The sequence below is a fragment of the Eulemur rufifrons genome, chromosome 7, assembly GCF_041146395.1.
Source record: "Eulemur rufifrons isolate Redbay chromosome 7, OSU_ERuf_1, whole genome shotgun sequence".
In the NCBI taxonomy this organism is placed as follows: Eukaryota; Metazoa; Chordata; class Mammalia; order Primates; family Lemuridae; genus Eulemur; species Eulemur rufifrons.
In genome coordinates this window covers 3,517,797-3,647,823 of record NC_090989.1, presented here as the reverse complement: position 1 = coordinate 3,647,823, position 130,027 = coordinate 3,517,797, and the positions used below count along the sequence as shown (strand labels likewise).

Sequence of the window (130,027 nt, the reverse complement as noted above, 5' to 3'; positions counted from 1 at the left end):
GGAGCCAGGGCGCACTCTGCTTTTGATGGCAGAAAAGGAAGAACAGTCTTTCCCCAGTGCCTTCGAGTATTGGCCGCTGTGTCTCATGGGCCAGAAGAGAGTCTCACGGCCACCTCCAATGGAAAGAGGTTGGGAAAAGTGAGTTCTCTCCTCCCCCTTCTCTATAGAGTGGAAGTTGGGTAAGAAAGGAGGGAAGGGATTGCTGGTGGGTACCCAGGGAACCGCCTGCTACACACTGTCCTGGGGACAGCCTAGCTCTCTGACGCTGGGAAACTGGGGAAGAGGCACAAGGCATGAGCCAGCTGGACTCAGAGGACGCCCACGCCGCCCGTCCACGAGGGGTGGCAGAACCCCCAAGGGTGAGGTGTAGACACCCTCACCCCACCCAAGTATGGGGGAGCAGGGAGGGCAGGTAGTGGGGTCAGAGACACTGTGCAATGATCCCCCAGGGACTGTGACCTGCAGAAGCTGTGCAAATTATTGCAACAAAATGAATTTTAAAAGGGATTGAACTAAATAAAGTTGGCTTGTTTTTTACCTCTAACTAGCAGGCAGAGACTGTAAGATCAAGAAGGCTATAGGCAGAAAACAGAAGCTAAAATTTCTCTGCAAATTGGAGAGGTAAGAGGGGTGTTTGTGGCCCTCCTGATAAACATGCAACGACATACATATTGCAGCTCATGCACATGCAGCAACATACATACTGCAGCTCATACACATGCTGCTGTGTGCAGGGGCATCTTCCTGTCCCTGACGCCTCCCTACACGTGTGGGTGTCTCCCGGCCTCCCGTGCCCAGCCTGTGGCCTAGGCTTGGGTGTGATCTACCTGGTGGGACGGTGTGGGGACAGCTGGCCCTGCTCAGCTCAGCCCCTCCCCTTTTGCTCAGATCCCGGAGGGGGGATGCTCCCTGACGTGGCAGCTCATGCCACATTCTGCAATTTTTATTGTTAACGTTTTCAGACGTTCTGCTGTGGCTTTCATCTCCTAAGTCAGTTTCCGTTTGTGGAAATAAAGGAATTGAAAGCTAATTTTTATTACTTGGCCGTTGGGGCATCCACAAGGAGTAAACAATGTTAGTGGCGCTAGCGCCCACGTTCATGGTCTGGCGAGGGGGTGGCTCAGACTCGCTGCTTGAGGACTTTGTGTCCTCACAGACTGAGGCTGAAAGGGGACGTCTTTGTGCACCACCGCTGACAGCTCCGCCTGGACCGCGCGGCCCACTGTGACCACTTCATCCTCCACCCGCCCGCCCGTGTCCCACCGTGGACAGTGCAGCCAGTGTGTGGTCCATGCATGGTGAGAAGCCCGAGGTGGGGGTTTGCACTTCACTTTCAAAGAAGGGGAAATTGTTGATACATTTCAAAAGAATGAAAAGCACAGAACAACATTCATGTCTTTTAATGCCTAGGCTAGGCCAGTCGGGAGTACTGACAGTCAGAACAGTGGATCTGTGCCGGGAGCCGAGGAGCGATCCAAGGGCGGTCCCAGGTGTCCCAGGTGTCTGGCCGGTGGTGGCCGAGCTCCAGCGGCCACCGCGGGGGTCGGTGCCCAGTCCCGATGCAGGCAGGTCCGTGGGGAGAATCTAAAACTCACACTCCTCTAAAAGGGAGGAGGGGAGATGCGTTAGTGAGAATAAGTATTTTCTTTTCTTTCTTTGTTTTTTTAACAGATTGAAGAGCCTTAAAAAAACAAGTATTGCCTTCACTTTTAAACAATTACAGAGTTTTTACTGAAAAGTATCAACAGGGACGTTCTTTAGAAAACAGGAACCGTCTTCTTTTTTAATCATCTTTCCTTCCACTCCTACCCCGAGCGGCTAGAGAGGGTGGCTCCACAGCTGTGGGTCAGAGCCGTGGAGAGAGGCCAGGGAAACCGGGTCCCTTGCAGAGTCCTTAGCCCTGTCGTGCTGTCCCCGGGCCTGAGCCCGGCCTGCTTCAGGCTCCCGGCCTGGCAGTCGCGGTCCGTGGCTGGGGAAAGCACGGCTGTAGCGCCCCGGCCCCGCGTGGATCTTTCTCCCTCGTTCTAAATCTCCCGCCCCCGAGGTGTGGGGAAACGGCCATACCTTCTGGGGGGCTGTCGGTGGTCTTGGGATAGAAGCACCACGGGTACCCGGCGACGTCGTCGTTAAAGCAGCAGCCCTTACTCTCACACTGGGAGGACGTGACACCGGGGAAGCCGCAGTTCACTCGTTCCCGGGGCAGCACCGAACACGTGCCTGAAAGGCGTGGGCAAGAGGCCAAGCCGAGTCGTGGCCGGATTTCTCCGTGTCATCGTCCACACCCCCTCCGTCCAGCTCCCTTCTCCAGGGAAGTCAGCACCGCCCGCGAGGCCGGTATAACCCCTCGGGACACGAGAGGGAGACACGGTCCTCGTGTCCTGGCGCAAAAACAGCTAGGCCCCGGGAAAGCGTAAGGTGCCCAGGGTGTGTCGGCTTCGCAGCCACCCAGGTAACTTATTCCTTCACACATTAATCTCAATGCATGACCATTACATTCTGTTTACTCAGTAAATGAATGTTTATTGAGCACCCCTTGTGCGTGCTGGGAACAGTAGCACGGCAAGGCCAGCCACCGTGCCGGGTGAGGGCCTCGGGAGTGAAACCGAGAGAAGTCGTCATTAAGAGGCTCGTCGTCTAATGGAGGAGAAAGCCAAGAAAATGCACCAGACAGCACAGCTTGGTCATCCCAGGGTGCCCAGGAGGGGCCAGTGACAACCAGGGAGGGCTCCCTGCAGGAGGAGGTTTGCCAGGGGAGGCTGAGGCTCAGCCAAGCAGAGCGGATGGAGCCGCCCATGCACAGGCCGTGAGGGGAGAGCAAGGTGTGTTCGGGGGTGGCGAGGATGGCAGGGGTCTGGGAAGAGCTGGACAGAGGGCTGGGGGCCGCTAGACAGCACGCAACTCGGCACAGGAAATGGGTCTGTAGCGGGGATGCGTGGCGGAGACGGGCTACCCACAGGTGCCGCCCGATCTAGACGCCAGAGCTTCAGGGGCTGGGCTCAGGCGGAGTCTGAGGTCTGGGAAGGCAAACTGCTGGGATCTGGGGGTCGACAGGCAGCGACAGGTCACGGAAGAGGACCCGAGCACCTCCCCGTCTGTCCCTGGGGCGCACGAGGGGAGGTGCAGGCACATCCTGGCGCGGAGGGGCTGCTCTCCCGTCTGCTTTCGCATCGGGGACTGCCTCGGGCTTTCTTTGAAGAGAGTCCCTGGCTTTGTGGGAAAGATCTAGACCCCCTCCCCTGGTGGGGCGGCTTCTGTGGGGACCCCTCCCGGCTCTGGCTCCCACCCTGGAGCAAAGGGAACCGTTGCCCACGCCGGGTGGGGGGGGTCGGAGAAGCCCCAGGCACCCCGGGGGAGGGAGGCCACATTGGTGGCTCGCCCCCTCCTGCCGGTGTCCCACCCAGGACAGAGGGACTTCCAGACTCAGCGTCCGGCCACTACAGGTTCTGTGTGTCCCACCCACTTTCTGTCACATGAAGGAACTAAGTGGAAATAATGTCCCTCCACGGGCTACACTGTAATCACAGTTTTCTAGATTTCTGTTCTAACAGAATCACTAACCCTGAGGGACCCAAAAGGAAGCCCCGAGCCTTGGGCCAGAGGGCTGGGCAGGGAAGGGCCACCTTGAGCCTCCAGCGCAGGGGCGGAGCTGGGGGGTGGGTGGGGAGGGGCCGGCAGTGGGGACCACCGCGCCATGTCCTTCCTTGGGTTCCCAGGCCCACCTGCTTCCTGCCGTGGGCTTGGGGACTCCCAAGCTGTCACCCGATACCTTCCTCCCACTGCTGCCCAACCCCACCCCCACCCTGTCCCCACGGTCAGGAGGCAGCTGGAAGGGGCTGCAGGACAGTGACATCACCCAGCTCCCTCGCTCCCAGCCTCTGGGGAAACCCTCCATCTGGGAACTTTCTCCTCCCCCCACCTTAAACTGTGACTGACAACAGTAAGTGACTTAGCATCTCGTAGCTGGCAAAGCACTTGTCACAGACACGGCCACACTGCATGTTCCTGACCGCCCTGTGAGGCAGGGGACTGTCCCATTCTGCAGACAGAAGAGTTGAGACACAAACAAGTCCAAAGGCGGCAACCGTGCCCTCCTCTCGCCTCTCTAGAGGAACTTGGGCCCCGAGTGCCATTTGATGATTTGCTGTTGATGGGCACCACCCGCGGGAGAGGTGGCTTTGACTCCCCAAATCATGAAGCCCAGGAGAGCCAAGGGGACCCAGGGAGCCCAGGACGGTATTGGAGAGTTTGGCACAGGAGGCTAACAATGGGACAGGCACATGGACACATCTGTGGGGCCTTGGGCAGGTCTGCTCCCTGGGGGGAGATGTTGGCTTTGACATTTGGAAGCACTGTTCGTATACCCCAGCAGAAATTCCTCTTTGAAATATGACACTTAGGAGTAGCCTCATAGCCTAGTGTCAACGCTGGAAGACAGTCACGAACAGAGGGACGCGGCTTCCTTGCAGGGTTTGTCAAAGCCCTCCGTGGGCCCCACCGTCCTGTGCTACTCATCACCTGCTTTTGTCATTCCTGTAACATGGGACATACTTGGAAGGGCCTCGAACAGCACCTGGCACAGAAGAGGGGCTGGAAGCTGTGCCCTGGGGAACGGTGGCTCCCAGCGAGGCCGGCGCCGACCCGGCCGCGCCCCGACAGCAGGAAGGAGGGCGCCTTACCTGCCGCGTCCTCGACCAGGACGCTGAGGGCCAGGGAGAAGACCACGACCAGGGCGCAGATGGCCTTGTGCTCCATGGTGGCCTCAGTGTCCTCTCTGCTCCAAGGGAGACCACGAGGCGGGGGTGAGCCTCCGCGGGCCCTGGCGTTTATACGGCGGACTGTTTGCGCAGAGAGTGGCAGATAACGTTTGCCTAAGGAGGTCCCGCAGGCCTCACTCCCAGTAATCGCCGCTGGTCGAAAGGTGTTCCCTAGACCTGGTCAAGCCAAACCGAGTTCGCTGATAGAGAAAATGCCGACTTGTGCAGTCACCTGGTGAGGGATGTGAGATTCAGAAAGTCCCTCTCTTATCCCCTGGGAGTGTCCTTAATCCAGGGCCTCCGTATCTGCGAGGCCGTCCGGCCAGCGCAAACACTGCACACCCCGCAAAGGTGACTCAACGTGGGGCGGCCTGGGAAAGGCACCAGCAGTCGTGACAACCGTGGCTCACAGGGCCCCTGCCACGGGCAGTCGGGGGAAGGGAGGAGGTGATGAGGCCCATCCGCCCGATCGTGTCCTCTTAAAATGGGCATGAGAGCCATTTTCAACTATTTTGAGATCCACGTGGGCGGGGGCGGGGGGCAGCTCTGTCTGGATGAGCTGGGTGGGGAGTGACAGCCCCCACCCGTCCCCCAGGGGATGTGGCCCACAAATGGCATCTTTCCTCCTATTGACCTTGGACGTGGGCAAATTCACAGGTCAGCAGAGCACCTGAGGGCCTTCCCGGGGACACAGCCTGTCTAGAGGCCGTGCCGGTGCTGCGGACGCTGAGGACGGCAAGAGCTCCGTCCTGATCGAAGGGACCGCGCGAGCAGTTTTACTTATTTATCTAAATGAGGGGTTTTCTTTTAATTATTTTGGGTTTTTTCCCCCTTTCCTTTTATCTTTTGCGGGGGAATTCTTTTAATAACGAAATTGTACACAAGAGCTGATATGAAAACTGACAAAGTGGCCGTGGCTCACTGCGCCCCGTGTCTGCGGGGCTCACTCCCTCTCCGTGGGGTCTCTGCTCCCGCTCTGGCCTGCACGACGGCATGTGACCAGGACCTCCAATGCCACCACCCCACCCCTGCCCTGTGTCCCTTCCTCAGAGCTCTTCCTGCCCTCCAGCGTGTGAAACAGCTCACTCGCACGGTGTCTATTATTGTGCACCCCCGAGCCTGGGGCCCGTGGGACAGGGTCTTTGTCTACCTTGTGCACGAGGTCGCCCAGGCCCCAAAACAGGCCTGCAGTGAGCGTTCGATGCACAGCTGGGGGATGACGGAAGGAATGAACGAACAGTAGGAGAAATCTCTTTTCTTCAGTGAGGGATGAGGCTCTGAGGAAAAGGCACGCTGGCCTCAGAAAGGTCCTTCCTTCTCTTAGGGGACAGTCAGTCAGTCCTGGCAGCCCCACTCGAGGGGAGCCTGGGCCAGAATGGGGGCCGTCGCATCCCTCCTCACCCTCCCCAGGGCCCACGGGGTCTCCAGGGGAGGCCCGGGGTCCTCTGTGGGGTGGGTCAAGTCTGCCCCCCGGGCCGGGGGTGCCGGCCCGGGATGGGTGATGCCAATGATTGTGGTGGCGTCTCACCGAAATGTCTCAGATCAAAGGAGAGACTTTGGAAAAATGGGAACGCAGATGTGCAACAATCTGGAGAAAAGGTGGTCAGTGTTTGGCGCTGCTGAAGCTGTGCAGAAGTCACCACCCAGCCGTTCCACCGGGTCCAGGCCTGGCCCCCACTCCAGACAGACGTTCCCGCCGGGGCAGAAGGAAAGGTGACAAAGACATGCTGTTTCGCGTTGTTTGGAACAGGTGAAAAGAAAACAAGGAGGGAACGAGGGAGGGAGAGAGGAAAAGAAAGAGGCAGCAACATGGGTGTTCATAGATGGTCACTAACAGGGGAAGGAGAGAAAACTTAACGTGTGACACTGTTGTCCCTCGGTATCAGGACACCCTCAGACACCAAGCTCCGGGATTATGCAAGTCCCTTATACAAAGTAGTGTTTGCGTAGGACCCGCGCAATCCTCCCAACACTCAGTCCTCCCACACACTTTACATCCTCCGCATAGCTTACAACGCCTGACACGACGCCCACACACAGTTCCTTTCTTTATTATCGTTGTATTTGTGTGGATTCAACGTAGTTCGCAGCATGCAGCAAACTCGAGCTTTGTTGTTTAAACTTTGTGGAATTTTTTTGATCTGTGGTTGGTTGAACACGTGGATGCAGAACCCACAGGTACAGAGAGCCAACTGTGGACATATACTGTGCTTTTACATATATTATTATACTACACATTGCATGTATTGTGTGTGTGTGTACCAAGTACCTTGCAGAAGACGAAAATTAACAGTGAGAAATATTGGAAATTAAGTTAAAGAAAAAGTAAGTTAAGAAAGGTTTTTAATACATGACATCATTTATCATGTGGATTTCCAAAATACATTAAATGACGTGCTATACTGTTAGAACTGCACCCAGATGAAATAAAATTATAAAAGCTGAGACAGGAAGGAGACTCGCTGGCGTCAGGGTAACGGGTCTGTCCAGGAACGAGAAAAGAAGGAAGGGGCATCGGGAGGGCACAGGAGCCTCCAGCATGTCTGTGACATTGTATTTCATTGAAGAAAATCTAAAGGAAATAGGTTAAAATGGTAGCATCTATAAATGGGGGGGGGGCAGAGATTCATGATCCGTGGATGTTGTTAGGTCGTTCTCGAAAGCCCAGCCCCTCCGTCCTTGGGGAAGGCTGTGAGAGTGTCGCGGGAGCCGGTGCACCTGGACCTGCCCGCAGTTCCTCCGTGCCAGAGCGTCGCCCCTGCAGATCACCCGTGGGATGTGACCATTCAGGGACCTTAGCGATCACTAACCTGTTTTCACAAACGCCAGTGTGATGGGGGAGGACATGCAGGGTGCTGCCACTCCACTAAGTAGTCAGGGGACCTTATAGCAGTATTTTCACAGCTCTGGGTTTTGGTTTTCTTATCTGAAAAATGCAGTGGCCAGACCACAGGATATCGAAAGCCTCCTAATCTCGAATTCTCTCCTGCTGGCCTTCTGTGGCCGTGGCGGGCGTCGCCGGCTGTGCTCACCCAACAGAACTTCCTGAGATCTGGCAAGAAAATGCCTCCAGTTTCCAACCCGGGCCCAGAGCCACCCTGACCCCTCCACCTGCGCCACACCCAGGAAGGGAGCCGGTGCGTGGTCCTGCTGCAGTGGGCGGCACCAGCAGGAGAAGGGTGTTTGGGAGGGGGTGAGCTCGGGTTCCACCTCCTGGATCCCTCCCTGCAGTGGCACCGTGGACTGGCCACGCCCCTCTGTCAGCCACAGCCCAGGTGTGCAGCCTTCACGCAGCCGTCATCCCTGGGTGTGACTAACCCCACTCCCCGCTCCTCCCACATGCGGGGTCACCAGCCCCGAAGAGTCTCCTCAAACTTCCCAGAGCGGGAGCAGCCAGGCCTGTTTCCCCCAAGGCCTCTACTGATACAGAAGTTGCTACCAGCAGTGACCCTGTTAAACAGACTCTCATCAATGAGACCTGAGGTTTGGCTCCTCGAGGACTGGACGAGCCAGAGGCTGTCCTGGCCAGGGTCACAGGGACACACGCACAGCACAGAGCCCCGCCATAATTCCTCGAATGCACACAGGAGGGGACGTGAACTGAAGCGGGGCATGAGGCAAGGTGGCTCCAGGGAGAGTGGCTGAGGCATTGAGTTTCCATGGTGACGATAGGATAATGAAGATTTGGGGTCAGCTTGCTTCTTCTGAGAGCCAAAAGGAAAGAGGAAATCGAGGACTGAGAACAGGACCATCACAAAGGCCTTCTTGGCAACACCGGTGAGCTCCTGATGTCCTAGGGTGGCAGGTCTGGCCAGGGCTCACTTCCAGGTGTGTGGCACCGATGTGACATTCACCACGGCCAGTTTCCTACGCCAGGCTCTTGGCATCGGCAAGGAAAGACTGACACTTGGAGACAGGACACTGGGATATTTCGGCAGAAATGTGAGGCCAAAAATTTGAATCCTGAGCCTTGTCCGCCCTAGCCTGTCCTAGGTGGAGCAGCTCTCCTCCGCACAGCAGCCTTCAGATGGATGGAGGCAGGGGACAGAAGCAGGGGGCCAGACACAGCCCACACGTAGGTAGGTGGCCTGCTCAGGGAGGACAGCCTGTACCCCCAGAAGAGTGGTGGGACCTGTATCGGCAGGAGCCTGGGAGGATGCTTGAGAGAGGAGTCGAGCAGGACCATGTTGGTCCATGGAGAGTAAATTTTGCTTTCAAAGGGCTGACACCACTGAACTCACTCAGGATTCAGGACTGGATGTGTTAGCACAAGGACATGACAGGTGTGGCCATCTGCTGGGTGGCTAGCTGAAGCCTGGGCCCCACGGTGGCCAACGGTTCGTGTAGTTGAAATGTTGGGGCTCCCCTGACACATGCGGCCTCACTACTCAAAGGTAGCCTGAAGAGCAGCAACCTCCTGTCCCTGGGATCTTGGCAGACGTGCTCCCTCCCAGGCCTCATAAAGTCAAATCTGCATTCTAAAAGGCTCCCAGTGGTTCAGACTAGGTGTGGGAAGCCCTGTGCTGCAGTAGAGAGGGAGCTGTGAGGACTCAGGGAGATGTCAGTGTTAGAGTGGATCTATTCCTTGCACCCTCCTCCAGCACTGCAGGAATGCCCAGCAGATACTCTTGTCACTGAGGCATTGAGACATGCTTTGGTGGACAGTCCCTCCAATAAACGGTGCTGGGGAAACTGGATCTCCACATGCAGAATAATGAAACTAGACCCTTATCTCATATCATATACAAAAATCAACTGAACATGGATTAAAGACTTAAATGGAAGATCTGAAACTATAAAACTACTAGAAGAAAACACAGGGGAAAATCTTCAAGACATTGGTCTAAGGAAAGATTTTTTGGGGGATAGGACCCCAAAAGCACAGGCATCAAAAGCAAAAATAGACAAAGGGATTACATTAAACTAAAAAAGTTTCTGCACAGCAAAGGAAACAATCAACAGAGTAAGATGAACTAGGGAATGGGAGAGTGTATTTGCAAACCACACATCTGATAAGGGGTTAATAGCCAAGATATATAAAGAACTCAAACAACTCAATGTCAAGAAAACAAATAACTCCATTAAAAAGTGGGCACAGGTTGAGAATAGACATTTCTCAAAAGAAGACATACAGATGGCCAACAGGTATATGAAGATATTTTCAACATCACTAATCATCAGGGAAATGCAAATTAAAACCCCAATGCAATATCACCTCACACCTGTTAGAAGGGCTTTGATCAAAGAGACAAAAGGTAACAAGCGTTGGTGAGGATGTGGAGAAAAGGAAACCTTTGCACACTGTTGGTGAGAATTAGCACAGTCGTTATGGAAAAGAATATGGAGATTGCTTACAAACTTAAAAATAGTTACTTCCTAGGCTGTTGGGAATGTAAATTAGTACAACCACTATTGAAAACACTATGGAGTTTCCTCGAAAAACTAAAAGCAGAACTACCATATGACGCAGCAGTGCCACCGCTGGGCACGCGTCCACAGGAAATGACGCGATACCTGCACGGCCACGCTCACTGCAGCGGCAGTCACAGCAGCCATGATATGGAACCAACCCAGGCATCTGTGGATGGATAAATGGGTAAAGAAACCATGGTACACATGCAAGTCAGCCTTAAAATAAGAAGGAAATCCTGTCATTTGTGACAACATGGATGAACCTTAAGGACATTATGAGAAATAAAATAAGCCAGACACAGAAGGAAAAATACCAGATGATTCCACTTCCATGTGGAGTACAAGAACGTCACACTCACGGAAGCAGAGAGCGGCATGGTGGTCAGCAGGGGCTGGGTGGCAGGCTGGGGGACGCCGGCCCACGGAGCCGGAATCTCGGTGAGACGGGGGAGGAAGTTCAGGAGGTCTGGCGTACGTCATGGCGACCACAGTTACTAACAATATTGCTAAGAGAGGAGATTTTATGTGTTCTCACCACAAAAACATGATGATTATGTGAGGTAACACGTATGTTAAATAACTTTATTTAGCCATTTCACAATGTATGCATGTATTGAGCCGCCATGTTGTGTACCGCAAATACGTATAATTTTTACTTGTCAATTTAAATAAACAAAGTTGGGAGGGGTGACGCTTTGGTAAGGGGTCTGTGGCTCCAGACACAACTCTTTGTCAATGCAGAGTTGATGTGGGGCCAGAGTCCCTCAGCAAGAGTGGAGGGCAGGTCCCTTTGAGGCAGGGACCTCAAGGCAGGGCCACAAAGGCACGTGATGAACCCCTCTCAAGCCGTCCACCGAATGACGTACCAGTGCTAGGGTGAAGCGTAGTGAAGTCCCAAGCCCCAGTGCCGGTGACTGTGACCTTATTTGGAAATAGGGTCTTTGCAGATGATGGAGTTAAGATGAAGTCATTAGGGTGGACCCTGATCCAATAGGACTGTTTACACATAAAAACAAGAAATTTGGGTGCAGAGACACCGCAGAGGGAAGAGATGTGAAGACGCAGGGAGTGGCCGTCTGTGAGCCACGGGCCACCCGAGGCTGCCGGGCCGGGCCGGAGGCCTGGAACAGCTTCTCCCTCAGAGGGAAGCAGCCCCGCCCACCCCGCGAGGGCAGACTCCAGCCCTCCAGGGCTCCCACAGCGGCAGAATCGATTCCTGCCGTCTAAGCCACTCCGTGTGGGACCTGATCACAACAGGAAATTAACACAGCCAGAGAGACTGTGCCCGGGGGAGGGAAAACACCCAGGCCTGCTGGGGGCCGTTAAACATGAGCTCTGAACTGTCACTAACAGGAAACCCCGAGCCTGTGGCTTCCAGGTGCTAGGAGGGGTCTTGGCCCACACCGGCCTCACAGTGGGTCCGGTGAGGTCACACGTCCCTCCTTTGGGTGACTGGGCACTGCAGACACCGTGAGTGGAAGTCAGCATCGTGTTTTTGGAAATTAACCTGGTGCTTGGTGTCAGGAGTTTTAGGAACAGCACACTCTTTGACTCGGTAAATCTACTTTGGGGACGCCCTAAAGAAAGAATCCTAAACACGGAAAAATCATTTTGCATGAAGAGGTTCATCAAAGGAAATCTTAGTTAACAGTGAAAAAATTGTTAACAACCTAAATTACCAATAATATTGAATTATGAACAAGTGTTCGTTTAGCCAAATGATGAAATATTATGGAACCCTCACTAGCATATTTCTGTAGAATCTGCGATACCATGGAAAGTGTTCACACTATAGTGCTAAATCGAACAGAACAGGATACAAAAGTTTACAAACCACTCAGCAGGAAAACGGAGGAGAAAGGAAATGCACAGTGGGTGTCAGTGGGCGCTGAGACGGGGCTTATGTCTGTCCCCGGATTCTGCTTCCCTATTTATGGATATATGTCTATAATGAGTATAACTATCCTTTATAATTGAAAAATACTGTATTCTTAAAAATGAATGATTTTGCTCTTCTCAAAGAGAGAGAGAGGAGTTGCCATTTCCCCCTGCCAGTGAGTCAGTAAGACACAGAGGAGGGTGTTTAACTCTGGGGGCTCCCCCTGGGCCACGCCCCAGGGCTGGTGGGCCCCACACCCCGTTTCCTCACACCGTCCCTGAAGTCAAACACGGGTTTGAGGTCAGGCGGTGCGCTGCCCGTAATCTCTTAGATTTCAGCGACCCGGCCAGGGAGCCACCCCTTCCTGCCCGTGGAGTTCTCCTCCCAACCGGCACACCCGAGGCCCACCCGGTGCAGCCCTGAGATGCAGGCTGGCCGTGAAGGGAGCCATTGGTGGCCAAACGCCCCTTCCCCGCCAGCCTCTGCACACCCTCCGCCCCGACGCACACCCGCACTGCCTGGCCACCCTGCTGCCAGAGACCGGGCAAGGCACAGCAAACCTTTGCACGGACAAGGCTCCAAATGCCCAAAGCCCTGACCACGGCCTCCGAGAAATTTAAAACTGGGAGTGAGAGATGGGGACATAGAACCTAAGTCCTCAATTTCAAGCCATCCCTCACAGCCTCCCCCGACTCTGCCAAGCTGCAGTCACTTAAACTGCAAGTGCAAGGCTCAGCTCCAACCAGCGGGAACATGGCCCTGTCCCCCAGGAGGTGAGTCTGGGATGAATCCGCGGACTCCTCGCCCAGGTTTGCGGGGGCTACACGGGTGAGCAGAACACAGCCCGTTCTCAATGAGCTCAGCCTGGAAGGGGACAGGCTCGGAAACAGATGAGTGCCTTGCCACCTAAGAGCCACCACATACGTGCACATGCACACACACGCTTACTATGGGAGCCCAGAAGAAAGGTGACTTCCTTCCATGGGTCCGTGAATTTCAGGGAAAATTCAGATCACGCAGACACCCACTCGCCGGAAGAGGCGAGTGGATTGGAAAAGCAGCACATCAAGAAGCCGCCCATTCTCACTGGGGTTAAGTGATATCTCATTGTGGTTTTGATTTGCATTTCTCTGATGATTAGGGATGTTGAGCATTTTTTCATACGTTTGTTAGCCATTCTTATATCTTCTTTCGAGAAGTTTCTATTCATGTCATTTGCCCACTTTTTGATAGGGTTGCTTGATTTTTTCTTGCTGATTTTCCTGAGTTCTAAATAGATTCTTGTTATCAGTCCTTTATCTGATGTGTAGTATGCAAAAATTTTTTCCCATTCTGTAGGTGGTCTGTTTATTCTCGTGACTGTTTCTTTGGCTGTGCAGAAACTTTTTAATTTAATCATGTTTATAGCAGCACAATTCACAATAGCAAAGATGTGGAAACAACCCAAATGCCCATCAATACATGATTGGATTAGTAAGCTGTGGTATATGTATACCATGGAATATTACTCAGCTATAAGGAATAATGAAGATATGACATCTCTATGGTTCTCCTGGAGAGTGTTGGAACCCATTATATTAAGTGAAGTATCCCAAGAATGGAAAAACAAGCATCACATATACTCACCAGAAAATTGGTTTCCCTGAACATCACCTAAATACACATCTGGGAACGACACCAATCGGATATCAGACTGAGGTGGGGGGTGGGGGAGGGGATGGGTGTATGCCTACACAATGAGTGCATTGTGCACCGTTTGGGGAATGGTCACGCTTGAAGGTGCTGACTCGGGAAGGGGGAGGTGGGGAAGGGAGGGATATATACCTACATGATGGGTGCAACCCGCACTATCTGGGGAACAGACACGCCTGGAGCTCTGACTTGGGGGGAAAGGCGGTACATGGGCAACGTATGTAACCTGCAATTCTGTATCCCCCATAACAATAAGATGAAATTAAAAAAAAAAAAAAAAGAAGCCGCCCAGAGCGGAGCGCAGGTCAGGCCGTGGCTCTACGCACTGAGACCCCCGACCCACCAGGACGCCCGCATACAGTGCTCCAGCAGACACTTGGCTGAGTCTGGCGCCGGCCAGTACAACAGCACTCGTGCCACGGACTTCACCTGCCGGGGCTCCCACACTGGTCTCAGGGATGGCGACAGGCTGGGGGCTTCCACAGTGTGTCCTGGGCCACCCCAGGTACAGAGAAGTGGAGGACACAGACTTTGGCAGGTGTCCTCAGATGCAGGCGGGAAGCCCTTCTATTAGGGGAGAGAGGCAAGTGTTTGCAGTTTGCCTGGCCAACTAGAGCACTGACGTCGTTGACCAATTCTTAACACTCTTTTTTCCAAATGTTTTATAATATTGTTAGGACTTCTATAACTCTTTCCCAATTCTTAAATCCATATCACAGTCTGGGGTTGCGGGGAGGGAGAGAGAGACAAAAGAGGGACTTCTGTCCTGGACACCTGGGTGTAGGTGGGCGTCCTGCTCATCCTCCAACTCTTCCCGCTGTGTCTCTGAGAGCGGCTGCAGGTTAGGCGACCTCTGGCCACAGCTTCCTGCCTGGCCCTCACTCTGGCCCGGCTGTCGAGAGGGAGGAAGACGCCGGGCTGTGTCCAGGGAAAACAGGAGAGGATGCCAACAGCTCCACCCCGTCACCCTGTGGCTCAAGCAGCAAATGTCCCCACTGAGACTAAATATTTCCTTAAAGGAGGGAGAAATTAATCAGGACTCTGAGTTACCAACATGTCTCAGATGTGTTCAAACCGGTGGTGCAAAGCCCCGTTAAACTCCAACGCCGGCGTGCCGCTCCCCGGCTGCCTTTGCTCCTGCCGGCACAACGTGCCCTCCGAGTCCCGGCTCCACCACGGCCGATGAGTGGTCTGGGGAAAGTGTTAGCTTTTCCGCCCCAGTCTCCTCATGGACAGGATGGGCACATGACGACAGTCCCTGTCTCGTGGCATGTTGTGCAAACGAAACAGGGAACATGTGAAACGTGCAGCCCACGGTGCCAGGTACCTGGGACATGTCACTCACTGCCGGCCATTAGTACTACCCAAGACCTGCGAGAAGACTGTAAGATGTCAAACATTTCCTAATAAAATTCAATTAGAGAAGGCTGATACCACAGCGGGCTAGAAACACGCAGTCAATTTTCTCGATCGAGATGACTGCACAGGGAATCTTGTGTCTTTTCACAGTTTGGCTCTGCAAGCCAGGAGCTACCGGTGCTTTCAAGGAGAGCTGGGCAAAAATGCTTTGGAATGGTCTTGTTGTTTCTGACATGCACAGAAATCCGTGGAGCGACTCCGATGTGGAGGGTGAACCCAATACAGCGGCCACGCGGCCCGTTTGCTGGGCTTTCCCCCACCTTTCCGCATCCCGAGAGCAGCTCCTGGGAGCCACGCTCTTCCCCAGGCACCTGGACCCGGCTCCGCTCTCTTTCAGACACACTGGTCCTGTCCGTTGTTGCCACAGGCAAAACAACTGATCCATATTCTGATGAATTAATATGTGGCAAAGCACAATGGCCAATGGCCACTTACCAAGTCACATTCCTCTGTTACATGTGTGTTCTGGGCACCACAGAGATGTGTGGCCAGCCAGGAGGACGTCTAGTCCTGCAGGTTGGTGTGTGAATGGATGGTGCAGAGGTCGGGAAGCCTCGGCCTGTTGCCCACCTGTGAAGGTCTACTCCGCCCACCCACACTGCCCCCCAGGTGGGGTGCTCCTGTCTCAGCCCAGAACCTCGTCAGTTCTTTTTTGGTTTTTTTTTTTTCTTTTTTTTGAGACAGAGTCTCACTCTGTTGCCCAGACTAGAGTGCCGTGAGTGGCATCATCATAGCTCACAGCAACCTCAAACTCCTGGGCTTAAGTGATCCTCCTGCCTCAGCCTCCCAAGTAGCTGGGACTACAGGCGTGCACCACCATGCCCGGCTAATTTTTTCTATATATTTTAGTTGTCCAGCTAATTTCTTTCTACTTTTAGTAGAGACAGGCTCTCGCTCTTGCTCAGGCTGGTCTCGAACTCCTGAGCTCAAACGATCCTCCTGCCTCGACCTCCCAGAGTGCTAGGATTACAGGCGTGAGCCACCGCACCCGGCCTCCTCGTCTGTTCTTACTTAGCTCTTGAGTCTTGGGGTAGAATATGAGTTAATTCTAATCTGCTGAGAAACCTCTTCCAACAGAAAAATGCCAGTTCCACAGTGTGTATACAAGAGATCAAAGAAATGGAGCCTCCCGAGTTAAGTTTACAATTCCCACCTACACGCTCAGTCAGCATCCGTTCAAACAAGCCCCACAAACTGGTGAGTCTGGAGCACGTACATTTTTTGGAAGCAAGAGACAATGATACATCAAGCACCAAATGCTACAAACAAATAACGATAATACACCGTACATCTAACATTTATAGATTAAGTTCCCCACATGTGGAAATAGATCTTGGGAGCAGAAAATGCGGGTTTGGCCCTGGTCCCCGGGGCAGAGACGTGGAGATGGCTGCATCTACCATGGCCGCACTGCTGCGGCCCCGCGTGGAGCGTCTTTCCCGGGAGGCGGTGGTTGCTCTGCACATGAGACTGCCTAACGTCTCGGCAGGAATTTTGCGTGGGTCCCATAGGGAAAACCAAGGGACAGATGGGCAAGGTAGCCCCTGGGAGGCGCCTCTGCGTTCATTCTTAGTGACGGTCAGAAGAGCTCCAAGGTCATTTTAGCCTGAGACCCGGCGGCCGGTGAAGGTCAGAGGGGGCCGAAGCAGGCCGTGCCGGGCGCGGAGGCTGCGGGAAGCTGCTCTCGGCTCTGCTGCGGGGCCGGGAAGCAGAGCGCAGAGGCCGACTGCTCACGTCCACGTTCCCACACGGGGGCCAGGGAGGGCCAGGCTGTCTCCGTCACCGCAGGAACACAAGGTGGCGGCTTGTCCCCCACTGTTCAAGTTTTCAGGTCCCTCTAAAAGTGAAGACACAGGAGTTATTGTTCTTAGCACTGGCAGCCGAATCCCCAGCACTGCCACCGAGCGAGCGGGCACCTGCCTTGGCCCTGGGAGAGGTGTCAGGCTGCTCTGCACAGTGGGGGGTGGAAAAGCCCCAAGCAGCAACGCTCGCACTTTTCATCCCTGCCCTGAGGTTGTTACAGAACTTCCGCAAGAACTTTCCCGGTCTTAACGTGTCACAGTGTTCTAACTTCCACTTTGAGTCAGAACGATTTTGTCTGAAGCCCCAAACGGACGGAGGAAACTGCTGGGTGACAATGAAGATGCTACAGCGGCTGACAGATGGGACAGTTCCCCGCAAGGCGTGGAGCCCCGGAAACCCTCACACCGATGCTCACACGGAACGACCAACATGCAGACCCCCCCGGGGCACCTGTCCCTGGCAGGGAAGCCTCTTCTGGGTGTGGACAGGGACTTGGGGAGGGTGTGTCTGTGGCTGGTGGCATCTCATGGGGTTGGGGCAGCTGGTGACTCAGAGGTCTGCAGACAGCCCGGGCTCCCGGGCATCATGGGGGACACTCCTCAGCCACAGTTTCATGAGGTCCCTGAAGCCACTTCTACAGCCTTCCGGGAGCCACGTGCTGCCCACCAGGGTTCCTCGACGTGCGCCCTGAGATCCCGGCACATCAGCCTCACCAGGGTCCTCCCCGCAGACCCCCAGCCAGACTCCCCAAAGAACAGTTCTGGAACCTTCCATTTTAATACACAGCTGAGTCTGGGGTCTGGCTATCGTGCCGGGGCCACAGCTGGGTCTCTGCTGCTGTCCCCTGGGCCAGGCCGCCTCACCGCAGCTCAGGGACTCAATGAGCGTCCTTCATAGATTCTTGGAAACTTTGACTCTAAGGGAAATGACATGTAGCGAAACCAATTTTTTTTCTCCCCAACATTATAACGAGACTACGCTGAAAGCAAGGACAGTATCTGAGGACCTGCCATACGTGGATTCCCTGAGAGTCACAGTTTCCAGGAGCCCGTCGGCGGCAGTGAGAGCGGACGTGCTGCGTGCGGGGCTCTCCCAGGACAGATGCGAGACTCGGTTGGAGATGAGGCAGCGGGTGCTTGCGGAGCGCCCACAGGAAGGCGCAGGCGCCCCTGGCGGCCCCCGCAGTGGCCGGGCCCCCTCCCCGAGGCCCCGCGCTGCTCCCACGCTGAGTGTCCCACCTGCCCATCTCTGCCCCTCGGCCCTCGCGCAGCCGCAGCGCCCCCTTCCCCTGGCGCCCAGCGATCTCAGCGGCCCTTCTTCCTCCTGCCTGCCCAGGTCCTGCCAGGCCAGCCTCGCTGACCAGGGCCCTGCAGCCCCTCCCCCTCCAGGGAGCCCCCCTGCAGCAGAGCCACCCAGGACAGGCAGCTCCTCAGCAGATGTGCGGGGTCCTCACCCACCCGTCCCTCCACCCCACAATGTCTCAGCCCCCACCCACCCTGTCCTCCCCACACACACAGGCACACCCAATACACCCCGTCCCCATGGGGGCTCCTCCTTGGCTGCCTCTCCTCTCTCTGCTTGGAGAGGCCCCTCCATCCTTCCCATCCGCTCCTCTGAATGGCAGAGCCACAGGGCCAGAGCCACACCGCCAGGGCCACATGGCCAGGGCCACATGGCCAGGGCCACGCTGCAGATTGTCTGTGCTCTCGTCTGTTTTCCGCCCAAGTGTCTGACACCCAGCAGCCACCAAATCCCTGCTCGCTGACCTGACGACTCCATCACTCGCTGGCTCGTTACAGCAGGACTGGGGCACTCAGAGGATGCTAACGGCTCAGTGCCGGGGACAGCATGAGCCAGGGAGGGCGCCACACCCACCTCCATCTGCTCGTGGATCCAGTCCAGGAAGGAGGTGATGCGGGTGTAGACGCCGGGCTTGTTCGCCTCGGCACAGCCGATGCCAAAGCTGGTAGCTCCCACCAACTTCCACACCCTCCTCTCCTGACACACCAGGGGCCCCCCGCTGTCCCCCTGGGGCAGGAGAGAAGCAAAAGTCAGGGGACAAGCAGGGCTGTTTGTCAGGGTGGCAGGACCCCTCCCACAACATCACAGTGAATGACCCAGGTTACAGAAGGGAAACTGAGGCTTGAGGATGGCTCTGCCTCTATGCCCACCAGCCTTCCAGACTCCAGCACTCCCAGGAGTGGGGTCCCTGGCCCCTCTGGGCTGGTCCCTCCAGCTGTGTCTCCCACCAGACTCCAGATGCTGAGCCCCTGGGGGTCAAGGGCAGCTGGCTGGGAGGGGAGGGGTCTGCCTGGCCGTGGAGAAGCTCAGTGTCGGGTGGTGCTGGACCTCCGCCCACTGTGGCTTTCAGAGGCCAGATCCACGGGCTGTCCTGCCTGCCACCCCTGCAGTCCCCTGAGAACTCTGAGCATCGGGCCAGGAGGGGGCACTGCAGGACCCCTCCCCTGCCCAGCACCCACACTGAGGGATGCTGGGTAAACACTGGCCCAGCTGTCAGGAAAGGGGTGATATCTTGATATCTTGAGCAAATTTCTCCCCCACACCCTGTAAATTTACTTTTCGTCCAGTCACAGGGAAATACTGGCAGCAGCCCATCCCAAGCATTTGTCAGCGTGCCATGGCCTTGCCTGCCCCATGACCCCAGAGGCCCCCGGGGCCACTGCGGGCCCCTTACCTGGCAGCTGTCCACCCCTCCCTTCAGGTAGCCCGCACAGAGCATGGACGGGGAGATGATGCCGCCGTACACCTCCCTGTGGTTACAGATCTTGTTGGAAATCAGAGGGATGGCCGCGTGGTTCAGGACAGGGGAGGCGTCACCTGCTTGAAAGCAAGGGTGGGAACGTGCAGTGAGGAGGACGCCCAGGTCAGGGTGCAGAGGGCATGTGCCCGGGGCTAGGGGACAAGGGGACGAGCAGAGTGCCACTTGACACAATGCAAGTCAGGTCCCGCAGGGGATTCTCAGGCTGGGACTGTCCGCAGCATGGCAAGGCCTGGACTGTGACCCTCGCAGCGGCCTTGTGGGCCACTCTGCTGCCTGGCAGGGCCACGGGCTGTCCTAAGGTGGCAGTGTGTGTGGGGGAGGGAAACAGTGGCCAAAAGTACCTCCCCAGGGCCTGGCCTGCACCCGCACGTTCAGCTGTCACAACGGCCAGGTTACCAAAGGGAAACAGGCTCATGACGGCCGCGTGCTCAGTCCTGGGGGAGCCGGGGTGGGTGGTCAGCAGAAAACTGTCCTCCCAAAGACATCCACGTCCCAGTCCCCAGGACCTGTGACTGTGTCACCTCACACTTGCAGGTGTGACAGAGGACAGACCTTGAGACGGGCAGAGGGTCTGGCTTGTGTGGCTGGACCCAAAGAAACCACAGGGTCCCTAAAGGAGCCAGAGATGGAGACAGGTGACAGAAGTGGAGACCAGCGCCAGAGGGAGGTGGGCGGATGCTGCGCTGCTGGCCCGGGAGGTCGAGGACGGGCCCGGCCAAGGGGTGCGGGCAGATTCTAGAAGCTGGAAAAGGCTGGAACAGATTCTCCCCAGAGCCCCCAGAAGGAGCACGGCCCTGCCCACACCTTGATTCCAGCCCATGGAGACTAACTTTGGGCTTCTTACTTCCATAACTAATAAATTTGAGAAATTTGTGTCATTTTAAGCCTCCAAGTCCAGGGTGCTTTGTCGCAGCAGCCACAGGAGATGAATCCGTACACCTGCGGTGTGGGTCAGCCTCACCACCAGCCTGCAGGGAGCGGACCCTCCATGCTAACTGGCTTGTGACCCGGTTGTCTCCACGCTGGACAGGCTTATGGCAGGGGACACGCCCACCTCCCTCGTCCTTCTCCACACCCGCAAGATAAGCGCAGTGACGGTCCCCCGCTCAGGGCTGCTCTGAGGGACACACGGTTTCATGACACGTTCAGCTCAACGTGCCGTGGGAGAAGCTCCGACACAGGCAGGAGGCTGCAGCCAGCCACGTGGACAGAGCCCGCCGAGGCAGAGGGGCTGGCTGCACCTTCCGTGGTGGGCAGAGCGGATGGCTAGAGGGACGATGGAGACCCTGCAGAGGGGGCCTGAACCTCCCAGGAAAGAGGGGCTCCAGCCCCCGCTCCTCCAAGTCCAGCATAGTTAGAATTACGCTGGTGGGCCGGGTGGTCTTGAGCAAGAACTCAGGAGACCTCACTGCTAGAGGAAGAGGAGTGCAGATCACCTCCTCTCCTTCCCACCACAAACCCAGGAGCGCTGGCTCCGACGGAGCCGGGAGCCCCGGACCAGCCACGTAGCACAGGGCTGGGTGAGCTTCAAACTACAAAGAGCCAAGAATCCCTGGGCCGGCGTGGGCACTGCCATGGGTGCTGGTGCAGTGTGGGCAAGCTGGACCCCGAGACCCCGTGCCTGGCCCAGCCCCCCTGAGCCTTCCGCAGGGGCAGGCTCAACAAACGGGTCTCCAGAGAAAACACTGAACTCCCTGCATTGGGTTGAACTGTGGGCCCCAAAACATGTCTCCGCCACTGCAGAAATAACCTGAACCGGGACAGTCTTTGCAGATGGGAGTAAGGCGAGGGCCTCAAGATGGGGTCCCCCTGTGTTTAGGGTGCGCCCTGAATCCAAGACTGCCGCCCTTGTGAGACAAACAGACAGAGATGTGAGACAGAGACGCAGGACGCTGCGTGAAGATGGGGATGGAGGCGGCGGTGACGGGTCTGCAGGCCGAGGGAAGCCGGCGGTCGCTGGGGCCACCAGGCGCCGGAAGAGGCCGCAGCAGATTCCCCTGGGAGCCCAGAAGGGGCCACCCCTGCAGAAACCCTGACCCCGGACTTCGGCCTCCGGGACTGAGAGAGAATAAATCTCCCCAGTTTTCAGCCCCCCGGCTGGTTACTGCAGGAAACTGTTAAATAACACCCTTCCCGCTAGCACAGAAAGGGACATGGAAAGCCAGGCATCCTGGCTGCGTCTTGCCCACGCTGGCCGAGGACAGCGCCGACCTCTGTGCAGCGCTGCTAGTACTAATGTCACTGTCCCTGTTACTGTCATGGCAGCCACAGCCCATTTGGTTGCCGTCCCTACTTGATCTTTGCAGGGTGAAATAACACATCTTCCCGAGTCCCTCAAGGAAAAAGCTCTTCACGGTCACAAATCCCTGACTGCTGGCGCTAGGGGGCCGTCTGGCCGGGGTCCCCCCACACCGAGCTGGCGGGGAGGGAGGGGGAGACGCGCCGGATGTCGGGGAAGGCCTGACTCCCGCCGAGAAGGCCTGACTCCCGCCGAGAAGGCCTGACTCCCGCCGAGAAGGCCTATGGTTTCACACTGTCCGAGACAAATGGAGCCACGAGACGTGACCCACAGGCACCTGGCCGATGTGTGTTTCTGACAGCTGACACACACCCCCGGCCGGGGAGTCTGGGCTTCCCAAGGGACCCTCACGCTGGGACAGGGGAGGCCCCTCCCTGGGATCTGGGCTCCCGGCCCAGCCCACTGACCTCCGTCCTCGGTGGCGCCCCATCCCGACGTCCAGCACACCTTCCCGTCTGGAAAGTTCTCTTCCGAGTTGGGCAGGCAGACGGGCTGGATCATCTCTGTGTGAAAGGGACACAGTAGCTCTCAACTCAACTGAAGCAGGAGCCCGAGAGAATTAATCCCATCCGTGTGTACGTCTCTGCGGAGCACAAACTGCCTCCCAGGGAAAGGCCAAGCCCTTGGTTGTTTGAAAGCCATTAGTGCAGAGCAGGGCCCCCTCCCGGCACCCCGGCCACCACCCCGAGCCCTGACGACTGTGCAACAGCCCTGGACCCGGGCGACACCAGGGCAACACGAGGGAGTCTGGCGGGGGCGGCAAACCTATTCTGGAAAGGACTTTGAGGGCCACGCGGTGTGTGTGGCTGCCACTCAACTCTGCCATCACAGCAGGAGTGCGGCACCAGGTGGCAGGTACACAAACGGGAGTGATCGTGTTCCAACAAAGTTCTATTTGCCAAGATGGGCCAAGGGGCAGGCGTGGCCACTCCCGGTCTAGACCGCGGGTCCGTGCGGTTATGCCTTACAGAGCACGGCTCCACGAACACTCTTATTGTCCTGACACACACAGGTGGCAAGTTTGCCTTGCAGGGGGCTGGATTCCATGAGCTCCTCCCAAAGGCAGAGTGTCACACGTGAGCCGCAGGGACGTCCTGAGAACACGCACGCCGTGCGCTAAGCGTTTCTGGGCAGGACGATAATGGGGAGGTGGAGAAGGAATCAAAGGGCTCATTATTATGATTTTTGTCAAAGTACAAATGGGGGCACCGTGTCTCCTATGACCAAATATCATTAATAACAGTTAGCAAACGGGCACGACCACGACAACTCCTCTCTGTTTCTCTGGAAATATGCGTGTCAGAGTATCACGTGTGCCGTGTGATGAACACCCCGATGACTCTGCCAGGTGGCGCCCACGGCTGGTCTCCTGCCAGGACCCTGCTCCAGGAAGGGGACAATTCACCGTATTTATCGTGCCTGCCTGCCCTCCAGGCCGCCTGTCTTCCTCGGGAAGGAAAAGGACCCTTATTTATTGAAGAGCAGGCTCATGATGCCTCGTCTGCGCCCACAGAATGTGTAAAGGTGCTGTGCCACGTGGCTCTCCTGCCGGCTTTGTAACATCCCGAGAACAGGACTTCACTTTTCCAAGAAACAAGGCCGTCTGGAGCCTGCCGAACACAGCCCGGTGCGGAGAGACTTTCCTGAGCACTTCCAGGGAGCCGCAGCCGTATGGCATGGGAGGATACGGCCACCACCAGGCGGACAGGGACTCTGCCCTCCACCTGGAGACACGGGCAGGTGGGTGGCGCTGGCAGGGCCCAGCCACAACATGCACCTGGACAGGGAAGTGCTCTGGGCCCTCCGGGCAGGTGACTCTCTTCCCCCACCTAGAGGCACCGGGAAGTGTGGCCTGGGGACGCTCTGCCTCCAGGTGGCAGGAGCAGGGAGGAGGTGGCGCAGGACAAGAGTAGAACCCAAAGGCTCTAAAATTAAATTATCGTTGGAAGTGAGCCAGGATCTACAAACTGTGTCTGAGCAGGGCGACTGCCTGCTAACGCTGGAGATGTATACAGGACTCCGCGTCTACTAACACCATAACCAGATCGTCCGGGATACAAGCGAAAATTACTTACCATACGAGAACCCGAAAGTGACAACTTCAGTGAGAAAAGACAGACAACTGGCACCAATGTGAACCAGATGTCGGAATTATCCCACAAGGCTTGTAAAGCAGCTGTCATAAAAATGCTTCAATAAGCAATTACCAATTCTCTTAAATGAAGAGCAACAGAACCACCCGGAAGCCCAGACGCACCACTGAACACGAGCGGCCCGGCCAGCTTCATGAGGGCGATGTCGTTGCCCAGCCTCTTCGGCTTGTACTTGCCGTGGTAGATGATCTTCTCCACCAGGTGGGAGGGGGCCGGGCTGTCCAGCAGGGACACGAGGCCCACCTGGACGGTCCAGGACTTGGGCAGGTACAGGCTGCAGCGAGAGAGCAGGAGGTCAACACGGGGACCCCACCGTTACCCTACTCACCCAGGCATCCTGGGAGCCGGGAGGCGGCCCCCTGCCTGGCCTGTTGCCGCCGGACACCGACCGCGGCCCCCACGCCCTGCAGACACGCAGACCCCACCCGTGTCTCCTAGACGGGCCCCACCCTGCCCCTCGGGGGTCCGCTCGGCACTGGAGACCCACACTCAGCTTCGCTTGCTGCGGGGTCTGTCAGGGCCCGCTGTCCATCAACAGCAGCCCAAGCAGGAGGTAAAAATAACGGGGGAAGCACTGTGTTGGGGAGTCTTCCCTGCATTTTCCCGTGCTCTACGCTCCTGCGAGTGTAAGAAGGGGCCTGGTGCCCACCGGGGACCCTGTACCCCCGCCCAGCCTGCATCGTCTCATCCTGTCTCGGCCATGGCAGGGGCCACCGCAATCAGCTACAGAAGGTCGGGCCTTTCATTTGGTGGGCTTCACTGCACAGAGCTTCCTCCCTCCTTTCTGCCTTTTGGGAGACAAAGTGGCAGCGTATGAGGCCAGTGGGCTCATTCCTGCCCGCAGCACCGTCTCACAAAGCCCGTCTGTGACCCTGACCCGTGCAGCTCTCTGGAGAAACGCACGTGTCTCTTGCCTGGGTCATACCTGACCCCCATCTCCCCTCTTCCTGCACAGAGGACAGTGTCTGGCGGGGTTAGTGACTGTGCTTCTGCAGCGCACAGCCAGCTGTACTTCAGTGACCTACAGCCACACGTGGTCTGGCACCCACGCTTGGACGCGGTTTGCACACGCCGAGGTGCCACAGCCGTGTACAGCCGTGGGCTGGACCCTGCGTCGGAGCAGTGCGACAGAACCGCTCTGGAAGCTTCCTCCCAGGCTGGGGTTCTCAATCAGATTTTGAAGAAAACCAGCTTTAATACTTTAAAAGCTTGATTTTTTTCCTTTAGTCCACACTTTTCTGTATGAGCTACAGGTCTAAAATCCCTACAGTGGGCTCGGGGTCCGCCGTCCCTGTGAGCTGACGGTGACAGTGTGCAGGGAGCAGAGACGGCCTGTCCGCCTGGCGCAGCCTGCTGGTGCCGGGTCTGCCCGTTCCCGCACCCGCTCGCGCTGCCCACCTCGGCCGCGCCCCCACGAGGCCCCGGAGCGGGCGGGGCTGGGAGACGAGGAGACGCGGCTACGAGGTCAGGGCACTCACTCGTAAACACAGTGTGCAGCGGTGACGATCCACAGCGGGGTGATGACGGAGCCCCCGCACAGGTGGTAGCCCTGGAACTGCAGGCTGACCTGCCAGGGCCACTGCGCCGGCGTGGACGTGTTTCCGCCGACGATGCGCGGGCTGTAGCCCATTCTCAGACCGCAGGCTGCGGGGGGAGAGCACGGCTCGCAGGTGGGCCCCGCGGGTTTTCCTGGGGCACCTGCTTCTCTCTCCCCAACGTCACGGCTACCTGCCCAGAGCTCTCGGCAGTTCTAAGGCGAGCACTGCAATGGGGCACCCCGGGTGAGCGGTGGCGCAGGCTCGAGGGGGACTTGAGGACAGGCGGGTGCTGCCGGGGCTGCAGTGGGAAGAGCCCATCAGAGCACAGAGCCCACCTGCCTGGCCAGCAGCCCCCCAGCCCCTTCCCCGGTGACGACAGCACACGGGGACGTCAGCCAGCTCCCCAGAGGAGCTGCCCCCGCCTCACTACCGCAGGTGGCAGCCAGCTCCTCCCTGACTTCTCCAGACCCGACCCTGCCACGTGGACTCTCCCCCCAGCCAGGAACAAGGGGTGCTGTCCCCAGGCCGGGGCCTGCGCATGCTTAAGGAGAAAGTGATGGAGTGACAGGACATCGTGGACCTCGGTCCTGTATACTGCTAAGAAGTCACCCCTAGCTGCCTCCTCACCTGACAGGTGGGGCTGACAGGTGGGGCTGACGCTGCTGCCCTCCTCTGTCAGGCGGGTGCACAGAGCTCCCAACCGGCACCCAGGAGGGAGGGACTCAGGGCTGTCCTCGGAGGCGGAGGGGCGGGGAGCAGGAGCTGGGCATTTGGTCCCTGAGTCTCTAAAACTCTTACCTGTGCACTTCACGGTAACCACGTGACCCGAGGCACAGCCCTCCCTAAAGTGGGAAAAAGCAGCTCCATGAGAAACAGCTGAGGCCTGTGGAACAAACACTCTTTTTTTACTCAACCTTGGGGTAAAGGAAAAATAAACTCTGTTCTCCCCACGCTGCAATGTTGATTATCATTTTAGTCTATGTGAAAAACAAAGCGAACCGTGAGAGTGAGGTCACACAATCACTGCGACACACCAGACCGAGAGTGAGGCGGTGCGTGTGTGATGGACTGTTCGGTGTTTCTGAGCTCTGTCTCGCTAATGACGAGAGGGGCACAAGGAGCTGTATAAACATAGACCCGTGTCATTGCACACCCGATTCACCCAGCGTCCTTCATGCCCTGGCCCCTGGGGGACACAGAGCACCCCAGGGACAGTGTGGCAGGCTCTCCAGGGCCCTGCAGCCTGGATTCACTCCCACACTCCCAGAGGACGCCTCCCGGGCAGCAAAGCGTGATCGCCCCAGAATGACACACGCTCCCTGCTGCCCCACATGGGTGGGACCGGGGCGTGTGCTGTTCTCAGTGAAGGGAAAGGGGTCCCCAGATCTGTGTAACTTTTTCTGCCTTTAGAGCCTCGGCTGCGTCACGCGGGAGAAAGCTCGTGTCTCTAGACAGGGTGAGCTGTCCCCCGACTGCCCGTGGGTCCCAGGTGCCTGTCCGTTCCCCTGTTTCCAGAGCAGAGAACGCACATCTCAGGCTGCGGTGCAAGGTGTCGGGAAGAGCGTAGGGAACGTGCATTCGGAATACCGGCTGCACCTGCTCCCCACCTCGGCCTGGCGCGGCAGGGGGCCGCTCAGCCTCAGGTGCTGACTGCTGTTTAAGGACACCTGGCTTTACCTCCCCCTGACTTGTTGGGGAAACGTGTAAAATAAAGGATGAATGTTAAAGTGCTTAGCAAATAATGAGGATAAACTTCTTTCTCAATTTCCGTTTCTTTTTCCCTCCCTGCCGTCCGCTTGCTGCCTCCGTTCCGCAGACCTCCCGGGGCGCCTGCTGCGTGACCACACCCTTCACACGTGCCGCAGTCACTCCTCTATTCTCGCGCCCTCCTGTCCCCGTCCAGCCACACCTGCTGGGTTGGGAGTCGGTCCTGGGGCCCCCGCCTGGTGCATCCGCCCATCTAACCAGGGCAGCCAACCGCCCCGTGTTCCGAGATAGCACTCCACGCCCCTCGAGTCCACAGCAGGTGACCCACACCAGGGCGGCGGCGGCATCGCCTAGTGACTCACCTCACATACACGGCGTGGTGCAAGGCCGTCACCTTGTCGTCCGCCAGGAGGTGATTGATGGACACGAAGTCCTCCTGGAACTGCTCCTCGATCGAGCTCACTCGGAGGTTCTCTGAACTGACGTAGCTGCAGGCACGTGAGACACACAGACCCACGTGTTAGATTTGCTCTGACGCACAGGGATCCCACTTGGGGGATGTCGTTTTGTCCCCCCCAAACCATCAGAGGCTCCCTTTGCCAGTGGAATGACGTTCCCTCACCTTAGCCTCGTTCCCACCTGGCCTGGGATGTTGCACCTTCTGCCCCCCCACGCCACGCCCCCCCCACCTGGGCACAGCCACACAGAAGGGGGCCATTTCCTCAGGTCATGGGTCGGGTCCCACCCTTGACGCATTTGACTAAAATGACCTTCACACAGCCTGAAGGGCGTCCCGGAGGGAGGGGACGCAGACCTAGGTGTGGTGCTGTCAGCTGGGCCCCAAAGTGGGGGTGCCACGCACCCCAAGTACCCGGTTGGGGAAGGACGGGGGGGCTCCTGGGGCAGGCTCAGGTTCCCCCAGGGGGCGATGAACACACACAAGGAGACATTTCGGGGGGCGCCAGGCCCCAGCAGGTGTTCAACACGTCAGGAAATGGCCCTGCTGGAGCACGGCGGTGAAGGGGCTGCAATTTTTTAAACAATCAAATGTTTGGAGAGTCACGAGATGGAAGGCGGTGAATAAACGGCCATTTCCCCTCTCTTCATGGAATGACAAAGCATGACGCAGTAGGCCCGCGTCACCAGCTCCCTCGCCCGCTTGTCAGCAGGTTGCAGCGGTCACCGCGAATGCTGGGGGGACGTGTGCGCGCAGTCAAGTTTCCGCCAACTCCGACTTTGGAAGGAAACGCAGCCGAGGCAGGTGACGACCTCCGCAGCCCTCGCAGGGGCCGGTCAGCTCGCTGACTCGCAGGCGCCGGCGTGGAAGAGCCGACCGTTTCGGGGACGGCCAGGATCCGTTGTCCGAGTCTCTCGGTGGCAGTGACAACGGCGACCGCAGCCGCACGGTGTGCTCCACTCACCCGCTCACCCCACACCCACAAGGTCATTGGAACTCACGACGATCCTTTAAAGCAGGGTCTCGATCATCCCTATTTTCTCAGGGAGGAAACCGAGGCACAGGCTACATAACTTGGCTGAGTCTGCACTGGGATTTGAGCCCGAGCGACCTGGCGGGGCAGTCGGTCCTTCGGTCCTTGTCTTTTTTAAGTCACTGACACCTGACATGGGATGTGACAGAGCAGAGGAGATTAAAGACGGATTTTTAAAGACTGAGGCAGGAAGAATAAACAAAGCAAAAGGCAGAAGTAACTCTTGGAAACGAAGCCTCAGGCAGGGAAGAAGGGACCACAGAAGGGGGCGGCGAGGAGGTGGCGACTGCGGACATGGCCCTCCCGGGACTTCTCCAGGAGGGAGCACTGCGGACGTAGGAAGGAGTATTTTACCAACAGGCTGGGGTGGAGGACGATTGAGAGCTGCCCACCTCGAGGTGGCCCTGAATGCTGCCCGGGAAGGCTGGGGCTCCTCACTGGGGTCTGCGGCAGGGGAGGGTGAGGAGCTGAGTTTGTGCGTCACGGAGCAGAGAGGCCCCGGGGTTCACCTGGGGAGGTGGGCAGTGCCCCGGGACAGCGCAGGGCGGAGAAGGAAGGAGAAAGGGACCCTCCCCACGGCCGTGCGTCTGAGGAGACGGTTGGCAGGGAGCAGAAATGCCCAACGAGGAACCTCTCGCTGTCTGTCTGTCTGTGAAGTAAACTTCTCTTTGTCTTTGAGGAGTAAAGTCTACGTCATTCTTGAAGGCATTTGTGTGGATGCTTTTTGCTGTGCTTGCTGAACCTGAATTGCAGCTGATTTCTGAATCCAGGTGGCTTAGGGTGAGATGAGGCAGGTCTCGGGGACACAGGAGGGCATTTCGGGTTTCACCAGCTTTGGAGAAAGACAGCTGAGAACATGGTGCACCAAACTTGAAAACCACAACTCGGTGGCAGAGTCAGAGCAGGGTGGCTTTAATGACGCCGCTTCCTTGGCGCAAGGCAGGGTGCAGGGCCCCCCCGGCCTTGAACTCCGGATCAAGTGCAAAAAGGAGTGAGGGTGGTATTACAGGACCCCCGGCAGCACGCAGGTGTGCGGGTGGTGTTACGGGACCCACGGCCACACGCATTCGTAGGAAGTCGGAGGGAAGGAGCCAGGGAAGGAGAAGGACTGAATCTGGGCAACAATGTGTTGCTTCAATGCAAAAAATCACATGGGCAATACCGAATTCTGAAAAGTGAAAAGTCCACTACAGTAGTTCTTTCTCCTACATGCTGCTTAACAAATGTTTCGAATGGTCGTGTTTTCACTAAATTTCTGACTTCTAACAGTTGGTTCTTCAGGGTTCCTGGGGAGGTGTGTGTGGACGCCATGACCACAGCGCCACGCGGACGCGTCCAGGAAGCCGCTCTGTAGGCTGTACAGGGAGGAGCGAGAGGGTTTGTTTTTCAACTTCAAAGCTCCGTATTGCGTGTTTGCGTCGAGGTCCTGGCCTGGTGCTGAGAACGCCCAGCGTGCCGTCCCTCCCGCGTGACTCGAGCAAGTCACTTAGCCCTTCTGGGCCTCGGTTTGCTCATCTGCGAAATGAGGATGGCGAGCGTCGCAGGGTTGCCACGCGGATGGGACGTGGTGACGTGTTAAAGCACCCAGCGGTGCCCGCCAAGCCGTGGCTGTCTTTCCTCTCGTTACCTCCCTCGGTGTCCCACCCTGGGGGGCACATGCGCCCCAGCTTACCTTGGAAAACCCAGCTGGGCGCAGGCAACTTTCGTGTAGTGACCTTTCCAGTCATCGGAGCACATGGTCCTCCACGAAGCAGCTGCGAACACCTGGAGCACGGCGCTCTGACCGCTCACCCGGACTGGCCAGCACGGGGGAAAGGCCCGTTAGCAGCCGGGGAGCCCTGAGAACTCCAGCGGGGGTTTCCCCACAGCCTGCTCAAGCCCCTCCTCTGCCAAATCCCACCCACTCCCCATCCACGGCAACCACAGGCCACGGGGCAGGGAGAGCTCCTGCTGTGTAGACCCCGTGAGACTTCCTGGAGCTCTCGCCTTATTGCCCGTGTCATCTCCCCAAGAGAATTAGGCTCCAGGTAAGGGCCCCCCCCGAACACCCTGCCCCATAGCTCCTTGGGTGAGTGTCAGTGGAATCCCAGCTGAGGACAGGGCATGCCAATGGCAGTGACTTGGACCCACCCACAGACGGGAGGCTCAGGGTTGGGTCTGCTGCTCCCTCCTACCCCACAGAGGCATGGCCTCACCACATCGGTACTCGTCCTCCCCGTCTCTGCAGTCTGAGACCCCGTCGCACCGAGCTGTCAGTTCAATACACTTAAAAGATGAACGACACCTGTACTTCCCGGAGCAGTCGAAGTGGACTGAGCAAAGGGGGAGAACAGAAATGTTAGTGAGCATTTCAGTGTGCGACACTAGCAACTGTCCACCTGCCACGTGGCGGGGAGCGTGCCCATTAATAATGAAACCTGTACTGAAATCGCACCCGGTCAGCCGCCCGTTTCCTTCAGCCCAGTTTCTGTTCTGAATTCCAGGGGGTGGGGCCGCTGTGCCCCCCTTTGTCTGACTAAGTGGCCTGGCCGGGAGCCACATTCAAGGTGAATTTAGATTCTGGAGGGCTTAGGGTCAAGAGAGAAATTCTATGGCTGCGGGCCGACCCACTGAGCCAGCCAGCGAGGAGTCCTGACGGAGCGCAGCTCGGCCACCCTGTTTGCTCTAACCCTGGGCAGGAAGCGTGTGAACTGTGGGCCACACAGCCAAGCAGATGGCAAATTAAACCCATCTGTGGTCCAGTTATTTGAAAGAGAAATTGCTCCCTGTTCGAGACCCTCCATCCAAATGACCCACTTTCTCAGAAGCCACATGCACCTTATCGTAACAATAGCCGGTGCACCTGGCGCCGCATGAACAGCCTCTTTGTTTCCTCCCCAGCCCAGTGCCCCCCTTTCCACCCTATTCTATTTCATCAGCTGCCTTTGGACACTTCTAACTGGGCAGGTTCCCTGGTGACCGAGCCTCTAGCACGGCCAGCAGCCTCTGCCGGGCCCCACGCCGGCTTTGCACTCACGCAGGCACAGAAAACTCAGGGTCGGCAAACCACGGGACGTTTGCCCCCAGTAATTATGGCCAGGCGGCAGCAAAACGCTGGGGCGAGGGGACGCTTCTGAAAGTTTAATCACTTCCGTGGGCACCTGAGAGCCTGCTGAATAATGAATGGTACTCACTGCCCAGACCGATGGCCAGTGCCAGTATCAACGCAATGATCCCGATGACAATGATGGGGAAAAACTTCAGCGGCAGCAGCGACAGGATCTGCGCGGCGACTTCATCTGCGTCTGAACACCAAAGAGAGGGGAGAACAGAAAGCCACACGCCTGGACTTTGCGCAACACAAAACTTACACTTAGCTGTGCGTCCCCTCCCCTCTGTGCAGAGACGTCTCCACGCAAAGAGAGTTGCCCCCAGCAGAGAAGGGCCAGCTGCCAACAGGCACATTCTCCAGAAGTTCTGTCCTTCCTTAACCTGTGACCCGGTTCTGCCCATCCTGCGTTAGGGGGCGGGGCTATGGGTTGAACAATGTCCCCCCAAAAGATATACCGAAGTCCAAACTCCCGGGACCTCAGATTGTCGTCTTACTTGCAGCTAGATTGAGGGTCCTTACAGAGTAAGCAAGTTCAGATGGGGCTACTAGGGTGGGCTCCAATCCCATGTGCCTGGAGTCCTTGTAAAAGTGGAAGTTTGGACACAGAAAAACATGCACGGAGCGAAAACGATGAGAAGAGACACAGGGAGGAGACAGGCGTGTGAGGATAAGGGCAGCAATCGGAGTGATGCACCCACAAGCCAAAGACCATCGGCAAACCGCCAGACGCCGGAAGAAGCAAGGAAGGGTCCCCTGCAGGTTTTGCAGGGAGTGTGACCCTGTCGGCCCTTGGGTTTCAGACTTCTGGCCCCAAGAACTGAGAGAGAATAAATTCCTGTTGTTTGAAGTCACCCAGTTTTGGGGACTTTGTTTCAGCAGCCCTAGAACACTGACACGGAAGTACTCCAACTTCCAAGGAAGGACCCGTCCCCACGGAGGAGGGCGTCAAACCTGCACAGGGTCCTGGCAGGCAGAGGGAGTGCCGGGGTCGCCCAGAGAGGTCGCGAGGACAGGTCTTGCGCACAGAGAAACTGACCGCCTTTGGTCCAGATCATCTCCTCAAGGATGTGTTAGAGCAAACCTTGGAAGACAGACAGGGTCTCCTCCAGAGCAAGAGGCAGGTTTGTCTACTGTCCAGTTTAACAAATGCACTGTCTCCCTCCAGAGCACAGTCCGCACAAGTCTGCTGGAGCCCATTATAAAAGGCAGGGCTCCCTCAATTCTGGGTTACTCGGTTACGGTACGAACCACCTGCGTGTGCAACACACACGTGGGCTGCTCCACAGGCCTGGGTGGGACTTGGAAGGTTAGGACGACTGGCACAAACAGGACACTTGCACCACTCGCTGTGCCGTGACTAGTAAAGTCCTCTGTCTCTGACCCGGGAGTCCCGTGTCTCCTGCCGGCATCCGTGGAACTGTGGCAGACCGACCTGGAGCTCACGGGGAGGGTAAACCTCGGACCCTTCGCAGTTCTTGCCCTCTGAACCAGGCAGATTTGGTGACAACTGATATGTGAGGAGTGGTAAGACGCCCAGAAGAACAAGCCTCCCTGGGTGGCCAGGAGAATTCCCACCTGTCCCCTTTCCTCTCAGGGAGAACGTAAATTATCTCAACAAGCCTGAAAATACATCGATGCCTAAGTTGTCTTCATTAAAAATTAGGAAGTGCGGGATCCGGGGAGGGGAGACAAGGCTGCCATGGCCACGCGGTTGCCCCGGACGGAGGCTGGCACCTGCGGCTCCCGGGTCTGGGGCACGCGGACCTGAGGCTCTGCTCCCTCATCTCCTCCACTGTCTTTGGAAACCCACAGCGCCCCTCCGGCAATCAAGGCTGTGATTATGAAACGATCAATATCACCTGAGGCTGCCTAAAAAGGAGGAGAACTGAGGACGAAAACGGGAAGAAGTGGAAAGGGAGGGGACGAGCCGGAGCAGGAGGAGGGAAGAAGGAAACAGATAAGGACGTGGGGACCAGAGGTGCTGAGCGAGGCAGGAGGGACAACTCCCGCGTCCTCGGTACCTGGAACAGCACGGGGCACACGGCAGCCCCGGACAAAAATGTTAGATGGATGAATGAATGACACCATGATAACGAAGGTTGTTTTAACTCAGGGTCAGAGGCCGACTCCTTTCAGGACAGCCCACCTGCGGTCCGGGGTCAGCAGAGAGGCTCCCCTTCCCCCCCTCCCCCGCACGCCCACGGGGGAGCCTGTGCAAATCCACCGTTCTCCATGGAGACGGCGCCCCCACCTCACACTTGCACATCAGTAGGATCCCTGAGAACGACCTGTCCTCACTCAGCTGTTGTGAGTCTAAGGTAGGTTTTGGAAGTGACTCCAAATTATAGAATCAAACATTGGCGTTTAATTGGGAACTTTGTATCAGTTCACTTTTGCCCTCTGCTCATCCATCAGGCTGCCCTGGGCGCTGCAGCCCGCCCCCCACCCTCCGTGTCCCGGGGGCATGCTGGGATCAAAGGGACGTGCTCAGCACGTCTGCAGGGAAGGACTGCCAGTGATGAACCCACAGGGCTCGAGACTTTCCACCTCTCTGGAAACGACAAACACGCAAAGTGGACATAACCACATGCCAGCTTCACCACGGCTCGTCCAGAGTGAAAGGAAACGGACCCTCCACCCACAGTCCACAGGGGTACAAATCGCGTAAACTTTCTGGTTGTGTACAATTGGAACTACGTACCAGAAAGCTTAAAAACAGATGAAATTTTTGACCTACCAATTCCATTTCTAGGAATTTATCCTCAAATATCATCATAGATGTACACAAATTCCTACCTACGAGGACACTTGGAAGGGTGGCGTTTATAACATCGATGCAGAGGAAACAGCCCAGATGACGGGCAGCCGAGGACTGCTGGCACAACACATGGTGCACGGGTGCGGCGCCACACCCACAGCGACACTTAGTATGACGCGGAGAAGGGGTCGGTCGACTGTTTCTGTGAAGGCCAGACAGCACACGCAGGCTGAGGGTCCCTTATTAGAAATGCTTGGGACCAGAAGTGTTTTGAATTCAGGATTTTTTCAGACTTTGGGATATTTGCATTATACTCAGCATTCCTAGCCCAAAAGTCCAAAATCTGAAATGCCCCGTGAGCCTTCCTCAGAGCATCGTGCCAGGGCTCAAAAAGTTCCAGGTTTTGGAGCATTTCAAATGTCGAATGGGTTAGTAACGCTCAGCTTGAACTTTAAATTTGGGGCCCTATGTCTGTCCCCACTGCCCAGCCCCGAGGCTGTGGCGGAAAGTAGCCGCAGACACGTGGACAAGCGGGGGTCCGTGTGTCCACACAGCTTGGTCTGCAACGGCGGCGCTGGGCCCGATTTGACCCATGGGCCATAGTTTATCAACATCTAAAACTATGTAATATTTAAAGCCATGGAAAGATGAACATGATTTTGTTAATTTTTTTAAAAAAGCCTTAAAATAGTACAAATAGCATATGTTGCTTCCGAAAGGAAAGTAGATATATAGATAGAAAAAGGCAGGAAATCCAATAATAAAGTACTAGGCGAGCTATCCCTGAGTAATGGTGTGATTCTGGGTAATTTTTAAAAATCTCTTCGATTAACAGTATTTTCTAAATTTCTCTAATGAACAACACATTGCTTTACTTAAAAGGAAAAGTTTTGTTCCTTCCCACTGCTAGGAATTAATTTTACAGAAGTAATAAAAAATAGGGAAAAGGAATATGTGTATCACTATTCAAATGCATGTTACTTATAAAAACAGAGACAATTATAGGTCAAATGATCAAATTACACATTTACTTGATGGGATGTTTGTGATGCCATAAAAAAAGATATTTATAAAGACCAAACAGCACATGGAAAAACGCTTGTCTATGTCTGTACTGTGCATGAAGCTACACGTATAGGCAAAGACAGGAAGAGAATGATCAGACATAAAACCACGTAGGTTTGGAGTCAGGTGATTGCTGAACATTTTTTTCTTTCATTTGCATAGATGCTAATCTTGAGCCATATTTTAAAGTTGTGTATCTTTTCACTTACTTGAAACCTCTCTCCCACCTCCCAGCCTTTCCAAACCTCCCCCACGTCAATTGTCCTGGTGGTTAAAAGACCTTGTTACGGTGGCCCTGGCCGGTGCTCTCTGGAACCTCAGCGGAGCCGCATGGTGTCCCTGCCCAGAGCTGCAGGTCCAGCATTCCACCTGCACCCAGCCCTGACTTCCGGGACCCGCAAGCCCATAGCTCACTGCCACCAGTCCGGGTAGGGTCTGGCCAAAAAGGTCCCCGTGCACGGGTTGCTGTGGAACCCACCGCTTTTACCAAGCACTTGTGACTTATTTACAAAAACAACTTTCCTTCCTTTAGTTGCCAGGAACAACTCTGTCTTCTGCTGTTGGATTCTAATCTAGGCCTCTGATACCTTTGGTGACAGTCAGTTTATTTTAAGTTTTCTGGAAGGATTGGTGGCCACTGCTTCTCAGGACTTCCTGGAAGGCCCAGGGATTTCCTGACCAGGGTCTGACCTGCTCCGGGATTTACCAGGGAGACTGTGGAGCCCCAGGCTCTGAAAACCTCCAACCTGAGAATAAAACAGCTGCCTTCAGGGAGTTAGCAAGGGGCTGAGCAAAACAATTCCTTCTCCGTGGAGCCTCCTCTCTGAGATCTGGCATAGCTAAGGGAGTGTAGGTGTCCCGCCCGTGGGTGTGAGGACATTTGGGGAGACAGTTCCCCGCAGGGACACCCAGCCACAGTCATCATCTAGACGGGGGTCGGGCAGAAACCACAGGGTCCCCCCTGGCTCCACCTACCTGGCACAACCGGACTTATTTTCAAATCGTCAAGGCCGAAAAGTGATCGGAAGGAGAAGGGGGCTTCAGCCGCAGGTGGGTCGTTTTCCCCCATGGTGACTATCTCAGGGCCTCTGAGGTTCGGCTCCACCTCCAGCTCCTTGGCCAAGGAAGAACAGAAAGCGTTTGTTTCCCCATTTACAGTTTTGGCGTCAGATGCACCATTGCCGTACTTTAAATCTCTGAAACTCGACAATCCACATAAAGTGCATTTGGTACTGACCGATTAATCAAAAACTCTCGTCTAGTGAGAGCGCATTTTTGTCTGAACCATGACAGATAACAGAAAAGCTTCTAGAGTTAACGAAAAAGCAAGAACTTAATTCCGCCGAGACAACGACTTTCTCTTTGTCCAATCGATCTTAAAATCAGCCGAATAGCATAGCTTTGGAGAGACGCTTTCGCCGTTTAGAAGGCACTGTATCATTATTCTTCAGAAGATAAAATTACTTTCAAAGCTATTTCCGTCTCTTTTTGCGAGTGTTTTTGCGTGTCCCAGGTAACTGACTCTGTCTGCACACGCGGGACGCCCACCACAGCATAGGAGGTGCTGATACTTACATAATGTCTCAGCCCCAGAGTTGTGGACGGCACCAGGGAAGGGACACGAGGCCACGGTATTAGTAGCTTCCCACAAACACAGCCCTTTCCTGGCTCACCTGGGCATGACCTAATTCAGGATGAAAGTATCCGAGCCGTCCAGGCGCCCGGTCCTCCCCCGACATGGCGGAGTGAGGAGGGCTTGGGACGGCTGGCTGGCCCAGGGCAACACTGCGGCTCTGTGCTGGTTCCCGAGAGCAAATTCCACCCAGCCCAACGCCAAAGAGGCCTGAGGCCTTCCGAAGTCATTCCCTGTAACTCTGAGAGGGCGGAGGGAGCAAGGAAACAGCAGAATGTTCCCCATTACATTCCAACTCATCCTCCCGGATACGAGGCCTGGTTCTCTAGGAAGCTGTGCTCACATCTGCTGAGGCTCCAACCAGCATATTCACATAGATGCTTAGACCACCCGCTTTTATTTCCTGTACGGCTACCTGTTGCAATGTTTGAAATTCCAAAGGAAACTACTCAGCCACTGAAAACAAACTCTGCTTCACACAGTCATAGTAAAATCTAAGAAGGAGTTTTGTGCTAAAAGGGTTTATTTCATTTCAACCACAAGAACAGCTTTGAAGACTGTCTCAGGGAACTAGCAAGGTCACATGGAGCCATTCTGGGCTTTGATTCCGGCCCAGGCTTTAGCCGATCAGCCGCATGTGGCAAGTCATGCAGGTGATCTTCAGGAAAAGGCAAGAATAAATGGGAAGACGGAACCCGGGGGAGAACGTCCCCTCCCAAACAGGCTGCGGGACCAAGGAGCGTTGAGACCCGTCTGTTAGCAGGGTCTTCTCTCCCCACACCCACTGTACTCACCATTTCTGGGTCTCCCATCATGAAGAGCAGAAATAATTTCCTTTTTCATTATAAAAACAAGCGTGGTGGGAAGCAGGCCGCCAACAGGTTAGTCCAACCGGGAAATATTTTCCCCAAGTCACTCAGCCTTGTCGACTGGATCATCGCAGCAAACGGCACTATCGCGGCGGCCGGTAACCCAATCCGCAGGCGACTATCAGGTGGCCCTGGGTGGTTCAGCTGCAGGGAGCAGGCGGGGAAAATGTGGCCGCCCTTTAATTAGTCAGTGAGGTACGCAAGCCTCTTCAGAGACCCCACATCCGAGAGTCACCAGCAGGCATTCTCCTTCCAGTGAGAACAGCAGGGAGGCCCTGCCAGCACTCGAACAAGAGGGCAGGCAACCCCCTGGGTGGGGGGTTCTGCCCCTCTCTGCCACGGAGCCCCCCGTCCAGCGCTGCTGCTGCCCTGCAGACAAAAGACAGAGTCCCTGACACTCCACAGGGACACGGCATGTCCATTCCACAGGGTCCTCTGCATCCCGGGGGGGCTTCTGCACACAGCCCCGCCCCAGGGTGTTTTATCAGGAGAGGGCGGGTCAGAGGCCCGATGCCGGCGTCCCATTCTGGCGAGGAGTGGGGCGAGGTTCGGTGGCCCTTTGCACACAGCTCGGTCCCAGCCAGGTTCTCCCTGGTAAGTGAGGGAGAACTGCCAGCCAGGAAGGCCTGGTCCTTCCCTGTCGGGCCTGGAAGAGAACCTTTCCAGTTAGGAAGAAAGGATTAAGCCAGACAGGGCATTTCCTGCCTTACACAAATGAGATTTTTTTTCTTTGAGAGAAATGAGAAGAAACATTTTACATTTTAACAAAGAAACACAATTGCTCGAAAAGGAGTTTATTATTTAGAAGAGAAAAACATGCGTGAGTAGAGGCTACGTGGCAGCCCCAGACCTGCGTCTTTCCCTCTGGGTAACCAGTCTGGTCTATTTCCAGACTTTCAGATTCAAGATAAATCATTTGATTATGAAATTATTTCATTTTTTGAATTCCTCAAAGAAAAAGGGCGATAAACCTGGAGGACATTATGTGAAGTGAAATACGCCAGAGAAAGACAAAGACTTCATGATCTCACTTATATTTGACATGTTTTAAAAAGTTGAATACATAGAGAATAAAATGACAGTCACCAGGGAAGGGGCAGGGGTGGGGGGAGAGGAGATGGGGAGATGTTGGCCAAGGGTACAAAGTTGCAGATACGTAGGACAAATAGGTCTAGAGATCTAAGATACCACATGAGAGCTGTGGTTATAATTTTGCACTGAATACCAGAAATTTGCTGACGGCAGATTTTAGGTACCATAATTACAAAAAAAAAAAAAAAAAAGGCAGCTATGTGAGATGATGGATATGTTAATTTGCTTAACTGTAGCAACCATTTCATTATGTATATCAAAACATCACATTGTATACCTTAAATATTAATATATACAATAAAAAGATATTATAGAAAACATGATAGGCTCACATTTAGTGGTGACACACGGAAACCTTTTCCTCTGCGATGGAGAACAACACAAGAAGGTGGACTTTTGCCACGTCGATTCCACATCCTATTTAGGGTCCAAACGAGTGCAATAAAGCCAAAAAGAAAAGAAAAAGAGAAAGAATAAGGAAGGAAAGAAGGAAGAGAAAGGAGGAAGTTTGGAGGGGAGAGAGGAAAGAAGGAAGGAAAGAAACAGAAAGAAATTTAAAAAGTCGTAAGGACCAATAAGGAAACAATAAAACTATCATTATTCACAGACAAAATTATTTTTGTACATAGAACAAATATCTTTAAAATTCTAAGATAAATTATTAGAATTAATAATGTAAGAAAGACTTCTGGATGTAAGGTCAATGTAAAATAGTATGAAATCAATAGTATTTAGCAGCAACAAAGAGCATGAACATGAATATACACAAAGATATCTTTTATAGTGACCTTAAAAATTATCAAATACCTAAGGATAATCAAACAAATACTTTAAGGTCTCTACACATAAAATTATGTAACAAAATTGAAAGAAAATAAAGAAAACCTGGCAACTCTATGCCAGAAAATTCAACAACTTAGACAAAATGGGCAAATTCCTTAAAAAACTATTCAATAAAACAGAAACACAAAGAATACTCGTATATCTGTTGAATAAATTAATCTCATGATTTTAAACTTCTCAACAAAGAAAATTTTAGGCCCAAATGACTTCACTGATGAATCTCGTCAAACATTTAAGAAACAAATTACACTAAGCTTACAAAAACTCAGAAAAGTGAAAAAGAAGAAATACTTCTCAACTCATTTTTTGAGGCCAGAATAACACTGATATTTAGGGTGACCAAGAGTCCTGATGTGCCTGGGACTGAAGGGGTTACTGGAGTGGGGGCTTTCAATGCTAAAACCTGGAAAGTCCCAAGAAAGTCAGAAGGTGTTCACCCCGTGACCACCAAAACCTGACAAAGACATCACCCCAAAAAAAGGGAAGATAAAAGGCCAAGCTAATTCACAAATATTGGTGGAAAAATTCAAAACAAAGTATTGAACCCAGCAATATATCAAAAGGATAACATATTATGACAAGGGGGCTTATCTCAGGAAAACAAGGTTGATTTAACATCAAAAGCCAATTAGTATAATTTACCTAATTCATTGCATAGAGAAGAAAAACAATGGGATCATCTCAATAGATGTAGAAAAGGCATTTGATAAAATTCAATATCCATTAATACATTTTATTAAAAGCCTCAGAAAACCAGGGGTAAAAGGGAATGTCCTCAATCTGCTAAAGGATATTGTGATGGTTAAATTCATGTGTCAGCTTGATTGGACCACGGGGTGCCCAGACATTTGGTCAAACATTATTCTTGTGTTTCTGTGAGAGTGTTTTTGTATGAGGTTAACTTTCAAATCAGTAGACTGAGTAAAGCAGTTTGCTGTCCCTAGTGTGGGTCAACCTCATCCAATCAGTCTCAGGCCTGAATGGAACAAAACGGCTGAGCAAGAGGGAATTCCTCCTGCCTGCCTGCAATGGAAGATCCGCATCTCCCTGCCTATGAACCCTAACTGAGACGTCAGCTCTTCCTGAGTCGTGAGTCTGCTGGCCTTGGGGCTGGAAGCCACTGTCAGCTCTCCTGGCTCCAACTTGACCACTTGCCAACTGCACATCTTGGGACTTGACAACTTCCATAAGCACATGAGCCAATTTCTTATAATAAATGAATAAATAAATAAACAGTAACCTAGTGTGTATGTGTATGTGTGTATATCTATATATCTATCTATATGTGTGTGTGTATATCTCTTATTAGTTCTGTTTCTCTGGAAAACTTTGACTAATGCAAATACCTACCAAAAAATCCACTTTTGTCTTTGCTGGAATAATATGGCAAGAAGAGGAAATAAAGTTTATAAAAATTAGGAGGGGAAAGGAAAACGTGTCATTATTTAAAGATTACATAGTTGTGTACATACAAAATCCAAAGAATCTACAGAATTTTAGAATTAATAAGTGAACTCAGTGAAATCATTGGATACAAGGTCAATGTATAAAAATCAATTGTATTTCTACACACTGGCAACAAAAGACTGGGAATGGAAATTGAGTAAAAATATCATTTATAATAACATCAGAAACATAAGTGAAGACACTGAAAACAAGAAAACATTACTAAGATAAACTAGAGAGACATACCATATTCATGGAATGGAAGATTTAATATTGTTAAAATGTCAATTCTCCCCAAACTGATTTACAGATTTAACATAACCCCAAATAAAATCTCAGCAGGCTTTTTTCTTTTTTTTTTGTAGGAATTAACATACTATTTTGTTGTCCTTAGCATTACTTTCATTTTCTTTTTTTTTAAAATCAGTTGTATTGAGGTTTGGTTTATATACCATAAAATGCACTCATTCTAAGTTGTCAGTTCAGTAGTCTTGAAAACATATATATATCTCAATGGCTCACACCTGTAACCCTAGCACTCTGGGAGGCCAAGGCAGAAGGATTGCCTGAGGCCAGGAGACCAGCCTGAGCAAGAGCAAGACCCCATCTCTACAAAAAAAAAAAAAAAAAAAAATAGAAAAATCAGCCAGGCACAGTGGCACATGCCTGCAGTTCCAGCTAATCAGGAGACTGAGGCAGGAGAATTGCTTGAGCCCAGGAGTTTGAGGCTGCAGTGAGCTATGATGATATCACTGCACTCCAGCCTGGGTGACAGAATGAGACTCTGTCTCATAGAAAAGTGTATATGTATACACACACACACACACACACACACACACGCATGTGACCACCACCAAATCAGGGTAGAGATCGTGTCCATAACCCCTAAAAATTCCCTCACACCCTAGCCTCAGGCAACCACTGATCTGCTTTCTTTCACTATAGATTAGTTTTATCTTTTCTAGGGTTTCATTTAAAAAGTAATATCTATGTATGATTTTGTGTCTGGCTTCTTCCACTCAGCATAATGTCCTTTCATATTCCTCCACGCTGTTGCATGAACCAGCAATGTGTTCCATTACCCCTACCTCACACCATGCTCCTTTTTGTTGGTGAGTACTGTTCCATTGATTGAATGTACCATGATTTGCATATATCATTTGCTAGCTGATGGACATTTGGATTGTTTCCAGTTCGAGACTATTATGACTAAAGCTGCCATAGAAAAGTCTTTGTGTGGATTTACATTTTCATCTCTCTCTGGTAAAAAGCTAAAAGTGGAATTGGTCATATAGTGAATGTATGTTTACCTTTGTAAGAAACTATCAAAATGTTTTCCAAAGTGTTTGGACAATTCTACATTCTGACCAACGCCATGGAGAGTCCCAATTATTCCACAGCCTTGTCAAAACGTGGTATTGTCAGTCTTTTCAATTTTATTTTATTTTATTTTATTTATTTCACAGTATTACAGGGGTGCAAATGTTTTGGTTACACGAATTGCTTTTGTGCCACTGAGTCAGAGTTCTAAATGTGCCCATCACCGAGCTAGCTTGCATTGTACCCATCAGGTGTGAATTTAAGTCTTTTCAATTTTAGCCCTTCTGGCGAGTGTGTTGAGGAAGCACATTGTGGCTTTAATTTGCATTTCCCTGGTGACTAATGATGCTGAGCATCTTTTCCTGTCCATTTGTGTATCTTCTTTTGTCAGGTATCCATTTAGATATTTTGCCCATTCTTAACCTAGATATTTGTCTTCTCATTATTGATCATAAGGATTTATAAAATACTCTAGGTATTCTAGACACAGGCCCTTTTCGGGTGTAAATGTGGTGATATTTTATTCTAGTCTGTGGCTTGCCTTTCTATTTTCTTTATTGTGTCTTTCAAAGAACAGAAGTTTTCAATTTTGAACAAGTCTATTTATAAATTTTTTTTCTTTTATGACTCATGCATTTTATGTCCTAAGAAAGCTTTGCAAACTCCAACACAGCAAAGATTTTTCTCCTAGGTTTTTTAAAAGTTTGGTAGTTTTAGCTTTTACATTTTGAGTTAATTTTTATGCATAATATGAGGTGAGGGTTGAGGCTCATTTTTTTTCCTAAAGCAACTTGGAGTTTTCCCAGCACCATTTATTGAAAACATCATCCTTTCCCCTGTTCAATTACACTGGCAATTTTGTTGAAAATCAGTTGACTGTATGTATGTGTGGATCTTTCTGCACTCTCCAATGGCACACTGGGGCAACCTGATTTTTCTTTTTAATTTCAAAATATTACAGGGGTACAAATGTTTTTGGTTACATGGATCACTTTTGTAATGCTTGAGTCAGGGCTAGAAGAGTGCCCATCACCCAAATAGTGATCATTGTGGTCGTTAGGTAGGTTTTTGCCCCTCCCCTCCTCCCTCCCCTCTGATTTTTAAATTTATATGAAAAAGCAAAGGGCCTAGACGAGCCAAGGCAATCTTGAGAAAGACGAAATATGAGGACTTAACACAGTAGTTACAACAGTGTGGAATGGGCACAAAAATGGACACATCAAATAAGAGAACACAGTAGAGTCAGAAAAATATTAATACGCATACAGTCACCTGACTTACAATAAATGTTCTACTGCAACTTACCGGGCAAAGGATGGCCTTTTCAGCAGGAAAGTAAATGAAACTTTACCCCTGCCTCACACCGTGCACAAAATTAATGCAAATGAATCACAGAGCTAAATATGAACAGTAAAAGTTAAAAAAAAAAAAAAAACTTCTAGAACAAAACACAGGATACTATCTTCATCAATGTTGGATTAGCAACAATTTCTTGAACAGGATACAGAAAACTCAAACCAGAGTTCCCACAAATTGATAAGAAAAAGCAAACAACCCAATGAAAGAAAGAGCAGAAAATCTGAACAGGCACTTCCCCAGAGAAGATACTCAACTGGCCAATAAGCCTGTGAGACGGTGCTCAGTATCCTTGCCCTTCAGGGAAATGCAAATTAAAACCACAGTGCGAGACCACTACACACGCACCAGAATGGCTAAAATTAAAGGGACTGATAATATTAAGTGCGGACAAGGATGTAGAACACCCAGAACTCCCATCCACTGCTGGTGAGGGGGCAGGTTGGTACATCTGCTTTGCAAAACTGCTTGGCAGTCTCTCAGCACGCACCTGCCCTGGGACCCAACAGGCCCACCCCTAGGTGCATACCTAGCAGAAACGCACACAGAGGGCACAAAAAGACACATACAACCATGTTCTCAGCAGCATATTCATAACAGCAAAGCAATCAAAAACCTCCCAAGTGTACATCAACAGAGAAACAGACAAATCAATTATTGTGTGTATTTGTCTAATAGAATACTACACAGCAATGACAGTGAACTAACAGGAGCTACAAGCAACCACGTGGATAAATTTTACAAACAATTTGGGGCAAAAGAAACCAGACAAGATAGAGCACGTGCTATGTGGTTCTATTTATGTGAAGCTCAAAAACAGGCACAGTTAATGTACCAGTGAGGGCAGCAGGGAGGCAGGAGACAACTAGAGGAGGCTGGGCGCGGGGCAGGGGTGCTTCTGAGGTTCTGAGAATGTTCTAGAGCAGGCCTTCTCCACCTTGGCACTACTGACATCTGGGGCCGGATGGCTCTTTGTGGTGGACGCTGCCCTGTGGACTGTGGCATTCCTGGCCTCTGTCCGCTAGGTGCCAGCGGCACGATGCCCCTCCACAGCTGTGAGAACCACAAACGTCTCCAGACACTGTCAAATGTCCCCTTGGGTGGAGGAGGCTGCAGATCACTGCTTTACTGCTGGCCCTGGGGCACTGAGGGGGTGTGCTCACTGTATGGAAATTTTTTGAGCTGTACACTTACGATTCATCAACTTTGCCGTATGCATATTAAACCTTTAAAAGTTTTTAAAATCTAAAAGTAAGTCAACAAATAGCTAAAAGAACCAGAAAGTTTTCAAGCAAGCAGGGACAATAGATACAGTGTAGCTCACGTCTCCTTCGCAGACAAGGGGACTAACATTCAGGGCCCCTGGAGTAGGGAGCCAGGGAACCCAGAGAGAACCCCCGACGTCTACTCCCATTTCCTTCCTCCACGCTCTCAGGCACTCCTCCTCCCAAATGCCACCCAGGTCTGCGTAGACGCTGGTCCCACAGAGGGGCCCCGTTGGGCCTTCGGGACCCAACCCCGTCGCGTAAGCAGGGTTGGTGGGCAATGCGCTCCACACCCTGCACAGAGAATTCTGAAAACCGGTATCTCGTGCAAACAGGATATCAGCTTTTGTCAGAAACATCAAAAAGGGGTTGAGGTTTCTCCTCACAGCCTCAGCCCTGCCACTCTCCCCGGCTTTATCTCCCGCCTGCGGCGCAGGCAGCCGCTCGCACCTCGGGCAGGAAGAGATGGCAGCGGGGGAGACGCAGCTCTACGCCAAGGTCTCCAACAGGCTCCGGGGCCGCAGCACCCCCTCGCTCCTGGACCCCCTCCTGGCCATGGGCTTCCCGGCGCACACCGCGTGAGTAGGCCCGGCCCTGCCGACCCCGCGCCCCCGCAGGCCCAGGTGCCCGCCGCTTCCTGCTCCAGCCGTGCTCCTCGCGGCGAGACCAGGCTCGGCAGAAGGCCTCTTCGGCTTTCGTAAATGAGACGGTCTTGACCTTTGAAAGACGAGCTCTGCTGGCTGAGCGGGGCGACCTTGAAACTTGTGAAAACTAGAAGCCATGTGTTCCTAGAGCCGTCCTCGACCCCGGGGCCTGGTTGTAACCTCTTTGTGTGCAGCTCAGGGACTCTGAAGGTGCCTTTCCACGGTGTTTCAAACTCTAATGTGAAAGACCCCACAGCCCACCAGGTGTCTAACGCTGAGGCCTGCTGGGAAAACCGTCAGCAGGACTGTGTCCCTGAGCTGAACAGGGACAGCCGTCCGTCCGTCCTTAAGTAGCCAGTAGCCAAGAAGCTACAGAAACCGTCAGCCCGTCCTGCTCACCCGAGGAGTCGCCCCTCTCAGAGAGGGCAGACGCCGTATAGACACGGGTTTCTCAGACGGGGTCCTTTTCAGATGCTCATTCACGTGGAAAAATATATCAGAAACACACTTTCAGTAACCTCGGATTTGGGAGGAAGCTGACCTTTCCCTCCATGCTGTAACAAATCCTCGACCAAACTGGGTGGACCCACGTTGCAGCCGGACCCCTGCCTCTCCTCCCCCGTCAGGGCTTTGTCTCCACCGCTACGTTCACGGTGACCCAGGCGTCTGCTAGACCCGCAGCTGAGTGACGTGTGTGCAGGGTCACTCATGCCTGGACCCCTCCTGTCTTACTCCCCTCCCAGGCGCAGACTGGACGAGGGCAGTTGATTGGCATCGGGGGTCCTGGTGCCGCTAAAGGAGCCCACACCGAGTTCCCTACTGAAGCCGCAGTGTGGGCTCATACCCCAAATTCCTTCCAGTTAAAACGTTAAACACGCAGTGAGGGTAGAGAAATGCGTTCTAAATTTCTCACTTACACTGGCGCTCCCCCAAGTAAGGCTCTGTGCCGAGGCCACCCGGTTAAAGCCTCCCCAGGGAGCCGCAACCCGACCCCATGGTTCGCCAACACAGCAGCGTCGGCAGCCCCTTGTCGGGTTCCTCGTGGACCTCGGCCGTTCCCAGCCCGAGTTCCCGATAAATTACCTTAGCTGTGCCCTGTGCTGTTCTGTGCAGTCCGGTTCAGCTAAATTCAGTCTAACATATACACGCCCCAGGCTGCCATGATGAATGAGACACCACCGGGGGTTCAGGGACCTCGAGGTCCAGCAGGGGAGACACGGGGGTCAAGTGAGCTGTGAGAGCCACGATGAGGGCTCGCGTGGGGGGCAATGCAGGAGGGGGCGGCGGACCCGGGCGGCCTAAGGACGGGTGTTTCCCGGAGGAGGAGGCACGTCTGAGCGGGGGCTGGAAGGATCAGTGGCATTTCGCCGAGGGATGTCGGGGTAGGAAGCTTGTGTCCCAGCCAGGGGCAGAACCGCTCACGGCCACCTCCAGGATCCATAGGTGGGTCTGTGTCACTCCAGTGCAGGGTGGGGGTGGGAGGGGAGACAAATTGCAGGGGTGGGCAGAGGCGAGGTCCTGAGCGCTGGGACCCTGCAGAGGTGGGCAGCCAGGGAGGGGACGAGCTCCCAGCCAGGAAGCCCGGCAGCCAGGCCCCCGTCGGGCAGGCCCTGCAGGCCTGGTGGGCGCGAGGCGGCATCTGCTGCTCAGACCCTTTTCCAGAGATGGCAGAGCGTGACTCTGAGTGCCTGTGTCTGTTCCCTGCAGGCTGAAGGCGTTGGCAGCCACGGGCGGGAAGTCGGCGGAGGATGCCGCGGACTGGTGAGTGCGGCTGGCTCTCGGCCTGGAGCTGTTCGGCGGAGCTGCCCTGTGCCCGAGACCCCTCTCTCCGGGGCGGACACTGGGAAGTGCCCAGCAGCCCCTGGGTAGGACGGGGACGCGGTGAAAGTGAAACAAAATAACCTCTGCGCCTACCCAGCCCTCGCTCAAAATGGAAAAAGAGAAAGCACTTGCAACAAAGCTTTTTTCACTTAAAAATCTCATTTAATCCAAATCTGACTGTCAGAGAAGGAAAAAGTGTGTGTGATTTCATTGACTAACTAGGGAGGAGCCATTTGCTGATATGAAGCAGACGCTGCCATGCTGTTGGGAAGAGAGTCCCCCGGTGGCCGTGACTCTCCCCTCGGGCACAGGCGGCTGGGTCGGGGTGAGAGTCCTCCCTGGTTCTCAGCCCACCTCGCACCAGCGGTGTGGCTCTGACAGCCGCCGGCTGCCTCGGGCCACAGTCTTCTGCTCTGGGGATTGAGGAGAGGACTCCCTGTTCTCCAAAGCCCCGTCTGGCCTAGATGTGCCACGATGCCACCCTTCTGTCCCCGGGTAGGAAGTCCTCTGCTCTGGGGTAGCCGTGGTGAGGATCAGACAGACCCCAGGCCCCCAGGCTGGCGAGCCCTCCCCACAGCAGGATGGCACCCGCCGATAATGGGTTTCTGCACTGTTCCCAGTGGGAACCCCCTTCCTCCTCCAGAAACTCAAGGCCCAGGCAAATATTCAACCCCTTCACAAGACAAGGGAAGCTCCCAGAACACTCGGGGCTAGCCTAACTCTAAAGCCAGTTGCCACTTCTTTTTTTAATAGACGTAGAACTTTGCTCTGACACCCAGGCTGGAGGGCAGTGGCATGAACATAGCTCACTGCAGCCTCCAACTCACGGCCACCACACCTAGCTAATTTTTTAAATTTTTTGTAGAGACAGGGATCTCACTATGCTGCCCAGGCTGCTCTTGAACTGCTGGGCTCAAGCGATCCTCCCACCTCGGCCTCCCAAAGTGCTGGGATTATAGGCGTGAGCCACCGCATCCAGCCCAGTTGCCAATTTTGAATTAAAAACCAGGCCCACTGCCGTGAGGACGTGGTCAGTTGTGACTCAGCCAGTGAGACTGGGAGACCCATCAAGAAACAGGGAGACAACCGGGTCCCCAAGGCCCAATCGAGAGTGGCAGACATGTCACTAGTAATCGGGGAAGTGCAAATTAAGGTACCACTAAAACAAAAAAAACTCCAGTGCTGTTGGGGGAGGGGAGGGGGTCTCCACTCACTGTGGAGGGCAGGCTGGGGCGTCCGTCCGACCTTGACGAGGGCGCGGCCGATCACCCTGCAGTCCCCTGTCTGAGCACATTCCCCGGAGAAACACAAAGCGCCTAAAGAGACATGTAGAAAGGGGGAAGGGGGCCAAGACGTGAAGGGGCTTCGCTGCCTCGACTATATTTCGTTTACTGAGGAGGACGTGTTCGTCACACCCAGTGCTTCCCGGGCTGCTGCACGCTGCCTTCTAAACTTGGGATTCTGTCATAAGCACGTCCCTGAGTCACTGGAAATTTTTCAAAACCATAATTTCTACTGAATACTTGCATGATAGGTTTACTATCATTTATCTAGGTTTTTCTTTTTCCCTTTTATAAATAACCCTACGGTAAATATTTCATATGAAAGTGTTGACCATACAGTGTTTTTGCTCTTTCCTTGGGACAAATTTCTGGACGTAGAATTTTGACAGGGTGGGGTGTGTTAACGTTCTTGATCCATATCCGCAAATTGCTTCATATTCATAGAAAGGTTGGACAGAGTCATCCTCGAGTTACTGCTGTGCCTTTGACACCACTGAGCATAACGTTTATCCCTAAAAATATCTTTGTTAATTTGACAGGTGAGAAAAATGGTGTCTCATGGTTGTTCTCATTTCTGTTTTTACTATTAGTGAGAACAGACTCCTATGCTGGGTTGTGCAGCATTTTTTCTTGAATTTAAAATAACTTACTGGCCGGACACAGTGGCACATGCCTGTAGTCCCAGCTACTCGGGAGGCTGAGGCAGGAGGATCGCTTGAGCCCAGGAGTTTGAGGTTGCTGTGAGCCAGGCTGATGCCACGGCACTCTAGCCCGGGCAACAGAGCGAGACTCTGTCTCAAAAAATAACAACGTACTCAATCGAAAGAAAATATGGTGACCACCTAAACTTTGTCTAGTTTTTTGTAGTTTTGATTTTTATATTAATTTGAAATTTGAGGTAAAATAAACACATGAGTTTTTTCCATAAAATTGTTCAACACCAAGGAGAGGCTTAGACCACAAAATCACTTGAAGAGTGGGTTCTGAGTCTTCCTGCAAACTGTCTTTCATTTTCTCCGTCTTTGGCCTTGGAATCAGGCTAACGTGGGTCTGGGAGCAGGGGGGACACGGAGCAGGTCTGTGGGCACGCATGGCCCCTCTGCCGGGCGCGTCTCGGCCGCGGACGGCTGGGGGGTCGACTTACGCGCTGCACACACGTTACGTGCTCAGCACGCCCCACGATTCTGCACTGCTGTCACTGCTGTTGTCTGTCATCGACGGGGAAATAGCTCTGTCGTGACACCCAGTGAAGGTGGCCTGTTCTCTGTTGCAGGCTGCGTTGCCATCGCAATGACCCTTCCCTGGACGACCCCATCCCCCAAGAGTACGCCCTTTTCCTCTGCCCCACGGGGGCCCTGCTGGAGAAACTTCAGGAGTTCTGGAGAGAGAGCAAGCGTCAGTGTGCAAAGAACAGAGCTCATGAGGTCTTCCCCCACGTGACGCTCTGTGACTTCTTCACGGTGAGTCGGCCCAGCGTGCCTTTAATGCTCAGTACCACGGCGGCTGAAGTCATTTCTCTGTGACAACGAGGCAATGATGGGACAAAGCTGATTTATTTGAATGGGGTGCCAGAATGGGATGCCCTAGAAGCAGTCAGCTTATCCCTTGATGTGGGCTGTCCTTTACTTTCCTCCTCGTCTCAGCTGGTCAACTCCTACTCATCCTTCAGGACCCAACTCATTTATCCCGTCCCCTTTTAAAGTTTTCCGCAGCTCCCAAGGTAGCAGGGGTTGTTGCTCGTGTTTTGTGCACATCTCTAGTGGCACGTTCATGCCGTGTGGGTGACGTGTCTGGTGCAGCTCCGCACCTCTCACCAGAGTGAGTCCCAGAGGGAAGGTGGTGCTTCACTCCTCTTTGCACCCAGAGACCAGCACAGTGCCGAAAACAGAGTAACCGGGATGCATGGTGAGTCCACTGAGGAGTGGGTGGCTCGTCACAGATGCAGAACTTTTCTCTGTCTCAGGGACGAGCCCTCCAACTTAGAGAACGGTCAAATGGGCAGCTTCGCAGGGGTCCGGGAAGGTGAGAAGGACGTCGGGGCAGTTCCAGAGACAAGGAGGGGGCATGAGAATGAGGGAGGAGCAGACGGCCACATCCTCCACGGCTGCCGACAGGGGAACCTGGAGGGGCACACCCAGTTCTGCGGCCCTGGCCCGGCCCAAACTCTGCTCTCAGGGAATGGGTTCGCTCCACCCATTTCAGGGGCTCTGCCAGGCCCACGGCACCTCCACCCCCGAGCCAGGCTCCTCAGAGCGGGCGGAGGGGGAAAGCGAACCTCTGCAGGGAAGATTTCTGGGAGACATCCCGGGAGCAGCAGCACCTCCCAAAGCCAACCCTCCCCCGACTGCCGAGACCCGGGGGAATTCCCAGACACAGGACTAAACCCAGGAAAGCCCCGGGCAAACTGGGCGAGTTGTCACCCTACGTTGACATCGATGGCACTTGTGACAATCAGACTCCTTTCTGGCTTGTCCTTGGGAGCTCGACAGGGAAAGGAAAGGCAGCCAAAGCCAGTGGTGAAATAAGCGCAGACACCAGACATGCTCAGGCATGGCCGTGAGAGCGGACCCGGCCTGCCAGCTCCTTCCCCCAACCACTTAGGGCACGCACACCCACATTTACGTACACACACACACATGCTCACACGTACATAATACACACATGCTTACATGCACACGCATACACATTTCCTTACACACATGCTTACATGCACATGTACACACATGTGCTTACATACACACGTGCATACACACACTTGCATAAATATGCACATGCTTGCATGTGCACACACATACATACATGCACACACTTATATACACTAACATTTACATACATACACTTACATACATATTCCCACACTTAGATACATAAATGTGTACACAGTTACATACATACACACTCTTGCATACATGCATGTGCATACATGAACATGCTCACACACATACATGTGCACACTTACACATGTATTTACATATACACATGCATACACTTACATGCACACATGCTTACATATACACCCTTATGTGCATGGGCACACTTACATACATACATACATGTATGCACATATGGTTACATACACATACACAGAGAGATACAGAAATGGACATACATACATACATACATTTACATGCATACACACAGACACACAGACATGCTCTTACATACATACACACATAAACACACAGACACACACAGACGTACACAGACACACATGGACAAATACACACAGATACACATATATAGACACATACAGACAGACACATATATGCACACACAGACACAGACACATACATGCACACAGACACAGGCACACACACACAGATACACATACACATATAAACACATACACACAGAGATACATACATGCACACATAGTCCATACATACCACAGAGACACAGGCACATACAGATGCACACACACATGCAAGCACACACCGATACATGCAGACAGATGCACGCACGCACACATACATGCACACACACATACATGCACACACAGATACCTGCAGACACACACAGACACACACCCCTTCTGTTGTGTTGCCCCCACAGCTCCCCAGGCGATATCCGGCCCCGCCCACTGTGGCGGGCAGGGGAGTGTGCAGGGACCCACCCTGCGCTTGGGATACTAGAAAATGGAAGCGCCGACCCACAGAGGGGTGACAGTGGTCACAGCCATGTTTATAACATGACTGTGCTGGAGACGCGGAAACTCAACGTGGGCCGGTTCGTGAACGCCAAGTCCTCGCTCGGTGGGACGTGCCGGGGGCCCTCGGTGCACAGTGCACTTTCCCGGGCACGGCCAGGGCAGCAGGGAGAGAACCGGCGGAGGGACCCAGCCAGCGCCTGGTCCCCGGGGAGAAAGGAGGGACCCACACGGGCGACTGTGACGTGGTTTATACTGGGCCTATAAAGAGCCCTGCGGAAATTCCGAGTTGAGCAACAGCCGGAGGTGGAAGGGATCGGCCCGGCTCCCGCAGGGGGACATTGTGTCTGGGTGCTCACTGTGGTCCGAGGTGGCCAGTGGCACCGGGGAAGGTCTTCAAAGCCAGGAAACGGCCAGGCCAGGGCGGCGTGCAGTTCAGGCTGAGCAGTGACACCTACCTCTCTGGTGACAGGCAGTGCCTGCCGCATCGGGTGGGGTGGCACGGGGGGGAGGAGGGTCCAGAAGGAGGGGTCAGGCCCAGCAGGGAGCAGTCCCCAGGGTGGAATTCCATGTGGGGAGCGTCACTGGGAAGATCCCATGAAGGACAGAGAGGAGGGAGGAACCGGCGGGGGAGGGGAGGAGGGCGGGGAGAGCCTCACCACGGGGCTGCCCTGGCACGAGACGCCCAGGCAGAGCCGTGACCAGCTTCTGTCCCCGCGTGCTTAGCCTCCGGCCAGCGCATGGGTTCTGAGCCATGGCCCCCGCGGATGCCTCGGAGACTGCAGGAAACCTCCAGAAGCCGAATCACGCGATCCTGGGCAAAGCCATGGCCCGCAGGACAGAGAAGGATGGGCTCAGGGCAGACACAGGGTCACGCCAACAGGACATGGAGGGAGGGACGCAGCCAAGGTGACCGGGACATTTCCTACTGGCGACTTAGAGGAGATTCCATTCCAGAAAGAATGTCACTTGACATATTGAACTATAAACAAACCCCTAACCTCAGACACACATTGTGACAAATTGCATTATGTTGGGGACAGAAGAGTCTCACCTTGATTGCCGTACGGTTTTTATTAACTAAACTCTCACCAGAGACGAGGACACACGCTCTCTGCCCCTCCCGCAGTGTGAAGACCAGAAGGTGGAGTGCCTGTACGAGGCCCTGAAGAGAGCTGGGGACAGGGTCCTGGGCGCCTTCCCGCTGGCCGTGCCGCTAGTGCTCCACTCCTCCATCAGCTACCTCGGCTTCTTCCTCAGCGGCAGCCCTGCCGACGTCATCCGGGAATTTGCGGTGACCTTTGCCACAGAAGCCTCTGTCTTAGCAGGTAGGCAGCCCCGGCCAGCTGCAAACACGGGGCCTGGTGAGCAGCGCGTGAGCCCTCGTGTCCCAGGCTGTGCGTGCCCTGCTTGGATGCCAGGGGGCTGGGGTCCAGCAGCGACACTCGGACAGCCGATCAGGCGTCCTCCTGGGCGCAGGGGCTGCAGCTGCCCCAGCCTACACATCTCTACTCCCCAATTCTCAATTTGCAGCCAGGCACGTCGATCTTAACCTGAGGCTGAGCAATGCAACCAGGCCTCCTGTCTGAGCCACTGGGTCCTTCAAAAACGTCGGCGAGTAGAAAGGCCGGGACCCCCCCGCGGTCTTCTCTGTAAGCAGGAGTAGCCTTGTGTGCATGGATGTGGTTTTACGAAATGCTCAGCGAGGTGCCGGCGGCCTGGGAAACTGTGCCAGAGGGTGCCCCAAGCGCCAGGCAGGAGTGGGCGCAGCCAGTGACGACGGGCACCCGGGGTCGTCCCCACCCGGGGGAAACGCAGCCCACGCGATTACTTCACTTTTCCCAGTGTGAGCTCAGTCTCCTCTCCGTGGCCTCTCAGGGCAAAGATTTTCTAGACTCGCTTTGAGAATCGGCAAAATTTCCCTTTTCTCCAAACACCAGCCCTGGTGTGGGGACGTTTTCCTGCCTCCCCCATCCGTGCCGGGACCTGACTCCAGTCATTTCAGTCCGTTTCCGCTCTCTCGCTCTGGCTGCCGTTTTCGTGGAACCGCCCCCAGAGTTCCCGGCACACAGAAGTGCTCAGTGTGGCCGTGATTTGCCACCCCTGAACCGCAGGGGCCGCGGGGCCCTGGGGGGAGGCCCTGCCTCTCCCCGCGGCTGCGGCTGCCCGTCCCAGACAGGTGGGAAGTGCGGGTCCCAGTCCAGAAATAGATCCGTGAATCCTGGTGTGGGATTTGCGGGTTTGGCTGCTGGCCCGGGGGTCTGGGAATAAGAGCTGCTGGATAACTGTAAAGTCACCAGGTCTCTGTGGACCGGTCACCTTTATCAAATGACAGTGTTTTAGTGTCCTTTCCTCTGAAAGGTTCTTGTTGTCCTGATGGGAGTGTCGCATCACTGGCCTCAGGGTGTGTCACTTACTCTTCCTGCCACCCCCAGGTGGGTCTCACTCTAAGCATGGGGAGACTGAGGCTGCCAAGGGTGAAGTGCCTGCCCAGGGTCACTGTGCTGGGCTGAGTAGTGTCCCTAAAAATGCACGTCCACCAGGAACCTCAGAGGGTGACCGCATTTGGAAACAGGGTCTTTGCAGATGTGATGCCTTCAAATGAGGTCACACTGGATTAGGGCGGACCCTAGATGCAATGGCGGGTGAGACACAGACACAGAGGAGAAGGCCACACGCGGGCAGAGGTAGAGATTGGAGTGACGCTGCCACGAGCCACAGCGTCTGTGTCACCACAAGCTGCAGGAGGCAGGAAAGGACGTCCCCTGGAGCCGGGGAGAGCAGAGCCCAGCCGACACCTTGATCTTGGACTTCTGGCCTCCAGAACCGGGAAAGGATACATTTCTGCTGTTTTAAGTCACCCAGTGTGTGAGGGTTTGTCACGGCAGCCCCAGGACACCCACACAGTCCTCTACCCCATGTGGTGGAACTGGCCCCTGGACCGGCTCCGTCTTGCTCCACACAGCCCGGGGTTCACGCTGGGGGCCCCACTTCCTGGGGGCCGGCTCTGACCTCACGTCCACGTCCCATCCTGAGCAGGCTCCGCTCCGCCCTCCCGCGGCCCCTGCCCCCGGCCTGACCCTGGTGGGGCGGCTGGGGGCCTCCCTCGGTGCGGGGTGACCAGTCACGGCTCCGCAGACGCTCAGGGCGAGCGCACAGGCGCCCTGTCCCCGCTGGCCCTGCCCAGAGACACCCCCAGGGCCCAGGCCACGGGGAGGAGGGAAGACAAGGGCCCATTCAGAGGGTGTGACTCACTCGGATGCCACTCAGATGACAACCGCAGCGGGCCTTCCCCGGGCCACGCTCACTCACATGGCAAGGCCGTCACCGCCAAAAATGTCAGAAAAGGAATTTCCCCGCCACCCACACACGCCTGCTCGCGGGTGCTCGGCCCAGCAGCGCAGGTGGCGCAAGGACGGCAGAGCTCCACGGTGGCTGCTGAGGCCCCGCCCCTGCCGCAGGAAACGTGGAGGGGAGTTGTACGCAAGCCCCCGGGAAGAGCTTGAAGCCCCCCTGGCACGTCTTAGGGGAGAACAGATCCTGCTTGTCTGCGAGGCCTCGCCGTGGAGAGGCGGCAGGTGACCACGGGGCCACGAGACACAGTCTGGACAGGAGGCCGCGTGTCGGGGGACTGAGTCCCCACCACAGCCCCGGCAGGCAGCTGTCGCTGTCCTTAAGCAAAGCTGTCGAAACGGAAGCCGGATCAGGCCAAGATGCGTGACCAAGGTCACCCTGCTATGGGGCACAATGGGGTACAAAGCCAGGTCTGTCTGTTCCCGTCACAGCACTGACCACTCCCCGGAGGATCTGAAATCAGATCCTGGCTGCTTCGGGGACGCTGGCCGCTCCGCTCCTGACCCGAGATTCCTGCAAGAGGGGGCGGGGGCTGTGGGGGCAGAGGTCACCCCAAAACGCCTGGAGCTCAGCCACTCAAGGGACTTCCTGCTTGATCAGAACAAGGCAAGCTTTAGAGACACTGTGTTTTATAGAGTTTCGTTGCTTCCTGAGTGAGACTGTGCAGTTGAACCAAAAGCCACTGACCTGGCGCTCGGGCCTGAGTCCAGGCAGCTGAGTAACGCGCCAGGGAGTGCAGACGTGTTTACTCTGCCTGTTTTAATCGTGTGTTTGGGCAACCAGCCTGCAAGCTGGCAGTCCCAAAGCCCCTGCACCCGCATCTCCACGCCGCCTCTTTCCAGCCTCCAGGAGAAGCCTGCAGGTGTCCGGCCACCTTTATAGCGTGGACTCTGGGGTGCGGCAGTGCAGGGGGAGGGCGGGTAGCGGCAGGGGCACGGCAGGCGTCCCTGCTGCCCATCCCGGGTGTGGCACCGTTTAGGTAAAGGTGTTTCCCTGCCTCACAGACTGCGCCGTGAAGCCTTGCACCAAGCAGCTGCACCTGACCCTGGCCCACAAGTTCTACCCCCACCACCAGCGGACGCTGGAGCAGCTGGCCAGAGCCATCCACCCCGGCCTCGGCTGCCCGTGGACCGCGGCGCTCTACTCCCGGGACATGCGCTTCGTGCACTACCAGGTGAGACTCAGCCAGGGAGGCTGAGCGGGTGTGTCTGGACGGGACCCACTCCGTGTGAAGGAACTGCCACCCTCCTGACAGCACGTACCCCCGGGAGGCCTCCAGCGGAGGTGTTTCAATAGGAATGAGAACGTCTCTCCCTTCTCTAAAACCGGTTCCTTTCTTGTGCAATTCGGAACTGGCATTCTTTTATAGGAGTTGCAGATGCACAGAGATTTTAAAACAAAATAGAAGCATTTCTGATACAAGAAAAAGGATTATTGTAAAGATATATGAATACATGTTTTGCTTACTAATTCGTTTCAAACAACGACTTGGGTGAAGCCTCATTCGAGGACATCCTTCCCCGAGAGGCGCTGGGCGTGGAGGGAAAGCACTTGCTGCCCCTTCAGGGAGCGACGCGAATGCGTCCGCCACGCCCTGAAGGACCCCACGCCAGGGAGGGTGCCTGCGAGTGCCTGGTTATGCTCTGAGATCCCTTGTGTACAAAATAAGGACGTGGATGGATGATAGACAGATAAATAGAAGCAAATTTTATTTCTAAATCCTTCCGAAGAGTCCTGTGCTGTATTTTGTTACACACTATGCTCTGTGTCACCAGCAAAGGCTGGGACGCTGTCTTGGGGGCGCAGCACACATCAAAGGAGGCAGCGTGCAACAGGCCTCCCGTTGCTGCCGTTTCCCGACGCAGATCCTTGCTCAGGCCGTGACGCCACCCGCCTCTTTTCCAGACCCTGAGGGCCGTGTTCCAGTACAAGCCCCAGAACGTGGACGAGCTGACGCTGAGCCCGGGTGACTACATCTTTGTGGACCCCACTCAGCAGGAGGAAGCCAGCGAGGGCTGGGTGATCGGAGTCTCCCAGAGGACGGGCCGCCGGGGCTTCCTGCCAGAGAACTACACGGACCGAGCCAGCGAGGCCGACACCTGGGTGAAGCACAGGTGAGCCCTGCCCCGCTGCGGTCCCTCCTTTGCGTGGTCCCCGTGTCCGTGTGCCCCCAGACCCCTTCCTCACTGGTAAAACTGCACTCTCCATGGTGGCAAAATTACCCGTGCAGGTGTGTAGTAAGTATCCTGCTTGATTCGTGGTCTTCTGCTGATGATATTCAGAAAACATGAATTACTCTGTGTTCCTTTTCTGAGATAGCAATCCCAAAATTATTGCAAAATGCTACTCCCTTATTGTGAACATACTGCATTGTACTCAGAGGTCCTAAGCGTGGGTTGATTTATTCTTCTGCTTAGTGTATAAACTTTAAAGTCCTAAGGTGCATTATTAATTTTCTATTGCTGTGTAACAAATTAACACAAAATAACAGATAAAACAACAAATACACTTATTATCTTATTGTTTTCCTGGGTCAGGAGTCGGAGCATGGTTTAACAGGGTCCTCTGTTCAGGTCTCCCGAGGCTGTAACCAGGTGTTGGCCAGGGCTGGGGTCTCAGTGGAGGCTCAGGGTCCTCTCCGAAGCTCACGTGGTTGTTGGTGGGATTTACCTCCTCGAAGCTGCAGCACCCCAGGGGGGCGTGTGCCTTTATGCCCAGCTGGGCAGTCCTGTGATTTTAACATCTTTAGCGTCATCTGGTGAGGCAAAGGGTGTTCAAAAGCATCAGGTTCTGGTTGCCTTTTGTTTAATGGCTCTTTCCTCAATTTATCTCTCTCCTCTGTCATTTTATTGTAACAAGGAAAAAAAAAACAGGTGACACTTTTTTTTTTAATTTTTAATTACTATGGATACATAATAGTTGTTTTTCTTTACAGGGTACATGTGATGTTTTGATACAGGCACACGTGCAAATTAATCAAATCAGGGTAACTGGGGTTTCCGTCAGCTCAGGCCTTAATCATTTATTTGTGTTAGGAACATTCCAATTCCACTCTTTTAGTTATTTTAAAGTATACCTGAACTTATTGTTGATTATAGTCATTTCTTTGTGCTACCAAATATTATGCATTCTATCTAACTATCTAACTATATTTTTGCACCCACTAACCATCCCCACCTTATCCACTCCTCCCTGCTGCCCTTCCCAGCCTCTGGTAACCGTCACTCTACTCTCTGTCTCCTTGAGGTCAATGGGGTTTAATATTCAGCTCCCACATATGAATGAGAACATGCTAGATTTGTCTTTCTGTGCTTGGCTTACTTCACCTAACATAATGTTCTCCAGTTCCATCCATGTCCTTGCAAATGGCAGGATTTCATTCTTTTCTGTGGCTATGGAATATTCCATTGTGTATATATATGTACCACAATTTCTCTATCCATTTATTCATTGTTGGACACTTAGGTTGATTCCAAATCTTGGCTACTGTGAATAGTGCTGCAATAAACATGGGAGTGCAGAGATCTTTTCAATATACTGATTTCCCCTCCTTTGGGTATATACCTCGCAGTGGGATTGCTGGGTGTATGTTAGTTCTATTTTTAGTTTTTTGAGAAACTTCCATACTGTTCTCCATAGTGGTTACACTAATTTACATTCCCAACAGTGTACAAGGGCTCCCCTCTCTCCACATCCTCACCAGCATTTGTTATTGCCTGTCTTTTTGGTAAAAGCCATTTTAACTGGGGTGAGATGATATCTTACTGTCATTTTGATTTGCATTTCTCTGGTGAATAATGATGTTGAGCATTTTTTCATATATCTGTTGGCCATTTGTATGTTTTCTTTTGAGAAATTTCTATTCAGATCCTTTGCACATTTTTAATTGGATTATCTGATTTTTTTTCTATCAAGTTGTTGGAGCTCCTTATATATTCTAGTTATTAATCCCTTGCCAGATGAGTAGTTTGCAAATATTTTCTCCCATTCTGTGGGTTGTCTCTTCATTTTGTTGGTTGTTTCCTTTGCTATGCAGAAGCTTTTTAGTTTGATGTGATCCCCTCTGTCCAATTGTGCTTTGGTTGCCTGTGCTTTGGGGTATTGCTCAAGAAATCATTGCCCAGACCAATGTCCCGAAGCATTTTCCCAATGTTTTCTTCTAATAGTTTCATAGTTTCAGGTCTTAGATTTAAGTCTTTAATCCATTTTGGTTTGATTTTTGTATATGATGAGAGAAAAGGGTCTACTTTCATCCTTCTGCATGTGGATATCCACTTTTCCCAGCACCATTTATGGAAGAGACTATCCTTCTCCCACTGTATGTTCTTGGCACCTTTGTGGAAGATGAGTTCACTAGAGATGTGTGGATTTATTTCTGTTCCACTGGACTATGTGTCTGTTTTTATGCCAGTACCATGCTGTTTTGGTTACTACAGCTCTGTAGTGTAATTTGAAGTCAGGTAATGTGGTTCCTGTGCCCAGCCAAGGTGGGCACTATCACTGTACTGGATAAAACTGAGGCACAGAGAGTCGAGTAATGTGCCCACACTCACACAGCGAGTGAGTAGAGAAAGTAGGGTTCAAACCGGATCCTCATCCCAAGCTCGGGCTTTCAACTGTTAACGAAGCTGCCTATAGAAGAGATCATTATATTAAAAAATCAGTCAGTGAAATAAATGATCCATCCATACAATAAAATGCTCGCAGCTTTAAAATAATCATGAGGAAGTATTTTATGTACTGATATGAAAAAAATACACAAGCTATATTGATAAATGACAAAAATAAGTAGCAGAATAATGTGTACAGTATGATACTGCTTGTGGGGAAAGGGGGAAGTAACACACATTTGTCTGTAAATATACACACATGATACACACTTATAGACACGTATGTGCCTGAAAGTTCCGTGGAAGGGAGAAAGTCTAGAAACTTCTGACAGTGGGGTGGGTGTGGGAGCCAGGAGAACAGGATAGGAATGGGAGGGAGGCTCTTCATCATTTTAACATTTATGAACTACATACATGTATTACTTATTCAAAATATAAATTAATGCATTTTAAATTTAAAGAAAAGAATGTAGGAAACTTGGGTCACGGGGAGAGCAAAGGCAGAGAAGTCGAGAGAAAAGCAGGGCTGAGGTCAGCACATGCGCACACCCTGGTGCTGTGAGCTCCCCTCCCCCAGCGAGACACGGGGTGCACCTCCAGCAAGGCAGGGGCAGCCGTCCAGATGCCTGCAGACCGGTGGCTCAGGACGAGCACAAGGTGCTCGTTTAGACATGTCCGTGGGTACGGCGGTCACATCAAAATCATAGGATGTTGGTGCCATGAGGGACTGTAGAGATGACACAACCCTCCTGCGTGGGAGCAGGGAACACTCGGGCCGGGGGCAGTGGGGTGGGTGACGTCACACTGAGAAGGAGGCACTTGTGTCCTTTGGGAAGCAGCTCGGTCCAATAACAGGCTTAAGGGATAGAGAGGAGATGCTGGTTACACCCTAACTGGCCGGGGCTCCCCTAAGGCCCGTGTCCCTAGTGTGTCCTTCACCCTGCCCAGGACAGGAGAGTTTCATTATCACAGAGGAAGCACAGTCAGCAAGCTGGGAGGTTTCTAGAACTATGCAGGACACTCTGCAAAATGTGAGTTTGTGGCTGTGATAGTTTCACTTCGCAATGAGCATATCAGGCACCTGTCACCAACATGACCGTCCCAGCTTGTGTGCCTGACATTTCTGGGACTATTCTTTCTAGAGACAAGTTTATCTTCGGAATTAATAAATAGTGACAAAAATTGCTATGAAAGGGAAGAAACATAAGCACCGGACTAGGTGCTGTGGGTGTCTGATGGGCCCTGTTTTGGAAGCAGCCGCTGACAAACTGTGACGTGTGACTGGGCCAGAATAGCACACGGTGGACACCGTCAGACTCAGTTGTGCTGTAAATCTTTTACAATTGCCAAAAGTCCTCATTAAACACAAAGTCTTTTAAATCAGAAAATGGTCCCTGAACATCTGGACACATCACTATCGTGCTAAGTAGTGGGCAGTGTAGTGAGAAGACACTGTCCGAAGGCGGGCCTACCCTGGGCAGATAGATGGCGGCTGGTTGATAAATACCTCCCACCAGCAGCCGCCACAGGACCCAGACTCAGCAGGTGCAACCTGAGCAGCAAGGACTGCTGGGGTCACGGTGCCTGGGACCAGGTCTGCTGGGGTCATGGTGCCCGGGGGCAGGCCGGGAACAGGCCCACGGATCCACCAGCAAGGATGCCCTGCCTTCCCTGGAGGGCACATTTCCAGGTGAGAGTCTGCAGCCCGGCTGCTTCTTACCTGGCAGTTAATACGTCACCGCCGTCACCAGTCTAACTGCTCCAGCCGCCATGCTGATGGCTCTGGGACTCTTTGGACTTGATGAGTCAAGTCCAAAACCACAGTGGAGCTCAGTCCATGACGTTGGGGAGGATCAGAGACTGTCTGGAGGGTGACGGTGATTGGAGTGGGCATAGCCGTGAAGCACAGCCGTTGCCGACCCTCCACACGGGAGACTGGCTAGAGGTGGCCATGGAACACAGCAGCGGGCCGCGCATGTGAGCGCTCAGGAGGACACGTGCCGCCTTCCAGCTGCAGCGAGGACACTCCCAGCACTGAGGCCGCACACGGCAAGTGACTTTCCAAAAACCTCACAGCAAGTTGGTGGCAAGCAGCTCAGACATAATAAAGGCAATGCCATGAGCTGTGTCCTCCAAAATTCATATGTTGAGGTTCTGGCCCCCAGAACCTCAGAATGTGACCTTATTTGGAAAGAGGGCCTTTAGAGAGGTGATTAAGTTCGAATGAGGTCATCAGAGTGGGTCCCGATCCAAAGGGACCGATGTCCTTGTATGAAAAGGAGATGAGGACACAGACATGCGCAGAGGGATGAGCCGTGCGGACGCAGGGGGAACACGCCGTCTGCCACCCAGGAGAGAGGCCCCAGGAAACACCAGCCCCGCTGCACCTTGACCTCCGACTTCCAGCCTCCAGGACCCGACAGAGTCAGCGTCTGCTTTTTAAGCTGCCCAGAGTGCAGGCTCCGTCACGGCCGCCCCGCAGACTAACACGTTGCCGTCCCTGCAGCCCGCAGACCGCAGCCACGTCCTTAAAGAACCGGGGAGAATTTAAACACATCTGTTTCTATGGCGCCAGGCAAGCACAGTGGTTCTCTAAGTTACAAACAGAAACGTCGAGATGCAGGCTCCTCCTCCTCCTCCCACCGCCAGCGTTTCCGCCGTAACCTCGATTGCCCTTCATTTGAAAGACTGGCAAAAAAATTCAATTTTCTCTCCGTAAACCCCACAGGTGTCATTTATTGATAACGACGCTTTTTCGCTGTCTGGGGAGCCACAGCAGGGTGGCTGCCCCCCTCACCCTCAGGAAGGGGAAACCAGCCCACACTTCCTGTGTTAACGCGACACCACGCTTGTGCCTCCTGCTCCAGGCGTGTTAATCTGAGGAGAGAACTGTCACTGGTTCAAGCATGAATGTCAACATTCTTGGTCTACTTACGATCAACTCAAGCTTGCATTTCATATTATTGGTACCTGGCGCTAGGACAATATACGAACAAAGTAAATCCGTTTGGCCCGGACCGCACCGGCAGGGTTCACAGATCGAGACAGAACAGGTCACAGTGACAAGAAAAGAGAAGGTACAACCGACGGCTGAGCCCCTCCTGGCTCGGGACAGGCCGGGGGCGGGGCCTGGGGACCTCCCGCTGGCCGTGTGAGGACTGGGGGCTGGAGGCCTCCACGAGAGCAATGCAAACGCTCACAAATGGGCTGGATAGGTAGAAAAGCCCCGTGTTTTGTGGCTGAGAAAGGAGAATCCTGGGGATGTGTCCATTTCTCCCAGGGTCGTTTCCGGGTTTCATGAAATTCTAGGCAAAATCCCACAGAGATGCTTTGCTGGACTTCACCAAAGGAATGGAAAGTTTATCTGGAGGAACAAACAGGAGAGAAGCCCTGAGAAAACTTTGAAAAATAAGGATACTGAGAGGAGACACTTACCCTACCGTGTGTCTAAAATACGCTATAAATCTGTAATACGGGTCGGAGGGACAGACAGACACGCAGCAGGGCAGGACCGGCGTCCGGGAGGAGTCCTCTCTGACCATGGGAGCACCAGCGACAGGGAGAGAAGCCGACGCAAAGTCACCGGTGTTTTCGTCTCCTCACATCGGGTGCCAAACCGATTCCCAGCAGCAACAAGGAGTCCATGGAGAAGGGAAATCGTTTTAAAAACAGACGTCTGTGTACAGGGTTGTGTGTCTGATTTCTGGACTGGGAAGAGCTTTGGGAGCTCAGAAGCAGCGGAAGGGAGCTCAAAGTGAGACTTCACAGATCTGTCTTGAACAGCGATTATTAAATGCTTAAAATTTAAGACATCTGTTTGTTAAAACTCACAAAGAACATCACAACCCAAAGAGCAAGATGGGAGCCATGCTTTTCAGAAGCTATTAATGAAGTCGCCGGCCCCCAAGGGTCACCCACCTGCCCGCCTTCCTCCCTCCTGCTGTGGCCCGGCTCCCCGCGTCCCTGGAGACCGTGGCCCTGGGCGCTCTGGCCCCGGCCAACTCGCGTGTGACTTCTGCACCTCACCCACCGACAGGCCGTGTGCCGCATTCTTCACACACAGAGTCCTCGTTCAGAAATTGCTAAGAAACACTACAGCCTCGAGAGAAAAAGTGGCCAAAGAACATGGACAGCAGAGAAGTACGTGGACCTAAAACCTGCTCTCCAGTAATAAAACAAATGCACAAAAAATGAGGCCCCCTTTCCCTCTCTCAAATCAGAGAAGGTTTTTTGTTTTTTCTGTTTTTAGTATAAGAAAAGTATCAACACTGGTGAGCACATAGTGTGTTGAGTGTCCTCCTTCAAAGCAGGTGAAAGTGAAAATCTCTAGAAAGCAAATCAATGTCTCCAAGAACCTTAGAAACAGTCTTGCCCTCTGGCCCAGTGGGTCCCCTCCTGAGACCCCATCCTAAGGAAGAAAGAAATCGGGATTTGCATACGAAGGTGTTCTTTGCCAAATTTCATATAGTAGTTTTGAAGAAATGCAAGCAACCTACATTTCTGAAAATTAGGGAAATGGTTATACAAAGTATGACATATACATATTTTAATATTATGCAACCATTAAAATATTTTCAAGTAATTCTAATAGCACTGGTGCATGTAAATGTGTAGACACTGTGTTTTGCAACCATGTAGATAAACACAGGCACGCTTGCCCCACGGACTCCCCTCTCCCCGGGAGAGCCACCCTCCAAGCCCCTGTTTCCCGCCCTTCACACGCCTCCGCCCCATCTCACCCCTCACCTGAGTTAACTTCCATTTCCAGCCCTTGCAGTCACTCCCTCGAACAGCCCCTACTCCCTTGTCCCTTCTGCTGCCTGGACCCACCTGGCCAAGCCCTAACCCAGTGGAAAGTGCTGGAGACAACCACCCCATGCTGCTGGGTCTCACCCGCAACGTCCCCACCTGCCTGGTCCATGCAGGCTCCCATCCCTGCCCACCCACACCTCCCACACACCTCCCCCTCCGCCCTCTTGTGCCACGACAGGTGCAGCAGGCAGAAGAGTGCACGACGCTCTCCGCCCCACCACCACCTCCAGGCCCTGGTGCTCTCCTCCCCACCAGACAGCGGGGGCCGTCCAGTCTCCTAGCAAGGCACCTGCCCACTGGTGCTTCTCGGCCCATCTTCCTGGGCATCTCACGCCCTCCAAGGACTTTGTGGCAGCGTCATCTACTGTCCCCTGCATCCTCCTCTAACATTTCTGCCAGCAGACAAGCATGCTATTACCCTAAAACAACATAATCACAATCAAAACCTCTTTTATCCCATCTCCCCTCCAGTTACCGCCCGTTTCTCTGTCCTCGTTAGTAGCGAAACCCCTGGGGGGAGGGGGGGGCTGCCTGTATTCACTGTCTCCAGGGGTCTCCTCTCCTTATGTCTTAAAACCCCGTCTGGTCAGGCTTCCCCCACCACCACCCCACGCACACTGCCCTTGCCCGGGTGGCCGATCCCCTCCACACCGTGTGTCCAGTCTCAGGCCTCCGCGCCCCTTACCTGACCCTGGGCAGCAGCGTCAGGCACCCAGCCACCCCTCCTTGTGCCCGGCCTCCCTGGCACCCAGGGCCTCTCCTCCCTGGGTGTCCTCCCCGCCCCCCCCCCCCCCGGCAGCTGCCCATCCTCCCCTCCTGGGCTCTAACCTCCTTCTGTCGGGGCCCAGCTCAGCCCCGGACCTGTCTGCGAGCCCTGTCCCCAGCTCCCGTCCCTTCTGCGTGCCGGCTCCCCTGCAGCCGGGTTTCTCCCCTGCGCCCCACACTTGCTGTCCAGGCCGGCTCAGGGGCTCCGTGGGGGTTGCTGGGCAGCCGTCCAGACTACCACGTCCAAAGTCGAATTCCAGCACTTGGTCCCAAATTCTGCTCCGCTCGGTCTCCCTATCTTATCAAGGGCGACTTGTCTTTCCAGTTGTTTGGGCCCAAAGCTGGGAGCCCCTGGACCCCTCCCTTCTCTCAGGCTCTGCTTCTGATCCATCAGAAAACCCTATTGGCTCCACGTTCAAAATAGAACCGAATCTGAACATTCTTTGTGTCCTCCATGGCTCCCATCTGGTCACCTGGCTTGTGGCCGTGGGCTCCCTGCTCTCCCTGGACCCGTGGTCTAGTCTTAACTGCCGGGAGGAAGGGCCCCTCCAGGTGCAGTGGGCCCCACACCCTCCCACCAACCCCGCTGGCCCCGAGCACCAGCCCCTGCAGCTGGGCCCCCGGGCTGTTCGCTTTGCCGGGCAGCTGCCCTGCACACCTGTGACCCGCCGCCCTCCGGCTCTTCCAAATGGCACCTGCGTTGCCCGAGGGTCTTTGTCCCGCCTGGGCTGCCGCCACCAGCTGACCCCGCCCAGCAGCCCCACTCTATTTTAGTCCACGATATTTTTCACCTACTAGACTATGCAATTTTCTTTTCCTGAAAAAGTGGTGCAAACTGAGAAAGAGCGAAGGAAGCAGCCCCATGTGTGCATGGGTGCGGGAGACAGGGTGAGAGTCAGTGGGGAGCTGAGCTGGAGAATTAGGGATTTTCTTCTTCTTTTTTAATTCGCTGTGTTTTCCAGTTTTCTAACATCAGTTAGAAACAAAATATCCCGAGTTCTCCCAGTGGATTCACTGAGAGCAGAGCAAAATGTTAGTGGACAATACTGGGAGAGCAAAGGACTTTCAACCTAAGGTTCGTGCAAGCCGGGGGCTGCTGCAGCCTCCTGCTCTGGAAACGCACGGTCGCCAGCTCTGCACCGTGACTATAGATTGTTTTGTTTTTTTAGATTATTTTTAAATCAGGTTTTCAAAGGTCTTCCCCTTGGAGAGCTCAATCACTCGCTGTTCCAAGGAGGATTCAGGTGACCGTTGGCTCTTTGTTTCCCAGGCACGGTCCTTCTCCGGCCACCCGCCTGCTCCCTCCAGACACGCTCACTCTGGGGGCCCGTCTCCCCTCCTATTCCTCGGCCTGGAGTTCTCTCCGCTCCCGTCTGCCCCGGTCTTTCCCCTCAGTCACCCCGCAGCTCCCGAGCGCCCGTCCACCCCACAGCACTTTGCGCGAGTCGTCGGAAGGCAGCGATTTCCTCAATCCCTGCAACTCCTTCCGCCTGACACCCCACCCCCTCGCGTGTCCCCACGGCTGGTCCACCTGTCTGCTGCCTGCTCGTTCCTGCTCCCCACGCATGTCCCTCTGCAAACCTCTGACGGTTTCAGAAGGTGATCTAAGAGGATGGTGTGTTAGTCAGGGCTCCCCAAAGAGAAACAGACACAGAGACAGAGACAGAGGGACAGAGAGAGAGGGAGATTTATTTTAAGCAGTTGGCTCAAGACTATGGACCTGGCAAGTCCAAGATCTGCAGGGCAGGCCAGCAGGTTGGAGATTCTGGGAAAAGTGCTATTAGGACTCAAGTCCAAAGATGGTCTGGAAGCAAAACCCCCCTCCCCAGGGGACCGCAGTCTTTTCTCTTAAGACCTCCATGATCTGGCTGAGGCCACCTGCCCTGTGGGGGGGTCATCTGCTTTACCCAAAGTCTACTGATTTAAGGGTGAATCTCATCTAAAAATACCTTCCCGGTGGACTCTAAGATAACATTTGACCACATATCTGGGCACTGTGGCCTGCCAAGCTGACACACAAAAACCGACCAACACAGATGGTGATAGCGGTTTAATAATGAAACCACCACACACTGCACATCTACCATGTCCCGAGCACTGTGCACATGCTGTTCCGTTTCATCCTCACACTCACTCACCTGCCCAGGTTGTCCTGAACATTCTCAAGCATGTACGTGACCACGTGTTGTGTTTCTATGGCAACAACCTCTCTCTCGCATCTCTGTTCACGGCTTTGATCTTCCTCCTCCGAAGGACGTACACCTTCAGCCTGGCCACGGACCTGAACTCCAGAAAGGATGGCGAAGGCGGCAGCAGACAGAGCATGGAATTTCACCCTCCACAAACGTCGAGGAGCCTTAGCAGCATACAGGCTCTGCAGGTAATAGAATTCCTTTTCTTAAACTAAGCAAAGCCACATTTCGTGTTAAGTCCTAGGTGGACAAGCTACCCGGGCAAGCTTTTGTTCTGTAGACACATCCTCCCTGCTGCCTCGGAGCACAGACCGGGCGTGGTTCCACGGGAGCTGAGGCACCGGGGACCGCACCTGGCCCACCTGCCCCGGGCAGGGGAGCTGCCCCATCCCCCACTAAGTGCCCTGTCTGTGTGCTTCCTAAGGCAGCATCGGTCGTGGCACTGGGACCCCAGGCAGGGAAGAGTCAGGGACCCAGCACTGCCCAGAATCCTGAGTTCTCACCCTAATTCCCTCATTAGCAAGCCAAGCAACCCCAAAGAAGTCACCTCCGCCAGTGCGGTGGCTTCTCGTCTTTCGAGGCCGGGCTGGGCGAGGTGAGGGGAAGGAGCCTGTGCTCCACAACCCGGAGGGACAGCAGCCTCAGGGCCAGGATCCTGGGCACACGCAGAAGTGGCAAATGCAGGAGTGCAGGCTGCCAGGCAGGGACCCCGAGAGGCGGGGACCCTGAGAGGAGGGGACCCTGAGAGGCAGGGACCCCGAGAGGCGGGGACCCCGAGAGGAGGGGACCCTGAGAGGCAGGGACCCTGAGAGGCGGGGACCCTGAGAGGCGGGGACCCTGAGAGGAGGGGACCCCGAGAGGCGGGGACCCCGAGAGGCGGGGACCCCGAGAGGCAGGGTTAAACAGTGATGCCACGTCCCCTGTCTGCGTGGTCGGCAGGTCGGTCCCCTGATCTGAGGCTTTGCTCTTCCTCACAAAGGGACCCCAAGAGCGGGTTGCCCCTGCAGCTGGCCCTTGGCAGTGGACCCGTGTTGGATCCAAATCGGTTCCTCCACGCCCTGCCACGTGTGCTCACACGTTACGTCAGGGTCTCTCATCCCAGCCCCCAACCGCCAGGGGGGTGTTATTCCTGACCCTCCCTATTTTGGGGATCTGAAAGGTGGGCTAGGAAGCTCACCCCCACATCAGCCTGCCGGGTGTCAGTGTCCACCACAGGCCAGGCCCTGGTGCCCAGAGTGGGGGACGCTGTGGTCTGGCCCATTCCTGAGTCCCCAGAGCAGGGTTTGGGGCCTAGTCTGTAAAGCTCGTTCGGTAAAGGACAGAATGACCAAATGGCCCTTTCGGGACTTGCTATCAGATCAGCCTGAGGCCAAAGCTCACCCTCTGTTATGGATTGACTTGTGTTCCAGCAAAAACCCTATACTGCAGTCCTAACCCCGGGACCTCCGAACGTGACCCTGTTTGTGTAGACAGCCTTTAAGGAGGTGATTAAGTTCAAACGAGGTCTTGAGGGTGTCCCTGATCCGATCTGACTGGTGTCCTTATAAGGAGAGCTGAGGACACAGACACGCACAGAGGGACGACCTGTGGGGACACAGGGAGGAGACACCGTCTGCAAGACAAGGAGAGAGACTCAGAGGAACCAGCCCTACCACTCCCTGACCTGGGACTTCCGCCTCGCCTCCGGGAAGGAGAGAGCTGATTCTGCCAGCTCCAGCCTCAGGCTGTGGTCCTGCTCGGGCAGCCCCAGCTGATAGACACGCCCCTCTGTCCCCAGAGCCCCTCAGCTCCCAGAGGCTGCCTCCAGGCTGGGCTGAGCTCAGCGGGACAGGACGCCGGATGCTGGGAAGACAACAGGGACCCTCTTCAGACAGGTCTGCAGTCACAGGGGAGAGCAGCCCCAGCCCGCCAGCCACAGACAGACAAGAACGGGCTCCTCGAGCCAGACTCCTGGGCTCCGGCAGCGCAGGCTGGACTCGCCACCCTTGGTGGGGGAGAGAACAAGGAGGCCGGGCCAGGCTGTCCCCAGGCTGTGCCCCTCACCGACTGAGGAGGGCCTGGCGTGGAAGCCTCCACCTGTGTCTGAACTCGCTGGAGCTCTCAGCGGATGAAAACAGAACATTCGTCTCCCTGTGAACCGGACCCCTCACGTCATCTGACGTCGCCCCATCGTATAGTAAGAAAACTGTAGCGACAGGCACCATGGGAGGCCGAGTGATGGCCCCGGAGACACGAGGTCCTCAGCCCCAGAGCCCTTGCCTGTGACCTTATACAGAAAAAGGGTCTTGGCTGGTGGCGTTGAGTTAGGATCTTGAGTTGGGGAGATGATCCTGGGCTGTCTGGGGGGGCCCTAAACCCAGCCACAAGCATCCTCGCAGGAGGAAACCAGAGCGGGGTCTCCCACACATGGCAGAAGGGGGGCCCATGTGACAGCAGAGGCAGAGATTGCAGCGACGCAGCCACAGGCCCAGAACACCTGCAGCCGGAAGAGGCAAGGAACGATTCTCCAGTGCAGCCTCGGAGGCGTGCGGCCTGCCGACACCTGGGCTTTGAATCCGGGACCGCGAGAGAACCAGCTCGTGGTGACCGGCTAAGGCAGCACCTTCTGTGTAGGGCCCGTGCTGCCCGCCCGTCCCGTAGACACCGGGGTTAGCAGCCCCGTTCCCCACAGGCCTTCCTCGCACTTGATCGTCACGTTCCTCTGGCAAAGCTCCACGTTTCGAAGTTCAAACGCTCTGGGCTCTTCCAGGGGAGAAAACGCCCAAATCCAAACCTCAGCCCGATGCATCGACTTAGATTGTCACCAGGCAGACTGAGCAGATCTGCCCCGGCAGGGGAACGGGATGGGGCATTTTAACATTCATTCTGCTGGGGGATGGCGCCTGGTGTTGGTACAGACGATTTCTGCACAACCATGCTTCAAAATGCTCAGGCAGCAGGATACACGCTCCCCTTGGGGCTCTGCCCTGGGAGGCGAGTGTTCGTATCCGGCAGCAACCATGTGCAGTCCTCCAACAAGAGACGATACTCCCTCTGCCTGGACTGCACGCCACCGTGAAGGCCCCGCCCGTGGCCCGAGCAAGTGCACGCACAGCGACGGCACACGTTTCACTGGCTCACGAGCCCCAGGTCTAGGCACCTACCCAGAGTGGTCAGAGCCATCGAGAACGGTGCAGTCCCTCAGGTCAGCTGCAAGTTCCACTCTGCTCAGGTCAGTGTGGACCTCCCGAGGGAGCTGCAGGGTCTGGCCCCAGAACACCCGTAGGGCAGGCAGCTTTGCCCCTCCCTCCCACCTTCCGGAGCCCCCTCCTTCCCGGCAATCCCGGCCACTCTTGCCGAGGAAGCAGCTGCCTGGTGCGGACTCGAGGGTCGATGCCTGTGAGCAGAAGCAGACCAAGCAGGGAGGGGAGGGGCACTGGCCCCGTTTAAAGAGTCACGTCCGGGTGGGCATGTCTGGTATTAAAGGCGTGTGCAATTCTCTCTCTAGGACTTGGGGAGTCAGGGCGGCCTGGGCAGCTGTGTGGGGGTTTCTGCGGGGGAGGACCATGTCTCGTCACCTCTCTTCCTCACCCCACTCAGTAGCAAGACATGAGAAAGTTTCACTCCCATTTCAACCCGGAGAGCTGTGCGATCAGGACTCGAAGGACAGAGGGAAGGCCCCTGCACTGCCTCCTGCCCAGCTGTCCTGCCTGGTCACCTCCGCGCTGCAGGTGTGACCGAGTCCTGCCTCCCGCCAGAAGTGCCCAGCCCACCTCCTGCAGCGGGCACTGTCCACTCTGCCCCCACCCTCTCTGCCCGTGACTCAACTTCCCATGTCGGCCCCTCAGCCCAGAGACATCTGCAGCTCTCTGGGGGAGGGACCCTGGGGACTGCAGCCGTGAGTCCCAGCATATGACACATTCCCTCCCACAACACCATGTCACAAGGACGCTGATGGCACAAGCCCTAGGAGCCCCTGGGCAGCACGGGTCTGGCGCCGGGCGGTGCCTCTCTGGGGCTGGGGATGTAAGTGTAGGGTCCATGTCAGCCAGCCCCGTAGTGCCCTCCAGGGTGACAGCCAAGTCTCAGTGTTTCCCTCAAGGGTCCCAGCTACGTCAGGCTCCTGGTGCAGGGCCCATGCTGTCCTGGTAACCCTGGTTGGCTCGGCCCTTGGCACTCTGCTCTCTGACCTCGGGATCATCCTCTGCTCTCATTGACTCTCTCTGTCTTACTTCCCGCGGGCTCCCCTCGAGGGCCCCCTATCCCACTCCGACCCCAGCATGGGAGGAAGGGCAGCCCCAGATCCCCTGAGGACAGACCCCCCCACACACACACACAGGAGCCCCCTCCTGAACAGTGGCCCACGTCGCTGCCTGAAGTGTGGCCCTCGGGTTACCTCCCCGACGCACAGGCCTCCCCAGGAGCAGTGTGGCTGTGCTCCCCCCACCGTGGGGCTCCAAGGCCGTCCCGGCTGCCTGAGGCAGGGGAGGAGTGTGCCAGAGAGCCGCTGTCTCCACGGCTCAAAGCCACCGGCCACCGCCAATGTCACTCTCCTGCCAAAAAGAAACAAAGAAAAATAAAATGCTGCTGTCCTCTCGCACTCAGCCAGGCACCGCGAGAGAACTGCCTCTTAACATGCCAGCGAGGGGCAGTCCTGGGGGCTCCTCGGAGGAGGAAAGGTGCCAGCAAACACGATGGCTAGATAGAGACGTAAATAGATAGATGACAGATAGATCATCTGTATCTATATTACAATAATATATCATAACAAATCTGTATTATAATAACACGTATTATAATACAGAGATAGAATGTCCTAAGAGTCGCCATGGGGGAGAAGGACTTAGAGAAGAGAGAAAAGTGGGAAAGCAGATGTGTCATGTTGTGGCCCATCCTGTCTGCCTTGGTGTCCTTTATGATGTTGTGATGCCCAGAAAGTGGGATGTTGGAAGAAAGTGAAAAGTTTCCGATTCCTCATCCCCTTTCATTGTGAGGACTTTGACGAAATGGGCCGTAGCTGCCAGGACCCACAGAGGAAGAGGTTCCCTCTCCAGGCCAGCTGTGGGGTGACAGGAGAGTCTGGTGACTGGGATGGTAACTGCTCGTGCCCTGCTTCCCGCCCCCAGGCCACGGTAGCGAGGAGGAGCGTGCTGGTGGTGCGCCATGGGGAGCGAGTGGACCAGGTCTTCGGGAGGTCGTGGCTGCAGCAGTGTTCCACCCCCGACGGTAGGTGGCGCCAACGGGCAGAAACGTCGTAGGTCCCACAGACGGTAAACGAGACCCCTGGCCAGTCTCCTTAGATGGCATCGGATCCACCAGGGCGCCGTGCCGCAGGCTGGCCGTGCAGAGGTTGCGTGTGTGGAGTGCACGCCTGCTGCGTCTTTCTCCAGAGGGGCCACACGTGTGCATTTGGGGTGTGGGTGTCTGCACACATCTTGCCTCAACTGCTGGGTGGAAGACGGAGGAGGAACAGGGATCGGTAGTCAGTCGGTCCCCGGGTGAACGCCTGGGCAGGTCTTCGTATCCCAGCCGCATGCATTGGGGTTCGGTTAGCCAGTGCCGCACTGACTTTAGAGCAGGGCACCCCGAACTGCCGGCTCTGAACCCCACAGCTGTCAGCATGTGCTGTCTCTGTCTCCCCTCTGATCTCTGCAAACCAACCCTGACGGCTGCAATGTCTGGCTCCGCTACCTAACGGATGGACATGCCCTTGAGCACGCGTCTTGCACACCCAGCTTTGCCCCGGGCTTGCTCTATAAATTAGGTATCGAACAGGGTGATAAAGCCCATTTGCAGTTGCCGGGCCGGCTGAGCCCTTTCGGGATCCTTCCAGGAACCCAGCAAGCCCAAGAGAGGGGGCGAAGAGTGGGGAAAACCCCTGGCAGATGATAAGGGCACACCCCAAAAATCTGAGTAGATGACATCATGACCAAACCTTCCTCCGAGAGCACACGGAGCTGACGACAAGGTCGTCTCTATGAGACAAGGTCGAGCAGAGACACGGGGCTTAAGACAGAAGCAAGGAGGCAGCCGGGGGCTGGGGATGAACCGACTTTCAAACGTGCAAGAAACTTCTCTGCAACCCAGCGGGCACTGAGCCGCACGCTGAAACCGCGCAGCGCGTCCTTGCGTGGAGGCGGCAGGGGAGAACCGGGGCAAAGCAATCAACACCAGAAACAGTCACTGCGCTTCACAGAAAAAGAAAATAGATTCGGTCATCTAGGCAAACTATCAAGTCACCTAGGAGGGAAAATATTTTAAAGGAGCTAGAAATTTCCGGCTGAAAGGAAACACTGGGTGGGTCTTACAAGGTGGAGAAGCCCCTGAGAAAGTGAACAGTCTAATTGGTCTGAATGCTGTGCACCGCACGGTTTGATCAGTTACACTGGGGTATTTGGCCCCATCCTTCCCCAGGGTGACCAACCCAGGGTCACGGAGATTTGGAGGCTCTGCCGTCCTCTCTCTCAGGTCGATTCTGGCCCCGCACCCACCCCCATGGGGCCCCCTCACCCCATGTGTGCTCAACCCACGTGTGCCACATGGAAATGCTATGTGCGTGGCTGCCTGAGCATTTTCCCCCATCACAGAGCACGTTCAGGAAACAGCACAGTTGATAATAATTTAAGTTATACCCTTGCTGGTAGAGCAGGTCTTGTCTAGGGAGTTTGTGGAACGAACCCTCACTGACTTGGTGAGACTGAACGTCTGACGCCTATTTGTAATTTAGGAAAATACTACCGGCCGGACCTGAACTTCCCCTGCAGCCTGCCCCCGCGGAGCAGCGGCATCAAGGGCTTCGAAAGCGACCCGCCACTGTCGTCCTGCGGAGTCTTCCAGTCCAGACTCGCAGGTGGGTCTGGGCCGCCTGGCGGGAAGGGACGGGGGACACACCGATGGACATACCGAGGGACAGCCCTCACCGCAAGCCCGCGACCTTGGTGTCAGCGTCGTCCTGCCGGCGAGGAGGCTGCGCCCAGAAAGGTCCAGCCGCTCGCCCGAGGCCACGGAGCCGGTAGATGGACGGACGGGCAGAGGTTTGGGCCAGGGATGGATGGTGGGGGGGAGTTGGGAGGAATGAAAGACGGCATGAAAATGAACAAAAAGGGGAGGAAAATTCAGCGCCTCTGTGCGCACCGGGGATGGCGTTCAAAAAGTTAAAAACCACATCTCCTCACTGATTTTATTTCAAAATCTGTCACTTTTGGGCTTTGGTCTTATGTCTGGGGGTTCTGGTTCCACCTGATGGAGTTTATTGGGATGAAACAGACCACTGAGTTCATCTTCATTTTATAAATTCAGAAAGTCGAATCTCAAGAAGCAAGTCCCATGCTGGTCAAGGGAAGGGACGCGCTGGGCCCCCGCCCACCGTGGTGTGCTCGTGGCGTTCACCACCGGCTCGGGCAGGACAGGGAGCCCTGATTCTGCAGTTTTCTGACTTCAGTGGTCAAAATACTGAACTCACAGGACCGCTGATTTCAGGCTCCCGATGTGGGGTCACTGGACGCAGAGTCGGGAGGAGGCGACAGTCGCTCTCCCGGGGGTCGGTGTGAGCCTGCTGCACACAGCCACGGGGCTCCTGCTACGGGGGGTGGGCTGTGCGTCTGTGTGTGCGTGTGTGTGTGTGCGTGTGCTACATGCGTCTGTCCGTGTGCACCCTCTGTAACGTACCTTTGCAGCTCTGTGTTTCGTGCCTGAGTCCTCGCATAGACGTCTGCCCCTCGTGGTGTGTGCACCGGGAGTGTCGTGGAGGGTGTCTGTGTGGGCAGTCGCTGGCCTCCGTGTGTTTCCTGGGGCTGCTGTGACAAAGTCCATAGACCGCGTGGCTCCAACAGCAGTCGCTTACTGTCCCATCTCTCTGGAGGCCGCAAGTCCCAGACCAGGGTGTCGGCAGGGCTGGTCCCTCTGCGGCTGCGAGGGCAGGATACGTCCCGGCCTCTCCCCGTGCCTTGCAGGTGACGTCCTCTCCTTGCGTCTTTCCGTGTGTGTCTCTGTGTCCGAGTTCACCCTCTTATAAGGGTGGATAAAAGCCACCCTAATTTTATCTTCATCAAGGTGCCCACCTTAAACTCAATGACTTTGTAAAGACTCCTACGTCCACCTAAAGTCGCATTCTGCGGTAGCAGGGGTTAGGACCCTGACATGGCCCTTTGGAGAGGGACACGACTCAGCCTCCACCAGTGCCTCTCTGGCTTGGGTCCCGCGCAGTGTCTGTGCCATGGGGACCTGCTTCTCTTCCAAAGGGCAGGGCTTGGGCTGTCACGGGGAGCTGTGGCCTGTAGGCTTGTCCTGCCACGAGCCTTGGCAGGTCTTGAGTTTTCTCTTGCTGGGGAACAAATTGCCGCAAACTCAACGCAGCACCCATTTGTTGGCTCACAGCTTTGCAGGTCAGAGACTCTGGCACGGTGTGGCTGGCTCTCTGCTCGGGGTCTCACAGCCTGCGGTCAAGGTCCCTGCCGAGCCCAGCTCCCACCTGGAGCTCAGGCCCCTGCAGACCCATCCAGGCTGGCAAGGACTGAGGTCTGCACCTGGCCGGCTGTTGGCAAGGGGCTGGCTCAGCTCCTGGGACTGTCCACCTTCCTTGCCTCATCGTCCCCATCTGTGAAGCCAGCAACGGAACGTTTTTTGCATGCAGAATCTCTCTCGCTGCGAATCTCTGGCTTCTTTTCTGTGACTGGCTGGAGAAAATCACTGCTTTTCAAGGGTTCACCTGACTTGCTCAGGCCACCTGGGATCTTCTCTCTTCTGCCATGTAAAATAACATGGTCACAGGTTCCACTACACGCAGGGGGTTACACAGGTGCGTCCGCCAGGGGTGGACATCTGGGGCCCTCGTAGGGGAGCCGCCCGTCGGAAGCCAGAACCACGAAGGGGCGTTTTCCACCTGCTGTTTTCCAGGGGCCGCGCTGCTGGACAGTGGGGTCCGAGTCACCTCTGTGTTCGCCTCCCCAGCCCTCCGCTGCGTGCAGACGGCCAAGCTCATCCTGGAAGGTCAGTGAGAACGTCAGGGGCTTCTCACGTGGCCCCGACCTCACAGCTGTTCTCCGGGGGCGTGGGAAGGGAGTGGGGGGCCTGGGAGTGTGGCCACATCGGGGTCATAAGGCCCCCACGAGCCCATCCTCCAAGGACGGCCGGCAGGCACGCGCAGCCTGTGGGTGTTTCTGGAATGCCAGGACTGGGAGACCAGTAGGGCTGGCGTAGCTGAGTTCGGGGCCTGTCCTCACCCTGTTCCCCTTTGGCCTCCTGCCAAGCATTTATAGAAACATCTGGAAATGGGCTTCAGAAACCTAGAGAGCTGGGAACTGGCATGTGCCTTCTGAGTGCAAAATGCACGACTCTTCCCAGGCGAGGCCACGTGCCAGTGGGCGCTGTCCAGCGCCTTCCGAGGCTGACGCGAGTTAGGAAGGGCGGACACTGTCGCGGCTTCCACCTACGGGAAGCAGAAAGTCTCTGCTCCTCCCTGTGTGGAGAGGACGGGATATGCCTCCCCTGGCAGGGACCGGCCGTGGCCAGGAGCACATGGTGGAGAGAGGGCAGAGCAGCCACACAGATGCAGGAGGGGGCAAAAGGGAGGGCTTGCCTGCCTTTCTCGGAGACCAAGGAAGTCAGCTCCCCCGGGGAGGTGAGCGGGAGGTAGAGGTTGGAGGTTCTGGGAGGCTGCAGGTGTGAAGTGGCTGTTGGGGAACGGGGCCAGGGCACGGACTGGGAAGTGCAGGTGACCACTGGGCAGCGCCAGGAGCCACCTGAGGTTGGCGGGCGTGAGCTTAAATGGCGACACATGGGCTGAGCCTGGGGGTTCCCCCAGTGTTGGCAGGGAGTAGGGGGAGGGCTGGATCTGACAGAGGGGGGTTGGGAAGTGAGAACAAGGCCATGGGAGAGGGCATGAGGCTTACGGGTGTATCGAGGGGGTGGCCATGCCAAGGGTTTTCAGCTGGGGCAGGTGAGCGGCAGGAAAAGGTGAGCAATGGAGGAACACCTGGGGGTGCTGGGTGGCCCTGATCCCCTGGGGGGCCCTGATCCCCTGGGGGGCTGCAGTCGCTGGATGACAGGCCCCCACCGTGAAGGGAAGGGGCCCGAGGCAGGCGGGGGAGCCACACCCCTGCAGAAGAGGGGGCTCGTGGAGAGGCTGGCGCTGCCTGCAGACGGGGTGTTGCTAGACCCACACCTGGAGCAGTGTCAGAGGCAGGGGCGGCAGAGCTGCTGCCACACTGTGATCAGCCACCCAGGTGCCACCCGGCTCCCAGCTCCCCTGTCCTCGGGTCCCCAGGCCCCCCCAGGGGAGCTCTGCCCCAGCACCTTCCCACCCAGAGGGGCAGCACCGGGCACACCCAGCCCTGTCCTGTGTTCTCCTGAACGTTCTCCTCCATCAACCAGTCTCTAGTTTTGTGAAGCATAAAACTCAATTTGGTCAGCAAGGAGCAGCCACAACCCACTTTCCACCGTTGAAAACGATGAGGCCGTTCCCGTCTTCACCCAGCCTTGCGGCTGTTCCCTCCCTCACTGTCACTTCTCTCCCGGTCGTGGCGTCGGACCCTGAGCCCCTGCACGGTACCTCAGGTCGCCGGGACAGAAATGCCCATGTATTTCACCTGGTGCTGGGGGCTCACATGCTAATTGCATCGCCCTCTGATCCCAAAACGCGTGACTTCGGTGCGGCATGACCCTGAGGACAAAGCACGGCTTCCCAACTCCCCTCAGCTCTCCCACCGAGGCACGCACAGGGACACACACGGGCCCCACACGCTCACACACACCACGCACCACACCACACCCTGGGCTTTCGTTCAGCTGCTGAGTCAGACTCTAGTCCTGGGGGAACGAGACTGAGAGGAGATGTGACCCGGCCCAGGTACCGTGGTCCCCACGTCAGACTCGCTGTTTCCGCACTCAGATCAGCAGGCCCCCACGCTCCCCTCCCCGTTCAGGAAGGAGCGGGATGTGAGCAGTGTCCACGCCAGCACTGCCCTTCCGGGGGCCGAGGGCTGCAGGACGGGGCTGGTGCAGGGCTGGGCTCCCCGGCGTCTGATGACCTCCCGGCTGCACCTGCGGTTTGAGGACAGACGGCTCTTATTAGCTATGGTGGACGAAAGCAAAATAGACATGTAGCAATAGTAACTTTAGCTCTGGATCGTTTAGGATCAGTATATTTATAATTAATCCAACGACTACAGTAACAAGATATGGACAAGGCAAGAAGCTCATGCAGATGTATGATAAAATGTGACAAGCCCGCGCCTCGGTTCTCATCTCCTCCCCCTCCCCCAGCCCTTGACATCCCCATTTAAGGGCAGCATTTTGTTCCAAACCACAAAGGCTGCCGCTGCTCCCACCCACCTTCCACCCGCTTTAGCGGCTGCACTTGCCTGGCTGCCCACTCGCCAGGGGTGTGCGACGTCACACACCACCTGTGTCCAGCCAGGCCGGCACCACCACCTTCCCCCATGGGGGCTTTCATCGCCCCAGATTGGGAGGATTTTTCCCAGTGATGGCCTTGACCTTCCTTTCCCTCCACAAACTCTCTCACCATAGTCTCAGCCTGTGACTACAAGAATAATAAATAAATAAATACAAATAAAATTTAAAATACTCTTTTGGCCAGCTTTCATAATAAAAGAATATGACTGAGAACTTCAAAAGCATTTTTCATAATCCCAATTTTTGGTGGATCTTTTTCTGACTTCTATCATTTCAGCCTCTTGCATGTAAAATAAAAAGTTCTCAAAAATGTCTTCTGACAGTGACGATGTCAGTGTCTTCAACATGATCTCGCACACTGTCTTTTACTCCATGCACAGGTATTGTCATGATGCTGGTTTAAAGGGCACGTTTGTAAATTCCGTGTTAACTCAGACAGACGAGGACACCTGGTCTTCTTCACAAGGCCTCAAACTCGGTCCACCTGCTGTTCAGGCCGACATCTGCCATGCCAACGTGCTAAACTCTGTCTAAACCCAGCATCAACCCATGTCCAGATGGGCCACTTCCCCCGGTGTGGCCGCTTAACAGTGGCCTGCAGGTGTCCTCGAAAGAGGTCCGTGGCCACCCAGCAGGAGGCTGTCAGACCGTTCCTTCATCTGCTGTGTTCACAGTGGACGTGGGCCCGTGGCAGGCGTGGGGAGAGCCGGGCCCGTGAACTCAGCGTGACTCTCTTTCCTCAACGTGCTGACGAAGGGGCTCATTCCATGGGTTCATGCACATTCAGGGAATTGACTTCACGTCCAGTGTTTGAGTTTAATGACATTTTCTCCATTTCAAATAAAAACATTAAAGTCTTTTTTTCCTGATCAAAATGAGATGACCTTGCTTTAAAGGCCTTTTTATCATCAAGATATAAAATGCTCAGGAAGGGTGAGTTGTAAGGAGTCGGAATGTTCCAGAAGAGGGTTCCCTTCCACCCTTCACCTCTTGCCCAGGCCGGCTTACGTCTTCCCCGGGAACGTGCTTCCCAAGGCTGTCGTGCGCTGTCATTGGCAGGTGCTCGCGGGTAGGCTCTCCAGCCATGGCCAGCGCGGCGCTGTGGCGTTGGTGTGGCTGCCTCGGTGGGGGAAGGGGGGCCTGCTGCCTGCACCCTCACCAGCTCCCGGACACTGTCCCCAGCCCCGGCCGACACAGGCTCATCACTGCTCTGACACCTTCCACCTACCTGCCTGGCAGGGCAATAGCAGGACGGTGCTTAATCATAGAATGATGTTGCCGAGAAAAAGGAAATAACAGAGATTGAAAGGCATTGTCCAGATTCACGTGTAAGGTGCTAAGACCTAGGAGGAGACTTATTTGCATGACACAGAGTGGATGTTAAAGATGACAAACACTTGTATTCTGTTGAATCCAGAACTCAAACTGGAGAAAAAAATGAAGATAAGAGTGGAACCTGGAATCTTTGAATGGACAAAATGGGAGGCTGGCAAAGCCACCCCAGCCCTCATGAGCCCGGAGGAGCTGAAAGAGGCGGACTTCCCCGTGGACGCTGACTACAGGTAAGCCCTCCTGCAGCTCTCGGGGCTCGTCGAGTTCTTGTTAAAGAAGAATTTTCCGTGATGTTGTTAAGCAGGGTAAGGAAGACTTCATCCAGGAGGAACCACGGCAGTGGGGCTCTGCAGCGGGGAGACCGGGCTCGACTCCAAATGCAAGGAGAGTGGGGATTATAGTCGCGGAGCAGGGAGGGGCAGTGGATAGAAGATTACAGAGAGGGTGGGGCAGTTCCTGCCAAGGGGACGTACCCGGGGTCCTGCTGCAGGCAGGCCAGGGGATCAGACGTCCCCTGGGGGTGGCGGAGGATGAGGAACCAGCTCAGATATGGAGCGGAGCAGGGTTCTTGCTAAAACTGACCCTGCAAGGACAGACACGGAGGCCTGCAGGTCAGGGCCTGGTCGAGAGGAGGGTGCAGAGAGAGAAACTTTGTTGCTCTCGTCCCACGTCTGACTCTGCCGTCACAGAACGTTCCCGTGTGCAGTGGGAACACGTGCTGGGGATGGAACCTCACAGAACATTCCCATGTGCAGTGGGGACACGTGCTGGGGATGCGACCTCACAGAACGTTCCCGTGTGCAGTGGGAACACGTGCTGGGGATGGAACCTCACAGAACGTTCCCGTGTGCAGTGGGAACACGTGCTGGGGATGGAACCTCACAGAACGTTCCCGTGTGCAGTGGGAACACGTGCTGGGGATGGAACCTCACAGAACGTTCCCGTGTGCAGTGGGAACACGTGCTGGGGATGGGACCTCACAGAATGTTCCCGTGTGCAGTGGGAACACGTGCTGGGGACGGAACCTCACGGAACGTTCCCGTGTGCAGTGGGAACATGTGCTGGGGATGGACCATCAGCCTCTTGCCAGTTTTGAGCACAAAACTGGAGCCTCCTGTCCACCTCGGTCCTGCCTTGAGGCAGAGCCATCTTGGAAGAACATTCTCCTTCCCCGCTAACCGCTAACCGCAGCTGCGCAATCCTGACCCTGCCACCGGGCCAGGGCGGCAATCTTCCTGCTCTGTCCCCGCAGGCCTGCGTTTCCCCTCTCCTGCCTCCTGCCGGCCGAGAGCTACGAGGAGTACGTGGATCGGTGCACAGCAAGTGTGAGCCGGATTGTCGACACCTGCCCACGGGACAGTGAGTCCTCGCTGACCTCGGGGAGGAACAGCCCCTGGGGCTCGAGGTCTTGCCTCTGGGATGGAAATTGGCCGATTTTCTGAACCTCTTCATGCCCCCAACCGCCCCGCCCCCGTTCTCCAGCAGCAAAGTATGGTCTGGCGTCTGCTGCCGCGGCACAAACGCATCTTCCCCACAGGGCAGGCCTGGGACCCCCCCTCCAGGGCTGAGCGCAGATGGGCCCAGGGCCATACGGTCAACACAAACCACTAGTGTCCACAGGACTCGAGTCAGCTTCCCGGGAAACAAAGGGGACTAAGGAAAGACAGAGGGACAGAACTCCAGGCAGAGTCGGTGGGTCTGGCCACAGGCCCCTTCCAGAATCACAGGGGTCCCCTAGCTCTGGCTCTGTCCTGGATGAAGCTACGCAGATGTGTCATCTCCCCACCTCTTCCCCGGAGCTGGCTGGGCGTGACGTGTCACCTGAGGGAGACTCACTCAGCCTGGACTCTGGAAGCTCTTAAGTTCTTATCTAAAGCAGGGTAGTAGCAGGCTCGTTGTGATAACTGGCTGATAATTCTAATGCACATCGGATCAGGCCTGGGCCACAGCCACCACCACAATTAGCCGCTGTCCTATCTGTGGTTGACGGTGCCTAGGCTGCCAGCCAGAGCGGGTGGTGGCTCGGGTCACTTCTTGCACCATCCCCGAGGCTGGCAGGCAGCTGCAGGCAGCCCTGGGCCCTGCGTGGAGGGGTGACGGGCTCGGGGATGGTGTGCAGGTGGGAGCTCCTGCCAACCACACCCACTCCCTGCCCCCTTATCCTTCACGGCCTTGGGGACACGGCAGGGCAGCTCTGCCCCAACAACTTGGGGGACCCCAGGCTAGTAAAAGGCACCTCTGTGCCTGCTCTGACCTCGAGGTGTCCCTCTGTCCTGCAGCGGGCGTCATCCTGATCGTGAGCCACGGCTCGGCGCTGGACTCCTGCACGCGGCCGCTCCTCGGGCTGCCGCCCCGGGACTGCGGAGATTTTGCCCAGTTAGTGAGAAAGGTACGTGGCCGCTCTCGTCTCTGGGCCACAAGGTCAAGCACCCCAAGACGCAGGCTTAGCACACTCCCTTCTCAGTCCCCGCCAGCCCAGGCCGCAGCGACCCCAGTGCCCCGAGACTGGGCCCACCTGCTCTCGTGCGAGGGGCAGCCTCGGGCCGGCGCTGACGGACAGGCTGTCGTCCTCATCGTCATGGTTATTTGCTGCCACACGATACGAAGACCGAGCTGAGGGTGTTTTCAAAGTCAGTTCAGGTCGTAATTCCTTGCGGCTCTGACAACGAAACGGGCGGTGCAGCGAGGAGGGAGCGGTTGATAAGGAGGGAGGGGACAGCGACCCGCCAGCTGGCTGTGGGACTCGCCTAAAATCCACTGACGGTTATACAATATTAAGAAGTGATTTAAAACTCCGTTCCAGATCCCTTCCCTGGGCATGTGCTTCTGCGAAGAAAACAGAGAGGACGGGAAGTGGGAGCTGGCACCCCCGCCCGTGAAGACCCTGACGCACGGCTCCAACTCGGCGTTCAACTGGAGGAACTGGATCCTCGGCAACTGAGCGGCGCTGTGACTTCCGAGGTGCCCTAGTCTCACCTGGTGTGATCTGTAGAGGCACGAAACGCACTTTTACATTTGGTGGCGTTTGTTTGCCACCTGTGTTTCCGTTGTCCTTCAGGCTGGGCGCGGGGCAGAGGCTGGGTCGGGGGTGCCACCCCCGGCAGGTGCATGGGTATCCGTGTCGATTCGGGAAGGCGGAGTGAGGCTTGGGGGGCTGACACCTGGGACTCTGACTTCCGGGAGTCAAAGACTCACCCCCCACCCCATACACTCTTTATTCTACATGTTCGTACCAGTCAGGTTCCCAGTTATCTTTCCCGCTCCTGTTTGAATCTCGCTTCAGCTGTGTCCACACGGCCTGCTCGAGAAAACGGGCAGGGAACCCACCCACCAGATCAGCACTGGGACCTGCCCCTCAGTGTGAACACCCACGTGTCAGCGTCCTGTCGCTGCGGCAACAGACAACAACGTTAGTGGTCACTGAGAGCAGCGCAGGTTTTTCAACTCACGCAGACTTACCTTCTCGCAGTCTGGGGGTCAGGGTTCGGCTGTCCAGCTAGGTCCCTCCTGGCAGCTCTAGGGGACGATCACTTCCTCGCCCTTTCCAGCTTTCAGAGGCCACCTGCGTCCCTCGTCTCGTGCCCCACCCCAGCCCTCCAGGACAGCAGAGTAGTGTCCTTCAAGCTCTCTCTACCTCTGCCCCCACTGTCATTGTCACCTGCCTTGGGCCCTCTGCCTCCCTCTGCCAGGGCCCCTGTGATCCCCTTGGGCCCGCCCAGTAATCCAGATCAGGGCTATCTCTAGGTCCTCATTCCTCACTGCAGCCACAAAGTCCCTTTCGCCATGTAAGGTCTCATGGTCACCGTCCGGGGGACTAGGATGTAGACAGCTCCGGGTCATCCCTTAGCTGCCACCCCCATCCTCCCAGGCGCGTCAGGGCTGCTCGCACAGGCCCAGGCATTAGCGTCTGATGCACCCCGGGTGCAGGTCTTTTTTTGGCTCCCCCTTTTCTTGCTTCCAATCAAGATGGCGGGAAGGGGGCTTTGCAGATGGGAGGAGTGGGTTCCTATGACATAACGGGGAGCCAGAAGGGCCACCAGCAAAGTGACATCCTCCTGGGACAGTATAAACACCATGATGCCTTTGACTTCAGGAAGGTGGCCCAGGAGTGGGTGGGGTCCCCCCAGCGTGTCTCCCGCCCCCAGCCCACAGGTCGCACCTGTTCCCACAGCCCACGCAGGCGCCTGGCGCTGCAGGCAAGATCCCGCCCCAGTGCCGGGAAAACCCACCCGCCTCTCCTCTTTCCCATCCGCGTTCCCATTCGGATGTCATTTCCTGTTGCTATTTGGGACGCGGCTGATCTGTGCCCGGCCCTGTATGTACCAGAGCAATACAGAGGCCGGAGGCCCCGCACCGCACCTGCGGCCGCCCGGCAAGCCGGCGTGGGATATGGGTGAGGACATCACACACCCCGAGCCAAGGCAGAACCAGCCCCCGTCACGCAGACCATGGGGTGCCAGACCCAAAGATCGCGTCCTCGGCGTGTCTGTCAGGGGCCATCTCCTGGGAGAAAGGCACATTTGTCTGTCCTGGGTTTACTTTGCTAGTGACATAATCTTCCTGCACCCAAACACGAGGAAGCCTGCAGCTGCCACAGCCGCAGAGAGCGCCCCTACTCGGGGGCCTGATCCCGGTCCACTTCGCACGGCACGACCTTTAGGGAAATGACCCAGATGTGCCCATCGGGTGCTGACGGGAAAACGAGTGGACTCCCTGGCGTTGGGGTGGGCGGCGGCTCCCACGACAGACGTGCCCCTCTGGGCACTTGCACAGTTGGTCATTCCTCGTCGGCAGGTGTGTGGCGGGTGGATGTCCTCCCCCTGGGCTGTCCTGGACGCTCCGGGGCCACACTTACTAGTCATGGTGATGAATACAATTGTACAAATCCAGTGAATGGATGTTGAACGGTGGCCGCTCATCCGGCTGGTGTGTGATGCGTCTCTGGGTCCCCCTGCCCGGGGTGGGGGCTTCCGTGTGAGCCCCGGGTCCCACTGGGCTGCTGGCAGGTGTCACAAAGGGGACGAGGTGGTTTGAATCTCAGATCGAGAGGTCTGTATGCAAGAAACACCATTTTCTTTATATTCCATAACTCTGGTTCTAACTAGACCCCCCACTGTGATGGCAGAGACCCCCCCCCCCCAGTTCTGCCTTTCTTAGCTTCCGGAATGAGCCGTCATTGTGGGACCAAGCCCTGAGGCCCCACTGCTAGAGAAGGGTAGAGGCTGAAATGCCTGAGGACGTTTATCATTATGGGGTGAAAAAAAGAAAGAAAGAAAAGACTCCCTGGCACTCTCTTCCTCCTCGCGCTGGGCCGGCCCTGGGTGTTTCTGGGCCAAGCCTGACCCCTGCTGACTTCTGCTGGAAGTGGAGGTCCTGTCACCATGGCGGGCAAACCACAACCCGCCCACCTTATTATCTGTGGGACTCCCCACGGTGTGCGTGGAAAGGGCGGCTCCATCTCCTGTGGGTGGCGTGTCCCGCCCAGCCCCCCTCCAGGCTGAACCTTGCGGCCTGATGTTCCCACGCCATTACCCATTACGTGGCTCTTTGGGAAGGGGACGGTGGGGAGGAGCAGGAGGAGCGGCCTTGGGCTGGGCAGCACCGGCGCCAACACCAAGCCAGTGCCCCTCTCAGGGCTGCAGCCTGTGATGGGGAGGAGCTTAGGGACTGGCCCGGCCACCCAGCCCCGCCACCAACCCCAGGCAAACACGGCACTCTGCTCCTTGAGAAGGGAGAGCATCATATTTCCACTAAAACAAGTCTTATTTTAGACCAGATTTGAGAATTTTAGATACAATTCCTATCGTTGCATGTTAGGGGCCGAGTTGTGTCTGCCCTCTCCCAAAAATTCTACCAATTCAACAATTCTACAGAGATCAGAGGTGAAACGAAAACGAAACTATGGTGGTATCACGTGGACAGCCAAAAAACCAGATACGCCCTGGGTCCCCAGGAGCGACTGGGGGGGGAACTTAGGGGCTGCATTGCCCATGGGACCTGGTGAGACTCCTGTTAAGGGCTCAATTGTGTCCCCCAAAAAAGATCTGTTGGAGACCTAATCCCCATTACCTGGAAATGTGACTGTATTTGGAGACAAGGTCTTCACAGAGGTAATTAAGTTAAAATGAGGCCACCAGAGTGGACTCTGATCCAATCTAACTGTTGTCCTCGTAAGAAGAGGAGATGGGGACACAGACACGCACAGAGGGACGAACACATGAAGACACAGGGAGAAAAATGCCATCTGCAAGCCAAGAAGAAACCAGCGCTGGTGGCATCTTGATCTCAGACTTCCAGCCTCTAGAATGTGAGACAATAAATGTCTGCTGTTTAAACCGCCCCATCTGTGTGTTCTGCTATGGCAGGAAACCAGTACAGCGCGTAAAATCACAGGTGTAAACGTTAAAAGGTGCACACCTGCGGGGCTGAGTGGGCGGTGTGTCGTGCAGCTTGGTAGGAGACCTGGGCACCGTCGGCTGCACCTGCCTCTCCTGCCCTGCACGTGTGTGCTTGTGTGTCCGCGTGTGTGCTCGTGTGTACCTATTTTCAAACATTACGCCTAGAAATCTGGCTCACTGAGGACAGGCTTTTGTGAGGAGCAAAGGAAGGACGCAGGAACCCCAAACGTGCCCCTGCTTCCCTCCTTGGGGAAGAGCAGGATCCTGCAAACACGAGCGCCCCAAGCTCCTGTCTTCCCACCCCGAGCATTTCCAGGAGTCCCCAGAGCTGCCTCGGGGGGCTCAAAAAGCAGCTGCCCCCACAGTCCCCAAGTCCCTCGCAGAGCCCACTGCCCTCAGCCCTTGGACACAAGAGGCCTCAGTGGCCTTGCCCTGCTGCCTGTCGGGGGAGCCCAGGTCACCACCGGGCGCTTCCAGGCTGCCCCGTCCTCAGGACACAGAGCCTCGCTGGGCGTCTCCACTCGGAGCCACACTTTGGCCCCGGGGTTCCTCAGGGGCTCACCAGGTCCCACAAACAGGCCCCACGGCTCCCTCCACTCCTTCAGGCCTCAGAGGAGCCCTGGAGGGGAAGGTCGGGGTGGGGTGACGGTGGCCCTCCTGCCCACCCGCAGTCAAAGCCTGGTCTTCGTCAGTACCTGCAGGCGCCAGGACCACGTACCTGGAGCCCCAAGAAAATCACTGAAATACTAGTGATTTGCCATGGGAAAAAATTCAGCAAAGTGCCTGAGCACAAGTTTAAAATCCAAACATCAGCAGCTTTCACTTACACGGACATGATTAGGAGATCCGATGACAGAAAATAGCCCGTCTACAAGGCAACGGCCACAGGACAGGAAACGCCCGGGAATCTCCCGGCAAGCGGCCACGGGGACAGGATGCGCACAGGCCGCGTGCGCTTGGATGGAGATTCAGCACCGCGGAGACGCCACTCTCCCCGGTTATGCCGCAAAACAACCGAGATCGCGGTAAAGTCGGGAAAGGGGTTTTTAGGGAGGGATAGGTGGAACCTGAAACAAACTTCTAGGGACAACTAAGAAAGCCCAAGAGCAATACTGGGACAGAGGGAGAGCTCAGCCCAATAGGGCTTAGTTTAATCTTCAAAAGCTGCAGTAATTAAAGAGGAAGTAGCGCCTACTTCAGACGGGAGGCTAAGGTGTGAATGCAAAGCCCAGAGTCGGCCCTCACACGTGTGCGTGCCTGTGGTCGGAAAGGAACAGCAGGCAGCCTACCGCACAAATCACTGCAGTTTCTGAAAGGAGAGGCGAGAGACCAAAAAAAAAATTGAAAAGGATGGCCAAAGTTTTTCCAAAATTGATGAAAACTATAAAACTACAGATAAGAATCTCAATAAATCCCAAGCACAAGAGGTATAATGAAAATTACATAAGAAAATTCATAATCCAATTGCTAAAAAAAAAAGGAATAAAAATAAATTATAAAAACAGGGAGGGAAAAATACACATACCATACAGAGGAGCAAATTTAAGAATGCCAGAAGTCTTTGTACCCAGACAATGCAAGCAAGAAGAAAGCGGAGCACTAGCTCTAGTACTGAAAGAACGACACTGTCAACGTCAAGTTCTATGCCCAGAGAAACACGCATCACAATGAAGGTGAAATAAAAACTTGTTTGGATATAAAAAGAGGAAAGAATTCATAACCAGCAAACCCACACTACAAGAAATATTAAGAAAATTTTTCAAACAGAAGGACAATGGGCCAGGCACAGTGGCTCACGCCTGTAATCCTAGCACTCTGGGAGGCCTAGGTGGGAGGATCGCTCGAGGTCAGGAGTTCGAGACCAGCCTGAGCAAGAGCGAGACCCCATCTCTACTAAAAAAATAGAAAGAAATTATCTGGACAAATAAAAATATATAAAAAAAATTAGCCGGGCACGGTGGCGCATGCCTGTAGTCCCAGCTACCCGGGAGGCTGAGGCAGAAGGATCGCTTGAGCCCAGGAGTTTGAGGTTCCTGTGAGCTAGGCTGATGCCATGGCACTCCAGCCCAGGCAAAAGCGTGAGACTCTGTCTCCAAAAAAAAAAGAAAGAAAGAAAAAGAAAGAAAAAGAACAAACAGAAGGGCTATGATACCAGATGGAAATCTGAATCTATACAGACAAATGAAGAACATCAAAAATGGTAACTACCTGGATAAGCATATGATATTTATTATTCTTTTTAAGACATCAAGGGATGTATAAAATAATAAAAAATATATAATAATATTATATAATAATATAATAAATAATAAAATGTAGGGTGGAGTTTCTAATATCTGTAGCATTAAGACATATGACAACAAGATGCTGGGAGCAGAGAAACAGGACTCTATTGTAAGTTTCTTACACTACACCAAATATCACTTGAGGGTTGACTGTGTGGAGAAGTTCAATATGTACATATAAACCCTAAAACAACTGCTAAAATAACAAAACAAAGATTTATATCCAATAAACCAACAAAAGAGATAAAAGGAATCATAAAAAATACTCAACTCAAAAGAAGGCATAATTGAAGGGAAAAGCAGCTGGGCGAGGTGGCTCACGCCTGTAATCCCAGCGCTGTGGGAGGCCAGGACAGGAGGATCGCTTGAGCCCAGCAGCTGGAGACCAACCTGAGCAACAGTGAGACCCTCCTCCCCACCCCCACCCCACCCCCATCTCTACTAAAAATAGAAAAATTAGCCAGGTTTTGTGGCACGCACCTGTAGTCCCAGCTGCTCAGGAGGCTGAGGCAGGAGGATGGCTTGAGCCCAGGAGTTTGAGGCTACAGTGAGCTACGATCATGCCACTGCCCTCCAGCTTGGGTGACAGAGCAAGAACCTGTCTCAAAAAAAAAAAAAAAAAAAAAAATCCAAATTCTAGAAAATTGTTTTCAGATAAATCTATTTTATTCAGCAGATATGTTCTGGATCACAATTGTATCGGATGAATTTGAGTGAATTAGTCCCACAGCATCAGTAACTACCACGTAAGTTCTTCACACGCGGAGATGCTATATTATATTAAGCACATGACCTGCACTATCTCGTGCAATCCTCAAGGCAACTTCTGATATGTACAATGAAGAATTTCCATAACATGCAGAGATTACAGTGTAGCTGGCTGTGAAGCTGGTGGCTGAATGTGGCACCTGGAATTTATCAGCCTTTGGACTTGACCACTGGTACCCTGAGCCAGGTGAGCCAGTGGTTTGGGACCCTCAGCATCTGCACCGCCGGGAACTCACTATGAATACACACGCTCGGGCCCCCCCACAGACTTACCGAGTCAGAAACTTGGGGTGATTTAGCAAGCTCTCCCCAGGTGACTGGTGCAGCTCAAGTTGAGAACCGTTGCTCTACGGGAAGTGGGCTCTGTGAAGGCAGGAGAGCCTCTGCAGACCCAACACAGAGAATGGCCTTTGGAGTTGGTGGTCGGCGCTCATATCATGTTTGCTCAAAGGCAGGACACCCATAAGCAGACGATTCCATGACTTTATAACTATATATATATATATATATATATATATAGACACACACATACATACATACACACGCATGGAATACCATTAATATTAGCTAAAATGGGGACAATTGATACAATTTGAACATACAGCATGGACTAGGGAAATTATATCAATGTGATATGTCTTAATTTAATTATACTGTGGTTATGTGAGAGAATATCCTTGTTTTTACAAAACATACACTGAAATACTTAGGCATAGCTTACACTCAAATGGTTGTGAAAAATATATATACTATATATATGTATACCCTCTATAGGTATTATTCTCTCTCCATCTCTCTCTCCCTCTCTCTTCTCCCTCCCTCTGTCCCTCTCTCTCTCTCTAAGAGAGTGACACAGCAAGTCACGTAAGACGCACACAGTTGCTGAGCCTGGAGGAGTGCACAGGAGTTTCTCTTACTATTCTTTCAACTTTCCCGTAAGTTTGAAATGACACAAAAATAAATTACAGGACATCAAAAACACTGAAAGAAATGTAACAAAATGTTCGGGGACCAATGTTGTGGTGTCCAAGGGACAAGACGCTAGTGCGAAGCAGCCACCCCGGCCAAAGATGTGTCAGCCCGAGCAGGATAAAGAACAGTGACTGCAGCTGATTGAAACACACTGACGCAGAGAGGATCCCTGAGGCCCTGACGCCTCCTCTTAGACAAAGAGGTTCAGCACAAACTAATTTGTCACCGTTTGAAGCATCTATTAAACTAACACCTCATTTATAAAATTGGTAATTAAGCCTTTACTCTTTCTAGGAGGAACTGTATTTCATGGGAACCAAATAAATCCAGCCTAATAAATGCAGAGGGAACAGCAGAGCTAGGAAAACTCCATTTCTCAAGCCACAGTGGGCTGCACGGTGGCCCCGCAGACAGCGGCCCTCATCGCTGCCGGGGTCAGCGCTAACAGTGGATCGACCAGAGACATTGTTTCTTCCGCTGTAACGGAACAGGGAGTATATGACACCACAAATGTGAATTCTAGCTAAGAACATCACTATGAACCCAACAAACCGTTAGCTGTAACTTCTGTGGCGACAAGAAATACGCGGGAGCTAGAAAGACAAGCCACGAGGGCGCAGAAGAATCCAGAAGGTGAGGCTCTCTGCCGGCGGCCGGCCCAGGCTCCTCACAGCCAGTGACGTAAAAGGACTTCATGGAAAAAAGGAGAGTGAGGGTGAAGGGACATCCACAAAGCTCCCCAGCCTCGAGCTTCAGAGCCTTCACTTGCACAGGCCCCTGGCAAGGCCCTGACAAGGTCTGCACTCAGTCCTGTGCTCTGTTTTGCAGAAGTGAAGCATGTTAACCATAATCATGCCTCTGCCACTTTGCCCTCTGATTTCCATCAGACACATGTCCCCTCATGTTGAATGGCATTAAAATGGCCAGAGGCACTTTTAGAATCTGTTTCAGGGAGCACTGAGTAAATTGAATTAGGAGTAGAGTTAGTGGTTTGGGTTTGGTAGAATATTTGTGTATGTTACTGGTTTGCAGTTAACTTTCATGTCTACTTCAGTTATTTCTGGCTGTTCTGAAGTAGGACTCACTTCCAGAAATACCCCTAGCATGATGACATATAGGTACAGGGTCAAAGGTCAAACCCCAATGGGAATTTGTCCTGCAGATCCAGCACCATTGTGTGTGGGAGAAGAAATGAAGTTTGCAATACATGCAGTCAGCTGGTAGCCCATGGAAAATTATCTCAATCATCGGACGTGAAAAGTTGTAAGAAGATTTACACGGATGCCCCAGCAAACCAGCATCTCTCCCGCCAGGGACACGAGGATGCAGCACGTATAATTTTTGACAGGAGTCACACGCAATTGGATTTGCCAGAGCACCTGTTGGTAACGCACACTGCTGCAGCAGCTTTGTAGACGGCGGTATGTCTGCACGCGAAAATAAATGTTTTATGCCCCTCGACAGTGTAATTATGTCACGAATATCCCCATGTAAAAGAAGAGGCAGTCAAAAAGAACACTGGCCCAAAAAAAATGTAGAAAAAGAAGTATTAGAGAGTTGTATTAGGCAGTGAATTAATAATAATATTGTGATAGTTTTCTAGATTTTGTGCTGTTTGTTAACTTTTCATTTGTCATTTTATTGAAATTTTCTTATTCTAAATAAGTATTAACACAATTTTATATTCATGTTATGTGCTTTTTATTTTTATAATTTTTTAAATTTAATTTTTTATTAGAGATGGGGTCTTGCTCTATTACCCAAGCTGGACTCGAGCTCTTGGGCTCAAGGGATCCTCCCGCCACAACCTATGGAGTAGCTGGGCCCAGCCTATATGGTTTTTCTTGAAGAGGCCTGGATGTTGTTTTCATAATGAACTGTTCTTAAGGAGGCCCCGTGTTTGGGGACATAACCCCCAGATGCAATGCGTGACCTTGCATTGGGCAGGCCAGCTCCGAAGGACACTTGCCCTCCAGGTAACCGAGGGGACAGGAAGACGGCGAAGCAGAGCTGTGCAAGATGGGAAGTCAGGGCTCCCCCGGGAGGTCGTGGCTCTACCTGCCCCGGCACCACCGGCCAGCCTGGCGCCGGGAGGGGAGGGAGGCCTCGTGTGAGCCAGCACTCACGAAGCGAGAACGTGCTCTGGGTGTCAGCCGGAGGGCGCGCCAAGGAGCCTGCGCAGGCCTGGGCAGGGCCCCTCCTCGGCCATCTGCAGGGCCCCCCATCAGGGAGTGAAGGAAGGGAGGGGGAACACCCCTGCAGGGGCAGCTGGCAGGTTCCCACGGGAGCCTACAGGGTATTAATATTTATCATGTGTTTTGTGAGAGTTTTGCACAGTAATCCTTATTTTCTCGGCATTTCCTAGCTCTCTTGAGGGAAATTTGGTATGCAGATTCTCTCCAAGCTCAGCCAGAAGCCGACGCCCATCAGCCACCTGCTGCAGGTACAGCGGTCTCCATCCCGGGAGAAAACGCCGCTACACACCACGGAGAGCAGCCCGGGCGACTTCCAGTTTAAAGGACTCGAAGCAGAGGCTATTTCGGAACCAATAAAGAGATGTATTTGCAGCTGCAAACCAGCTTGTGCTACTCGGGAGAGACTGGCGGCTCTGTGATAAGGCTGCGAACCGCCCGCCCGGCTGACACAGCGTCTCTACGGAACCGTCTCCTGCCCTTTCGGCCTCACTCCGGTGCATCCGACTGTCTAGGGTCTTCTTCCTCAAAATTCATATTTCCTAAGGAAAGAGAGGAAACACGAATAGGTTTCTTTTTGTTGTTGTTGTTGCATATTTTTCCAATGAACATATTTCACATTTGCTTTGTACTATTCTATAATCCTTTATTCACTAACATCTTTGCAATAGAAATGGAATGTTAAATTTTACCTTATACGGACTTTTACAGTTACTAATTCTCACTGTTGGCAATGTTAAAGAAGAAATTAGTAGGGTGAATCTCTGATGTAATGTGAGACTCATGATAAACAGATCTTAAATTTTTACTATTTTGATAAAACATTTTACCTACCAAGCCCATTTTTTTTAATTTAGTCGATTTTTCACTTAAGGCACTGCTGACACTTTGGACTGGGCAATCCTGTGCTGTGGGGGGCTGCCCCGTGTGTTGCAGGGTGTTTAGCAGCAGCCCTGGCCTCCACCCAGGAAGATGACAGCAGCACCCCCCTCACCAGCCTCACCAAGTCCCCAGACGCTGCCAAAGGTGCCCTGGGGGCCAAAACCGCTGAGTTAAGGTGACGCTCTTCTGTCCGCAGCTGTTCCTCACATCTGCAGTCCCAGGTGCCGGCTGGCACCGGACATCACTGACAGCCCAGGTTCTCCTGCCGGGTGCTAGGGACTCTCTCTCCTCACGCCTGTCCCCTCCCTTCTCCTCCCACCGCAGCCTCTGGTGGGTAAGGTCACCTCCGGAACAGCCCTGCCCCCGGCCTGGCCCAGACTGGGGCACCATCCTCTACTGGCCTCAGAGGAGCTCGAAGGCAAGCCTGGTGCAGACCCCCAGGAGGCCCCTCAGCACCCCCCGAACACACCGCTGCACTCAGGGCCAAAGCAAACACTGCCACGCGCCGCCAAGAGACAGCCCGTGGGGAAAGGGCCTGACCCCGCCCACCTCTCCCCTCATCACACTCTGCTCTCTGCCTGCAACCTCCCTCCTGGTGTCGCCCACTCCTTGTCACCTCTCAGCCTTCTTAGCTCCCCTGGAGTGTCCCAATCCTGCCCCAGGCGAGTCATCACCTCTCCTGGCTACATTGTAGCGTGTCCCTGTCACTCTACCGTGACATCACTGATTCCAGCTTCCTGTCCGGCTCTGGAGGATGGAGCCCCCCCTCAATTCCACACCTGCTGGCAACACCCAGCGTCTACACCCGGCGGTGCTGCACAGCTGCTGAGGACCCAGCCACGGGGCATCGCTGAGAGCTAGTGTACGACAGCCTCCGTCCTTGCAGAACCCTGTGGGCGTCCTCCCTGCAAGGGGTCCCTGTCGTCCACCTCACGCAAATGAGAGCAGCACAGAGGATGCGCGCTCACTCGGCTACCAGCTCATAGAGCCAGGGTTCCCCCGGCCCCGCGCTCAGCCACAGCACCACGCAGCCAAACCGCACTGCCAGGGCAGCGTTTCGGGATCTAGAGTGATCACTGCTAATGAGTCCCACCACGTGTGTTTGAGGCATTTACATAGAAAACTGTTTTGCGTGATTTAATTATTTCAGATATTAATTTCAAACGAATGGGAAATGTTTTCACTCTCAATTGACAACAAAGACAAACGCAGTTGAAAGGGGCCCCAGACCTGGTGACTGCAGGCTGGAGCCAGGCAGGAGCGGGTGGCTCCCACGCCCAGCTGCTCCCAGACCACCCTCCCCCGCTTGCCCAAGACACCCACTTTCAATCAGAATCAGACAGAGAAACTGGGTTAGGAGAAGAGAATCCTCTCTGAGCTCTCTGGCAGTGCTCACAGGCTCTTGGAGAAAGATTCTCAAAGATTCTGGGAACCTGGAGCCTCAGTCAGACTTGAGATTGAATCCCTGCCCTGTGACCTGGCAGAGGTGGAAGCTTCTAGGTGAATCTTAAATCCAAACCCACTTAAAAAGCACAAGTTCCCAACACTGTGTTCCCAACTTAGCCATACTCCTGTGCCTCAGCCATGGCAAAGCCCCGTGATAAAATAAAGCCATGTTCTGCATGTCTGACAGGGCCCGCAGCCCGAGGCTGGCCCTCCCGTGACAGGAGCGTGAGGACCCCGTGCCCAGCTGCTCCCCGCCGCTGTTGGGCTTTCAGGAGTGCCCAGGAGGGGACCACGTTCCACCAGGGCTTCCACGGGAGCTCACAGTGGGGCTTCTGAGACCCTCCCCGAGTCCCACTGCTCATCCCACGCCCTCCCGTGCAGAGGGGCACCCTCACCCTGGTCCGTGTCATAGCGGATCTCGTCTCGGCTCTCGTCCATGAGCATGTCTGCGTCTTCCTCCCCGGGCCTCACATCCGTCTCGGAGCCCTCCGTCGGAGCCTGGGCCTCCTCCCCGGGTTCTCCTGCGCCTGAGACAGAGCAAAGGGCATGGGAGCCAAGGAGACTGCAGACCTGTGCCCGCGCACGCCCCCCGGGAGCAGCACCCCACCTTCCCACGCTGAGTCCACCCCGCCCAGCCCAGGCCTGGCCAGCGGAGAAGCCTTGTCCCTGCAGGGAGTGGCTCAGGGATGGGCGCGCTTGGTCTGGTAACTAACTCCTGAGGGTTTCATGGGAACATTGAGGAAGAGAAACCTGCCCCCTGCCTGTCCCTGAACTCTTGAGCTAACTGGATGACAATCTGGCGGGGTTGGTGACCTTTAGTCTCCAACAGGAAGAGAATGCTGGCCAGGGGAGGCCCGGCCCAGCCACGTCAGAGGCTGAGTCTCGGTGTCCCTACCCTGGAGCTTCCCTGTTACAGGAACCAGTAAGTCATTAGCAGCATGAGTGTCATTGCACTTAGGCCAGTTTGCGTTGGCTTTCAGCCACTTGCAATGGAAAAATCTCACCCAGCGGAACTTTCTTCAACTTTCTACAGCACGTCAATGACTTCCCAGCAAGGCCCAGGGACAGACGGGCGGGAGCACTTCTGGGTCCTTCCTCAAGGAAGGACTTGCCTCGGGGCTGCTGTCAGCACCTCGCCTGAGGTCACACCCACGTCCAGTCACCGAGCAAGGTGAAGGGACAAGGGTCCCACGGGAAGGACGCAATGGACGTTTAGCTCTGGAGCACCCAGGGGATCAGCCGAGGTTGCTGGGGCCTGCATGTCCCTCTGCGCGGGCGGCCTTGTGTCTCTCCCCTGCGCCGCACTCCCTGGGAGTGTGTGGTCCCTCAGAACACCCTCACACTAGACTGACTCCGAGTCTGGCTCCCAGACAGTCCAACTCACAACCGGCCTGAGAACGGGATTTCCCCGACCCGGCAGCCGGAGGCGCCCCCACACCTTCAGCTCTGGGGGGCTCCTCTCGGCCAGGTCCGTCCGCAGGGGGCGGCTCCTCGGGGAGGGTCGGCGTCCACAGTGCCAGTTCCGTGATTTTGGTGGCTTTCCATTTTGGAATGGCACTCACTAATGTCTCCTCCTCCTCTTCCTCTTCTCCTCTTTCCTATTTTAAATGCAAAAATGTAAATTGACCAGCATTTTTGTCACCTTGGTCTGGAATATTAAAAATGAGGGAAGGGAAGACAGGTTTTGACTCCTTTGGGCCTTTTTATGCCACTACTCGGTGATAAGACCAACTGACTATCCAGAGTATAATGTAGGGACTGAAAGTGGATCTTGAAAGAGCTCGGATGAGAAATGAAGTTGACCGCACAGCGCTGGCCGCGATCGCACTAACGGACGCCGCAAACGGCTTTCAGACGGCACGGCCCAGCGGCCTGCGGTAGTTAAGGGATGGCCAAGGCTACGTGGCCTTTTCTCTTGCTCAGCCACGTCTTCCAGCTCTAATATAAACAATCATGTTTATATTAAGCTCTAATCTTAGACCTGTTTGTACAAATAATGCAATTATATTATTCTTTATGTAAATGAATAAAAGAAACATGGGTGTAAGACAAGGCCTAAGGAGGTCCTCAGATGTCCCCAGGGTGACATGGAAGTGCGTAAACATGACAGGTCCAGTGTGAAGAATTATGGAGAAAAATAAAAGTCAGTGAGAGCAGAATGAGCTCATTTCTGAGCGCGGAGCACTTTCTGATAACGTCCAGCCCATCTCTCAGTCCTGCCCAGCACTGTCTGCTCCTCAGTAACCACCACGAAATTCCAAAGCTCTGAGCACCAACCCTGCAAACACAGAAAACCCCACTGTCACGTGGGTGACAATACCTATGACAGAGTGACAGACATCTGCCCACTACTTCATCACGTCACTGAGAAATAAATGGCTCTGTTTGGTATCAAAATTTCCGAGCTTCGTCATTCTTGACACCAACGCTACAGGGCAGCAGCGCTGCTCGAACCTGACTTGCGCCAGAACCTCCCAGAAGGCCTGTTACCGTGCAGATTACTGGCCCCACGCCCAGAGTTTCTGATCCAGCGGGTCTGGGGTGGGGCCCAGCGATTTGCATTTCCAACAGATTCCTCACTGGGACGCCCCCACCCGGAGGATCTGTGTCTGTGCACCGAGAGGCACCGGCAGATCCTCCTAGGACGGGGGTGACTGCTGGCAACCGAGCCAAGGGAGGCCGCACACGAGCAGCCTGCCGCGAGTGGGGTCAAAGGTCCCTGCCTCCATCCAGGGAGCTTTGCAGGCCTATCCCAGCTCCCCAAGAAACTTATGTGCACATCTCCATGTCACGGGCTGAAATGGGTCCCCCTCAAAGCAGATACGCTGGAATCCTAACCCCTAGTCCCTCAGAATGTGACCTCAGCGGGAGATGGGGTCTTTACAGAGAAAAGCAAGTTAAAATGAGGTCACTGGGGGGCCCTGACCCAACATGACCGGTGCCTTTACAAGGAGGAGGAATGTGGACGCAGGGATGGACGTGAGCAGCGGGAAGACCGCGTGAACAGACAGGGCGAAGACAGCCGTCTGCACGGCAGGGAGCGAGGCCGGGAACAGATCCTTCCTCACAGCCCTCAGCAGGAGCGACCCCGGCAACACCGTCACCTTGGACCTGCGGCCTCCGCACTGCGGGAGACACGTTCCTACGGTTCCAGCTGTCGGACTGTGGTGCTTCGCTACAGCCGCCCTGGCCAACTCACGCACCGCGGAGCCCAGCCTAAGGCACATCGTTTGTTTCGTGTAAAGGAAAAGGAATGGGTACTATTCAGAAAGTACCCCCCAAACACAGGAACGTGTAAAGTAGTTAACGGTGCAAACCTAAAAGCACGTCACCTTTCTCCCCAAGAGGGCCCGCCGGCCCTCGGTATTTGTTGAGTTCAGCATCCATGGATCAAAAATACTCGGGGGAAAATGGATATCTGTGTCTGTATTGAACACGTATAGACTTCTTCCTTTGTCATTATTCCCTGAACAATACAGTATAGCTACTACTTATGTAGCATTTAATCATACTAGGCACTATAAGTAATCTAGAGATGACCTAAGGCACACAGGGGGATGTTGTAGCCAATGCGCCAATAGCACACCATTTTACGTCAGGGACGTGAGCATCCATGCATTTTTGGTATTCAGGGGGGTCCCACCGATAGCAAGGGACAACTGTACTGGCAAATCAGCACAACTAGCACCAGGTGATCCAAAGACAGGTGTCCAGGGCAGTAGCTTCGGACACTGCCGCCCACGGCGGACATGCACCTTACATCACGGCCCAGCGCCCATATGACACATACACACCCGAAACGAAATCCACCTCAGATTTTCTATTCTATCCCATTTCATGTTTTGAAATGTTACTCACAATCTGCTAAATTAATTTTACAACCCATTAATGCGTGCAACATGCACTTTGAAACACATTGCTCTAGCATAGGGGTTGGCAAATTTTTCCGTCAGCTATTGTATTTTAGGCTTGGCCGGCCACACGCTGTCTGTGGCAACTACTAATTCTGCTGCTGTTGTGCAAAAAGAGCACAGACAGCACTTAAATGAGTCAGCATGGCTGTGTTCCAATAAAACTTTATTTACAAAACCAAGAGGTGGAACTCTTGTACGGTGCTGATAGGGATGTAAAATGATGCACACACTGTAGAAAACATTCGGCAGTTCCTCAAAAAGCTAAACAAAATTACCATATGACCCAGCAATTCTACTCCTAGATACAGACCTAAAACAACTGGGAACAGAGACTCAACAGATACTTGCACATCAATGTTCATTGCAGCATTATTCGTACTAACCAAAAGGTGGAAGCAGCCCAGTGTCCATCAACAGACACGTGGAGAAGCAAAATGTGGTGTATCCATACAGTGGAATATTATTCAGCCATAAAATGGAAAGAAACCCTGATACATGCTACAACATACATGAACCTTGAAACATCATGCTAGGTAAAAGAGGCCGGATATAAAAGGACAAATACTGAATGAATCTATTTATATGAAATATCTAGAACAGGCAAATTTATAGGGACAGAAAGTAAGTTAAAGGGTATCGGGCTTGGGGAAAGAAGAATGGGAGTTTCTGCTTAACAGGTACAGAGTTTCTGTTTGGGATGAGGAGCAAGTTCTAGAAATGCATAGTGGTAATAGCTGTGCAACACTGTGCATGTGCTTAATGCCGTGGAACTGATTCCTTTAAAATGGAAAATTTTATGTATATAAATATATATACAACTGCAATTTAATTAAAAAAAAAAAACCACAGGCAGTGGGCAGCTTTGGCCCATGGGCTACAGTTTGCCAGCACCTGCTCCAGCGGGAACAGGTTCCCTTTCTCAGGGAAGGAGACCACTCAGGCTTCTCTGTTCTGTCACAACCTGGTCAATGCCCAAAGCACGACAGACAAAGGCCCTCAAGTTGCGTGCACTATTTCTTGGATAGTTTCCTGAATAGCAACAGTGTTTGGGGCTTATGTCAATATTTGCTCCCTTAGATGTTACTAATGTTCTTTCTACTTTCTTCTCATCACCCTAAAACACTGGCTTCCAGTAACTTTTGTCAGTAGAGTCTAAAGCTACTAAACAATAAGATGGGCTTTATCTTTTATCCCTACACAAATTGACTGCGCAATCCCTAGTCAGCCTATAAAGGCTGGATTTATTACCAGGGGTGGCAATATAATCTATATGGCCAACTGGTTTCTTCAGGGGACAGGTGAGAGGTATCCAACCCCAAGGAGAGTCCAGTAAAACCACTAAATACATCACTGCCACAACTGAACAATAATACCAATTTTTTAAAACTTCTGACCATATGTGCAAGTGGTTATACGCACAAACATAAATGCAGTCAGTTGTGGAACCACATGGTAGGATGACATTTTAAATTTATCTGTGTTTTTGTTAGACGCAGACACCGTGAACTCAGACTAGACTATCTGGGGCTCCTTGAAGAAGTGACACTCAGGAGCGGTAGGGCCTCATGTTCAGCAGCACAATCAAGCATGTGGGCCGTTTCGTTTCCTGCTTAGCTCTGGTCAGCTGGGCAGCCAGCCCCAGCCAGGGCATCCTTTTAGCTGGAGCAAAGCTGGAGGGACAAGGCTAAGAGGACAGTTGCTGTGAGACCATGGAAGATTCTGGTCACAGCAAGGAAGGTGGGTGTCTACTCTGCAGACCACGAGCAACCACAGGCTGTTTGGGGGAACTAAGTGGCTGCGGCTGGTGACGTGCAGCAAGTGGACTGTCATAGTAAAGGGAACCAGCTGGGCCCAGGGTGGCAGTCCTTGGGGGACACCTGGGCCCTGGCCACTCAGGAGGCACAACAGAGCTGCTCAGAGTCACCTGGTCGTGGGAAGTTAAGGGGTAAAGATTCAAAGACTCGTTTCAATTTTAGAAACTGAGAGACTCTGGGGAGAAGAATGAGAAAGGTTTAAAAAGTGTCTGGAGATCCCGGAATAGAAAAGCGGTGATGAGTCTGCCTTAGGATCCAAGGCCGGCGCGACACAGCGACACAGCAGTGGCAGGTGCAGCAGAGCCCTTCATGAATATTCATGAACAGCACCCCTGCACACCTCCGACTCCCGTGCACGCTTCTGCCTCTTTGTGACCGAGGCCACTTTCCTGAGCTTCACAGCTGCCCCAAGGTAATGAGAAGAGTGGGATTGAGGCATTCCCCATGAGTGGTGCCAGGGGACTGAGAAGAGACAGCAACAAAAATAAACCAAAAAGAGATGGCTCTGCTCAGGTTAAAAGATCACTGATCTGATGACAGACCCAAATAGTTGGGTTCTCCGGCCTTCTTCAGAAAAAAAAAAAAAAAAAATATGTGGATATAGGAGAGTTTGTTTATAACATATTTTTAACTCATTAGGACAGGATACCTAAGGAATTTCAGAGACCAGATAGAAAATAAAAGCACAATTTGACACTTTTTTGCCAGGCTCTGGCTCTTCCTTGAAATTCAAAACTTCTTACAATGAGAATGATTTTGGGTAAATAAATAAATCAAAAGGCTCAAAACTAGTACAAAGATTAGGAAATTTTACTAAAATGCCAATCGGTCAGAAATTAATAATGACAGGAATATAAACACAGACATCTCTACCCCCAACACACACATACATGTCTGGATGCCTAATGGCAATATTAGCTGGCTAACATTAACCAGGGAATATCGATTTAGCATTCATATTACTGTTAAATATTGGAAAGAAAAAAAAGAAAATTATTTGCCACCTAGGCTTTAAGAGGTGCAAGTCACACACCCGACATGCTAACAGTCATCACTGGACAAATTTTGGTGACACCAGCTACAGACCTCAGTTGTCATTTCTTGGACTTAACCCTGTCTAGAACTCTCCATCTCAGGATTAGTTGGTTCCCATTGACAAAAACTAGGACCAGACTTCTGCAGTAACTGTGAAATGATACCGTTTACAAATAGACCCTTTGGCAATTTAGCTCTATACTAACACATGCAAATAAGGAAAACGCAAATGTGAACGTTCCCAAGAGTTGGTGTAACTTTTCAGGTGAATCACCTCTAACCCTGTGGGATCAATATGACTGAGCAGCAACTTTGCCTGTGAGTGTAGAAGATGATACACGCTCTGCAACTTACCATGTCTGTTAAGCGATATTCACCGTGCTGCTCACATCCAATATCAAATACATACTTTCCAGGGCCAACAGGCTATGAGCAAAGAGAAACCAAAGGGTAGTTCACTCTTCAGTGTCAACTCCCAATAGAAAATACAGATTGCCTTATAAATGTTACCACCATAAAACCTACCCAAAATCATAAAATTGGGTAAAGTCCTATATGGGTTAAGGAATGCTTGTATGAACTAATAGCTATTGGAATTGCAAAGTATACAAGGTCTGTCCGGAAAGTATCCAGCCATGTAGTATGAAAAATAGAGACATTTACTGAAGAAGATACAAGATACAAGAAACATTGGACATAGGACCATGACGCCTCAGTCCCCTTCAAAGAAGTCACCTTGGGACCTCACACGGTTCTCCCTGCGTCTCTTAACCTGACCCGTACCCGTTCAACATTCTCAGGTGTTCTGCTTGTCGCAGGCCTTCCAGAATATGCATTGCTTTCAACAGATTCTCAACCGTCTTCGAAGTGTTTGTGTCGCACTTTTATTTTGCACTGCACTCACTTCATGGTCCCCGAGAGCCGTCTGAGTCATCCGAACAGTGTCCACAGAGGAATGGTCGAGCTTAACGCAAAATCTGATGCAGATTCATGCTCTGCTTGCTCAGTCATTTTGAACGCAACGGCCACGCTGCACACGTGCTCACTCAACGGCGTCTAGCGCCCCACGGACCAGTACAGCGACATTGTCACTGTTCACGCAGGCGCGTCCCAGCCCACCGTCCTTGGCTGCCAGGTCACATCGATGTCTTGTTATACCAACGATGGCTGGATACTTTCAGACAGACCTCGTATGTCCTATTTTGTTTATTTTTTAAAACTTTAACCACATTTTACTTCTTTGTAAAAGTGCTGTATTCACTATAAAAACCTGAATAAGTCGACACCCATAGACAAACTAGCTAGAGACACAACTGCTACTATTTTGATGTATTCCTTGTAACTTTGTTTCTGGCACATACTTTACAAAAATCTGATCATAAACACACATACTATAATAACTCACACTCTATTTTTACTTAGAAATATGACATGAGCTACTTCCCATATTTACAAATGTTATTTCACAGCACCCGTTGTCAGCCTGGTATTTTATTTCATCTGTGTCTTATAATCTATTTCACTCACTTACTATTGTGATATTTGGGATGCTGATTTTTTAGAATAGTAAACATACTCTGAGTTAAACTTTATGTACACCCTTGATATTTTTCTTAGGGCAAACTGCCAGAAATTCTGGACAAAGGTATACGTGTATTTTGACTAGAATGAGGCTCTAATAATTTCCATCCCCTCAACAGCACTTAAAAGTCTCCACACCCTTAAACCCTTGTTTTTTGGAGCACAAACATTTTGTTCTCCGTTTACAGTTTTATATAAAAAATGAGATCTCACCATTTTAATTCACATCTTTTAAGGTTGAATCTAGTAAGGTTGAATTTTTTTTTCAAGATTTTGGGCCATTTAATCACATTAAATGCTTTATATATTAAATGTTGCGAATATCCTCTCCGTATTTAACATTCATCCCTTAAATTTTCTTTATAGTGTTTTCTAATCTATAAGAGGTTATTTTTATAAAGCTAACCCTATTGGCTTTTCCTTTGTGTTTCTGTTTAGAAGTCCTCTTTCCTCATTTCAAAGTTAATAAATATTTACCTATATTTTTTTCCATATGAGATTTCCTTGGTTAAGTTTAAATTTTTATTTTTTCTATAAAGTACCCTCACCTACATGCCAAAGGCAGGCCTGTGATTTTCTCCCAAATGATCAAGCTGTCCAGCACTGTCCCTTGACAGGAACACATCTGCATTAATTTGAAATGACATTCTTACCAGCCTTAAATTATTTTATCCACTTGGATCTGTGTCTAGACCTTCTAATCTGCTTCACTGGTCTGTATAGCGCTATGCTCCTATCACACTACTTTAATTACTTTAGTTAATTTACAGTGTGTTTTGATAACTTGTCCATAAGGCCATGAATAGGTAATCTTCTGAGGAAGAAACACAGACCAGCAATAAAAGCATGACAAGATGCTCAACCTCACTGGTAATCGGGGAAACACACATTAAAACAATGAGATAACTCTTTTTACCTTTCAGATTTGAAAAAAATGTTAAAGACCGGTGATATCCAGTGTTGGTGAGAATACATGATAAACAGACTCGTATTCTGTTGGCAAGAGTATAAATCGACACGGCGTGTTAGGGCAACTGGCAGATAAATCGCGATTTAAAACGTCGGTCCTCACAGGTTCAGCAAGCGCAGCAATGTCCTGATCTAACCTACACAATCACTCTCAAATGTTCAAAATGATAAAAGATGCATCTCTGGGTATATTTTGTGTCCTGATATAGCGTGATCCTACTTATGTAATTAAAACCCCCAAACTATAATTCCGTATAAGCTGTATGTACAAGTGTGTGCACGCATGACACACGGAAATGGCGGGGGGAGAATTCTAGTGTTTGAATGCTTTGCAATCGCACCGTACTCATGCTATTCGCATGACTTTAAAGTTTTCACTAACCGGCAGAACAAAGCCTCCATTTTCACCCTTGTTTTTCAGATTGGCCTAGGGGCTGTTTGAGTTTATTGATTCTTCCAGATTAATTTTTGTCAAGTTCTCTTCCTCTCCACCTACCTTTCCATCTGGACTAAAACCAGGGGAATCTTGCTGGGAATTACATAAACAATGTACAGATTTGAGGAGAACGTGCTGAATTATATGCAATGAAAACTGGGTTTCAAGAGAGGCTGAGGAGACTTCATTAAATCAGTGTCAACTCCTCACACCACCAATCTGCTCAGCAAACTCTCTCTTCAGGGCAGGTTTCTGCTCCACACCTGATCAAAGCTACCTCAGCTGCTTCTGAACTATGCAGGTGTCTCTGCATCCCACGGGGGCTCTGCAGAAGGGCGGGCGAAGCCACAGGGTCCCCCCCAGGGAAACCAGGCCCACGGCGGTGCTAGGGCAGCCCCTTCAGGCGGGAGCTCTAGCACCAGCCCTCCCGGGGGAAACGAAGCCCAGACACTAAGTGCTGAACTGCAGGAAATGAATGTCTGACTTGCGGTTGAGCAATGAGAAGGGACACATGCAAGGGGTGAAGTGCCTTCCTTGTGCTATAAATGACGCAGGAGGCCTCTGTGGAAAGAAGGTGGGAATTTCTACTGAGATACAGAGAGATGGGCCAAGCCACTGCCCCACCCCCGGGGGCAACTCTGCCCAACTCTGTCCTCTGTGAGTACCAGAGAGGCTCAGAGAGAGGCACAGCTGTCCTGTCCCCACATTTGGATGGGATGGGCGGGTTTCCCTGAGTTTTTAGTATTTTCTATGCACACATTTGCACAGGTTGGTGGGGGGTTGTGGATTACTGTGTATTTCATTCACAAATGTCGCTTCCCACTGACTTACATTTTTGTTGAAGAACTTGCCCTGGTACCTGTGGTTCAGGTGAATGAGCTCAGCCGCCCCCTCCTGCTGTCCGTTCACCCAGGTACCGACGTACTTGCTGCCCGTCTCTGCGTAGAAATAGGTGCCTTGCCCATGCCTGGTTAAGACAAGGGCACAGTGCATTTTGTTCCCAGACAGTGAAAAACCTCCGGGGTTTATAACAAAGACACTGAAATTGAAGGTGGCCTAGACTGATGCAGGCTCACAGTGACTTGGCTTCTTTATCTGCGTCCCATCAAAAGATGCCTCAGCTCAGCACGTCCCAAGCACTGGACGTGACACCAACAAACGCACAGAGAAGGGCCTCGCCCGCCACAGAGCCAGCTTCCTGTGGTCGGCGTGGCTCAGGCCCCCACGTGGGTCTTCTGTGCCCTCCGCTCCCAGGGGCTCTGTGGTGAGGGCCCCACATGTTCTGCCCCCTCTAAGGAGAGACGTCAGTCACACGAGCTACACCTGCTCAGTAAGGCGTCCTCCGTGGTGCGTGCATTACCGCCACGCAAAGATTCGAACTGCCCGCTGCAGTTGGTAAACGGGCTTTCGTCACGACTCTGTATTTAGTAAGCGCAAGCAAGCGGAAGACATCAGCACTCTTGTTACACACACACACTGCGGGACTGAAGACAGAAGGCGAACCTTTGGTGAGCAAACCACTCTCCGGTGTAGGTGTCGTTGTTGACGTAGTAGTACACGCCGTGGCCGTGCTTCTGGTCATCCGCCCACTCCCCTGAGAGGGACGACACAAGAGGAAGTCTCAGTGAGAAGGGATGGATGCCTTTACTGCGTCTTCAAACTGTTAACGACGGCAGGGGCAGATTTGCTGCAAAGCCAAAGAAGCTACAGCTTCAGGGCCCCCAGTACACTCGGGTCCCTTCTGAGGCCCAGGGAGGGGCTCTCACAAAATGTGCTCAGGAGACTCTACGGAAGAGATATATGTAATGGCACTGGCCAAGGCCACCATCTCTTGCCACTCTGATTCCCTCCATCCCCCTCCCTTGTGCCCCAGCTGGCATGGAGTGGCTGAGCCCTTCTGGAGAGCCGGCAAAAGGAGGGTGGTGTCACCGGTCCAGGTAGGGCGAAGTGCTCGAGGGCCACGGTCACCTCCATGTACAGGCAAGCAGGCTTCACGATTGGTCAGGGGCAAAGTGAGCCTTCAAACCAAGGCTGTCTGATCCCTTGCCAGTGGTCCCAACACCGCACTCTGTTGACCTGCTGTGTTTAGTGACTACCCGGCAAGCCTTGGCAGTCAAGCCCCGGCCGCTGCCAGCATCTCCCTCTGTCCCACCAAGCCCCCTGGCCCCACACACCATTCCAGCCCGGCAGTCACAGCTGTCCCACCCCCACAGCAGCTCGTGCCACTAGATGCCACATCGTGGCTGGCCCCTGCCTCTGCGTGGGCTGTCCCCTCACCTCGGTGTCCCTGCCTGTTCACCTTCATATAGGTTCCTGCTATTAATAATTTCCTGTAGACCTGCTAGGAAATACTGAAATTGGCAAAGAGATCATCAAATGCATAGCATACCTCTACAATGAGGACCACAGCGAACTAGTGTTGTCAATCAAAGGGCACTTAGGATTAATCCCTGCACTAGAAAACTCCAAATGTCCTCAAATACTACAGCTCACCTATGAAAGAAACTTAATAGAGGCTTCTCGAAGTTGACAACTAACTTAAAAATGCACATATTATCAATAACAAATCATTAATCTGAATGACACTTTTCTAGACTGTGAATAATAAAAAGCAAACTTTGATCAATTTGTTGACTAAAAAGAAAAGGAGAAATTACCTTTCTATTCTTTCTGTCAAACTGCTGTCCTAGGGAGAGGCAGTCAGAGAGTATTAGCTAACAAAGGCAGAGAAAACTATTCTGGAAGTGTGGCAGGTATTAATTTTAAAAACTTGTGTTAATTCCTTAGATTCTGTTGATGTTTGTGGTATTTCAAAATTTTTAATTTATTCTGGCTTCTCATTACAAATGAAAATTAACTTTTATACCAACTTTATATATTTTTTTTCTAAAAAGGGCCCCCAAAACTTGTATAAGCTTCTGGCTTGTACAGAAACTGGATCCACTTCCACACAAAGACAAAGAATACCCACTATGCTCATAAAATGTTAATTATCCAAGCACTATGTGTTTATGTGAATAAACCCCAACATTTACCTACGAAAGGAATTTCTACACGTTTCTGCCATCACCCCAATATTTATCCAGCACGTACAACGTCCTGAGCACGTTGTGAGACAGGCAGACGAGCAGCTGTGCGAGTAACACTGCCTGTCCTCGAGGACCGTGCGCCCAGCCTGGGGCAGGAGCGGGCAGGCGTGCAGTCCACAGAGGCCAGGGTGGAGCAGCACAGGGAGCTACGCTGCAGGGTTTCCAAAGGTGGATAACTATTCAGAAAAGAGCAGCTTACCAAAATTCATGAAGAGAAGAAGGGTGGCAATTGTTAACAATTAAGAAAGAGAGTTAGGTCCCAGATGTGATATGTGACAGGGACAACATGAACAGGAGAGATGGTAAATCCCAAAACTGAGATAATTCAGTATAAGATGCTTTAAGTGCCTGAGCCTACAGTAACCGTGAGGATATGCAGAACGTGCAGAGACACACCTTGGAGGATTTGTCTGGACCTCAGGGGGGCAGTAATGTGCCTGGATTTGTAGCATTTGCCACTTTCCATGGTGTAAATATTCCCACCACGGCCAATTTCAAGCTGCGTGTGGAATTGGGGAAACAAGTGCAGAATTGGCTTCTGTGAGCTATTACGAGCTGGCTCCAGCACACCCCTGGGGCAAAGAGAGCTCAGCTGAAACTTAAATATTTATATCATTTGGTTTCTAACAAAAGACTGGGACAAAATTAATACAACCCTCTTCTCTTGACCATGTGAGCTGGTCTCCAGGGTAGTGTAGCAAGAAAAATATATTACAGACTTTGCAGGAAATTTTCAAAAATGATACAGAACAATTAAGTTGCCAAAGACACTAAATTTCACACCAGTGAGGGTTGGTGAGGAAATTTTTTTAAGTCCTATTCTACTTAAATAACTGTCAGAGACTCTGCCCAGCAGATTATAATGTCACCACAGGGGACCCTGCACAACTGAGAAGGTATTAATAATTCACGGAAAAGTCACCTGCCGAGGCAACTCTGTAATGGCCATGAACCAAGCTTCCTTTTGTGAAGTGAATGACATTTAGAAACTGTATTATGGTTGCTTTAAATTTGCACTTAACTTTTTTTTTTTAAGACTTTCTACCCTTAATCCTATACTTTCTCATCATTCTTGATCTTGTCAACTGAAGTTTCTTCCAAGTACATTTCTTTTCAGGAGTAACGCCCACAGGTGGGTGGGTGGTGTGGGGTTGGGTGCTCCTGGGGAGGGCACTGTGTCACTTGTAAAGCTCTCCACAGGTGTCAACCCTGCCACTGTCACCAGGGCTCCCAGCTCTGGCACTCTGGGGACAAAAGACAATTGAAAATGGAAAGCCCTCACAAGAGGCGCCCCTCCCAGCTAAATGGCCGTCAGTCATCACTTTGTCTCGCCGGACGCTGGTCTTGCCAAGCCGGCTCCCTGCACTGCGGGGTCAGCCAAACACACAAGGAACTAGCACTATGGGAAACACTGTGCCGGACGCCAGCCAGGCCCTTTGCCCTTGCCCAGCAGGTGGCACATGTAATGACCGAAATGCTTTACAGATGCAGACCCCGAGAGGCAGACAGATGTGCTGGCCGAGGTCACACAGCTGGCAGGCAAAAGACTGCAATGACAATCCAGGTTAGCCTGATTCCAACATCAGGCCTCTTCTCACACCAACAGCAAGTGCTCACTTCTTCCTCCAGCTCCTGCCATGTGGAAGCTTCCAGAAAAACCAACTCCAAGTCATCATACCATTTTTGTTTCTCCACAATTTCAGTTTTGGACTTCTTCATTTTGATTAGTTCTGCTCAGCAGGCAACAGGACCAGAAACTGATGCTCTCTCTCTCCTTCCCCAACCTCACAGCCCTCGCACGGCCCTCCATCCCCTAACTGCAGAACCTGTAGATGTGGTCCAAAGGCCTCTCCAACACCTGGCACCCCTCACCTCTCTGTCCTCATCTCCCACCACCCCTAAACACCTCCACTTCCCTGCCCCTGCTCAAGTCACCCACCGACCCCAAAACGCCTCCCGGCTCCCTTCCCCTGGCAGCACCGTGGCCTTCTGCACACTCCTGGGCTCCGAGTGGACGTGTCTGTGCAGCTGGGAGGCCCGTACTGGGCCTGGAGTCCTGAGGCCGAACACACCACCCTGCAGGAAGCCACTCTGGCCCGTTACCATGGCAGCCAGCCAAGATAGGCTATTATGAATAATTCAGCCACACATTAACTTAGGCTTTGTGATTGGAAGGACATTGACTTGCTGAGCTAAAACTAACATTGTAGCTCTGACCTCAGTTTCCATTACTGCTTAGTGAAATAAGATGCACTTAAGTTTCAGTCAGAGAAGAAATCTCTGAGTAGTGATTGTACCTTGCACCCTTTAAGATATGAAGCCATCTGGAAAAACAAAAATTTCCAACTGTTTCAAAATGAGTTTTACATGTTAGTGTGGTATAATTAGAAATATACTGGATATTTATTTATGGATCCTGGCACAGAGCTCCTAAAACCTTTGAAATTTCCTGAGTGATAGGAGCGTCTCTTGTTACAATGGGACTCTTTTGATCATATCTGAGTTTTTGCAGATGAGGTGACTTAAGGTGGGGCCCCGGACAGCCTCAAGGTGGGGCTGGTCACCAGAAAGACCCAGTGATGGGAGGGGGGTGCTTTCAGCCCCATCTATCAACCTCTGGGAAGGGGAGGGGGGACTGAAGATTAAACTCTGTAAAAGCCCTGGATCGAGCCTGATGAGCTTATGGGTTGGTGAAAGCATCACGTGCCAGAGGGTGGTGCAGCCCAACTCCACGGGGACAGAAGCTCCTGTGCCAGGGAACCTTCTGGACCTTGACCCAGGAAACTCTTCATCTGAATACATACATCGGGAATATGTAAAGGAAAATAAAAATCTCAGGCCCCCCCAACTCCTCATGCAAAAAGGAAGGTCAAGCCTGGAGGCTGAGTCATGCAACACCCCCTTCCCCATGAACAGCTGTTACTAACATTACACATCAGCCAGATCCCAGAGCCCCTTGGAAAGGTAAAAGGCCTCAGGCATCCACAAGGACTGCCCCACAGATCATCCATAAGGAAATTTCTTGCTGACCTCTCATAAACAAAGACATACAAATTGTAACTTTGGGTCTGCAGGCAAAGTCTAGTTCCTAAAAGTAAAGCGTTTGATTCTACACCAATAATGTTGATTACAAGGTTATTTTCCGAGGTGCAGAACAGAAACAAGACAAGATCATTCTTCCACCTGCCCAGAGACGTGTGCATAACTGGTGCCCCCGTCACTCCTTTTTCTAACATTCACCTTATCTTATGTAAAATATAGATTTCATAGGCCTCACGAGAATATAACCATTTGTCTCACTGACCACACGCCTCTTCCTTTTTTCTTTCTGTATGCCCTATTTCCTTTAAAAACTGAGTTCCCAAATCCCACTTCAGAAAAACAGACATAAACACATCTGGTTTGTGTTTTTCCCAGGCGCATGCTCAAACTTTGGCCTCAGTCACTTGTTTTGGATTGTCATATATGCACGTTGTTCAAATTGTATCAACATCTACACTGAAATCAGAAGTGACAACAATGAGATTAGGCTCATAAGATTTAGAAGGAATTAAATTAAGCCCTAAATTAAATTGTTTAAAGTTAATTTAAAAACCAGATGGTGCTTCTTCTAGAGCAAGCCTTCTAAGATTGATGCAACAAAACAAATTCTATCTCTAACAGGGATGGCATTAGCACTTTTGCTCTTGGTCTCTGAATTAGGCAGAATCCCCTTCCTATAATTCTTTGACATCTATATTACTGATTCTTTTTTATCTGGGACTGTAACTATAGCTTGCACTTTAAGAATATGTCATTCTCATTAGGAAGTAATGTTGTCACCATGGTAAACCGTGGTCTTAGCTGACGTGTGCTGAGCACTTACCATGAGTTAGGCCTGGTTCTAAGTGTCTCATGTGTATTAATCCATCCTTATACTACAGATGAGAAGCTGAGGTCAGGAGAGGTGAAGTCATGTATTCGAGGTCACACCTATTGTCACCAAAGTCCAGGGTGGGGGTCATAGATCTTTTTGGAAATCTGCTGAAAACTAGATAACTTCTTCCAGGGGAAAAAGAAAGCCCAGAACCTAGAATTTTGCACATAGTTTCTGAAGGCTCACAACCCACTCCCTATGCATCTGTCTTCCCAGGTTTGGGAATGGACTAATACTGTAGTCACACCAGGTGACAATGGTGTGTGGGAGCAGCAGTGAGGTTCCTGGAAATAAAGGAGCAAAGATCTTCCTGAGATGTGACACGGGTAAGGAATGACGGCAGAGACAGGACCAGAAGCCCTCACTGAGGAAACCACTAGGTCTAAAGAAACCAAGTGCCCACCAGAAGAGGGGGTGGTCAGAAGTGAAAAACAGCAAAGACATTTTCAAGGAGATGGTGCTGCCAGGGGTCCCACCAACACTGAGGCCTGTGCTCACCCAGGCTCCCTTTCATTTGCTCGCTTATGGGGGTTCCTGGAGGGATTAATTAATTAATTGTCAATTGATTACAAGGCTTTCTGGTTTCTATGTCAACACTGTGAACATAGGGAATACAATTTGTGTTTGCTGAATGACTGACTAATCTGAAGAACTTTAAGCTTTCAAAAAAACCTCTACAACACAAAAATCTTCTTTGTGATATCTTACCTTCATATCTTGATCCATCTGGATATATAAAAGTGCCTTGACCGTGCTTTTTATTTTTAACATATTCTCCGATGTATCGAGCACCATTTTTAAACCTGTAGACCCCCTGAAACACATTAATTATATAATTCATATCATTCCTGAATGTAATATTTGCCAACAGGGTATTAAATAGAGAAAACAGCCCAGTCAAGTTACAGGTTCTGACCTGGCCGTGTCTCTTTCCAAATTCGTAGCTCCCTTCGTAGGTGTCCCCGTTGGGCAGCCTGGCTTTCCCGTGTCCGTGCCGTTCACCTGCCTCATTCCGATCCCCCTCATAGTCCTGGGTGAAAGACGCTGAGATAATTACTGCTACCAGGCAATAAGCGCTAAGCATGTGCTAAGCATTTTATAAATAACATACCACTGAATCCTCTCAATCCTAGGTGCTACGCTCAATTGCCCCATCTTGCAGGTGAGGTGGGAAACCAAGCCTGGGAAAGACAAAGCACTGGACCAAGGTCACGCACGAGTACATGTCCAACATCTGAGCTTGAAATTTATCATGATAATACTTTACGCCGTAAACAAAACCAACCAATTTGTTTGAAAAGTGCTAGGTACTCCAGGCTGTGTTCTTTATAGGAGTATGATTGCAATAGCACATACAGGTGGAACAGTTCAAGTCCACGCAAATGTATCCCCATTTGCTTCCTTCAATAACCCAGAACTTAGAAGGCAAATGCCCTGAGAGAAGTAACTCTTCCTTCAAATGATCCTTGGGGTGTCTGGGGCCTGAAGAGGCCTTTGCCCTGCAAGGAATTTCCATCGTGAGGAAGAGGGGGGGGAGGGTGCTGAGGAGTACATGGGACTCCACTGCCTACTAAGTCAACTTATTTTATTTTATTATTAAACTCCCAGTCAAGAAACTTAAGGTTCAGACACTCATAGCCCAATACTGAAATAATTACATATCTATCTTAAAAGTAAATCAATAAAGTATTGTGGCAGAATCCTTCAATTTCCCTATTTTTCCTATCCTTGATAAAATAAATGTTCCTTAGCACCTAATACATGAGTATAGGGTGCATATAATAATAATAAAATGGCCAAAGGATATAGTAATGAGTTAATATGGGTATCTTATAACATCAAGTTGTATACTTTAAGTACACAACAAAAATTATGAAAAATTAAAAAAATAAAAACTATGAAATTGGCTCCATCCGGTTTTATTTTAACACAAGTACAGACACACTACATTGAGGACTTCAAAAACAAACATCTGTGCAATTCTTGCCCTCTTCTAGCACTGTTTGGCTCAGAAATTCTTGCCTAGAATATAAGGTAAAAAAAAAAAAAAATTGTGACCTTACAGAGATTTGCTTCAGGGTTAGTGTAAATCAAAATGTATAAATGGCCCCTCTTCCCATCCAAGAGGCCTCCAAAATACCCAATACTGAGCCACTAGGGTGGCTGAATAAGAGAGAAATCCTTTAAAATTATCTCAAATGTGATTTCAACCTAAAAATTACGGACACTTCAGAGTTACAAATCAGTAGGGCCATTTGAGGAGACAAACTAGAAACCTTGCTGAGCAGGTGTTGCAGGTTGGATATACCCAGAAGCACATCCTGAACAAGTGATTTTTTTTTTTAAAGTGCTCTCCTGGGAGAAACTTGTAAAGGGGGCAGGGCAGTAGATAAGAAAGAGGCAGCGGCTAAGCAAGGATGCAATTGCAGGTGAAGTCCCACATTCAGCCTGATCTCACAGGGACTCTGGAGCATAAACTGCACTGCAGAGTGCACCCTGCTTTTTGCACCAGCTACTGGCTATCAGGAGGAGATGTAAATCCCAGGCACCCTTCTGGCTCTCCGTACTGGCCAAGTGGTTCCAGTGCATAGAAGTGCTAGCCCTGAGCAGTAAGTCTGGCAGAAGCTGGGAGATGAGTGCCCAGAGCTAGCAGAAAGGTCTGAGCAGGCACTGACAGCACCACAGCAGAGATGCTAGATTTTTCAGTTAATTCTGAAAGTGTCTCAACTCTGTACTGTGCACACACACAAAAGCTGAGGTTCCCACCCTGGGGGCCAGGGAGTGGTCCCCCTCTGGCTTGGGGAAGAACTACTCTCTGGGAGGTACAAATATGCCCACACAGAGCCCAACTCACTTCTCTGCTGCCTAAACCAGGAAATGATTCCAACGACCTGGGTCAGTTCAGAGGAGGCTGAAGAAAGCACATGTGAGCACAGGCCTATGTAGTAGTATCTCCAGGAACCCTCTCCTGAGCCCAGGGCCTCCTCAGCATTTCTTGGAGGCTGCCAGCAAGCAGCTTTCCTCCATCCATCTTAATTCTGAGAGAGCAAGGCTCAGTTACAGAAATGGCTTACTCAAGGGTAGTTTGGCAGCCTTGGATGCTCTGATCACCCCAAAAAACCTCCTCAGCGGGGGTTAATACAGGGAGGAGGAAACTTCCAAAGCCGTTCCCGTGGAAACCTTCACCTTTGATGGGAGGCGGGATGGGAGTGGGCGGAGAGCAAGGAGAGATGTGGTATCCAGACGTCATTGCGTTCCGTCTTTCACTTTCAGCTTCCAGGACGCTACGCCCGGAGGGGCCGGCGTGATTCTGGGCCTCCGCTGGGCCTCCTGCGGGACTGCGACTCAGTCCTCCGGTCTCCTCGCCTCCCACCCGGGCACCGACCTCCGGAGGTTCCCCGCCGCCGCGCACCCCCTCCCTCACCAGGCGCTCTCACCCCAAGATCATTCTCTCCCTCCTCTTCCAACTCCTCAGAACCCAGGTCCGACATGGTTTCGCCCCTGCCTGGATCCCCGCCGCAGCCTCTCCAGCAGGTAAGTACCAGCCGCCTCCACCGCCGCGTCCGCTGTCGCCATGGAGACGGGCAGCCACCTCCCTCCCAGCCCTGAAGGTGGGTTAAGGGGCGGGGCGGACGGCGCAGGGCGGAGCCACTGGCTGCCTTCGCATACAGTCATGGCAACAGGAAGGCGCCTCGACCAATCGCCGCCCGGGAAGAGGGAGGGGCGGGCAGGAGGGCGGGGAGAAAAGCGTGGGCGGAGCCGGCAGGCCTCGCCTTGGCCAATCGCCGATCGGGAAGAGGGAGGGGCGGGGCCTGGGTGGACTGCATACCCGGCTGCCCACTGGCTCCCTAACCTGGACATCACGTCGCTGGCCCCGGGAATCCCTTTAGGGCGGTTGCTCCGTGATGCAACAACGAGGAGCCACCTTGGAACTGGGCCCTCAAGAGGAAGGGCGCAGGAGGCGCGTCAGGGCACTACCTCCTCCGATCCCGCCGCCTGGCCTCTCGGGCCCCTTCGGGGGTGCTGCCCTCCCCTTCTTACCTTTCTAGGATCCTCTGACCCTTCGGTGTTGGCGGTTCACACAGATGTGTCCGCCGAGATCTTTTCTCGTTTGCAAACTTCTCCTCTCTCGAGGAGGCAGCTCTGGCCTCTTCGCTGCGGGCCACACTGATGTCGGTCCGATTTGACATCCCTCCCCGACCCCTCCGGGCCTCTGATTCTCATGTGTCCCACACAGAGCTCCACTCCCCTCCTCTCACTCCCGGCACCCCTCCACTCTCCCGTGCCCACACAGTCACACACGTTCGCACTCACACTCGCACATGTCCAGTCACCTGACACACCCCACCGGCCTCAGGACCCCCGCTTGATCTCCTTCCCTTTTGCCCTGTCATCACCAGGCTGCTAGGATGTGTTATTGGTTGTTGCTAAAGGAGGCTGGGAAGGAATGGCTGAGTAAAACATGGGATTTGGTCTTGCTGGCAGTATCACAGATGCCAAATCCTCGTGAACAGCCCACTGATCGTTCAGAGCACACCTCCCCTGCAGATTTTCCCTCAAAAACAATGCTATATGGAAGGTTACAATCTTAACCAATCCTCAGGCCGGAGTATATCACTTAACAAATAAACAAGTTATAAGCAAATTATTAGTAACACACAAGATCATAGATAAAAAGATTGTAAACAACAAAATTTAACAGCTTTTCTTGTGGGGAAAAGTGGGGAGTTTGGGATGACAGATGATCATTATTTTCTTCTCTGTACTTAGCAGTTTCCACATTTACTACAATTGAGCATGTCTTATTTTAATAATAAAATGTCAAAAGTATTTTAAATGTTAGAAATCTAGAAAGGTAATACAATCAAGTATATGCAAATAAATGTTAGCTTTTCTACACATAAAATTAAATGGAAATTCAAGCTTCAAATTTGCACTAACAATGACAGTAACTAATGTTTGCTAAGTTCTGACACTGTGCTGGCACTCTTTTAAGAGTTTGATATGAGTGATCTTATTAAATCCTATCATTTCCCCAATGCACATCTAAGGAAAGGGAGTTACAGGGCGGTAAGATCATTGCCCGAGATCATACAGTCAGCTGAATGCAAACCAAGCCACCTGACCCATGAACAATTGCTGCTCATCACTATCTCCCAGACCTGTGATTTAAAGGGCAACTACAGTTTCCTGGGAGTGACCTTAAACAATCTACCAAGCAGAGAACCACTGGTTCAATGAACCTTTGATTGCAAACACCAGGAAGTGGCTTAAGCAAACCTCATGGTTAAACAAAACCTGTTCTGCATCCTATCATTAGCAGCTGGGCGCCTACCTATGGCGCTATTGAATCCTAAGGGTTTACAATTTATGTCTCGTACAAATCAGTCAGGATCCCCCACAAATATTTCAGTCAATCTGCAGTAATTCCACTATACTGCAGGTTTAGCTATCGTGCAAATAATGGATAGGAAAGGCAAGATGGTGTAAACAACAGGATGGGCCTCCCAGCACCCCCACAGCAGCAGCTGGGCCAGGCTCTAAATTCCTCCTTCCAGAAAGCAGCTGCTCCCCAGCTCAGGTCCTGCCAAAAGCCTCAGCGGCCGAGGCAGCCAGGGCACCGGGCACCTGCCTCTCCATCTGCGCTCCCGGGGAGCCTCAGGTAGACTTCCTCAAGCCAAACTGATGACCCACTCAGAGTCCCGGAATCCCTGACCCCTAACCCCCCCAGTAACCCGGAAATGCTTGATCACAGAAGCCGCGCTTTCACACTCTGAAGGCCCCCAAAATGCTCGCTTAGCCCACCCTCCTTTTTTTCTGGGGATTGAGAAGCAGAAAGGTTAGGACGTTCACAGAAGGTTCTTCCTGACTAGAAAAGAGGAGGCTAGTCTCTTCACCGCTTAAAAACTTCATCAGGGAGGACCGCCCACGGTGCGCCAAAAGGGGCTTCCCATGGCCCACTGGCAGGGGTTTCCCGGGAGGCCCTTCCCATCATGCCCCAGGAGGCACTCCCATCATCCCCAGCGGCAAACTCTAGCAGGTGCAGCCCTTCAGGGAGCGCAGCAAGGGCCGGGTGGCAGGCTGTCCGGTAAGTGAAGGCGCGCACAGTTCCTCTGCGCTTCATTTCCCCTGTAAGAAATTATCTTCTTGTCCTTCTGAATTACAAATGGAGAGAATCATCTCTACCCACCCCACCCCTAAAAAAAAAAAAAAAAAAAAAAAGAAGAAGAAGAAAAAGAAAAACCGGTCCCAGGCTGGCCAAGTTCGCCCCTGCAGAGGGGCTGCTGAGGGTGCTTCTGCTTGTAGGTGGGCTTGCCCAGGGCCAGGAAAACTCCCTGAAACCACCTTGGGGCTGCCTCTGACTTTTCAGCTACCTTTGGGCCTACCTCCCGGCCGGAGGCCAGTGGGCTTGGCAGTTGCCATGGCAACTGACTGAGCTCTCCAGGACAACGTAAAGAAAAGGCCTTAAGAACTGAGGGGGTTCAGTAAAATGCAAACAGATTTTTTTTTTTTTAAGTTTGTAGCCACTGCTCGCATAAAAATCAGTGACTTTTAACAAAATGAGTTCAAGCCCATCCTAAGTATAGAAATACGAGGTTATTTATTAAAATAATTGTACTCTTGTGAATTTAACAATTTTATATATTATAACTATTAGGATATGTGGATATAAAAAAACATATCTATAGATAGAATTGAAAACCTCTTTTTAAAAAACAGTTTTTGTAGTATCATACATTGGCATTTAGTGGGTAGGAGTCAGACCCAGGGTTGGAGTCCTAGCTCCATTTACTTCTTTCTGAAGTCAGTTAACTCATCTGTAAAATGGGGATAATGGTATAAGCCTTCTTAGGGCTGTCGTGAGGTCAAAAATGAGGTATTTATAATGAGAGTAGCACAGTGCCTGGCCCACTGTAAAGTGCTTAGTAAATGTTACCTATTATTATTAATTATACTGTTGTTGCTCTTACAGGCTAAGCGCCTTTTGTCTATCAATAGGTCTTTGAGGAGGTTTTAACTCGTTTATCTTAATTCATTTTCAATCGTGTTTTTTTCTTGAAGAGGATCAAGCTGCCAGAGATGATTCAGCCAAGTCATTGTGACAATCAGAAGTTAGTCTGTGATGAACAGATTACTTTTAATGCTTATTCATTTGCACTAGTACACATAAGAGTGAGGGGAGACTGAAGCTTCTAGAAACGTAGAGTTGTAGATTCTTAAGTGTAAGTAGATATTTCAACTATTTAGGATTATCTCTTATAAAATTGGCAACCAACAGGGAGGAAATTACCAGATACACACACACCCCCCTACCCCTTCCTGAGGTATGCAGTTTAATGGAAGGATATTGAAACACAGTGGTCAAGAGAGATAGGTAAATTGTTTCCCAGCCAGGAAGTAGGATTATTCAGTAATGTCTCACAACCAGTAGGGCAGACAGTTTCGTGGAAGTTAGCCAATGTGGAAATGAGATGTCGCAAAATTGGGCAGACTTGAGTTTCATGTTAGGCAGCAACTCAAGGACATACCACATGGCACAGTGCCTGGCACATAGTAAGTCCTCAATCAGAACAGATTTATCAAACTGAATATTAGATATTGTTTCGCAACAAAGCTGTGCTTGATGCAGAAATAAAGAGAAAAATAGTAAAATATATCAATTTTTTTCCTTCAATTTTTATGCCTCTTAAATCAGACTCCATCTTTCAGGGGCTGTCAGTCTATCAGTGGCTTAACTACATCTGTGTCTGCTGAGTCATATACTAGGGGATCATGAGGAAATGAAGTTACCCATTTGAGGGCAAATTCTACATTAATCAACACCGTTAAAAAAAATTACCAAAACTATGATGCTTTCTGACTACATGTTCATCCTTCCTTCTCAAATGCATGTCACTCTTCCCTACTGGTGGATGTGGAAGGTTCTAGTTTTGATACTGCAGATAACCTCACTCTGGCCAACAGTGGTGGTGGGAGATCCTGTGGTATGTGGAGCTGCACCCTCCAGGACCTGAGGATGGATCAGGTTCTCTGAGAAAGGGGCAGGGAGGAAGGTAGCAACTGAGCAACATGTCCACTATTTTCCCAGAACAAAGCTCGCCCTGCCCAACTGACAGGAACCTCATGAGAATGTGGAACTGTCAGGTGCCGTAGAAATGTGATGTGTATATTAAGCTCTGGTTTTTTTTTTTTGTTTTTTTGTTTTTTTTTTTTGAGACAGAGTCTCACTTTGTTGCCCAGGCTAGAGTGAGTGCCGTGGCGTCAGCCTAGCTCACAGCAACCTCAAACTCCTGGGCTCAAGGGATCCTCCTGTCTCAGCCTCCCGAGTAGTTGGGACTACAGGCATGCACCACCATGCCCGGCTAATTTTTTTTTTTCTATATACATTTTTAGCTGTCCATATAATTTCTTTCTATTTTTTAGTAGAGATGGGGTCTCGCTCTTGCTCAGGCTGGTCTCGAACTCCTGAGCTCAAACGATCCGCCCACCTCTGCCTCCCAGAGTGCTAGGATTACAGGCGTGAGCCACCGCGCCCGGCCAGCTCTGGTTTTTAAGTCGTTTAATTATAGAATGTTTGATGCATACTAAAGAATATGTGCTCACATATGCCTGCAGTGTGACAAAGTAATGCAATGAACACCTGTGAACCACTGCCCCAAATAAGTAGATGAAGGAATAAATACAATTACTATGAACATCTGAGTACACAGATCTTCATCCACATCCCAAATTCAACTCTATATAATTTACCTGTACAGAACTGAGAAGTACTGGGCCAGTGGGGAAGAAAATTAAGACTGTAAATACATATTGTTGCATTGCCTCCTAGAATGGCCGTGCCCATCCTCCTGTCACCAGCACAGAGTGTCTGACTCGTTGCTCCCTCACCCACTGTAAGTCATTTTTCTTCTTTGCTAATATGATGGGCAAAGCAGCATCTCATAGTGGCTTTAGTTTGTATTTCCTTGATTATTTTTAAGGATAAGCATTTTTTCCTCAAACACTTACTTTTCAACTATGGTAACTATTGTTAATTATTTAGATTATTTTTCTATAGGACACCCTCATATATCTGTATATGTTGTTCTTTCTCTGCCTGTGAACAATTCTTGAACTTTAATACTTTACCCAGATGTAACATTCCCAGGGATGCCTTCTATGGCTGTTTCCAGTCTTCCTCTTACCATCTCCCTGCCTGTGCTTCTGTTCTCCTTACACAATTGTGACTGTGTTTCTAGGTCAGCTTCCCTAAGCGCCCTCAGGGCCTCCACCCCACAGTCTAGCACAGAGCCTGACACATAGCAGATGCTCAAATTATTAAGTATTACTGAATACCCTTAGAAAACTGGAAATACTGTGAAGTGTAATGAAGACAGTAAAGATGACCAATAATCTCACTTCCCAGAGACAGCCATTACTGGCATTTTGGTTTTTTCTTTTTCTCCCCCCGCCCCCCCACTTTTTTTTTTTTTTTTGAGACAGAGTCTCACTCTATTGCCCAGGCTGGAGTGCAGTGGCATCATCATAGCTCACTGCAACCTCAACCTCAACTCCTGGGCTCAAGCAAATCTTGTTGTCTCAGACTCCCAAGTAGCTGGGACTACAGGCATGTGCCACCATACCCAGCTAATTTTTCTATTTTTTGTAGAGACAGGATCTCACTGTGTTTCCTAGCCTGGTCTCGAACTACTGGCCTCAAGGGATCCTCCTGCCTTGGCCTCCCAGACTGTCAGAATTATAGATATGAGCCACCAATCCTGGCCCATTACTGGCATTTTGGTGTGAATCCTTCCAGGCTTTTAAAATGCATACATATTTTTACTTCATTGGAATCATGCCATTTATAACTTACCATTATCACATATCTATATATAGTGAACTTTCCTAAATTTTTTCAAAAGTGTAAAAGACAATAGTATTACACCTTGAGGATATACCAAAATTATTATGACTCAGTGTTGGATAAAAGAATGGATGAATATGTTTAACACAAATTTGAAGAAGGTAGGGTGTATTACTTAAGGAAATGATACTCCATTTGCTTTTAAGAAAATGTTTCAAGTGTTGTTTCTCAGTATCTCCTTCGTACTTCTTAAGTGACTGCCAAACATATTCCTCAGCTCTGGGTGCTGTTGCTGTCCTCTTCTTGTGGCACCAGCATACCTGCTTGTTTGAATTGTCTTTCTCCTCTCCTCAAGCGCATTTTTAATGATCTATTTAATAGTTGCTAGAACAACCTCTAAGCAGTTGTGGACCAAACATAGTGTCAGAAGAGCTGAACGAATCATTTCCCTCTCCCTCTACAAAGAGGAGAACCAGGAAGGTTTTAAACTGGGCTGGTAGTTTTCCGTTCCCTAGAACTGGCTTTGCACCATCACTGAGCTCCTACGTTGGAAAGAGTACCAGGCTGGGATCCACTTTGGGCCGTGCTGGGCCATTGACAACCATGTCCTGGTACTACTGGAACAGCTCAGTGCTGCTGATCTGTGACACTAGGGATAGGGTCTCATTGCAGAGACCCTAAAAGAATTTCCCCATTGAACAAGAATGGAAATGTATAATAGAAATATGCATTTACTAAACAAGACAAGCAAAGATTATTTCATTTAAAATGTGATTTGCCAGTGTTTTCCTTTGATTACTTAGTTCCCTTGGCATGTGGAAAATATTATGACTTTCTTTTTAGCAATTCTGTGTATTAATACATTTAAAGAGTGTCCTCACAGAAGGGCTCCAGGCTTCAGAGTGGCTAGAAATGGGGGAGCTGGCCATGAACTCAATTCCAAGGATATGTTGGGGGAGAGAAGCCTAGGGGTTATATTTTCCTAAGATAGGAAATTTTTCCTAAAAGGAAAATTCCATTTTCCTTTTCAAGCTAAATGGAAGAAACTGGACATCAAGGTATGTGGCTAGTTCCAGAGACTTCTCTGTGACTTTCCCAGGATCCCAAAATATTTATAATAAGTTTGGAGTAAAAATTTGAGCCTGTAGCTGTATATTCCAGATCCCATGCCTTGTTTTGTTGTTGGGTTTTTTTTGTTGTTGTTTGTTTCTTTTTGCTAGGCCAGTATTCGCTGTGGAATCATAACTAGATGGTCAAAAATATGATCTTGAGTGATATTAAAGAAAAAATACCATATTCAAGAAATTGCATTTATTATTGAGTTACAGAGGTCTATTTTTAGAAAGGATTTCAAGCATATGGATTAAAAACAAAGTCTCAACCATAGAAGTTAAAGCTATAAGTGAACAGGAAAGGCGTAGCTGCCTGGAGGAACCCAGGGCCCTGCCTTCTGATGGCCACAGTGAGCGCCAAGGCCTTCAGCGCAGGCTGTGGGAGGGACTGGCTTCATCAGCTGTCCCTGCCCCCCCCACCCCCCCAGGGGAGTGAGGGAGGTTCAGGCGACTGAGCCAGGAGCCTCGCCATCCAAAGCCACCATCTCTCCCGGACTCTGCATTGAGGGGAATGGATGGGCAACCCTGGTGAGACCACTGAGTTTTGGTGTAGAAGATATGAGTAATTCCATTCTCTCAGGCTATTGCATGCTATTTGAAATAGTACCCTCTCTTTATAAATTGTCAAATGCAGGCCCAGAGGTAACTTTAAAGTGTAACCCCTTGATTTCAGCCACATATTTTACCAAACCAGGACTGGACTGAAGAGTGTAGAGTCTTTTTGAAAACTTCATAAAATTTTTCCAACTTAGCACATTTATCTGCACTAGCTCAGCTGCAGGAATGACTCCTCAGTTGATGAGTCCAATTTTCAGTTTCCATGAACCTGACTTCATACTACCTGTAGGCTTAACATCAAGAGGAATTTACGACAGATGGGCCCAGGCAAGAAGTTAGCCCCAGAGTGGAGCTTGGCTGCAGAGGAACACTTCACTGAAGGAAATATGAGTCTCTGAATTTGATTCAAGCCTTTATACAAGCCCCACTTCAGTTAGAATCCAATTATTCCCCAAAGACACTTGAGTACTCTCTCAATAACTGCTTCCCTTACCACACATATGGAAGAAAAACAAGAAAGAGCCTCTACTAGGAAACATTGCCAAGGAGTCTTAGAAGCAGGAACATTTGTCAGCCTGTCATATACTGGTAGTTTAAGGAGGGTTGCACTTGTAATTGGGTGGTTGTCTCTTCATTATTTCAGGACACTTGCAAAGCTTCTCTCCCCAAAATATGTCCCTAATTCAGTGTCTAAAATTCTACCACTAAAAAGCCTTTACTTAAATTAAGCACAGACTTCTCTCTTATTTACATTGTTTCTTTTTATTTATTTTATTTAAAAGTACATGCCGATAGTTTTAAAATCAGATGGCACTAAAAGGTATATGATGACAAACTGCTGGCCCTGGTGTCATCTCTTCAACTCCTCTCATTCCCCAACCATTTTCTACTTTCACCCTTTCCTCTGGCAGTTCTATATACTTCTAAATAATCTGAGTATACTATGATTTTCATGTCCAATTTTAGACTACTTCTATGGACCTCTTGTTTTAAAGATGAGATCTAGTACTCTTACATCCCCTGCCACTTCCCCTGACCCAGTGGGACCGACAGATATATCCCACTCCGGATGACTCTTTTGACTGTTCATGGCCACTGCGTACTCCTTCTGATCAAGACAGAGAGTGCTTTGGGGTAATCAGAGCTTTCATCCATGAATCAACTAGGGAGCAAATGAAGAGTATTGCAACTGGCATGGGGCTGTGGCATTTCCAGTCTCTTCTCTGGGCTCCTTTGGGACTGGTAAGGCCTGCTACTACACACCCAGTCGTGAGTGTGTGGATTGGGCTGTGGTTCCTCAGTATGTGGACACTTGTTAGTCTTATGTCCATAGGCCTAACACAATCCCTGGAATATACAGCATGCTCAATAATGGGAGGCTTATCAGTAACACTGGTAACTGAATATAGATCTTTCTTGCTCACCAGTTAGTGCACCATGCTGCTAGAATTCTTGCTTTTTCATCAGTGAAGATAAAATGGGCTTCTTTTCTCCATGTTAAGTAGTCAGGTTCTGATTTTCCCTTTTCTCATCTTTCTAATAGTGTTTAATGCCTTTGTGCTTTCTAAGCATGAGGCATTTTCTAGAGCTCTGAAACCCAGTGTCCTCAAAGCACCCTTCAGGGAAATCTCAGTTCTTTGTCAAGCAGGACCTGCCATTGGCCTTGCCCAGCCTCCTCTGGGGAATGTCTGTTTCTCACCTTGGTGGCACATTCACTGTGCTCTTGGTGAAAAGAGTGAAGAAAGCCTATGCGACTTATATGACTTCATCAAGCAAACCAAGATAGGCATTATGGGATTCCCAAAAGGAGCAGAGAAAGAAAAAGGGACAGAAAACTTATTTAAAGAAATAATGACAGAAAATTTACCAAATCTAGAGAAGGAAATGAATGTCCAGACCCTTGAGTCCCAAAGAACCACAAATAGATTAAATATAAAGAGAACTTGTTCTTGGTCATTTCATTAACTGGGGAAAAAAAAAAAAAAAAAAGAACTTGGCCAGGTGCAGTGGCTCACACCTGTAATCCTGGCACTTTGGGGGGCTGAGGTAGGAGGATCAGGTGTTGGAGATTAGCCTGAGCAACATAGTGAGACCCCATCTCTACAAAAAATAGAAAAAGTTAGATGTGGTGGTGCACACTTGTGGTCCCAGCTACTGGGGAATCTGAGGCAGGAGGATCACTTGAGCCCAGGAGTTTGAGGTTACAGTGAGCTGTGATGATGCCACTGCACTCTAGCCTGGGTGACAGAACAAGACCCTGCCCAAAAAAAAAAAAAAAATCTTCAATAAGACACATTATAATCAAATCCTCAAAAGTCAAAGGCAAAAAGGGAATTTTGAAAGCAGCAAGAGAAAAGTAATTTGTCACCCCGTAAGACTATCAGTGGAGTTTTCAGCATAACCCTTGCAGGCCAGGAGGGAGTGGGATGATCTATTCAAAGTGCTGAAAGAAAACTGCCAACCAAGAATATTATACCCAACAAGGCTGTCCTACAGACATGAAAGACAGATAAAGACTGTCCCAGACAAAAGCTGTGGGAGTTCAACACTACTAGACCTACTTTACAAGAAATTCTAAAAAAGTTCTTCAAGTTGAAAGGATGCTAACTAACAACATGAAAATATATGAAAGTCTAAAACTCACTGTAAAGTTAAAAATATAGTCAAATTCAGAATATCCTAAAACTGCACTGGTGGTATGTAAATTACTTTTAACTCTAGTATAAAAGTTCAAAGACAAAGGTATTAAAATAATTATAGCTACAACAATTTTTTAATGAATACAATTAAATTGTAATATTGTAACATCAATAACATAAAATGGGGGGAGAAGTTAAAGTGTAGAGTTTCTGTATATGGTCAAACTTTTTATCAGCTTAAAACGGACTAATATAAGATGTTTTATGTAAGCCTCATGGTGACCACAAAACAAAAACTTGTGGTATATATGCAAAAGATAAAGAGAAATGGATCAAAGCATACTATGACCATATAAAAGATTATCATATCATAAAGAAAGATAGCAAGAGGGGAAGAAAGCAACAAAGGAACAAAAAAGTAGCCAGAAGACAATTTTTCACATGGCAGTAGTAAGTCCTTACCTATCAATAATTACTTTAAATGTAAATGGATTAAACTTTTCAATCAAAAGATGTAAGTGGCCAAATGGATTAAAAAAAAAAAAAACAAGATCTAACTGCTGTGTACAAGAGACTCACCTTAGCTTTAAGGATTCATACAGGCTGTGAGTGAAGGGATGGAAAAAGATAATCCATGCAAATGGTAACCAAAAGAGAGCAGAGGTGGCTATACTAATATCAGATAAAATAGACTTTAAGTCAAAAACTGTCACAGAAATAAAATAGGTTACTATATAATCATAAAGGAGTAAATCCATCAAGAGGATATAACAATTATAAATGTATATGCACCCAACATCAGAGTACCTAAATATAAAGCAAATACAACATTAAGTCAAGGAAGAGACAGCAGTATGATAATCGCAGAGAATTCAGTACTTCCTTGTCAACCATGGATAGATCATGCAGACGGAAAATCAATAAGGAAACAGTGGACTTCACACTATAGCCCAACTGGACCTAGCAGACGTGTACAGAACCTTCCCTTCAACAGCAGCAGAATGCACATTCCAGTGTGCACAGACCACTCTCCGGCACAGATCATATGTTACGGCACAAAAAAAAGTTGGAACAAATTTAGGAATATTGAAGTCATATCAAGTATCTTTTCTGACCTCAAAAGTATGAAACTAGAAATCAGTAACAGGAGTAAAAATTGGAAAAGTAACAAATATGTGGAAATTAAACAACACACTCTTGAACAACCAGTGGGCCAAGAAGAAATCAAAAGGGAAATCAAAGTATCTTGAGACAAATGAAAATGGAAACATTGCAAAAGGGAAGTTTGTAAAGAAAATGTGTTGCATATACACAGAATGCAATACTATTCAGCCTTACAAAACAGGGAAATCCTGTCATTTGCAGCAACATAGATGAACCCAAAGGACATAGTGCTAAGTGAAATAAGCCAGGCGCAGAAAAGCAGATACTGTATCATCCTGCTTACCTGTGGAATCTGACACGGTCAAACTCAGAGGCCGAGCATAGAATGAATGGTGTTTACCATGGCTGGCAGGTGGGGGAACTGGGGTGCTGTTGGTCAAAGGGTACAAAGTGTCTCTTAGGCAGGTTGAATAAGTTCTGGAGAGCTAATGTACAGCACAGTGACTAACATTAATAATGTACACTTGAAATTTGCAAGAAGAATACATCTTAAATGATCTCACTACCAAAAAAGAAAAAATACCTGTGAGGTGATGGTTATATTAATTAGCTTGGTTGTGATAATCATTTCACAATGTAGACACATATCAAAAATCACATTGCACACCATAAACATGTTCCATTTTTGTTGATTATATGTAAGTAAAGGTAGGGGAAAAAGAAACTGTCTCAATGATGGTGGTGTCCGAGCTGTCCCAGCTGTTCTGAGCTTATGGGATAGCCTTTCAAGGGTAAAACCCATATGTTCACAGAAGCAATCCCAAGTTTTCATTTCAAGATGTGAAATGTTTTACTTGGACATTTTATGCAAATTTTTAACTTCTTTAATAAATTTTTAAATGTTATAATCATATAAAAGATTAATATAAAAAGGTTAATATTTTATAAAGATCAACATGTAATCTTTACAAAATTAAAAGATTAACATTTTCAGCAAACATATAGCCCATTCAGATCCCCTCTGGTCTACCCCAGTGTGCCATGCAAATATTATCATTTTTATGGGAGAAAATGTTGTGAAAAATATCAGGATAACTGTACTATGTCATACCGCATTCATGCATTCCATACGAGCTTCGGAGGCAGGACAGGATACTAGAATCCCTTCAGCATGATTCACTGTCGTAAGTCAGGATGAATTGATACAAAAGTGCAGTGACAATGACCTGAGAGCAGAGGAATATTTGAATCGGCCAAGTTTCAGCTTTCTAGGAAAAGCTGAGGTCAGGAAGGCCAAGGCAGGAGCATCAGTGAAAACACATGTTCTTGGAAACTAAAGAGCTATCCAGAAGCTTGGTCACTGGGAGAGATTCCGTTGCAAAAAGTGCTTTCAGGCTTTGCTTCTCGCTACTGAGAAATTCGGTCTCATTCCTGTAGGTGACAGGATGCCCTGAAGGTTTCTCATCAGGAATGACAAAATCAGATTTTGCTTCAGGAGGGCATTTGAGGCAGCTCAGCGTGGATTGCATGAGGGAGAGCTTGGAAGTGAGAAGGCTG

General features: G+C 52.1%; 3 protein-coding genes across 6 annotated transcripts; 1 reads left to right on the top strand and 2 right to left on the bottom strand.

Annotated features, from left to right (window-relative positions):
- Positions 1-16,975: 16,975 nt before the first annotated feature.
- On the bottom strand, positions 16,976-37,549 carry TMPRSS3 (transmembrane serine protease 3). Of its 2 annotated transcripts, XM_069472258.1 has the most exons (13): positions 37,418-37,549; positions 36,818-36,956; positions 32,102-32,212; positions 31,124-31,240; positions 30,601-30,724; positions 27,801-27,926; positions 26,530-26,573; positions 25,672-25,837; positions 24,298-24,467; positions 22,448-22,543; positions 19,655-19,800; positions 18,835-18,987; positions 16,976-16,993 (listed from the first exon to the last, which is right to left on the bottom strand). In XM_069472258.1, the coding sequence occupies exons 2-13, from the start codon at positions 36,909-36,911 to the stop codon at positions 16,976-16,978; spliced, it is 1,365 nt and encodes a 454-aa protein (XP_069328359.1). In that variant the 5' UTR covers positions 36,912-36,956; positions 37,418-37,549. The 2 variants fall into 2 exon arrangements, with proteins under 2 accessions (XP_069328359.1, XP_069328358.1); XM_069472257.1 differs by lacking the exon at positions 37,418-37,549 and having other exon boundaries at positions 19,655-19,797; positions 36,818-36,911.
- An 8,570-nt stretch (positions 37,550-46,119) lies between these two features.
- On the top strand, positions 46,120-84,469 carry UBASH3A (ubiquitin associated and SH3 domain containing A). Of its 2 annotated transcripts, XM_069472255.1 has the most exons (14): positions 46,120-46,244; positions 48,018-48,071; positions 50,688-50,874; positions 54,190-54,388; positions 57,419-57,588; positions 58,320-58,528; positions 68,855-68,981; positions 73,899-73,998; positions 75,500-75,622; positions 77,668-77,760; positions 81,602-81,746; positions 82,769-82,875; positions 83,796-83,905; positions 84,320-84,469. In XM_069472255.1, exons 1-14 carry the CDS (start codon positions 46,132-46,134, stop codon positions 84,455-84,457), a joined length of 1,875 nt encoding a protein of 624 aa, XP_069328356.1. In that variant the 5' UTR covers positions 46,120-46,131; the 3' UTR covers positions 84,458-84,469. The 2 variants fall into 2 exon arrangements, with proteins under 2 accessions (XP_069328356.1, XP_069328357.1); XM_069472256.1 differs by lacking the exons at positions 82,769-82,875; positions 83,796-83,905.
- Positions 84,470-94,446: 9,977 nt separating this feature from the next.
- Positions 94,447-116,741, bottom strand: RSPH1 (radial spoke head component 1). Of its 2 annotated transcripts, XM_069472253.1 has the most exons (9): positions 116,651-116,741; positions 114,130-114,243; positions 113,922-114,027; positions 107,712-107,802; positions 107,040-107,175; positions 103,577-103,648; positions 97,898-98,057; positions 96,855-96,986; positions 94,447-94,673 (listed from the first exon to the last, which is right to left on the bottom strand). In XM_069472253.1, the coding sequence occupies exons 1-9, from the start codon at positions 116,702-116,704 to the stop codon at positions 94,621-94,623; spliced, it is 918 nt and encodes a 305-aa protein (XP_069328354.1). In that variant the 5' UTR covers positions 116,705-116,741; the 3' UTR covers positions 94,447-94,620. The 2 variants fall into 2 exon arrangements, with proteins under 2 accessions (XP_069328354.1, XP_069328355.1); XM_069472254.1 differs by lacking the exon at positions 114,130-114,243.
- Between the last annotated feature and the right edge of the window lie 13,286 nt (positions 116,742-130,027).

Coding starts and splice junctions, on each gene's coding strand:
- TMPRSS3 (XM_069472258.1), bottom strand. CDS start 36,911: ATGGGGGAAAACGACCCACCTGCGGCTGAAGCCCCCTTCTCCTTCCGA. Junction 32,213..36,817: donor AATAAGTCCGGTTGTGCCAG/GTAGGTGGAGCC, acceptor TTTGGTGTTCAG/ACGCAGATGAAGTCGCCGCG. Junction 19,801..22,447: donor GGGCGCCACCGAGGACGGAG/GTCAGTGGGCTG, acceptor CTTGCTTTCAAG/CAGGTGACGCCTCCCCTGTC.
- UBASH3A (XM_069472255.1), top strand. CDS start 46,132: ATGGCAGCGGGGGAGACGCAGCTCTACGCCAAGGTCTCCAACAGGCTC. Junction 46,245..48,017: donor GGCTTCCCGGCGCACACCGC/GTGAGTAGGCCC, acceptor TGTTCCCTGCAG/GCTGAAGGCGTTGGCAGCCA. Junction 83,906..84,319: donor TTGCCCAGTTAGTGAGAAAG/GTACGTGGCCGC, acceptor ACTCCGTTCCAG/ATCCCTTCCCTGGGCATGTG.
- RSPH1 (XM_069472253.1), bottom strand. CDS start 116,704: ATGTCGGACCTGGGTTCTGAGGAGTTGGAAGAGGAGGGAGAGAATGAT. Junction 103,649..107,039: donor GCAAGTTCTTCAACAAAAAT/GTAAGTCAGTGG, acceptor CTTTGCTCATAG/CCTGTTGGCCCTGGAAAGTA. Junction 98,058..103,576: donor AATATCGCTTAACAGACATG/GTAAGTTGCAGA, acceptor CATTTAAAATAG/GAAAGAGGAGAAGAGGAAGA.